This window comes from Gordionus sp. m RMFG-2023, chromosome 2 (assembly GCF_954871325.1).
Source record: "Gordionus sp. m RMFG-2023 chromosome 2, tfGorSpeb1-WG-v2, whole genome shotgun sequence".
Taxonomy (NCBI): domain Eukaryota; kingdom Metazoa; phylum Nematomorpha; class Gordioida; order Chordodea; family Parachordodidae; genus Gordionus; species Gordionus sp. m RMFG-2023.
The window spans coordinates 212414-355880 of NC_088776.1; the positions used below are offsets into that span (position 1 = coordinate 212414).

The window sequence follows — 143467 nt, forward strand, 5'->3', positions numbered from 1 at the left end:
AAAAAATATTTTCTTTTTAATTTCACTACCTCTGGAAATTAAATAATTTAATTTCTTTTTTAAAAAAATATTTTTAAAATGAAATCAATAATTAATGTTTTTTTTAGATTAAATTTTTTGAAATAAATTTATATAAAAGTATATCATAATAAGAACTATTCTCTCTCCGAGGAGAAAAAGACTATTAAAGAATTTTTTGTTCAATATTTTTGCCAATAATTTTTATAAGAAATTACCCCCTGCGAAATATATATGAATAATACCAAAAATTTATGCTCCAATGGCAATGTCACATATCCCAAAAAGATTCTGGAAGAGGAAGAACACCGAAATATCTGCTATTCTTCAACCTTTAATCACGTGTTGTTACTGTGTTTTGGATTCGCTTCGTTGCTGAGCGTACTAACCTTACCAGTATTTTACTCCTTATTGTTGAGTATAAAGGATGGACAATATGACATGACCTCAAAGGTTTTCGATATAAATTCTATTCTCTCAGTAGATGCCTATGACACAAGATATGGGGACTCTCTGGATTCCATATTGCTCAAGTATTCTTCGGTACCTAATAAACGGTATCCCGATACGAGAAACGAAGTTGAAACATACGAAAGTTCTAACAGAAATTTGACAGACATTGATAAATCTGTCGGTGCAATAGCCAGTCTAAGGGTTAGTAATGAGGTTAACTCTGAATTAGGCCCCTTTTTGGATATTCCAATTGTTATTACAAGTTCTGCGCTAGAAACAAGGGACAATATAGACGACATTATATTTGGCCCTGAACAAGTAGCATTTATATAAACTTTTTTTTAAAATGAATAAATAAATAAATCATCATATCTCTTTATAATGTTCAAAATAAACCTTCATAAAGTTTTGTAGTGATCGGTAATGTTAAGATTATTGCTTATTTGCCGGTTAAATCACAATTTTTAGCCAAACAAAATTCTATCTCACCCTGGACATTTCCATTTCTCTAGAAAGGTGTGGCCCCCTTCTTTCAATCTTCGCAGTAGTTCTAATCCTTTGTTCTATGTTCTAAGATATTCTAAAGATTTTTAAAAATGTTTCCATATAATCCGAATTAGTGTTGTTTAAAAAACCCGATTTGGCCTATTAAGATTATAACCAAAATAACGTATTATATAACCCTAAAGATTTTGCACATAGCTGGCAGAAATGCTTGGACCTCTACATTCCAAATCTCCACGCTTCTTAACCATAATATTATTTAAGCTAAAATCTTAATCGGGACAGGACGTTTTGGAAAATCGACTTAAATGGGGCTTCTTAACAACACTAAACCGAATTCAATATTTAAGTCTGATAATTTAGCATGTATCAGAAAGATACAATATTCTGTAAATACATACCATATGTGAGCTGACAGCTAAAAATAAAAAGTTTTTGGTCAAACATACATTATCTAGGCCTCGAGATTACACCGAAGCCCGGCCTTGTTTAAAAAATTGCAACGGTGCGGGGAAATTTCGTATAAAAAAGATTTGGCGCGGGATAGGAAAATTCGTGCTATAAAAAATTAGGCGGGTGTTTCGTAAAATCTCTCATTTTTCGAAAAAGTTTTATTAGACTGTAGTCCGAGTATCAAAATTTTGATTCATTTTTTTTTTGAATATCAAGTTATTTTAATGATTTAATAACTATTTTAAAACATTCTTTTGTATTTTAAGAGCAGTCTAACTAAAACAAGTTGTTTATGATATGATCGAATTAGGATACACTATACAAATATCGAGCAATTGATTTATAAAACGGTTGTTGTACATATTTGTAACCCTAGAGGAGAGATATAATAGACGCTTAAACGACTCTGGGGAAAATTTATTTATATGTGATGAAACGGAAATACAAAAAAATTTTTAATGAGCCAAAAATGGGGGAGGAGTATTTTGGGGGCTTTGCCAATTCTAGATTAGAATGATCGCGACTTAAATAAATTAACGATTTTATCTATCTCAGAGACCTACAGAAGTACAATTCGCACGACCGGGCCCGGATTTTTTTTTCAAATATTTTTTTCGGCCCCGGTCGGGTTTTTTATTTGGTCGGATTTTTCTAAAATATATTATATTTATTTTTGATTTTTAATAATGGCGATTTCAAATATTTGGTCTTAAAATATACTGCCAGGCCCGGATAGTTTTCTAAAATAAAATTCAGGCACCAGGGCATTTTTTTAGAAAAAATACCCGGATATATTTTTAAAAATATTTTTAAGCCCGGCCCATCGAGGGTATTTTTTTTAGAAAATAATTCAGACAATCCTTGTTAATATATCAAAATTTTGCTGTATATTAATTGTTCTAACTATTTGTAATTCATCATTATGATCTCTAAATGGGGAAAAAAAAAATGTTTCACCTAATGGTAAACGAAACATATAATTAAACAAATTTGCAAATTTTTAAGGAGAGTTCTTTACTATATGTTCTACTTATTATCACCGAAAAAAAAATATTAATATAGGTCACTTTTTAAAAAAGAAAAAATGTAATATTAAATTCATCGTTATATTTCTTGATAAAATTTTAAATTGTGGATAGCTCGCAGCAGCCTATGATATATCCTGCAATACCAACCACACCATATTTACGTTTACTAAAAAGGTGGTTTGGAAATATCATAAACATTTATTTAGAATAGAGTTTGATTCGAAAGTTTATTTGGGTATCTGTTAACCAGACTGAAGATGAGGTTGAGGATGAGGAATGCCCCCCCCCATTCAATTTCGAATCGATTTATTTTTGAACTAAATTTATTTTATAATTTAGATATTTAGACAACATTTTAGCAATTTATCCTTAGAATTATATTTCTAGTATCTAATGAATAAATACATTCAGTCTTTAAATTTGAATTCTGATTTAGGGTGAGAAGAAGAAAAAATTATACTTTGCTCCCTATTGCCCTCCCCCTCCCCCCACCTTTCTGTTGGTTTTGGGTATAGTTATCTCAATCTTATTAGTTCCTGATTACCTCTTCAATCAATCAATCTAATAAAAATATCTTTCTCTTTATTTATCATAAATGTGACAATAGGCACCCATGTTTCTCCTGGAAAAATATTTCTTAGGTTTGTGAAGAAGAATATCCCCCTCCCCCCATTTCTAACTAATGATACATCTCTATATGTTTTATTCGTACTACAGAAGCACACCCTGAAAAAAATAATTTATCCATATCTGTGTTTTTGTTAAATAATATTTTCTTTAAACGAAATTATAAATTGTGAAATTTAGAATTTGTACATTTGTAGGAGACTCAAGGTAACATCATGCTTGGTCACATATCTAAAATGCCCTATCCTCTCACTGGCCGACTTTAGGTCTTGGCCCAAATATGAAATCCTATCATACCAACAAAAATACGAATATACCGATATCTGTTACCAAAGAAGAAAGAAAGAAAGAAAGAAAGAAAGAAAGAAAGAAAGAAAGAAAGAAAGAAAGAAAGAAAGAAAGAAAGAAAGAAAGAAAGAAAGAAAGAAAGAAAGAAAGAAAGAAAGAAAGAAAGAAAGAAAGAAAGAAAGAAAGAAAGAAAGAAAGAAAGAAAGAAAGAAAGAAAGAAAGAAAGAGAAAGAAAGAAAGAAAGAAAGAAAGAAAGAAAGAAAGAAAGAAAGAAAGAAAGAAAGAAAGAAAGAAAGAAAGAAAGAAAGAAAGAAAGAAAGAGAGAGAGAGAGAAAGAAAGAAGGGCGAGCCTAAGCATGGTTGTAAAAAAAAGAATATGTATTATATTATATATAATAAAATTAAACTTTATTTTGTTTAATTTTGAAAATTTGAATGTTCCAATTCCACTTTTCATCAATTTCAGCTTTTGACACGTGATTCTTCTGGTTAAATCTACCTAAGAAATACTAATTTGTAGTGTAGTTTTAATGTAAGAGGGTTAGAAGATATTCGTAAATATTTAAATCTCAATTCCAATTCAATTTTGATCAAGATTTTAAATATATTCCTTTAGCATGAAGTTATTATGATGTTAGAGGCCTGCAGAACTAGTTGTAAACCAAGCCGATTTAGACAATTTTTGAATATCCATTAATGTATGTTCAATTACTATTAAAATGTGAAAAACATGGAATCTTTCTTTCTATAGCTTAACAGCTGAAAGATATGATGCGTGTTTATAAATAATTTTCTTTATTTGCTTTGTTGATGGGCCTCGTTTTCTCAAATTCTCTTTGTATTCGTTTACAATCTTTTCAAGATTCTTGATAGGTGTTCCATAACAACTAAATAACACGCGATAATTATATCTCTATCCTATATTTCTATCAAATTCGAGATTCAAAATTTGATTTCTTATCACACCTACAGGTAGTGCTGTTAAACGGTTAGTTTTGAGTCGATTTTTTTAAAAACCGGTAACTCGATGTGCTTCATCCGGAAAAATATTACTCAAGCCTGAAGATTTTGCTCATAGCAGGAACAAAGATCTGGACATATATTATCGAAATCTTGTAGCTTGGGCAATATTTTTCTGGCTAAAATATTGAGTTAGCCGTTTAATAACACTACATACAAGAGTTAGTATAGAGGTGAGTAAAGGGGGGAAGGGGGGTTTAAGAGGCTAAAGGCCTTTTAAAAAGTTCGAAAGCTTCCCGACTTTGAATTTCATTTTTAAATTTAAATTATAATTATCTTCCTTTTTTGGCTAATTTGTAAAATTTTGAAAAATTGAGCCCCCCCCCCACTTCCTCCTAAAAATTGGAAAACGCTAGTGACGCCACAGTCCGTAATTATGGGAATGAACACCACTTTTGGCCCTCTACAGTGTAAGCAAATTAACACGAGTTGATAAAAATAAAAGGTCACACTTATCTAAACTTACTACCCCCCCCCCCCAATATATTATATTCTTAATAGACAATTTCATATTAGAAGTTTGCAACGGGCCAGTTTAAACTCAAAAACCGACCGTTGACATTTTTGATTAAAATGCAATAATTATGTTTTAAATGTAATTTTAGTTTTAATATAAAAAAAACAAAGGAAAGGGAAATAAATAATGAAAATATGATTTAAATTGTTTATAGAAAAAAAAAGAATATTTAATTTCTGTTCTAATGGTTTTCAAATCAAAGGCGAAATTCCAGAATTGAACAGCTATAGAGGTAAAGTGGGCGAAGTATAACAAAGAAAGAAAGAAAGAAAGAAAGAAAGAAAGAAAGAAAGAAAGAAAGAAAGAAAGAAAGAAAGAAAGAAAGAAAGAAAGAAAGAAAGAAAGAAAGAAAGAAAGAAAGAAAGAAAGAAAGAAAGAAAGAAAGAAAGAAAGAAAGAAAGAAAGAAAGAAAGAAAGAAAGAAAGAAAGAAAGAAAGAAAGAAAGAAAGAAAGAAAGAAAGAAAGAAAGAAAGAAAGAAAGAAAGAAAGAAAGAAAGAAAGAAAGAAAGAAAGAAAGAAAGAAAGAAAGAAAGAAAGAAAACTGAACAAAATTCTAGAGTTCAGGACCTTTATAAACAAATTTGATCCGCCTCGCGCGCCCGCCCTCCTAGCTCGTAGTTTTTGAATTCATCTAGAAAAAAATCGCTTTTACCCGCCAAGTCCAATTTTAGAATTGATTGATCAGCTGGTTTGGCTCCTCATTTATGATTACTTATGTGCAATATTGAAATAAAAAATAATAATTTATTAAAAACGGTTCATTTTGCCCCAAAAAATAATTCAAAAACACCGGTCCACATCCTTGTGGCCCATTAGTTTTAAAAATCATCCCGTTAAACCGCCCGCTCAATATTCAAAAATTTTTTAACCAGCCTTACAACCGCCTATAAATAAATGAAAAAAAAATTATTATAGAGAATTATACTTATTTTTTGTAATAATCTTATTTATATCATATATATATATATATATGTCGTATGGGGATTCGGAATCCGTGATTTTAAATCCTTTAGCTAGGGCGATTTAAAAAATTTTAAAATCCGATTTAACCGGAAATGGATTCTGGCATGTTTAGAGTATTTACCCTAGAAATTTCAGCCAATTTTGCCATGAACCTTAGAAAGTATGGGGGGAATGGGCGGATGGGCATACTAAAACATAACTAATATTGACTACTAACCCTAACTAACAATCTCTTCTTCTGTAGATCGAACGCTCGTTTTTTTTGACAAATTAAGAGCCGAACTTTACCTTTTTTTTCCAAGTTCGTCTAAAATTCGAAGGTGATAAGTAGCCATTTTTTATGATTAAGGTTTTTACTTCTTTCCGCGCAGGATAATCTAGGGGATTTAGATCGGGAAATTTTTGGGGCTATTTAGCAGATATTATAAATCCTAGGATACGAATAGTGTTGTTAAACGGCTCGTTTTGAGCCGATTTTTAAAAACCGCTGATTCAATATTCTAGCCAGAAAAATATTGTTTAAGCCTTGAGATTTCCCTGATCGATGTCTAGACCTTGTGCCATATCTATGATCAAAATCGATAAAATATTGAGTTATCCGTTTTTAAAAATCGGTTGTTCAAATCGATCCCTTTAACAACACTCGATACGAAGTCACCTCAGAGCAGCGTCAGACTGCACAATTATTATATCATGAATCAAACTTAAGCAATTTCAATTTTTCTCATCATGCCATAATTTTATCAGCTATGCCATCACCTTTTGATAACATTTTTAAGTTTAAAAAAATCTTCTGATTTTGATGGGCGTTAATTTTAAGGTGTTTTATAACCGCAGATTAGTTTGGTAACCTAATATTTTGTGTTATCATTCATTAAGGAAAAAAAATTTCAAAAATGGCGAGGAGTGACCTGCTGTTTTTAGAAAAATAAAATTTGAAAAAAAATTGATAGAGGATGAAGGAGTTTTAGATTTATGAAGACTTTAAAACACCATGTTGTAACCCTAACACGAAGCACAGAAATAATTTGGACTTGTATATCGACCAATGACATATATCAATGCCCTAGACTGACGATGTATTCATAAATAATGCATTTGGAAGCGTCGTTGAATACAAATCAGCTGGACCCGCCATTTTGGTAACCCATATAGTAACTATCCTCACGTTAAAAACTACTATTAAATCGATAACTAGCTTCCTTATTATCTCGATCATCAGGCAATTCTTTAATAAAATTTGCGTCAGACATAGGAATAAATTAGACTCTCGTTTAAAATTTTTAATAAATGGCGTCCCCAGCTGTTTTCATCGATGTACACTTTTATGAATGTTATGTCATTGATATAGACCAAAGTTTACAAAAAAAGCGCCAAGCCCCCCCCCCCTGCCCCTCCCCCCGTTAACATTAGTTTCTAGTATAAAATTTTACAATGATGGGTTATGTGAAAAAAATGTAATTAGTAATTATAGCAATTTAGTCGTGATATCATGAAGTAAAAATTTCCTTATTTTCCTTCTGTTCTTTTTTTTTAGAAGCAGAAGAATAATGTGAGAAAGAGACGATCCATGGATCCAGAAAATTACGAGGAAGGGGATGAATTTTTAACAGAAGACGAAAAGGCTGCTCGAGATAAAAGGAATTATGTTGCCGGACATTATGAACAAAGTTTGCATTTATTTATTTATTTTTTTATTTAATTAATCATTTTTTTTCTCATTTTTAATCTGATTTCTTTTCTGTATTTTCATTTTTTTTCTTCTTTTCTTTGAATAAATTATCGGTTATCTAAAAAAATTTAGACAAAAATAATATTTTATATAAATTTTAAGAATTATTTTTTTAAAATCAAGATATTTGGAAAATTTATATTTTATTATTTATATATACTGACCTAAAAACCTTATTTAATATATTTTTTATTTAGATATTTAAAAAATAAATTTAATTTTATGGTTTTATTACTTTTTAAAATATTTTTTTTATAGCGAACAAATCAAAAATATCTATACAGAAATGCGCGACAAATTTACATAATTTACAAAAAATGTTAAATGTATTGTTACTTTTAAGAACCCCAGAAAGAAAGAAAGAAAGAAAGAAAGAAAGAAAGAAAGAAAGAAAGAAAGAAAGAAAGAAAGAAAGAAAGAAAGAAAGAAAGAAAGAAAGAAAGAAAGAAAGAAAGAAAGAAAGAAAGAAAGAAAGAAAGAAAGAAAGAAAGAAAGAAAGAAAGAAAGAAAGAAAGAAAGAAAGAAAGAAAGAAAGAAAGAAAGAAAGAAAGAAAGAAAGAAAGAAAGAAAGAAAGAAATTGGGATAAAGATAGCAAATTCTTTTAAAAAATATTATAATTTTATAAAGCAAAATAAGTTAATTATCCCTAAGGAACCATCATAATAATCATTAATAGATTTAAAGTATACGAATAACTGTTGCAAAAATGGCTGTAATAAATCGGCCTATCAGTTTCGCTTTTCGGGGTTAGGGTTAGGAAAGTTACCAGCTACCTCTTTGGGATCTGGTCAAAATAGGTTTCAAACTGCGCACAAAAATCGGAAGTGGAGGAAAGTTTGTCCTCGTGGAGAAACTAATCAAAGGTAATAATTATCAGAGACTTTTAATTATTTTTACCTGGGGCGGGTCTGAAATTTTTACAATCAGACCGGGCCTGAAAATATAAAAACGGCTGAAAAAATCCGGGCCGGGACTAGCAAATGGTACTTACTGTATATAACACGCATGCGTAAATCAGGATTACCGAAGGTTGAGTTTGACGAATATCCTTCACAGAGATAATCCACTGAAAATGATTTTAATCCTTATTTTATTCATTTATAATATTCTTTATATTATACTTATAAAAATCGGTTTTAGAAAATGTATAATGTAAAAAAATCCAGATAATGATTGATTGTTTGATTAATTGATTGATTTTTTGGGTGAGATTGAAAACATATTAAAACTGCAAATATTCAAAAAATTGCAGATCAAATAACAAAAACAACCATGGTAGAAAATATTTTCCAAGGAAATAAGAAGGTCTATGAACATGATTTCCTGGGAGGACGAGTAATAGGCAAAAACGTTAGAACTTCTAAAGTGAGCTACAAGACAATTATTAAACAGTTTTTAGAAATAGATAGCGATCGCATATGCTCTGGCAGCTGAACTCCCTTGATCATATGAAATAAAATAAATTTTTCATTGGTTGGATTGATATCAAATTTTTGACAAATCTATGTGTAGGCATAGATTAGCATTTGATGTTTTTAAACTAGATATATGTATATTATTTAGATGCCATCGATCGATCTTCATCTTAGGGAAGATATATTGGGGCAAAAATATTCATTCCTTCAGCTATTTAAAATACAAATTATTATAACATGTGTTTTGAGGCCAAAATGAAAATGGTTTTACAATCACGATATTTAAAAAAAGCAAAATTGGCATTACATAAAATTTGAAATCTTCATTTTGTATTTTTGGCGATAGAGTCATTAGAGGGGGGGGGGTCGTGGTAGGGGGCGCAGGGGCTGGACCCCCTGAAAAATTTAGAGAGCCCTCCAAAAATTTAAAAATTTTGTCATTTTTAAAATGTTATCTTAAAAATCTTTTTAATTTTTTAATTCGAGCAGCTTGAGATTGTAAATGCTAGTGACTCTAATTTGCGCTAGCACAAAATATAACCCACTTTTGGGGGCTGACATTTTGTGATATTTTTAAATAGACTAAATCGAGGACCTTTTGAAGGAGAAAATGTTTTTCATTTATGCAAGTGCTGGCTGATAGATATTGGTCAAAATTGTAATAATTTTATCATATTACTCTTTCTTGATTTTAATCTAGAGTTTTTCATTTATTTGACTTTTAAAAAAAAAAATTATCCAAAAAGGACAAAAATCTCAAATCAGCTGATTTTAAAAAAAATCTGACAAGTTAATATTTTAACCAACAACACAATGCTTACAAGCCTCACAAAATCTCGAATATTCGATAATATTTTCTGTAAAATATTGATTTGAAGCCTTTTCCAAAAATAGGCTAAATTGAGGAGTTTAGCAACGAGTACTCCTTACAACAATATTTAAACATGAACATGGGCATAAGTCAAGGTGTGAGGATAATAAATTCAAAGAGATCTACTTTTAACTTTGAACTCGACAATCACATAGTTTATGAAATTCATCATACATTGTACACCTAATTTCTTTAAAGTGTTAACACAAAACTTTATGTGACATTCATAATGTCAACTAAATCGATAGAGCACTTCTTTGAAAGAGACATATATTTTATTATTCCTACCAGTGGCGATTCTTGTAAAATTTATTAACCAGATATTATTAAACTGGGAGGAAATCCATTCCAGCGCGGTTGCCAAGAAAAAAAAATGGCGCGAAATGCTGAATTTTGATAATTACAAATATTGAAAGAAAAATTAGTTTGCTCATTTTGCAAATATGAGATTGAAGTCCATGGATAATTTTTATGAGCAACCCTTTTAAGCATGACTTTTAATAAAAAAATATTAGAAATCTTTCTTTTTCTTCCTTCTCATTGTATTTATATTCATTTGCTTGCACAATGAAAAGAATATAAAAAAATACTACTATATTATCAAAAGAACAAGAGCATATCAAATAACACGACAAAGACGGTTTAAATAAGTTTTTCAGTTCTTATGGATTGGTCTAGGCAGACCGGATTGGTCCAGATCGGCTAAAATATAAATTAAAGTTACCGTAACTATCGATCAAATAGAATGAGGTATATGTAAGTATATTTTGTGAAAATAAGAGCTTTAAGAAATAGAAATTTTTGTCTACAAGTTTAACTCTGGTAAAAAATTTGATCTAGGTAACCATGTTAGGACAGATGCAATTTAATGTATCATAGTGCGCACAAATTGACCATTTAAACTTTTCTTACAAACGCAAATACATTTCATATGGTATTGTGCAAATTTGCCAAATTATCGTTTGGAGTTATAAAACATTTTGAAAAACGAACTGGTTTAGCTTTTTTGATACTTTTTCATTCATAATTATACACAAGACAAAACCCAGATAATAATAATTGGGGAGGGGGAAGGGGGTACTAAAAATTCTTTCCTAGTTGTTTAATAATATTGCCGGTTTTCCTGTGAGAATGAATATTGAATCTAAATATAAAATTTATGCCTAGAACTAGCTTTTATAAAATCGAAAAGTTCATATGTAAATCATCAAATTAAAAACAATTTTATATGGGTTTATTGTTAAGAAACATAAAGAAGTTATGTAATATAAATTAATATTAAATATTATTTTTATAGGATAAATATGAAGCGAATGGATATGATATTAAATCTTTAAGAATATATGGTAAAAATCATAACATACAAACCCATCCCTAATTAAAAACTCTAATTAAATGAGGTATGGCATTTTATTTAAACCTTCTTATTGTCCAAAGGCGTTTAAGTTTGGAGCTAAACCCTGTGTGCGCACAGGTAACTACAGCTTGTCCAAAAATTGGTAGATAATTTTTATCATAATTTGACCGGTGAAATCAAGTGTCGCTCTGCCGTTCTTAACGACACAGAATGACAAAAGAATAACGAATGAACGAAATTTAAATATTATATATATAAATAACAAAATATGAAAAATTTATTTTAAATGGAATTCTGAATAAAATAATAAGGCAGACGATTATATATATAATTTATAAAATGGCAATTCATTTTTTTTTATAAATTTAATTTAAATTCGATAAATACCAATTTTGGAAGATAAAGAATATTAAAAAGTAGAACAAAGCGCACAGCTGTGCCCAATATTAGTAGTAAAGACAGATAATTCAATTTTGGCATCATCTAATAGTTTTCACCTTTTGTTAGAGATTAATCATAAAATGAACAATCACATAATACCGGGTCTGTTCTAAATATTTCAGGGTCCAAGTCCAGAATTCGAGTCTGAATGTTCCAGAATCCAGTATTCTTTTTTTTCATGATTATTCTTCATTTTGTTAACTTTTGTCATTGATATTTAATAAGATATAAAAATATAATACACATTGAAAGAATGCAGACGTTGTTCAGATGGGGCTCCAGGTAGGGTGGGGTCTCCTGGAATCCCAGGATCACCGGGAGAAAATGGTCGACCAGGAAGAGACGGATCGCCAGGACCCGATGGAAATACTGGACGTGACGGGGTTGCTGGCCGTTATGGAACTCAAGTTAAAAACCTTTTTTAGATTAGATTTAAAAAAAAGGTCAATTTTAATTATATATTTTTAACAATAGGGACCTCGAGGAGATAGAGGATTAGATGGGATGCCAGGCGAGCCAGGTAAAGATGGGGATTCCGGTGCATCAGGGAAAGATGGACCAGCAGGGCGAGATGGTCCTCCAGGAAAAAATGGAATTTTGGTTATATTATTTTATTGTTGATTCGTATGAAAGTAAATTCAGGTAGTACAAAATTTTTTATTTGTCGATATTCATTTTGACGTAAATTGCGTCATCGTAATAAGCTTATAATTATTAAGATTTAAATTCGATCACCTGTTAAGTCGCATCTGATTTCAAATAAAAATGTAATAATTGCATATAGGGTCCATCTGGACAACCAGGGAGGGATGGATTTCCAGGAAGGCCTGGGTTAGATGGAGTGCCGGGTAGAGACGGAAAGCCAGGCGAAGTTGGGAGAGACGGTTTGCCGGGATTATCCGGAGAACAAGTTATTAATATTCGATTTATTATTTTTAATGATTATATCCATTATTAATCATCATATGTTCCGCTATTCAAAAGTTTCGAGATAAAACAATTATATAATTAAGTAAGACATTAAAATTTGAGTATAAGTATTAAAATTATATTGTTTTATCTACTCCATTATAATTTTTACAATTTATATATAATAACCTTTTAATAAGGGTTACTCGGGACAACCTGGTGATGATGCGCCTACGGGGGAGGCGGGTCAACAAGGCAAAGACGCCAAAGCTGGTATAGCCGGTGAACCAGGGCAAGATGGTATTCCAGGGCTTAGTGGACCTCCGGTAACTATTATATATCAGGGACTTGTATAGTTATGTTGAAACATTAATATGACATTCCAATTTTGCTCCTTTTTTTCAAAGACTGTAAAAAAAAGGGAAGATAGAAAAGTATCTTTCTTTCTAATCTTAGTTATTGTGATTATTAACCAGGGTCCACCTGGGAGAGACGGTAGACCAGGGCTAGATGGACTGCCAGGTAGGCCAGGTAAAGATGGAAACCCTGGAAGAAACGGTAACCCCGGAAAAATTGGAATAACAGGAACCAAAGGAAATATGGTTTACACAATTTATTAAATAAATTATAGTATATCTATCCATCTGTCTATCTTTATTTGCAATATATTTTCATCTCTATTTTTATTATTATATAATTAGGACGGTTTATCTTAACATATTATTGCATACAAGAAGTAAATTAAACTCTTTGGGTTAGGTCTTAAGATAATTAGCCTAAGTATATATATTGTCTAATAAATGCGCAGGAAAGAAATAAGATATAAATACGAGACGAGTAGCTTATAAATATGCATTTTTATTACACACATTTAAAGGGACCGAAAGGAGCGCCAGGAAAAGATGGTAATCCTGGAATCAATGGACTTGATGGGCATGCCGGCAAAGATGGGGAACCAGGTAGTTCCGGTTCGGATGGGATACCTGGTAGCCCAGGTGAAAAAGTAAAAATTTATAAAGTTTTATCCATTTTCTTCTCCCAATTTTTATTATCTATTTTAAAAAAATCCTTAAAAAAATTGATAAAAAAAGTTTATTATGACAATTCTAATTTGTATTTTTAAAAGGGTCCAATAGGTCCTTCAGGAGTGCCCGGTAAAGATGGACCTCCAGGCCCGGATGGTATCGATGCTACTCCTGGTAAAGACGGAATCCCGGGAAAGGATGGAATACCGGGGTTACCTGGACCTGCTGTAAATAGTATTTTTATGTTTTAAAAAAGCGCATAAAAATAAATTTCTCTTAGTATTACTTATTAGCTAACACTAATTCTCAAATATTAAAATTAAAAAAAATTTGAAAAAGATATCGAAACAGAATTATACGTCTTGCTCATTTCCCTTTTTTGCTTATCCATTTTTTATGGCATTTGTTTTCAAAACGAATATAAAACTACTCATTATTTTTTTCTATTGTCGTAGTGAGAGCCTCCATTTTTAAATTTTTTTTGATGAATACGTTAAATTCTATTCGATACTCTCGTCTCGAATAAACAGCTGGGTTGTCCATTGATTGAATCAAATTAAATTGAAATTTAGGCAGATGTAAATATTGAAAACACGTAATCGCTCATACACTTTTTCCAATCAAAACGCAGCCTTCATATTATAATATAATCTCGTAATGACTTATAGTGCACGGCACACAAGTTGAGCGTTTACGTTTTTTGCCATGATTTGTTAATAAAAAAAAACGTAACGCATCGGCATCCCTTGTTTATATTGAGGTTGCCTTTTTATTAATATCGTCGATTTTTTATCACTTCTTACCAAAAAAAAGGAGTTGTTTTTGAAGATTACATTATCGTCTGCCTTCTTATTTCTTACATTTCTAAATATTCCTTTTTTTAGGATATAAGTAAAGTAAGTTATTTATATTGCATTCATTAAAATAAAGTTATGAAAAAGCAAACATATTTGCGTTTTTAAAATGGTCGTTAACGCCAAACGATAACTTTACCAATTTGCATGAGGCCATTTTGCCCTTTAAGGCAGCATTTGAAACGCTCAATTTGTATAAATAATTTTATTTATTGAAGGGTAAAGATGGAAAACAAGGGAAAGACGGTTTGCCCGGGGCTAATGGACCCAAAGGCAACGATGGTTTAGCCGGAAAAGATGGACTATCAGGAAGAAATGGAGAAAAGGGAAAACCTGGACCCAGAGTATATTTATCTTTTGGCGAGCCCTGCTAATATAATTTTGAACATCAAATTTAAGTCAAAAGAAAGAAAGAAAGAAAGAAAGAAAGAAAGAAAGAAAGAAAGAAAGAAAGAAAGAAAGAAAATGTGTTTGGGAATAAATTTAAGAGTACTCTCTTTTAATTTATGACTATATATTAATAGTTTTTTAAATTTTTTCGAAAGATCTAACGAAATAAGGCTTTGGCATGGCCTTGGCCTAAGGTTATGTCCAAAAGTTGTTTTAAAAGTTTTGGAACTTTTACTCGTTAATGAAAGATTTACAAAGTTTCAACTAAAAAATTTGGCCATATTTTTTATTTTATTTCCTAGCTCATGTTTATAAAAAATAACTTTAAAAAAACTCTAAGGATGCATATATAACTAAACAAATTATCCATTATAACAAACCATATTGTTAAAAGGGACCTCCAGGTGACAGAGGTGAACCAGGGCAAGACGGTAAAGAAGGACCAGCAGGTCCAACAGGCGGGCGAGGTTCGCCAGGAGGACCGGGGTCGATTGGACCTCCAGGACCACCTGGACCAGATGGTAACACTGGTAAAAATGGTCATCCAGGTGCTACTGGTCAGAAAGGTCCGCAAGGACCGACCGGAAGACCAGGGATCGATGGCAAACCAGGAAACCCAGGTATATTATTCACATTTTTTATTATAAGCCAAGTATTATGGTATATTAAAATGAGTCATTTTTACTGTGCCCTATCTCTTGTTAAATATAATTATATTTTAAGGTGAAAGAGGTGATGCCGGTCTAGACGGACAAGTGGGAGCACCGGGGTTAGATGGAACACCTGGGCAAGATGGAACTCACGGTATAGATGGTGAATCTGGCGTTTGCCACAACTGCGCCAAAGTCGGGCCTATAGGTTTAATTTACCGTTATATTTTAAATTAGATACTACTATAAATGCTTATCATAAGAGTAATTAGCAAGGACTATCATTTTAAAGTTCACTACATTAGTAGTCCGATAAAATAATTATAAACAGTTCCAAAAGAAAAAATAAATGTATATATAAATTAATAATTTAAAAAAAAAAAATAATAACTATAATTTAAATCTTTCAGAAGAAAAAGGACAATAAAAAATACAAAACTTAAATTATTATTTCAAGAAAACCTGGCCAAAAACCTCCAATAATATTTATAAAACCTTCCCTTTCGCTCCTTTTTGTAAAATCTTGGTCATGCCTTTTATAGTGTATAATGAAAAGTATATGGATTGAGTTTATGTATATATTTGTAGTTTCACCATAGCGTTCCTGATTGGGGCATATTGAACGTTTCGCAAACGATTTTTAAGATCGAATCGTGGACGCGTTCTATGTCTCCTCGCACGCTTCAATCAGGAAACAACCCTAGTAAATAGTAAACCATCTTGATCTTTAATTAATTCCAGTGAGGTGATTCCAATAGGATAATTTTAAATTATTCTTTATGATGCTATTTCTTTAATTATATACTTGCTTGTATTGTATATTGGTCTTAATTAGCATACACATTTATATGTATACATATTTCAAAACATATATATAATTTCATTTTCCTGAAAATTAAGTGGAAAAGGAATATCATTCTTGCTACATTCAATTCGGTAAAAGCAGTTGTCAAAATCCACTAGGAGATGCGGAAACTATTTATGACGGTAATTCATTTTATAACCTATTTTTTTTGTCATTTTTGTGATGGTATATATTCTCCTGCCAATTAATTAAGTTAATAAATCTAATATCCAAATTATCAACATAAATTAACACGGATTTAGAAGATAAGTATTCAAAATATGACAAAAACAAACCCAAATGTTTTTAATGTTTTTTTGTTTTTTTAAATTTTTTATTATATTACATAAAAAATAAAATATATTATACATTCTTTAATTAAATGTGTACATGTATAGGAAGTCAGCTGTAGCCTCATTTTGTGGATCACAACTAATTGTTTTATCGATCCTTATATAAGAATGCATATTAATGTCATTTAATCGAAACACCAAAATGGCGCTACAGCTGACTCCTAAATGTGTACACTTTTAAATGTACTTATGAATCGCCAATCAAAGATACTATATTCGAGTTGGCGTAATATAATTTTGAGGTAGACATTTTTAAAAATCATTTATCAGCACTAGATAAACTTAAAGAGTAGCATTTAACTCAATTTTCTATTTTATATCTTTGTTTTAAAAAAAGGCTACATATCTGGCGGTCACTATTTCTTTTCGGGATCCGGTTATGACTATCAATGTTTGCCGCGTAATCCGGACTTCAAATTTATCCTCGAGGGCTTTCAATCCAAGTCAACCATTTATGGGGCCGAATATAGATTGTACGATGAGCATTCACCATTCACTCGCAAGGTTGACGCATCCCTAATGTTAAAATGAGAAAGAAAGGAAGGGAGGAAGGGAGGAAGGGAGGAAGGGAGGAAGGGAGGAAGGGAGGAAGGGAGGAAGGGAGGAAGGGAGGAAGGGAGGAAGGGAGGAAGGGAGGAAGGGAGGAAGGGAGGAAGGGAGGAAGGGAGGAAGGAAGGAAGGAAGGAAGGAAGGAAGGAAGGAAGGAAGGAAGGAAGGAAGGAAGGAAGGAAGGAAGGAAGAAAAACGAAAGAAAGAAAGAAAGAAAGAAAGAAAGAAAGAAAGAAAGAAAGAAAGAAAGAAAGAAAGAAAGAAAGAAAGAAAGAAAGGTGGAATGAGAAACCTTTTTTAGATTTTCTTGTTTTTTTGTATTTTTATGGAAAGTGGAGGTGGGATGTAGAGATCTTAAATAAAGGTAAGCCCCCAAGTCATTTCAAAATTATTATTCTATTTTGATTGATACAAGTAAATAGTTTAGGAAATGTTTAAAGCATAAATCATTAATAACGTGTGTTTTATTTAGAAAGGCTTCCCTGTCGATTTCAAGACAATTTTATAATGAACTTTCGAACTATGCATAATTTATATTATTTCCAGGATCTACGAATAGCCTTGAATTTTCTGAATCCCCTTCGACATATTAGAATCTTGTAGAAACTACTCCCGAGGCAGAGTGGAATCCGACTGAACTTTTAAGCACACATTTTCCCAAACTTTTAAGTTTTGTTTTTCTGACTGACTTCCATGACAATTTCAAATATTTTGTTTTCCTAATCATCTTTCTATTTATATTTTCAAAAACAACCCAAGTTTTTTTCTGTATCTAATATTTAAAGAATTTGGGATTGGATTCGCATATTTTAGAAATTACTTAAATCACCCAGGTCGGGCACGGCTTACGAACTAAATCTTATACATTACTTTTACATTAAATACATAAATAGGGTCACAAGTTCAACGTGGGCCTATGTTCTCTGTGCTGCGTTCCTCGTGCGGTTACTTTAATGTTCCCGGGTTTTAAAGATTGTCCCAGATCAGGTTATTCATCCTCTTCTCGTGGATCTTATGATCACGATTTGGCAAGCGACGAAATTAAAATTAACACAAAAAGTGAGTGGCAATTGTCATTCAGGGGTTACTTGATGGCGGCTAACGAGGAATTATCTCGTTCTAGCTATATTTGCGTCGACGAAAATGCTGATTTCGAATCCAGTGGGACACCCGGCGACGGTTCGGCTCTTTATATTGTCGAACTAAAGAATGCCAATTTACCCGGCAAAGCTTTCTTATCCGGAAGAGAGGTGTCTTGCGTAGTTTGTTCCCGATAATACCATTCCATTCCATTCCATTCCAATCCATTCCATTCCATTCTATTCTATATTTTATATCATTCTATTTTTTTTTTATTTTTTTATTTTTTTTTTAAAAAAAATATTCTTTTTTGATTTATATAAAAATTTCCACTCAATTTTTTTTGTTACTTAGGTCAGTGTAATTTTATTTATTTTAAATTAAATGTCAAAACATCTTCATATTTCGTGTAAACAATCCAGATCATATCATATCAATATATTAGCCCTCAATCAATTTTACACCAAAAAATTAATTATTTTTCTTTTATTTAATACTAAAAATTCTAACTTAATTATTTATATATTTTACTATAAAATATTGCGAAATGACATTATCTAGTAGCTTTGAGCATTGGAGTTCTTTCTGACCCATTTCTATATTTCAATTTTGTCTTTTAAGAAAGGATGCTACTAACCAAAATTTATTTATTTTAAAATAAAAATGACAGTTAGATCACTACAATACTCAAAGCTGCCATTTTTCCTTCTTCGATACATTATCAAATTCAATTACTCATTTCATTTTTGTCGTGTAAATATGACTTCTCTTATACACTTTATCATACCATAATTTATCCGACATTTTTTTTTAAAAATGATATTTATTTTATTTTTTGTTTTGCTAATTTAAATAATTTATATTTTTCGTTTTTAAATCATTATAAACATGCGCCATAATAATAAAATTCTTGTTTCCTTTCAATCCTCTGGGGTTTGTTGACAATTTAAAATATTTTTTTTAGAGGGTTGATCAGATATATTTACTCGAAATAAAGAAACAGTGATAAAATTAAAGATAAGACAATCAAATTTCTTATATTAAATCCTTTTGTATATTATTATTTAAAAGTAAATTTAATAAATATAATCATTTTAACGAGAATTTTATGGGAAAACTCCTAATCTCATTATTTTATAACTATGGCAAATAGGGAAGGAGTGAGAGATGAACCCTCCTACCCCAAGCAAATTATAAAAATATATCCAACAAAAAAACAGGAATAGGAAAAACTGTGCTCTGATAATATTATCGTTTACTTTATCAATATTTAAAAAAAATAAGAAAGAATTTTTCCCAGGGCAAATGCGAGAAAATCAAAATTAATTGTGCCATTTGGTTCTTCTAGTAAGATCCGAAATTCGTAAGTAAAGTGCTTCTTTTCCCCGCAGTACCCATGTACAAAATATAAAAAAACTGCCTAAGTTAGAGCCCTACATGTCCAGGTGGGCCGGGCCACCCCTGGCTCTTGGCCCGATAAAATATTAGTGGCATAATTCTTCATTTTTGGCCGGACTGAGTATATTCACAATCATAAAATGAACTTAAAAAAATTTAAAAAAAGAGTGAGAAATATTTCATATTCCTCTTATTCTATATTTTTTGTTATAGAATGGAATTAACATATTAGATAAATCAAAGTTATCGCCGAATATTTAAATTCGAATTCGTTACATTGAAAAAGGAAGAATAAAATAAGTATTTTAAGTTCGAGGTGTAAAATTTCAAGGAACGCGTGGTACCGTAAAACAATTATATTCCAGGACGCGGGCACGGTTAGAACCCCAAAAGATTTGATTATCCAGGTCTGTTACTATCTTACTCTATTCCAAAAGATTTGATTATCCAGGTCTGTTACTATCTTACTCTATTCCAAAAGATTTAATTATCCAGGTCTGTTACTATCTTACTCTATTCCAAAAGATTTGATTATCCAGGTCTGTTACTATCTTACTCTATTTTATATATACCAAGATTTTGATTCCTAAAGATATACCTTTTTTTTACAGTTTTTTTCGCCATTTTCTTTTTCGTTGAGATTATTGTCGGGCTAATGATAACAAAAATTATTTATTAATTATGTAAAAATAGAGAAATCTAGGGTCACATATACCTTTAGAAATTAATAAATTAATAAATCAATTTAATAAAAAAATAGATAAAAATATTAAAATGTATCATTTTTTATTAAGATAATTATGTAAGAAATAATATATTTTATTTATTGTAAGATAAAAATAAAAAAGGGAATAAAATTAAAAATAATAAATAGTCATTGATCTCTTTTATTTTAATTTTCAATTTTTAAGTGCTTTGATAAAGGTGTATTAAATGTTTAAATTCCTCAAAAATGATAGAATCGTTGATTTTTATAAATATCATATAAAAAATGGTTCGACTAATTTTTGGCTATTCGTACTGCTAGCTACGGTCATCGGAATTTTCAAGTATGGTCATCCATCGAATCTTCATCCACCGAAATTAAAGGTAAATCTTCAAAAAAAAACTTATTATTTTTTGCTAAAGGCTTCTTTTTTTTATTAACCGTTTAGAAGTTAGGTGAGTTAGATGATGGGTTATGCAAAAACTACATCAATATATCTGTTAAGCCACCTTGCGAAGAGGTATGCGACATAAGTTTAAGTCATTATCCAGTTATCAAATCAAACTTCGATGATCATATTGGTCGGATCTCAGAGCTAATAGTCAAAAAATCCTTCGATTGCTTCAACATTATTAATCGGATGAGATTCAAGGGAAGCGATGAACTTCTAGATCAGGATCCGCCTAGATATCCGCCGTTGGAATTGATTCCGAATTTTACCATGAACCAAAGAATGCCTATCAGAAAAATAAAGTATTTCCAGCTGAATAAATATGACACCTCTAAAACTAGTAAAATTATCAGTGAAAGTATGATTAAAAAAATGGAATCTAAATTCCTAGAAGAAAAGTTAATAGGTACTTATGGTCCTAAAATAGTGAACAAGCTATATAGAAAGCTCAAAAAATATATGCGGAATTATCTGCCATTAACTGCAGGTGCCAAATCGGTTGGATTAGTCATAGGTAGTCAAGCTTTTTGGATAGAAATGCTATTACTAAAACTGGGGATCGATTCTGTAATCACGTGGGAATATGCTAACATTCAAAGTACTCATCCAAAATTAAGGGTCGTTTTCCCATACGAATTCGCGGAGGACATCATATTTAGCAGCTTTAATGACTCAAGTTAGTACTAAAGTTAACTGTCTAATTGATTCATAAGACAACGTTACATTTATATTTGTAAAGAGATCTTAATCTCCGATTTTAAGGGATAATTAATCTAATCCGAACAGATTTGGAAGGAAGAATTTAATCGGAAATTGTCTTTTCTGGCAAAGCTGTTTCCGTCCTTTGCATAGAAATTTACTCGAGTAAGTTCTATAATAGATATTAAAGCGAAGTTAATATTTTTTATATTTCGAAATTATCTAATTTTTAGCATTTTTAAAAATATTAATAAAATGTGATCTAGTAATGTGATCAATGCTCTTAAATCAGCTGTTGAAAGTAGCGACCGGTTAGAGACCTTCAATGGACCTTAATTTTTTGACCAAGCCCGCTAAAAATTTTTTGGCCAAAGCCCGGCCCGGCCCATATTAAATGTTAGAAAAAATTCCCAAGTCCGGCCCAAGCCCATAATAAAGTTTCACAAAAATTTCCCAAGCCCATATACAAAAATTTAATTCTTTTTTTTATTTAATGAAAATAAACAATATTTAAATATATTTAGGCAATCATAAAACTGAAATTTATTATTATTTAGAAGAAAAAAAGGCAATATTCGTTAAATTAGAAACTGTTTTAAATAATCGAGGCCCATCTACCGGCCCACACGGCTCATGAAGGTCTCTGCAACCGGTCTAGCTAAACCCTACTTATTTAGTCTCCTTAAAAAATTTTATATTTTAACTTTCTACTACTATTGCTAGACGGCGCGATTGGAGGCGATTTTCAAAAGCAGCTAACTCAATATTTTGTCCAGAAAATATAACATAAGCAGGAAAATTTTGCTTCTCGTTAGCACGAAGGTTTGGATATCTATTAGCCAAATATCGAGACTTATGCAATATTTTTCTGGCCAAGATATTGAGTCAGCCGTTTTTAAACTTTCTACCATTCATTACTTTTATTTGACAAAAATATTCCCAAAATTATCGAAGTATATTAAAAAAAAACATTATTTGATTCATGCATGCCAACCCTTCACTTCATTCCCAACCTTCTATAATTTGTTTTGTGAAACATCTTAGAGAATTAAAAACTAAAAAAATATTTATTTATTACCAAACAAAAATAGGAAAATTTACAAACAAATAAAACAATAAATGAGCGAATACAATGAAGAATTAAGTATTTATTTTCTTAATTTTTAGGTTAAATGGCAAAAAAAAGCTCTCCGTATGAATTCTAATCAGACTTTTGCCCCACTTGATGGTACATTGTTAAGAACCATCATTTAAGCACAATGCTGATGGTTCATTTTAATTTTTATCAACCTCTGAACATACTCTATTTTTACTGAAAAGGAGATGGGCCCAGAGGACTTGATAGAATTCGCCTATTGTTTCTGCATGACCTAATAAACCTTCCATTCTATCGGAAGATAGACTTAATATCTCTTTGCCACACCATCTATAGAGCTTTGGGGTCAAGGGTGATTGCGCTAGAAATATACAGTATCTCAATTAGGATTTCAAACTTATCGGTGTTGCTTTCAGTCTTGACGAATTTTCTGATAATTAATCAAAATAAGAAAAAAAAATTAATGCATAATTAGAAATAACAAATGAGACTCTGTTATTTCCGGTTTAAAAAATTAGTATTTCTTTAATGGAATAACTTAGATGATAATTCGCAAATCGAACTGAAACCGGTATAAACCAACAAAATTGAGCAAAAATGAAATTCCATTTTTTAAATTTTAGAATTCCAATCAAGATAAAAATAATGTTAAATCACCAGTGTTGTTAAAAGATACTTTTTAAATGAATCTAGATACAGATACATCGTCTAAAAATTTATCTAGATACAGATACAATTTAAAATGTATCTAGGTACAGATACATTTTTTATTATACTCTTAGATAAGGTTTGAATAAACCTAAATTAGGATTCTATTGTGAAAATTCATGAAATGATCTAAAAAATTTATTGACTCGATATCACATTTATCAAAATATAACGAAAATAATGATTTTTAGATATCAATATAATATATGATTAATATAAATAGTTATTATATATGATTAAATGATTATAAATAATTATTAGATTTCAGTAACAACCACTGTCTGTTGGCAAATTATATTTTTTTGTGAAGCTAATGTTTTGATCATTTTTATAAATGAAGGATTTTCAACAATTGAAAATGGCTGAATGCTATCTATAATAAAATCAGTTATTAAATTATCTAAAGTGGTTTGGGTTAAAGTCTGAGGTCTCTTGGAAAAAAAATCAATGGACGTTGAGCCTAGTCCAATATTTTCTTTAATAGATTTTTTCTCCTTCCCCTTATTTATTTGGATTAAGAGTGTATGATGTTTTCTCTTAAAATTTAAAATTGTAAACATTTATTTAGTATCTATACCCTTAAATGTTTTACAATGTTGCAAGTTGAGGTAATGCTAACTGAAATTTGCATATTTTTTGGTAGACATGGCAAACATTTTACTAACAGAGATTTGTTTTCTTTATTTTGAGATATTATTTTAAAATATGGTCTATAAATTGGCCAAGGAAGAATGTCGTCATTTTCGTCATCAATATTAATCTTAAAAATTAATATAATAGAATAGAATAAAATACCAATTCCATTGCAATTAAAAATGGCAAATTCCTTGAGATGGATGTAATATCAGAATTTGCTTATTATTGATAACTCGGACATAATATTTAATTAATATTTATATATTCTTTTTTATATGCAAGTTTTAATATTTTACATATATATATAATTTTTTAATATATATATTATATTAAATTATATGCTCATACGAAATAAAATAAATTTTACATTCAAGTATTTTTATTTATAATATAAAAAAGCGTTAAATAGAAGTATATCAAAATGTATCTTAAAAAGTATCTAAAAACAGATACAGATACCTCTAAAATAATATCTATATACAGATACTTTAATCAAAAATCTATCTAGATACAGAAACTCTAGACACCATTGGGAAGAACAAACGAGTTCTTGTTCTTTTCAGTTTAAAAAAATTTAAAATAATAATACTAAAAAAAATGGATTTTTAAATATAGTATTAACTAAAAAAATATAATTTCACAAATATAACAAAATCAATAACTAACACAAAACAATTAATTTACGAAATTTAAAATTACAATTGTACTAGTCTAATTTTCTGACCAGCTGATCATAAAATTAATTAGAAAGCATCACATGGAAGAAAAGAGGAGTCCCTATCATTTCCGGTTTAAAAATTGTTGATAATAAATAATTTGGAAATTTATCTTTTCCGAGCCAAATATTTAAATTGGAATAACTCGAAGCAGAAACTGCATAAATGGAACTGAAGCGACACAAGCAACATTATATATATATTTTTTAAAAAATTATAAAGGAAGAGTAGCCTTGAAATTGTCATTTCCTTAATTTCGAAGTAACTCAAAACGGTGGAATTAAAAACGACATAAGCATAAGCCAGTCCAGCTTAAAGACATTTACAATCCAAAATGGTGGTGCAACTAAATGAACCCGTAGAATTCATTTACTTATATACTATTTCGAATTTATATAAAGATTTGCATTTATGAAATTTACAAAATATAGCCTTAAATTAGTTTTTTTTTCTAAAATGGCTTCAAATTAATATAGCCACCTCGAAATTTAAAAAAATTAATTCGCTTCAATTTCGAGGTAATTTAAACAACACAATGACTTATACTTGAAAATTAAACTTAGGACCTCGAATTAGAACAATCATCAATTGGCATCAAACTTGAGGTGTTGTAGTCAAATATTTTTTTTTACTTTTCGTATTACCTTTTTAATCTTTGTTTTTTTATATTTACTTTCTGCGTTTTTTAATATATATAAGAGACCTGCAGAATTACTATTTGCACTGCCAGGTCAGGATTTTTTTTAGGCCCGCTTCATTATTTATTTTTAATTTTTATAGCTTAGTTTTAAAATATAGGGCCCGGCCTGAGTATTATTTTTTAAAAATAGCTAATTTAAGCAATGACAGTCGATATTTCTTTCACTGTAGCGTTAACAGCATAGTTCCCCGTGATAAATATTTGGACAAAAAAAATGGGTCGTTTTGAAATGGTCTATTAGTTTTTAGAGATATGCCAGACATTTTTTGTTGTTTATTTAAAAAATATGCTGTGATAAGACTAATGTCTGGATTAAAAAGAGTTTGACTAAAGAATTATTTTTAATTCAGAATACTTAATATGTATGTTACTATAAACCATATTTTTGCTTGATATTAAATCTAATAATAATATATTTTAGCATCCTTTTGCAAGGAGTCCCCCAATATAGTTCCTATTTTTGATGTTGCCGTTGCTTATTCGTCACTTGAACATTCTGGATTAGGAAGGTACGGAGATGAATTAAATCCTTACGGAGACCTAGAAGCGATGGCGCAGACCTGGTGTTTAACAAAGCCAGGAGGGTTATTTTTTCTCAATGTTCCTTATACAAATGCTGAGAATGGGTACATCGAATGGAATGCTCACAGGATTTATTCCTTAGAACGCATATTACACATGGCTTCTAATTGGATAATAATGGAGCCTATTAAGGGTCATGAAACTAAGGTCAACATGGTTGAAAAGATTTTTGTATTTAGTAAACCTTATGATGATGAAAAATAAATTTGTTAACAGCATTATTATATTAATTAATTATAAATTATAGACATTTTATTGAGTTTGTGAATTATAATAAAGTATAAAAATTTAATATAGGTATGTTTAAGTATTTTAGTGGGAAAGTGGGGGGGGGGGGGATAATATTAGGGTAGATTTTACTGTCAAAAATTTTATTGAAGGTTTTCCGCTGGGGAAAATTTTTTAAGGGAAAATTGTCCTACCTTTTTGACTTATGGCAAGACGTAAATGCATTATAAATATTTAATATATCATAATTTTGCATAAGATTAAAGAAAGTGTTTGTGAACTTTGATGCGTTTAACTAACTCCTATCTGAGTCAATATTTTAGAATCGGATATCATATTTAATTTTTGAGGTCATATCTAGATCGTGATATGTAAAAAAAAGAGGTGAATAGAATATTAAATTCAAAAAATTAAGGTAATAAGAAAGTTTATGTGGGTATTTAGTCCTATATAGGTACTGTAAAAAAAAGCTATTTTAAGTTTGATAGATTCTTTATTGCATATGGCCTCGACTGATTGAGAACTTGTCAAATCAATTTACTAGAAAGTTTCTATGTTGTACATTATAAGTGACAAATCAGAAATTTTGTATTAATGATAGGGAGATTAAATCTTTTTTAAGTCAAGATCAACTCTATATGGCGATGCGATGGATTAAGATGGCAGATAAGGAATGAATTTAGTAAAATGTAATGATAAGAGGAGCACTCAAGATAAAATATATTTATCTATTTTCATTTCAAATATTTTTCGTTTTCTTTTTATTTAAATAATTATCATAAGTCATTTCTAACGATTAATAAATGAAAATGACAGCTGGTATTATAAAATTATACTTATTCGTCAATATATCGATGCATATAAACCAGAGCTTTAAATAATATATCAAAAAGGTATGCCGTTCTGAATAATTTTCAAATAGCCGTTCTGGCTTCTAAAAATTTTGAAAAGAGATGATTCCCGTTTTGAGTTGATTTGGTTCTGAGGACTAAATAAGTAAATTGGAAAAAAAATCTATGATTACTTTTGATGGGCGAAAAACTGACACTCACGTCTGATTATAGTGTTTAAAGATTTTTTTGAAAATCAAATGCACGAATATAGAAACCAGTTCAGTTCTTACATTTGACTCATTAAATTAAGTGATTACTTTTGTTCCAGATCCGTTTCTTAGATTTAACATGGCTCTGCAAGTTCCGGCTTGTTACAAAGTACAATATTCAAGAGATTTCTGACAATTTTATTTGATTAGAATTCCTTCCAATAAAAAAAAAGACGCATGAAATTGATTTCATAATATGAGAAATTTAATACATCATACATGTATAAAAAAAAATAGAGAAATACTATTATATTATACAGTATATATTCCTTATAGTTTTTTATAATCTGTTCTTCCAATGATTCAGACGTTAATCATGCGACTGAGTTTTTGAATCCTGTTCAGCAAAATATCTCCGTGCTTGATGGTGGCCTGATATTTAAATTTTTTTTCAAATAAAAAAATATATATTAAAAGTATAACTAGTATCTATCTATAAAATATTTTAGGCTTCGACTTGATTACTCATTTTAAAAAAATTACTAAACTCCTCAAATATTCGATCGAACAGATTGAGGTTAAAAAAAAATAAAAATAAGGGTAAACAGGTTTAGGACCATTGTATTGTATCTTGGTGTAAAATTTTAAAAAATCAAGTTTAGTGGAAGGTTAAAACTATCATATTGTATCTTAAAGCATTAGGAGCAAAATTTTAGAAAATCAAGTTTGGTTATGCCATAAAAAACATTAGATTACGTCAAAAATTTCAAATAGGAATTTTTGGATATAAGGTTCCTTTTTGGGAGCACAATTATGAAATTGGATCTTTAATTTTATAGTTTTTAATTTAAAAAAAAAATATATATAAATAAATTGTTATATGATTTTTTTTTAAAAAACATACAAAAGTATTATCACCTAGGCGAGCATAATAAATTATGGGCATGCCAATTTTTAACTTAGAATTCAAAACTATTTAAACAACATGGTCAATTTAATATTGCATTAAATTATTCGAATTTTAAAAATGGAGTACACTAATATTGATTTGGTAGTTTAAAAAAATTGTAGATAAATTGTCTATAGGTCGATCTGGTTTCAGAATTTAAAAAAGAAATCGAATTAAATAATTAGAAACAAGATCTAAAAATAAAAAGAATAAAAGATATATATAAATATAATATAAAGAAGATAATGAATGAAATAAAAGAAAAATAAATAAATAAAAACAAAAGAAATTATAAACTTGATATTGAAAATTTTTGTGATCAGGTCTGGTTGTTTCGACCGTGCCCGCCACTTTATCAATCTTGCAATGGAGCCTTCCATCGGCTATAAAACGCGACAATTCTCTTCGTTTTTATTTTTTTAAAGGACATATGGATATAATGAATTTCGTATGTTCATTGTAATTTATTCGCATTTTAACTAGGTATCCATTTTTAACCATGAAAATGAGTACCTATTTATGTTAATAATCAATGCAATTACATTTATTAGAACCTGATGAATTCTTTCTTTTTTAAAGAAAAAGAATGGCATATTCGAATTTTTAAAATCATCTTATGCATGTCTTGGAAGAAAGATTTCGAAAGTCACACGATTATCATAGTAGTAGTAGTTTTTTTAGATACTAATTTTACAGAGATTCACAAAAAGTATTTATTTAATTAAATGGTTACTCCTTTTTCAAAATATTCAGATGGCTAATATATAGGGTTAGTAAGATCCTCATTATTATATATTATAAGACTTTTTATCCTGCTTTAAATCGTAAAAATGCTTTGATATATAAAATAACGTGGGAAAACATAGTTACTTATCTATGAAAGGCACCGAAACTCCGAAAGTCTGCGCCATATTGACGAGAGAAAGACTTTTGTAAGATTGAAGCAGCTGACTGTAAGCGAGAATTCTCATCTCCCTCAGATAATATCTGTAATGTGGAGACAGGTATCTATCCAGCTTGATTTTCGACTCCACCTCGGCTTTTACAAAAAAAAATTACACCATTTCTATATTATATTTTTTAACCTTACAATCATCTTTTCATTTATTCAATTCATTCCTATCATAATATTTGGGGTTTTCTTTCTTAATCACCATCGCTTTTATATATAAACTTTGTTATGGATATGGTATAAGCGTAGTGAAGAGATGGGGAGGGGGGGGGGGGGGGTCCCCTACGGATAATGGTTTCTCCTAAATATCATTTTAAGCTAATAAAAATCACCCCCTCCCCAAAGTATACAATATATTTAAATATATGATTTAATCAAAGGGTAGTAAGTAAAAGTTTATAATTTTTAAAATATAAAAGCATTTCAATAACCGATCTAATATGGCTTCCCCTCGCCTAGTAAAGTACCGACGATGCCTATCATATTTAACTAACTTCAAAATGCCTATGAACATTGTTTATTCAGAGGGGATTTAATTTGTTATAAATATTCCAAAAAATAAAGGATCACAGTAATTTAAAAAGAGTAAAGAAAACTAAAATAGAGAATATTTATTTTAAAAAAGAGGCATAAAGTTAAAAATAAAATAAAATTTTTTTTAAAAAAAGATACAAATTCTAAAAAAAGAAATTAATATTGAAAAAACAGAAATAAAGAAGATTTATGTTTAAAAAAAGAACAATAAAACACTATTAAATTTTAAGCTTTTTTTGTAAGAGAACTAAAATTACTAAAATTTTACCCAATTTCTTGAAGAATAGACTATAATGGCAATCGTACAAGGAATTCAAATATTCCTTCATAAGGGGAATTCCGTATAGCACTTCCGTTATTTCGGCGCCTTTTATCACCTAAAAATCGCGGGTAAAAATACATTTTGGTTATCCGAAAATTTTTTTTAAAGTTTGTTATTACAATTCTTTCATTAAGTCAAGAATTATTATTTTTTTCATAATTAGTAGTAATATAACTACATTAAATTCCCTAATGCCAAAGAATTCAACTATACTGGCCCTGACATTCCTTGTAAGTTATTTATGGCATCCTCTCCCGCCTTAATACGAACTTTATTTTGAGTATCGTAATTGATATTCTTTGACAATTTATTTTGGAAATGTCAATTCAAGGCTATTACTAGATTTAGAACTTCATATGCATTTTTTTGAGATATGATTACTTAATCATCATTATTCATTTTTTATTTAGGATAACAATTAATATTTTAAATTATTTCCCTTAATTGATGTGGAAATCCCATTTCTTATCATGTTTTTGATTATTCAATTTCTAACCCATTCTTTAGCCCATACATTATCTATTCGTCTTATATTGATCTATCCATCTATTTACACTGTATTCCAATTTTTTTGATGATTTCTCTAAATCAGTATACTGATTATTTAAGCTTAGGTACGGCTCGATTCGAGCCAATTTTTAAAAACGGCTAACTCGATGTTTTAATCAGAAAAATATTACACAAGCCTAAAGATTTTGCCAACAGATGGCGCAAAGATTTGGCCATCTGTTACCGAAATCCCGGGGCTCAGGCAATATCTTCCTGACTAAAATATCGAGTTAGCCGTTCAACAACACTCTAGTTTGAGCGATTGAAAAAAGGGGGTATTTTATTCCTGATTATTTTTCGTCTTACCCCCCCCCCCATTCGGCGTTTCTCCTCCTATACCTAAAAATATGAAGGAGGGACGGATAGGGTGATACAATCTTGAAACGTATCTGTGCTAAGTAGTGTTGTTAAACGGCTAACTCAATATTTTATCAAGAAAAATATTACGTAAGTTCTAAAGATTCTGCTCATAAAAGGAACAAAGATCTAGACTTGTATTATCGAGATCTCAAGACTCAAGCAATATTTTTTTAGCCGTTTTTAAAAATCGGCCTCAAGATGAGCCGTTTAACAACACTAGTTCTAGGGTAGTAAAAATATTGCTAAGTAGGGCATACATAACGTAACAATTAAATAATATTTTTTTAGGGATATAAATGTTTGCGAACTTTGGCCCGTATCTGAGTCCTGGGCAGAGCTATAACGCTGCAAAGTACTGCGTAAGTTATGAAGGTTTTGTACTCCATCAATTCGTACGAAGTAAACGTGGAAACGGTGTCCAGGAACAACTCGCTAGCCGTTTTAAAATCTCTGATACACATGGAGTAAACAGCTTGGTAAGCTTTGAGCCTGTTACGCCGATCCCAGTCTCCTCCTTCGTCTATTAAACTATTGAATTACAAATATTTTTTTTAAAAAAAGAAAAGAATAAGAAAAAAAGAAAAAAAGAAAAAATGAAATAAGAAAAAAGAGTTTCATATTTTTCGGCACCTCCCGTTCTAACTAAAAAATTGTGAATCTCATTTATATCTCAGGAAATTTTTAAAGCAATATTGAAAATAACAGAATTGTTAAAGTATCTAGATTAGAGATCTGCAACATTAGACCCAACCCGTACCCGGCCCAGCTTGTTTTTTAAAAAAAATCGGGTTCGGGCCGGGTCGGACTTAATATTTTTTAAAAAAATTCGGGTTCGGGCCGGATCAAATTTAATATTTTTAAAAAATTCGGGTTCGGGCCGGGTCGGACTTAATATTTTTTAAAAAATTCGGGTTCGGGCCGGGTCGGATTTAATATTTTTTAAAAAATTCGGGTTCGGGCCGGGTCGGACTTAATATTTTTAAAAAAAAATCGTCCCGGGTGGGGTCAGTCTTTGGAAATTTTTTAAAACATGTTTAGATTTATCAATTTTGTATTGAATATTTAATGTAAAATAAAAACATTTGATTTTATTTACAGAACTAGACGCCATATAACATATCTCTTTTATTTTGAGTAATCATAAAAATTATTTCTATATTAAAATAAAATCAGGCCGAGCCGGGCTTGGAAAATGGCCCAATGCAGATCACTAATCTAGATATAAAGTGTTATCTGTATCTATATAAATTTTTTTTAAGTATCTTATCTTCTAACAACTCTGGAAAATAGTATTTATGAAAGTTATAGAAGTAAAAACTTTCATTTAAATTGACTTTTTAAAAAAAATCGTTATGAATGGCGGGAAATATATTGTCAGAAAGTTAACATTATTTTAGTAAATTGCTAAAAGTTTTCTAGGAGATACAAATAGATATTCCCAGAAATTCCCATTTTTAGTGATCTAAAGCTTAATCCAATATAAAAAGTCCTTAAGCCTCAATTCCATTTCTCTTAAACTTACCTTTCCAAATCTTCATACAATACACGGCAAATAAAAATAATAGAATGTAAAATTTTTACAATAAAAACATATAAAAAGTATCGATAAACGTATATTTATCTCATAGAAACAATCTTGATTTTATTAAATAAATCATTTTAAAATGTTTTAAGGTTGAGACTGCCTGATTTATTGGACAATATTATTCAATGACACTCTACACTTCTAAATGCAAAATTTTGTATTAATTTTTTTTAAATTGAGTTTAAAATATTTTGTAAATTTTGGAAAAGGAAATTCGACAATATCCTTTCCCAGTGAAATTTTATTCGTCTCGAAACTATCTTCCGTATTAGTGAAGGTCGACAGTTCTGTCTTATCAGTCTTAGACCAAATCCGGACTGTTAGATGGATTGGTCTTTACCAAAAACCGTGGTCTGGGCTGGTCTTTTATTTTCCCAGTTTGTACCATGGTCTGAAGCAGTCCTTTATCAATATTTAGGTTTGCCTTAATAATTGATTGGTATAACTTTTTTACCAAATTTTTGTGATTACTTTATTTTATATTACTTTTCTAGAGGAGTAGTTTTGTGATAATATTCTTTGCTAATTCATTTCTATTTTGCAAACTATGAAAAAAAGTCAAAAAAACATTTTACTTCAGAGTTCCAATAAAAAAACACAGAATATGTTCGCTGAAATACAAATTTATAGTATCGTCATCAATAATTTAAAATATAAATAGAAATTATTCGAAATTTTAATCTCACATGATGAGAATCTAGATAAAAATACCTTAAATATCTAATCTAATTTTAATATGCCATGGATAAATATCAAAATGAACATATGAACCAAATAATAGATAAAATGGTATAAATCTACCACATTAAGCCTCCTTTTCTAATTACTTCCAAAGCAGTTCTACAAACAAAGATATTAGAAATTATTTAAATTATATTTGATTTGATATTGTTAAAGAAATGTTTAATAAAATGATAAAACAAAAATTAAATTAGATAAAGAAGTACATATTTTTATAATAAAAAAGCTGTTCATTTAAAATCACAGTCTATTTCTAAAGATCGTGGTCTGGTCCATATAAGGCTGGAGTGTTATCTTACTGGTATTGTTAAACGACTTGTTTTGAGCCGATTTTTAAAAACGGCTTACTCAATATTTCAAGATTTTTCTCATAATAGGAACAAAGGTTTATACGTTATATTATTGTAATCTCGAGGTTTAGGCAATATTTTTATGGCTAAAATATTAGGTTAGCCGTTTTAAAAATAGGGTCAAAACAAGCCATTTCACTAGTCTTTAATATTCCATATCTCTATCTCTATTGAAGGAATTTTATATATTATACTAATTGATAAATTAAATTTATATAACATATTTTAATTAAATATAAAAATCATAATTTTAAAATTAATTACAAATAAATTTTAGTAATTTCTAATAATAAATTTATTATATAAAATTTGAAAGTAGTGGTGAAGTAGTCCTACTACTTGTCTACTCTCTAAAATTGAATCTAATTTTTTTACAGCTAAAAAAGGTAGCATATGACACAAATACATTTGGGTCAACTCTTTTTAAGCCAATCTTTACATATGGCTAGCCAATCTTTACATATGGCTAGCCAATCTTTACATATGGCTAGCCAATCTTTACATATGGCTAGCCAATCTTTACATATGGTAAACAACACTAGTAAAAAAAATATTAAAATTTAGGCTCATCAATTCTTTCAGTCCTTTTTAAAAAATTTTTTAAATTAAAAATAGCATATTTTTGTAATTATAATAATAAAAAGTTTTAAAAAATTTTATAATTTAACATAGTTTCAATTTTATGGTCATAATTTCTGAAAGAAGAATCCTATTTTAAATCTATAATAATAATAGAATAACAATACAGGAACCCTTTTTTATAAATGTTAAATTTATAAAATAATTTAGGTTAGCAGATAAAAATAACTTTAAAAAAATAGGTTATCTTGCATTTCTTCTTTAAGCAAAACAAAAGGATGATAAAAAAGTCAATAAATACCTTTTGGCTTTTTCAATATTTCTGCTTATCAAATCATGATCAAGATAAAATAAGCCTATACGAATTTGAAAGAATACTAAATCTAATCTATGACCCAATGCAGTAGTTTTATCGTTTGCGATTCTAATGGCAGTTAAAGTGGCATCCTACAAAATTTTATAATGTACATTTTTTATTTTTAATAAGCATAATTAAGCAATAATAAGGTACATTAATAACAAAACATCTCATAAACCTTTTCTCCAATTTTGCAAAGATATTCAGCTTTTGCCAATAAGGCACTTCTGATTTCAGTATCGCCTAAATTTTGTTGGGCATCCAATATTGCATCTTCTAAAATTTGAAGCTTAGCCATATTCTTTTCTTTCATAGTTTTATACAGGTTTTCATCTAATGGCCATTTCAAATCATCACAGATTGACTTGTAAAATGGAGCCATATCTAAAATTAATATTTACACTATATCAAACATATTAAAAATTACCATTTTCTTTAATAGCATTCTGCAGAAGGTTTTTAATTTCCTTATCTTTTTTATGATCTTCTGATTCCAGTAGGAATTTCCATTGAGCCAATTCTAAATTCGGATTTTTTTCCAAAGCTTCTTGTTCCATTGCAAAAGAGATATAATGAATGAAATCAACAATAATTTATCTGCATTTGCTAAATCCTAACCGGTCAAAGAATAACCATAATAGCACATACGATTCTGAGATTTACTTAAACCAAAGGAAAAGGATAAATATTTTTTGTTATTTTAAGTACTTATGATGGAAAGGATTATTATCCATTATTATTATTGCTTCCATGGTATGGACGTTTTATCGATTTGTTTTTAATTAATATTTTGCTAAGGTAAGGTAAAAGATAAATGAGTTTTTTTAAATTATATTTAAAATAATAATGTTTAAAAAAAATTTATGGTAACGTTCACCAAATAATATTATAAAAATGTTTTAACAATATAATACTGAAAAATAGGAAAATAAATAAAGTTAAATAATATAACTAAAGAAATAGGTTAGGTAAGAAAAAACTAATAAAGTTTAGCGAATTAAAATAATTTAAACATCAAGAGTTATTAAATTAAACATTTGAAGACTAGATTGTATATCTTTTGAGAAAAATAACTTATTTCTTCAGAATAATAATACTTTTAAACATATAAATTCAACTCCTTTTGTAATCAAATATATTTATATAAGGAAATAATAAAATAAATATAATTATATTAGAATATAAATATTTCGTGAAAATACTATAATATATTATCTAAAATATGTTGGTAATGTTTTTCTAGTTCTTATAGATTTAAGTGTACTTATTTCAATCCAGTAGTTTCTTTATCTTTTTGACTTTCAATTAGTGCTGCGTTACTACAAAAAAGAAACGCGTTACCGGTACTATCTAGGAACGCGTTACCGTTACTCCTTACCTTTTCAAAAAAGAAACGCGCGTTACCGACTTTTCAAAAAAGTATGTCATTGAATGGTCTACTCTACTCGTTATTTAAAAAAATATTCATATATTTAATTATAATATAAATAAAATTATTCAAAAATAAATATATTATAAGATAACATCTTTATGTAACAATTTTTTATTTTTTTTTAACAACAATTGATTTCAAAATTTTGATCAGACAAACAATAGCGCTTAGTGCACAACATAGCAGGTTAAATAATGGGATGTTATACATAGTATTTGAATAATAAATAAAATTTATAATGAAATTCTCTATAAAATTTTGTTATTGAATAAATCCTGGCTACGCCACTATTTCTTATATATAATATTATTTAAACAAAGTTTTTTAAAATCACTATTTTTTATTCTTTTAATTTATTACCAATTATAGTCAAACCAATAGCAATACTAAAACAAGAAACAGAAGATATAAAAACTCAATATAATACTTTGAACCAAAACCAATATTTTGTTAATCTTGGGATTTAAATGTTGGTTTCCAGGCCAATACCGTAGTATAATTTAATTGCTTATATTTAGAGCTGTGCCGATCCACATATTTCACCGATCCGATATTGCTTCAAAACCGATCCGATATTTATATTGATTTTTTACCACCCCCTTTGAACAAATGTAATTGAAATCAATATTTTTTATGCAAAAAATCAAATTATGAATTTAATTTAATTCTTTTTTATTTCTACAATTAAAACTATAATTTAAAAAACATATACATATTTGATAATATATCCATTTTAGGTTGATATGAATTATAAAATTGTATTTAATATATAAAATTAAAAAATATTAGATTTAATAAACTTCTACGATATGGAGTATCTATATCCCCTGCCTTACTGAAGGTAAACTCAGATGATTCTGCAGATAACGCATTTTGCAAAATAATCTTTGTCTTTTGTAAAATATTTCCACAATTCAGATACCATAATTCTTTTATTTAAAGTATAATTAATAAAATTGGCGTTATTATTTAAAAAGATTTAAAATAATTAAAACTTTGGGTGTTCCTTTCTATTTTAATAAAAAAAACTTTTAAAATATTATAAATCTATTTTAAAAAAGAATAAAATTTAAAGGATGTTGTGCATTTGCATTATTTAAAAAAAAATTATTTGGAAAATATTATGATAATGTAAAATAAATATACATAACATAAAAACAAAAAACTACAATAAAAAGATCGGATCTGTTTTTTTACAAGTATCGTCCTGATCCGATGATTTTGGAAAATTCTAAATATCGGTGCCGATCCGATATTTAATATCGACACATCCCTACTTATAAATTCCATGATTAAGCTTTTCAAAATTATTATTCTATTAAAAGTAATATTTAAGATAATGATATGTTAATTTATCTTTTTACCCAAATGCTTTTTTAAGTTTGAACTGCTAGACATTGAGGTTCAAATATTTGTGTTTGGATGTAATTTACATTTCCAAAGTGTAGGGCTTAGTACCATTAATTTTCTTTACTGGTTTAAAATATATTTCAAATTGGGGCCAGGGAAGGGTTAAATCATCTTCATCTGAAGAAGTAAGTACTATGGACATAATATTCTTAAAATAAATTATAGAATAATAATATCGTTATTAACATTTACTTTGAATTTTGATTGAAAATTAATTTCGACAGAAAATTTTACAACGAGAATTTAAAATAAAAATGAAGGCAGTGGTTGATATGAATTATAACTCGGATTAAATTATTTATATTAATAATATAAAAATAAATAAAAGTAATGTTATTATACAATAAAATATGTTTTTCTTTTTCTTGATATTTTTTAAGAAAAAAATATAAAGTAACGAGTAACGTTTTGCGTTACCGTTACTCAAAAAAAGTAACGTCGTTCTTTCAATTACATCTCTACCTTCTTCGAAATAAATTACCACATGTGCAGTGGCCTAGCCTGTATTTATCCATGGGGAGAAGGGGGTTAAAAAATTTTTGGGGGCTTCGCCCCAAACCCTATTTTTAAATTTTGGAAATATTATGTGCTTTATTAGTTAGTGTCTAATCAATATAGTACCAGCATAAATGAAAAAAATATTAGTAAAAGAATTTTGGCCAAATTTATGATTAATAAGTGGCTGGATGCATTTTGAGTTTTATCAATGTTTAGTCATTTTTAATCCATAGAGTGTAGAAAGAAAAAAAGATTGCCCCCCCCCCAAACCTTTCATTTTTTATGATCACTCAATATATCTTATTGAATTTAGTGTTATAAATAATTATTTAATTAAATTTTAAAGAATTTCATTATAGATTTTATTTATTATTAAAATACTTTAGTATAATAAATAACATTCCTTTAATTAACTATTCATTTTAATGAAAATAAACAATAAAATAAATATCAAAAATGCAGAAATTTTACACAGATTATTATATTAAAAGTTTATTGTACTAAAGTGGAATTATACATGGAATGGGCCTGCAAAGTATTTTTGGGTCTCAAAGAGTATTCTATTCTATCAAGATCTTTATACCAAAATTCGACATCACAAAGTAACTTATCTTACGATCCTGATAAATCATTAGAATAAAACTCTGAGATTTAATATCCTCTCGCATTTTAAGTGTAATCAACAATTCAGACTCAACTAGCAGAAGACAATAAAAGCTTTTTAAAATAAAATGACTAATAAATCTTTCCTTTAATTGAAATAAAAATGAAACAAAAAGGGGAATAAAAATATTTATTTTGTAAAAATCATCCAGCGTAGATGCATCAATATATAAGCAATTGGACTGTCTACAATCTACTCTAGGCTTAAAATTTCCCAAACATATTAGCGATCTCCTTTACATTCTCGTATATTTCATGAAATTTTCATGCACATTGTCTCTAATATTTGTTAATATTTCAACAATATCCTTGGCCCTATTCATAACCTCACTTAAATCCAAATCAATTTTTTAGTAGCATTTAGCTAAAATCATATGTATATTTAAATAAAAAATATACACATTGAATTATATTTAAAATTGTGGCTTCGTAATAGCTTGCAAAAGATCTTCAGCATCTGCAGAATCTTTTTCTTTGAGGATAACATCATATAATTCGATGAAAAGTCTCACTGTGTTTGTTGTCTTTCAATAAATCGTTGGACAAAATCTTTATAAAAAGCTGCCTCTTCTTGGGTGGTGTGAGAAAGTCACAAACCGACGATATTGTTTCTAAATTATTATATAAAGTTAAAATATTTTTACTAAAACTGTGCCGGATGTCTCGAATTTCGCATGCCTCATATATCATTAAATTTAGGCAATGTGAACTACAGTGAACGCTGTGCTATAAAGCTGTCTAATTCTTGACTGCGCCCCTTTAACGTGACCACTCATCGGGGAGCTCCATCATATCCTTGGCCTCTCGTTAGATTTAAATTTAAATCTAGATCTTGAAGGGTTGCTGAAATTTCTCTGGCTATCATCTTAGATTTAGTGTCATGTAAGTCAATAAATATAAGAAAGAGTTCCTTCATTTTGAAATCACCTGATTCCATGGCAATAAACCTAACTGCTATGGATAATTGCTCTATGTTATCAACATCCGAAGTCTCATCCGCCAAAGCCCTAAAAATATGGTGATGCTTACACTTTTGTAGAAATTTCTTTCAATAATTTTGAATACTTAAAATAAGGTAGGTGGCATTTTTAGCAGACATTATATTGCATAAATGTTTCAACAATTCCTTGAAATTCCCTTCATTATGAGAAGAGTATGTAAGTGTTAAGGGGTCAGAAGATATTCTAAGTGCTCTTAATGCTAAGCCCTGCGTCCCTAACCAAATGATTGCATCATTTATTATAATTATTCATGCTCTGTTAGTCGTGTCAATATCAAATTCTTTTTTTATTCAATGCATTAGATACTTATATCTTTTGATTCATAAGAGATGGCTTCTAAAGCATCCGATATCTCCCAAGAATTGAGATGGTAAATATTTTAGTTCATATAATTTTTTAATATATATTTTTAAACGATGTGATCATTTAAAATTGAAAATTTTTATTTGTTTTTTTAAAAATATATTTCATTTTGATGTGGTATATATATTTATTTTATTTCTAAATTGAAACCGTTTTTTAAATGAAATTATTCCCAATATAATTAATCTCTAAGCGTAAATATACATATATTAAAAAAATATGCTGTATTTAAAAAAAAATATATAATTACAAATAAAATATAAGTGATTAAAAGAAAATTCTAAACAAATAAAAAAAAATTTCGGAGGTTATGGTGGGAATTTTAACCCCACCCCCCCCCCCACCCCCCTCTTGTCTACGCCATTGCACATGTGAATTGTTTTTGTATTCCCAATCGAACTATAAATTGAATTCCATAATTGAAATTAACTCAGACACACTTAGAATTGAAATGCTGGTTTTTATTTTAAATTTGATCTGCTTTCATATGTACAAAATTTGTTCACTCGAACAAAATTAAAATTATTATGCGTATGTACATATATAAACTTAGATGAAGAAAACGCGATTCAAATATAATCTATTCTAACGTTCTGATAAAATTATAACACTAACAGAATAGTATTTACATATAACAATTATAAGAAATATTGCCCTTAAATAGATATTCTGATAATATTTATTTTTTAGATCATGAATATACTTTTTCGAATCTACTTTAATAACATACTTTCCCCTCACGTTATTGAGAGAATCTTTCATAATCTACATTCTTTCTCCTAGAGTCTTTTAGAATAATTCTGAGAACTCTTTGAAACAATTACACTCTTTCATTTGTCTCGTCAATGCATTGTTTTAGTAGTACTGGATTTTATACTATAATATCGCGTCCTAAAAATATTTTTACCTGTTCGTGATATATGGAAAACTTGAGGTTTGATTGTATTGGTTAATTCAATAAATAATTCTATTTTTCTTGGAATCTCTATGGAATTTCCCTAAAAAAGACGAATCGAGGATGGTGATATAATTGTATTCCCCCCGATTACTAGTTGATACAGCGGCTCCAGTGCTAATTAAGAATTCAGAAGATTGTGAGTGAATTACCATATTTTTCATGAATTCTTTGGCTGAAACAACTATTTTTTCGAAATATAGCCAATTTATTAATGCGAATTCAATGTTGGGGAATACGGCGAGAAATAAATACCGCGATAATTGTTTATGACTATTTTCTCAAAAATCAGTCGAAAAAAAAATGTTTTCATCTTACAAATCCTTTAAAATGAATATCGAATTTCTGGCCAATTCCGTTTTATATCAAAGCATTAAGAAATAATTCCGGATACTCAGTTTTTTATCTGAGCTTTGAGTATTCTCAACGTTTAAGGAGTGTTTGATGTTTTAAATATAAGCGATCAAATAGATTTTAAAATATGATACATACTGGATAAACCTGTTGTAAGTAGTTTTTGATACTCCGTAGTTTTATAGCAGCGATATCATGACAGATTTTGACATTTCGGAAAGAAAATGTGACACCAAATCAAGACGGAGTGTAAAGGCTACCACGAAAATAAAGCGATCATCAATATCTAAAAGTTGGGAAAAATGTTTCAAGTAATCACTCGAAACGTCGAAACTTAAAGGGGGGTGAATTTAAAAGAACAAATTTGAGATATAGATTTATATAAAACCGAGCATTGACGGCCAGACCTCAAAAATTGTATGATTTTTGAAAATTCCGGGCTCTCTTAAAAATTATAAAGTGAAAAATCTATTAACTTGATGGATCATGATGTTTTGCTTAATAACACAGAAATATCTAGTAGTTAATTTAGGTAAATATAGTTAAGCATTAATTTATTTTATAAAAACCTTTTTTGCTTAAATTTTACCAAAATTAGGTTGGGGATAAAACCATAACGCGACACATTTTTATTTATAAAATTAACTACTTATTTGTTCTTTATAATTTTGAGATTAAAAATTTTATTCGGGAAAATCTGTTATTTTAAAAACGGCGAACTAGATATTTTATCCAGAAAAATGTTATGAAAGCCGAATAAAGATTTTGTTCATAGATGGCGCATCCGACGCTTAGGTCAGCATTTTCCTGGCTATAATGGTGAGTCAGCCGTTTTAAAAAATGGGCTGATATCGACCAGTTTTACACAACAGTATTTTTTAGGTATATATTTTACAGGAATTTTCTTTTTTATTTTGTTAATTTTTTTCAAAATTTTTAAATATTTATTTGGGGAATTTTATTTTGGAAATTTCTTTCTTTCTTTCTTTCTTTCTTTCTTTATATATTGTTTTTTTAAGGATCTAAAAAACTGATATTTTTCCCGGGAATTATTTTTTCTAGATTCAAGATACATGCTATAAATTGTCCCTAAGAATATAAAATAGCTCCTTTTCTTTCCAGAAACATATTTTTATATTCCTTTAATGCCAACTCATCTTCAACCCTTCTCCTTCTCCTTCTCCTTCTGCTTCCCTTCAACAATTATTTAAAGATCCAACCAAATTCTTGAACCAATTAATACAAATTTTTAAAATAGTTTAAAAATTTACTTTTACAGTGGACATTTATATTTAATATATTTTTTTTAACACTCGTTTGCACATGTCAACTTACAAGGCTATGTATATGTTCGCCTTAGTAGAGGGAAAAGAAATAGAAATTTTTACAAATCAGCTGTTATAATAACGCGCGGAATGCCTTGCCTGATGATTCAAGGGTACAAAAATTGCAAACCATTTTTTTTAAAAAATTAATTCTTAATTATTTTTTTTTGAAAATAGAATTTTAATTGTCATATCAAATAATATTGATTTTTTTTAAACAATAAAAAATCAATAAATTTACCTTTTCACTTCTATTAGAATAATTTGGAAATATCAAATTTTAATTTTAAAATAATATATATTAATATTTTTATTTGCGAATTGTGTTTTAATTAATAAAAAAAAAAATCTAAATCATTCGTGACTCGAATTCTAGATACTAAATTATACTAAGTTGTCATATTTTTAAAAAATAATGGTTTCTAAAAAGGAGGTAAAAAAAAAAATAATATTTATATATATTGAATTATAATCTTTATTTTATAAATCTAATGTATAATGTAGAGAGATTAGTATTGGATAGCTTTAGTATGTAGAGATAGTGTTAGAGTTAGGCTATGTAGAGCTAGGTATTGAAGATTTTTAGGCTATGTAGAGATAGTATTGAAGAGCTTTAGGCTTAGAGATAGGTATTTGTAGAGCTTAATGCCATGTAGAAGAGATATTATTATGCCATGTAGAGATGATACTATTAAAGAGTTTTAGGCCCTTTTTATGCAGACCCTTTGGTCGGGCTACATGTTTATTAAATAATATTTAAATGATTCAATATAATCTTTACTTTATAAATCTAATATAAATTATGTAGAGTTATTAAGCGCCAAGAATCTAACTAAGTTAGTATGGAACTCTAACGGACATAGTAATGCTGTGAGTTATGATCCCGAGCTTTGTGTCCTCTTTATGCAGACCCTTTGGTCGTGCTACATGTTTTTTTATAGAAACTTTTGACTGAAACTTATTAAATCATTGTATATGATATTCTATGGATATTATCGAGAAGAGTGGCGAAGAGGGTTAGGGGTATTGATTTAATTAGGAGTATGTATATATAATTTGCTAAGAGGAGGGGTCATTTCAGTATCTCGTCCTTGGAGTGGCGCATAAGCTGGGCTGAAAGATTTTAGCGAGAAATGATTTTCAAAAAAAATCTCTTAAAATTGAAAATGTATCTCTTAACCAATTATCGCTCGCCTTTATCGGAATTTTGAAACTTAACCCAGGAACGAGAGTTCAGCAACTATTCGCTTAAAATTTCCTAAAATCCGAACCTCATTTTTTTAAATGAACAAGAATCGGACGACGGAGTTGTCGAATAAAAGTAGCAACTAATTTTAATGGGTTTTATTACTTGCTTAAATATCTAGAATTCTATTTATTTCTTTACAATTGACATTTAACTGGAACCCTAATCACCTGTTAAAAAGGTTGGGCGCCAGAATTTAGTACCACCTTTCAGTATTTCAGTACCAGAGCATTTTTTTTAAAATCCATATTTAAAAATCAGCTGTATTTCAAGATCCATCATTTTATTTTAGGATTCGTAGACAAAAATTTTGAATTTTTCTTCTTTTCGAAAGGACTCTTAATCAGAAAAATAATTTGTGTTTAACATTATTGGATTTCGTCGTTATTTAGAATATGAAACGCAATTCTAATTTTTGTTACAGATCGAGACCAGGGCGGAAAACGCGAAAGACACCTTTCTGAAATACGACATCAAGATCCAATTGCTCATATCGGCATTGCTGGGGTTGTTCTCTTCCATCCTGTTGAGAATGGCCAAATCCCTCGTCCTCTTCGGTCTCATAGTAATTTGCCTTATCCTCATCAACTGCGGTCTGAAGAAGGAAAAATTGATGGCTAAATACCAAAAAATCAAGGAGGCCGCCCAACGTAACGACGTTACGAATAGCGTGAGTTAAAAAAAATTTTAATGCATAAATCTTATTAATTTATTGATAATTCTTCCTTTTTCCGTATTCATTCGCAACTTCCGCCGCCGTCTTCGTGACAGATAAATGTTAGGGAAGCAATTATGCCTAAATTTGTGTCCCTCCCCCCTCCAAATAGGATTCTACATCTTTCTATCTCTCAGTAATATTTAGTTATTTAAGTGGATCCTACCCAACCATTCTTGTTAGTTTTCTTTAGATCTCTCCTTTTGTAAAAGCTTATACTTTTAAAAATATATAGAATTAAATAGCGTAGCTAAATTGCTGGATTGCTTTATCTTTGGAATAATCACGATCTTTATTATCTAAAATCCATCATTTTCAATTGTATAAAAAAATATTTTACCGAAGCCTTTCTTTCTTTCTTTTCTTTCTTTCTTTTCTTTCTTTCTCTCTTTCTTTCTTTCTTTCTTTCTTTCTTTCTTTCCTTTCTTTCTTTCTTTCTTTCTTTCTTTCTTTCTTTCTTTCTTTCTTTCTTTCTTTCTTTCTTTCTTTCTTTCTTTCTTTCTTTCTTTCTTTCTTTCTTTCTTTCTTTCTTTCTTTCTTTCTTTCTTTCTTTCTTTCTTTCTTTCTTTCTTTCTTTCTTTCTTTCTTTCTTTCTTTCTTTCTTTCTTTCTTTCTTTCTTTCTTTCTTTCTTTCTTTCTTTCTTTCTTTCTTTCTTTCTTTCTTTCTTTCCTTCCTTTCCTTTCTTTCTTTCTTTCTTTCTTTCTTTCTTTCTTTCTTTCTTTCTTTCTTTCTTTCCTTTCCTTTCTTTCTTTCTTTCTTTCTTTCTTTCTTTCTTTCTTTCTTTCTTTCTTTCTTTCTTTCTTTCTTTCTTTCTTTCTTTCTTTCTTTCTTTCTTTCTTTCTTTCTTTCTTTCTTTCTTTCCTTCCTTTCTTTCTTTCTTTCTTTCTTTCTTTCTTTCTTTCTTTCTTTCTTTCTTTCTTTCCTTTCTTTCTTTCTTTCTTTCTTTCTTTCCTTTTCTTTCTTTCTTTCTTTCTTTCTTTCTTTCTTTCTTTCTTTCTTTCTTTCTTTCTTTCTTTCTTTCTTTCTTTCTTTCTTTCTTTCTTTCTTTCTTTCTTTCTTTCTTTCTTCTCCTTCATGCATGGGTTATAATTTGCTGATCTAACCTGGCCCAGGCCCGCAACAACAAAATTTAGCTCAGGCTCGGCCCATATTTATTAAAAACCACAAGTCCGGCCCGAGCCCATATGTAATAATATTTTCCTCCCCCAATCCCTTATCGAAATTTTTTAATTTATTGTTTATATTTAGTATTGTATTTAAGGCAATCATTTTGTTTACAATAGTAAAATATATTATTCTACCTTCGGTCTCATCGTGGCGGGGGAGTGGCAACGTTTTTTGGCGGCTTATGGATCTAAGAGGTTCCCTGTGATCTGGGTCTAGAATAGGATAACCGTCTTCTCGACTTAGTATAAAAACCACTTAAATGAGTTGATGTCAGGCAGAGCATCCGATTGTGTAAAAACCTTGCTACAAAATTTTCCTAATGATCACAACATTATTATTAGAAGAAGAAAATTGCAATACTTTAGCGACTGTTTTAAATAAGCATTTTCGAAACCCTAGGTCCGGCCTATGAAGGTCTCTGATGTGCACTAGGGTTAATATCATATTAGAGATTCCAAAAACGTCTGTATAATCAAAAAGATAAAATAGAAAGAGATTTAGAATTTATTTATTTCAATAACAAACACTGAGGTACTTCTAACCCTTAATGTATGTAGGTAGTTAACAGTGATATTTTTAATAATAATACTAACTCATACCCTGATTGACTTTTAGCCTAATTGATTCTTTTTATTTCAATAAGAGTAGCCCCATTCTTAAATGTGGCCCTAACTTCAAGGAACAATAAATGTTTTTGAGCTTATTTTTAAACAAGGCTGGCTCAATATTTTAGTCAAAAAAGGCTAGAGATTTTTTTGATAGATGTCTAGATATCTGTACAATTTATTAGCAAAATATTCAGTCTTGAGTAATTTTTTGCTGGATAATAGAGTCAGCCGTTTAACATGTCCTATAGCAAATTTCTGCAAATTGCTATACAATTTTCCGAGTATTCTAATAATATGAATATCTGTTATAAACATCTAAATAGTATATTCCTGGTAAATTTTGGCTTTTTTGTTTTTGATACAATGTTTTAACAAAAAAACATTCTGGAATAAAAGTTACGTAGCATAAAATGACCACTTTTTATTTGAAAAAAAAAATGAAATTATACAGAAGTTAAGTTTACAGCTAGTGTTGATGAAGGGAGGGGTCATTTTGAGCCAATTTTTTTAAAAATGGCGAACTCAATATTTTATTAGGAAAAATATAATGCAAGCCCTTAAGATTTCGCTCAGAGATGGCACAAAGGTTTGAGCATCTATTAACGCCATCTCGAGGCTGAGACAATATTTTTCTTTCTGGATAAAATATTTTAAAAATGGGCTTAAGTGACCCGACCCGTTTAACAACACTATTCGCAATTATAAATTTGGAGACTAATCTTACCTTCGTTTTTTGGTCCCATAAAATTTAATTGGTTGGCATTCATCCTTGCTTTGTAAGTTCGTCAGAATAATTCGAGAATTCTTGAACTGACGCATTAATTATTCGTATTATCTGACATTTCTTTATATCTCAATTAGTGTTGTTGAACGACTCAATATAATCGCTCAGAAAAATATTAGGCTAACCTGAAGATTTTGTCGTAGAAGGAACAATGGTTTAGACATATATTATCGAAATCTAGAAGCTTAGGCAATATTTTTCTGTCTAAAATTAAGGCAGCCACTAATCTCGATACTAACTTACAGTTTCGCTAAATTAATTTTGAATTTTTTTTAAGCAAAGATGAATTAGTTTAATTTTTCAATCTCCAGCAAAGAATAAAGAGATACATTTGATTTTACATCTTTGTTTGTTGCCATGTGGTTTTTTTTTTGCTTTTCAATATTTAGGAAGTTGTCTAGTGGGGCTACCATTCTGCTAGCTATTAAAAAAAAACTAAAAGAAAAATTGGTTTGGTGTGCTAGCTGGGTATTACTACTATTATCGCATGATTATAGTAGTATCTATTTATTTAATACTAAATTTAATACCTAAAATCTTTAACTTATTTTTTTCTACCTTTCTCTCTTTCAAAAAAATAAACCAATTATTTTGAGATTTCAAATAATTGATTTAATATACAATAATACTTCAGTGTTGTTTAACGGCTCGAATTGCGCCGATATTTAAAAACGGTCAACTCAATAATTTAGCCAGAAAAAAATATATTGTCTAAGCCTCGAGAGATTTCTTTAACAGCTGTTTCAAACCCTTTGTGCCACCTGTGAGTTGAGGGCTTGCATAATATTTTTCCTGATAAAATATTGAGTTAGCCGTTTAACAACACATTATTATAAATTTTTTAAATTATATATAATATATTTAGATTCTCGACTATAGCAAGCACGTGAAGAATTTCTTGGAAGAAAATATCGTCGTAACAATAGGCTTCGTAGTTGGAGTTTTGATAGGAATTCAGTTCCTATGAAATCTTATTCTCTTTAAAAAAATTTCTAATAATAAAAAAAAAATGTATCTTTAGAGTTTATTTCAAGCAGTTTTCTTAAAAAAGTAACTTTTGTCAATATAAAACGAAAATAATAGACATTTTCCTTTTATAAACCACAATAAAATATAACTTTTCTATCTATTTTTTAACCGGACCTTTAAGTAAAAGGTATTAAAAAATCACTATATTTAATGACCAATAAAAATTCCGTAATAACCTTTCAAATTGAATACACATTTTATATTAAATATAAGTATATCTTTATAGGATAAATTAAATCTCCCTACAAAAAAAAACCTTGGAGTGTATTGAATTAATGGTAAAAATAACGTCCTTCGAAATTAATAATGTTTCAATCCACTAGTTAAAAAAGAAAGTACTCTATTATAATTATTCATAATACTATGTATGATGTTACATATTTATTTATTTTTTCCCTATTGTAATCCTATTACTACATCTTATCTTTCTTATTCTATCGTAAGTATTATTTCTTAAATGTTAGAAAAAAAACTTATTATAATTATTATTATATTAAATATAATTGAATAAGCTAAAAATTCAAATTAATCTTCTTTTAATTTAAAAAAATTGATTGTTAACAGTAATATGAATTAATTAATTAAAAGAAAAATATATTATTATTTATAATAATTAAATTACATCATAAAAATTTTTAAGTATAAGAAAAAAAAAATTTATGTAATTTAACCTTTTAAAAATTTTTTGAAGTAGTTTTACATTTACATATTAATATTACTATATAAGATACTTACATAAATTATGTAGATGTCAAATGTAAATATTAAAATATACCTTTTTTTTATTATCTACACTACAATATTTCAAGTTATGCATAACTTATATTACCACTTGAAACAAGAAGGACTTCTTGTATGTTATAGAAATATGAATGTTTTTAATAATTTTTTTGGCAATAATTATATCAAATCGAATTATATTTTACAAATTTTTATATAATTATTGACTTTTAAAATCAATAAAAAAAAGCCAGGATTCAACTTTTGAAAATAATTCATTCAATTTATTCTATACTTTTTTGCGTTTGTTTCGTCATTTTATTATTAATTTCTTATAAATTAGATAATCTCTTTATAAAACCCCGAAATTAAAATGAAATATTTATAACTTAATAAAATCTTAAAAATATCAATTTTAAAATATCTTTGGGGAACGGGTTTGCATGGGAAGAGAGGAGAAGGAAAATTATTAAAAAACCTTTTATTGATTTTGCTCGTTGAAAAAAAAATAATCTTGAAAACGACAATTTGGTTAATAAATTCGATCAATCGATAAAAAATATTTTAATAAAATGAAGGATTTTTATAGGGATGAATTATGCCAAAATCGGGAGTGCGAGGAATGGGGTTTATTTGGGGAAAATTAAAATATTCTCATTATATATATTACTCTAATTTACAGAATTTATGCGTTCATATTTATAAATATAATAATTAATATCATGTATAAAAAAAGAGAAAAAAAAATTACATCTAAAATAAATATAATCTCTTTTTAAATAAATAAAATCCTAAAAATAAATGAATAGAACAAAGAATAAAAATTCAAAGAATTAAAATCTTTAATTATAATTGAGTCCCCAATTTGTAAGAAAAAAAATATTTTAGTTTAGGTTTTTTTTATATATTTTTTTTTGTTCACTAGCTAAACCGAGTAAATTTGAACAAACATTTTTAATTTCTTTTTTTTTTATTTTCGTTTCATTTTATATTTTAATATTTTTTTTGTAAATATTTTTATTTTATTTTATTTTTCGTTATTTATTTTTTTTAAATTTTAAGAGCAAAAACATTTTTTTTTTAAATATCTATTAATTCTCATTTTAAAATGTGATCTATAAAATAATCGTCAGGGAAAAAAAAATTATCAAATTTTTAAAAATGACAAATTAGTTTTTTAAAAAAAAGGTTAATATTTACCCCGTTCATATAAAAATATGGACATGAGATATTGTGAGAAGAACATAAATAAATATAAATTATGTTTTAAGTTAAGGAAATACAAGATTCTTAAGATTTGGAAAAAATAATTGACACTTACTTCAAAGATTAAGGAAAAAAAGTAAAGAAATATAAGATTACAGACATATATAAATGAGGATTGACAGATGCCAAATTAGGTAAAAATGTGAAATAATGAGGAGCTAGGAATGAATGAATGAAAAAGTCGATATTCTCGTTCAGGGGGGTCATCAACATTTCGCGTAAGTCTTTGGCAAAGGTTGCCTGATTATTCCGCTTCGCTTACCAAAACAGCCCTGAGCGTAAAAGAAGCGGCCCCCGCCTCGCTTCTTCCCCTTCGTACTTTTCCCATTTTCGAAACCAGCTGTAAATATAATATAGAGATTTTATAAATTTATACAATTTCCGAAGCCCCCAAAAATAAATGGTCACGTGATAAATATTTCATTTTGAAACGAGTCATAAAAAATCGCTTACAGGGTGCGAAGGGAAGCGTATTCCAGCTTATATTATCGCCGGCGTTGGTGTTGGAATCTTTCTGAAAAATCTCTTCGGTCTCGAAAAGTCTGAACAGTTTCCCGTTGAAGGGGTTACGGCCGGTCTTGGCGGATCGCTTATTTCTTTGGCGGCGATTCCCCGGGACCGAGTCCAACGAAGCTTTGGCTAGACCGGGGTTAAGTGGTGCTTGGGCGAGGTGATCGGTAGGAATAGAACGAGCCGACGTTCTAGGGGAAACGTGGGGATGGTGACGAGGAGAGCTAGGGATGAACGATTCCTAAATGCATAAAAAAAAGAAAAATTAGTTCAATAACCGAATCGACCAAAAATTTTAAGTATAAAAAAAAAATCAATAAATTGTAAATGATGGAATAATTTTGAGATTAAATTTAATTCAAAGATAGAAACTTCCTTCATTACCAAAAACGAGTAAAATATACATTATATTTGTATTATTATTAATTCCTTTCTTTCATTTTTCTTTTCTTTCTTTTCTCGCATAACATAATAATTTAATTAAATTAAAAAGTGAAATTATGCGTAACAAAGTGGCAATCATTGTAAGGAAGTAAAAACGTGCTAGATAATAAATTAGAGACAGGGAAACAAGGGCAAACCATTTGAAAATCGTAAAATTATTTAGTTGGAAAATCTGGGATGAAAAAAGTAAAAATAGTTATCTCGCTGTAAGGAAATACGAGGAAGCAAACTTGTTATTTAAATAATAATGATTATAGTAATGCACAATTATAACGCGGGGATGTAGTGGGAGGCTTAGCGTTCCCCCGCCAGAAATTTCCAAAAAAAGTGTGGGGGGGGGGGGGGGGGGGTAGTGATATTTTAGCATATTATTAATATGAATCAAACACAACATATTTCATAAATAAAATGGTAGTATTAAATTAATGTAATAAATAGTACATTTTTAATTCAAAAACGAATCAACAATTACACTATTTTAACAAGTTCTTTAAAAAAAAAGGAAAAATGTCAAAAATGACTTTTTTTTGACATGAATCAATTTCCGAAATATTTATAAAATAGAGTGGTTGGCAGATTTAATTTTAAAACATTTGCATATGTTTTTAAAATTAGTTTTGTAACCCGAAAAAATTACAAAAATTGGAGATGACAATCTATTTCTCGAGCAACGATATCTAAAGGAGAACATACGAAACAATCCCCTATAAGCTAAAGGAAAACAGAAGCAGCCACTAGGTATCAACGAAAATCAAGTAATCGCTGCTTTAATAACAGACAATATACAGAATAGGTTAATGGATGGATGCTAATACCTTCCAATTAATTTTAGTAATTAAAAGATACATTAAATTATACCGTTTTGAGCTACCTTATCTAATTACTTAATATAGAATATTTAGAAAAATATAACTGGCTAGCAGACCCCCCCCCCCAGGAGAAAAGAAATGGCATGCCACTCCAAATGTCATTACATAATTTTTTTTAAACTAATCGGTACTATTATTTTAAATTAATTTACGAATTAGCTGTTTTATAGTAAATAAAATTTCGGGAATCTCAATATCTTGGGCGAATCTCAACCAATCATATTAAAAAAAGTTCGTTTATATAATTTTTTTAAATTAATATAAATGGGGGCCATTTTTTAGCTTAATCGTATATTTGATTATAAAACCTTAAAAAATATGAATTCAAATTTTTATAATTAATAAAAGATGATATGTAACTAACATAAAACATTTTTAAAGCATATTAAATGTCCTATCTGCTATTAATTTTATATATAACATATCGAATTGAAATGTGCCTAATTTTTATTTTTTTATAATATTTTAATTTTATAAAATAAAGATCCAATGAAGCAGCAGACCTTTGAAAAAAAAATAATACAATTTATATCCACATATTTTTATGTATTTAAATTTTATTGTATACGTAAATTAGACATCTGGCAGAATAGGCGTAAATGTATCAAATGAATATTGAATTGAATAGGTGACAAACACATGTGTACCACAAAAACAAAATATGTACATAGAAAACATTGATAAAGATACAAATAAAATTTCTCGAGTGAGTTTGGTTTTGAGAGATGGTCAGTGATGATTATATTCTATAATTAATATACGTAGCGTCAATAAAAATTTTACTGTACGTATATTTCCTGTACCGAAAATATGATTTTTTTTTCAGGCTGGACAAAGATTTTAGAAAAGATTAAGTTTCATTCCGATCTCGCTAACATAGAGTTCAATCAAAACTTCTTTTTTTAATAATTACGATTTTTCAGGGAGAATCATAGTGGTAAAATGAAATAATTTAGAATTTTGTCGAGGTACGGCTGAATAAAAAATTCAAAGATGGCCGGAGTGAGTCGATCAGAGGGAATTTTTGCGTAGTCCAACTATGACAGTTCGAACGGGTAGCTCAAAGATACTTCTATAAAATGGTAGATACTATATTATATTCCGAAAATGTATCCCGATATTTTTGCAAACTCTGCCGAACTCTAATATATTAACGATCAAAAAAATCTGTTCAAATTTTTTAATTTTCAGGAAATCATATGACGCGATTCGAGTTATTCATTCGCTCAATTATGACCTAAAGCCTCGAAAAAGAATAAATTCAATTTGTCTAGATAGAAGGAAGGGATTATACCTAATATAAAAATAACATTTCTAAAAAATTTGGTTCTCCCCCAGATGACATATCATTTTTTTTTTAATTGTTACATTTCGCGATAAATATTGAGGATTGGTGACAAAATATCAAAATTCGACATTGACATGTTATATTATTATGAAGAGTTTTAGTTTAAAATATGTGTTCATACAAAATTCATTCATCCCATTGTTTAGTAGGGCGATTGATGTCACTCTCTTTCGGGTTAGGTCAACCAGTTATTTTTGTCATATTTTAGCACGTTACTTAATATGTATACGTATATGTAACTGTAAATCTATCGAATGTTATATTTCTAAAGAGATCTTTTTAGTGATCTGAAATTGCTAAATTTATTTGGCTGTGAATAAAAAACTTTAAAGGACATGACATATGATATGCCGAATTGTTCACCCAAAGTTTGCGGAAGATAAATCATAGAAACCAATTTCCAGTACTATGCCCTCCTAAATTGTACGACCTTTATTCAATGCCGACCAAGTGCGAGTTCTATGAGGCCACGAAAATGTGGATGTTGGCAGCTAGAAAGGAAAAAAGGCCCAATTAGAAAAGAATAGAGAAAAGAGACCAATCAGAATTTTCTAATACCTTGTTGTTCATATTTTTATATATTAAAAATTGATTTTAACTACTTTATTCCCCTTTTTTAATTTAGATATATATATTAATTTACGTCGAATAATTTTTGGAGTTATAAAAATAACTAGTCAGCTGTGAAAAAAGTGTGAAAGCGGTTAGATTTTCAAGGGTCAAACAAAAAAAAAGTAAAGTTAAATGTTTCCGACCCTAACCCAAAACGGACATAAATGTTAGCTTTAAAAATACGGGCCTGGTCCAAAAAAATATTTAACAAGAAAAATTATTATAATAAATCTCTTTAAATATTCTTTCCTCATATTTTTGAAACGATTTCCAAAACCCGGCCAAATTTTAAAAATTCTTAACCGGGTCTAAAAATAGACTTATCAGATATTCCTACTATATAATGCCCTAAGAACCCAGAAACTAAATTACATCTTTGGATTTTTAATATTTGTTCCAAAGTATAATTAAGTTTAAATTAAGAGAGCTGCAGAAAAAAAAAAGAAGATTTTGAAATGACAAATATTTATTTGTTAAAAAAAAATTCTTTTATACAAACAAATTAAATATTTTGTAATTTTCAATTTGAACTAATAAACTATCTATATAAATAGAAAAGAAATTGAACTAAATAATTGACTTGAATTGTCGATTGATATCGTCATTTATTAAAAATATTTTGTAATTTTCAAATTGAATTAATAAACTAATAAATTAGAAACCTGCAGAAGTACCGTTTGCACGGCACGGCCCGGATTTTTTCGGAAATTTTTTCCGGCCGGGTCCGGATTTTTTTCGGAAATTTTTTCCGGCCCGGTCCAGATTTTTTTCGGAAATTTTTTCCGGCCCGGCCCGGATTTTTTTCGGAAATTTTTTCCGGCCCGGTCCGGGTTTTTTTTAAAAAATTTAGGCCCGGATCAGGAAAAGCCCGGCCTGGGTAAATTTAAAAAAATTAAGCTTAGGTCCGGGCCTGCAGGTCTCTGTAATAAATAGAAAAGAAATTGAAGTAAATAATAGAGTGGGTCCATTGATTTCCGATTGATTTGTCGCGATTAATTAAAATATTTTGTCAAAAAAAAATTAATATTTTTTTTAAGGAAAAGCATAGAAAAAAATTAATTTGTTCACACAAAACAAGTGACAAGGCCTAAGTAAAATTTTTAAGTTTTTAATATACGACTTGTCCACTTTACCCCTTCCAACATCCCCACTTAAAACTACAATTAAAAATGAGTATAAAATGCGGTATTTGACTTTCTCATATTCGGCGCTTCGAATAATACAATTATTCATTATTCGGTCGAATAATACCGGAAATATGAATAATACGACTAATACCAATATTTATAAACATTATACAGGTGACGTAAAGGAGGTTTAGGTCAATTCCCCGAATAATTTTAATCTCATAAAACCAAATTATAACTAATCTCTTCTTTTTTTGTAATACAAAGTTTGCCGTCTATTTGGCTCCTTTAAACAAATATGTTTATGACAAACTTACACGTCAAAAAATATTATTTCCAAAAAAAAATTTTTACGCTTTAAATGAAGGAAAAACAAAGGTTTTTTATCAAAATAATATTTTTATTTTTATTTTAAAAAAAAGTAAAGTTTATAACAACCTTGTAGAAAAAATTTTGTTTTTCGAAAAGTTTCAACAAAGAAAAAAAAATATTAGGTAAATTATAGTCATGGTATGAGATTCAACTGCTACAAAATATTCCTTCTGCTGAATCTTCCGTGGATCCTGCTATTTCTATTGGTTCTCCCTGATGACTATATTAGGATTGGTCTTTAAAAAAAAATTTTGATCAGTTAGTAAAGAATATTAAAACCAATCATGTACAATTCAACTGCTCCAAAATATTCCTTCTATTGAATCTCCCTTGGATTCTGGTATTTCTATTGGTTCTCCCCTAATGCCTATATTAGGATAGGTCTTTAAAAAAAATTGATCAGTTGTTAAAGTATATTAAAACCAATTTATTTCGTTTAACATAAAATTTGTTTCATAAAAAAAGGAGTTGACGGGCTTTCAAACCTCAGTCTTCGTTGACCCGAGAAACTCTGAGCTAGTTCAGTCATCAAATAAATGAATGTAACGCCTGTTACGAAAAGACTAATGAAAAGCCGGACCATTTTCGACCAACGGGCTCACAATAAACCAAATCATATCCAGTTATTTTGTTAACCATTTTGAAATTTATTCAGATTGTGAGCGCGATGTGGGGCAGTCTGACCCGGTCCTAGTTGGCCTTCTATAAGATAGAATTAGTCCAAATTTTATATCGATATAAATCAATCAGCCAATTTCTTTGGGCTTACCGGTAAATCAATAATCGTAAAAAAAACAAATCAAATTTAACCTGATTTCCTGAAGGGCGGGCTTTGCCTCCTCTCAGCTTTTTGTTTTTTGCTTTGTCCTTATTGACGGCGTTAGCTCCAACCTTTACCCCATCTTCCCTACTACGGTTCGGGGAGGTGGAATGGCAAGAAGATTGAGATGAGGTGGAATCGGAATGCTTCCGGTATTGTTTGAAGGCCTGCTTCTGGGCAACGTTGAAAGCTTTGGCCTTGTCCGACTGACCCTTCTTGCGATCCCAGGCCTCGTCAAAGGCCGTAACCACCGGTATTCGATTGGATACCCGGATAGAAACTTTTTTGGGTTCAGAAACCGAAATTGGCAACGAAACCGGTCCGAATTTTTCGATACCGCCAAATTCCTTAACATCGGGTAAAGTAGTGAGTCGGTTTTGGTTGACGATCACGCAACCATTTTCCTTGTCGAAAACTTCCCGGTCATGTATCTTGTCGGCCACCAAAAGGAAACCCGTATTATCTGGCTCCGTTTTCAAAAGGGGTAGCGGATGAGAGGCGGGCGTCGCGGGAAACCACGTGTTAGGGGTGCTAGAGCGATGTAGGGAATTGCACTTCGAAGAAGGGTCTATATATAAAAAAATCATTTTTATAATTGCAAGGTAATAATATTATCCGGGATCCGAACCGAACGATTTACAGACCTTTTAGCAGTTCGGCTAGGTGAGAAATTTTTCGACGATTCAAGTTCGGTTAATAAGCTAGCGGTTAATACCGGTTAACGGGTCAGATCCTTTAATTATTATATAACATTTCACTTTTATCATATGTGTCACCGCTAACAACACGAATAGGGGAGGCCAGCCAGAATAACAAAATATATTTTATAACCATGAAAAAAAGGTGGCAAAAAAAGGAAAGTTTTAAAGCCGATAATACTTTGTTAAAAACTTCTATTTCACGGGTTTATTTTCAAATATAAAAGGACCAATAGGAATGGATCTTAATTTTAAATCAAGACGAATCTTTATAGCAAGTAACTGTTCAAGTAACTTAATATGCCAAAAAACAAGTAAAATTTTGGTATATAAAAAATGATTGGCTTTCGATAAAAGAAGAATTTGTTCCAAAAAAATTAAAGCGCCTAAAAAATCACTCGAGATTTGGTCAAAATTTAAGCAGATCGGTTTCGACCATCTTTTTGGCGAAATGTCGAAGCAATTAGCCTTTCGTTCCATTCATTCATTCGTAATTGGGGGTTAAAGAGAAAAAAAGTGAAATAAAATGATAAAAGAAATTAAATATCTCTTCTTCTTATTATTATTATTACAATTCCTATAATTATAATTTAATTCATTTAATTATATACCTCTTTTATCATAATTATTTTTAATTTTAAATATTAAGGATAGTAGGTAGATGTGGTGTGTCTTGGATGTTGGATGAAAAGGATTACTTAATTGGCAGTTGTGCTTAATCCGATCAAAATCTGCCTTTCCATTAAATTATGAATGTGTGAAGGAGACACTATTCCTAGATACATAACAGAGGTCCTGGGCTTGAGCCAAGGCCTAGGAGTAAAATTATTTAATAAATCGCTAAGGGGTCCGCATATGATCTTAAAAGCTGAACTGGAGCCAATCACAAAAGTATAACAAATCTGGTCAAAGTCGCAAGCTTCAGCCTCGATATTTGGCCAAAAGAAGGGCCAACTCTGCCAATTCTCAAAGCTTCGGGAACATCTGTTAGCTTTTTACGCTTCTTTTATCGAAGAATAGTTCATTTATTTTTTTTTAAAAAAATTTTGCATATTTTGTGGAATATTAAGTTACTTTTCTTTTTACATGATTCATCTTGATTTAAATTAATCTGTATCCAAAATTAATACCCAAGTCTTATCTTATCTAATTCCCCGACAAAAATACGTTTAAAATAAAATGATAATTCATCTTGTAAATAAAAAAAATAAAAAAAGAATAAAATTCAATAAAATTCGATAAAAAGAATAGAATTAATTGAAAAAAAATATATAATTAAAATAATTGATTTATAAGATATAGGAATATTTATTCTCATCCAAAAAGGGATGAAAGGGAAGCTATGGTGCTGGTGAGTGAATTGGCTTAAAAATTCTGGCAAAGATTATTTAATTTTAAATTTTTGTTATTGTTATAAATTAGATTTTTACCGAATACAAAAATAATGTATTTTTATAAATAGCAAAATCGATGACCTTGGGGTTAAATTTTAAAGAAATAAATATCTATAAAATTATTATTTTTTGTAAAAATATATTTTATTTTTATCTTGTATATTTTATTTTTTTAAAAAATCGTTTCATTATTACGATTACAATCTTTCTTTCTCATTCTTATCTTTTTCCTTCCAGATTTCTACCCGACTGACTCCTTCATTTTAAATGGCGCCAGTTTAGATCCGCAAATCACGGTTCGGGCCGGGTTTCATTTTAAAAAATAATTTCGGTTCAAATCAGATCAGGTCGAATATATTTTTTAATTTCGGGTCGAGGTCTGGAGGTCAGTGCAGCGCGGAAACCTGGCAAGGATCTTTGGACCGGAGAACTTTTCAAACATTTTGGACAAAATTATGGGTTAATGTTATACAAGAATTGGGCTAAAAAATATTTGGATTTATTTTGAGCCAAGAATCCAAGAATGAGAACGAAAAAAATTAAAATAAAATAAATTTTTACAAAACAGATGGTAAGAATTGATTAACATTTTTTTTTTGAAGATTTAACAAGTAAAATTTATTAATAATAAAAGGTGCAAGTGCGTTGTAGTTGGAACATTTATCGATTTCACAGTCCAAAAAATATAGTTTCCAATTTTTTAGGGTGTTTCGCGGAGCCAAATTATATTTTGTTAAAAAAACATTATAGTAATTCTCCAGGCCTGATTTTTTTTTTTTTAAAAAAAAACTTTATATTCGAGTATTGTGCCAACCAATTCTTTTTATTTTATTCCATTCATTTCTTTCCTTTTTTTTCCATCGATTCTTCTCGTAGACTTTACACCCCCCCCCCGATATACATTGATAAATGAGCAGTGGTTTTTTTAGACCCCCGGGTAACCCCGTGACCCTTAAAATCGCCAACATCTGTTCACCCCACCACCTCTACCGCTAAATTTTTACCATTACTCGCTTCTTCTTATTCTCAGATTGAGTTTTCATACCTTTTTAAGTTAGGATTAAGTTACCACCAAATCGTCGAAGTTGATGATTATCAGTCCATTTTATCATGCCTTATTTATACCTCGATCGAGGTATTCATTTCTTAAAAACGGCCATTTTTTTTGGTTCGTACTACGTTGGACCGTATTTTAATTATCGGGCCCTAAAAAAAAATTTTAAATACCCGGAGGCCGGATCGGTCCCGAGTCAGAATTCGGGCCGGGTCCGAAAATATAAAACCCGGGATGTCATTGAGATGAAGGAAGAATGAGAGATCTGTAATACAAAGCATAATTTATTTATCTAATCTAATTCTTTCAAATTGGAAGGGGGGGGGGGGGGGTCTGGCGCGTAGCCAGGAATTAATTTTTTTTGTAAATTTGAAAGGACTTTTTGAAGCATGGAAACAATTGTTAAAAAATTAGCAAAACGGGTTATGCAAATTATTGGTCTGCATTGGGCGAGTACCCACGCGTCCGCCCGCCCATCAATCTTAAGTCCCTTACCCGCTGGCCCATTATTTATACAAAATTTTAACCCGGGCCAGCTGTTATAAAATTTAAATATGGCCATTTTTTGAATTTTTAAAAGCATTTAAATAAAAAAAAATAATGGTGCAGTTTCAGCATTTTTTTCTAATTTAAAATAATAACAATAAAAAATGCAAAAATATTTTCATTAATTTTTAATATCCAAAAAAAAAGTTTAAAAATTTTATTGCATTTCAATAAAAGGATTTTAATAGTATTAATTATTGATTGAAATGATTTTAAATAATAAAAATTTTAAATATTTTCAACCCCCTTTCCCCCGCTTATAGTTTAAACATTTTTTGACCTCCGCACCCGCTATGCCACACTTAGATGTACGGGAGGGGCGGAAAACCTGCCCAATGCGGACCTCCAATGTAGATCACTAAAATATAAAATAATATATTTATATGATGATTTGAAAAGGTTAAACAAATTTATGTTCGATTTAATCTTCTTTCCGATGGCGCCAATTTTTCCGTGATTCGTTTTATCTTGGGGATTTAGATGCCCCGATTAATACACCCCAATAAAATTTCAATTTTAAATATATTTTTCGATATCGATATTTAATACATCCTCCAGGGATATGAATCGGAACCCGGTTTCGAGAATTTTAAATTTCGTTTAATCGAAATTTTGATAACACGAACTTGATCGAAAACGATTTCCTAAGAGGAACCGAACCTGCCCCCAGGTCCATTTAACCCCGGGTTTAATGAGCTGTCCTAAAATCGGTCTCTGTTTGTTCTGTGGTTCCAAAATGCCCAACCAAACAATTTTAAATTTCCCGAACCCAGGTTTGGGTTCACATCCCCGCCTCACAAATCGTTCATTGATTTGAGTCCTAAAATGAATCCAAAATTGGAATAAAAACGGTTATTTTATACCTACTTTGCGATTCACAAATCTTAAAATTTTTACTAAGAGGGAGGAAGGGATTCGCCTTCCCGCGCTGGCTACTCGCCTGGGGGTGAGGGTACTTTGATACAAACGCTTCAAATGTATGTATCACTCGAAAACTTAATACTTTCTTATTTTTTTAAAAAAAAGATATCGGGTTCGGGCCGGGTCGGCCTAATATTTTTAAAAAAATTACGGGTTCGGGCCGGGCCGGAAAAACGTTTTGAAATATATTCGGGTTCGGGCTTGAAAAATTAGGCCCGATGCAGATCACTAAACGCACCTATTTGTTTAGAAATCGCATATGATAATCTACTGATAAATCTTAGACTTGCATACCAGAAAATTAACAGGTCTGGAGCAAAAATTATACAGGAATTAACTAGTCTTTAAATTTAATTTTAATTGGATCCTTTAAACAATTCCTTTGTTTACAAATTTCACTTTCTTCTTCAAAAAAAAAAACAAAATGGCGAAATTTTAAAAACTCGTAAACAAATAAAAAATCTAGGCTGAGTATAAAAAATTTAAATTTTTTGGGGTCAGCTGATTAAATGGTAACCCGGTAAATTGTAAATGACAAAACACAACAATTACAAGAGAAATGAAAACAAATATAAAGGTTTAAAAATAAATTAAAATTTCGATATTAATTATTTTCTATTTATTGCTTTGATGAACTTGCTTTTGTGTTTGTATTATTATTTACCTTTGCTAGTCGGTAGCTTCTTATACTAAATTGATTTGACATACATTAATTTTTTTGAAATTATTCAAAGATTTAAAAGAACAAGAAAATATCATAACGAAAAAAACAAAACTTTTTCCACCAATCAAATCATAAAGTTGTTTTTTATTTTTAAAAACAAAAGTCAGTTTGGGAGACAGACGAGAAAAAAAAGGGGGGATTGATGTTTAAGATAACGTATTATATTTTATGTCATGTTAGTTAGTAAAAGGTTTTTTTTTATTTTACGAATAACTTTATGAATAGTAAAAGATAAAGAGGCTATCTGTGTATGTAACACATTTTATATTATTTAAAAAGTGATGTTTTGAAAAATGTAAAATTCCTTGTATTTTGAATGGTCTCTCTCTCTCTCTCTATATCGTATTAACTTTAAAAAATATATTGGCAAAGCATAGGGATTTCCCTGCAAAATCTTTTCAGATTTTCACGATATTTTGTTCTGGATAGAATACTGAGTTAGCCCTTCTTAAATATCGGCTGAAATTGAGCCGTTTAACACTAGGTATAATCGAATAACGTTGTTAAACTTTTCTATTTTGTATAACTTTTTATAAATTAGATTGATTGTAGCGTTTCATCTTATTATATAATCAGTAGGGGCCTGTAGGTCCGACCCGACCCTAACCGGCCCGGAACTCGCAAAGATTTAAAAAAGTCAAAAACCCGAATACGATCCGGGTTCGAAAATGGAAAAATAATTTAAAACCCATGCAGAGTCTGATATTTATAATTTTGTTAAAAATATTTTTCCCGTGGATGATGAAGGCTCGGGGTTAATATAAAATAGAGATCCGCAAATCAAGGTCCGGCCCGTACCCGGTTCGACCGAAACGGGTTAATTCGTTCGGTATCCGGGCTCGTAAAATTAGGTCTGACGCAGATGACTAATATAAAATATAAAAAAAATTTTAAACTTTTTTCGGCTACGAATATCCATTCGTTATCGATTTCTTTGGTGGTTATATCCCCTTTGGGGATGAGGGATGGAAAGTTAATATCCGCCCTGTCGTTGATATTGATCGGGGAGCCACTGAGATCGGCTGGAGAGTGCAAGGAATTGCTTCTCTTCAAATAACCCGAAACGTATTTTGACAACGCGTTGAACATTATTTTTTAGTGTTGGGTGTAGTGTAGTGTATGTTATGTGGTCGTAACGAAGATCGTTAATTGACTGAAAAAGCTTTATTTTCTCTGGGTGAATTGATAGCTGGTTATTTTATCTGTATTCCTGTTTAAAGTTCTACTGAAGAGGGCAACAATATAAAAAATATATATATTGGAAGTTATAAAATCAAGTAAAAAGATTAAAAATTTTAACCTTTCCTGAAAAGACAATGTAAAATTGAGCAATTTTATACGAGTTTAAAAATTTGGGTAAGAACTATTTTTAAAATGGACTAACTTAATATTTTATTAGGATAAATATTATGCAATCAGCACTTAAGATTCTGTTTGATTAACGAAATCCCAAGACTTAGGAAATATTTTTCCGGTTAAAATATTGAGTTAACCGTTTTTAAAAACCGGTTCAAATCGAACGGTTTAACAACACTAGTAAGAAAGAACATATATATATTATTTTTTTTAACTTATCCAAAAGATATTGAAAAGAATATATTTTATAAGAAATTATATTAACCCCTTGGAGTGTATTTCGTAAGTAAATTAAATTATCATAATTCAAATCAAATGATAGATAGATAGATATTTTAGAAAATATAAAAATTGAATAAACAAATATTTTTTTTTACCTTTTATAATATATAATTTAATTTATTTTTTTTTCGAATTCTTTTTTATTTTTAAAATATTTTGTTTTCGTCTGATTTTTTTTTATATTTGGGTGAATGAATGAAAAAAAAAATATATAAATTATTTGCGAAATCAAATTATATAATATATTTATTATTTACTTATTTATTATCCATAAATAAAATAGAAAATGAATAGAATCGATATTTATTTAATTTTCTTTTGTCATTTAAATATTAAAACAAATTCAATATTAAAATGAAATGAAAAGGTCTAATGTAGATGGCATATAAGTTAGCTTTAAAATATCTGATGTCTCCAAATATCTTGCATCTGTATAAGAGAAATAATTTCGTTTTGGACAATTATTTGTTATTAAATATTATTTTTAAAATAAAGTGATTTTGGAGGTCATTTATTAATTTTATATTTTTTTAAATATTTACCAATTATCTCTACCTATACAAATGTTTACTAATCTTATTATAACTAATAAAAATATATTTTTAATAAATTTTAAGGAAAAGATATAAATTAAATGAAATTCCTTTTTTTTTACCTGGTTGTTTCACGGAATTATGAACAAGTGATGAAATAATTTTATTTTTTTAAATAAATATTTTTATCAAAAAAGAGTAAATATAAATAAATTTTTTCAAAAAAAATATAATAAAATAAAATTTATTATACAAACACAAGGGAAAAAAATAAATTTTACTTTTCGAAAAATAAAAATACTATTTTTTAAAAATAAAAATAATAAAAATAAAAATAATTTTTTTAAAAGGTCTTTTTTCTTTGTTTCTTTCCCACTGGAAAAATAAAATAATAAAAATAATAAAATAAATATTAAATAATAAAAATAAAGATTATTGATTTAGAAAAGAAAATTTAATCAAATAGAATGATCGTAAGTGACATAGCATTAAATTAATTTAATTAAATTTTCCTCTCAAATTTCAACTTAGAATATCAGCAACATTTTATAATTTATTCATTATTTTTTGATATTATTGATGCAAATCAATCAATAACTTTAAATAAAAAAATTAAACCAACTTTATAACCCTTTTGCCAAAATTTCGGTTTATTTAAATTTTGAAGAAAAAAAAAATTTTTTGGCCGGCCTTGATTAAAATGATTATTCCTGTAAAAAAGAGAGATCATTTTTGCCATTCAATCTTTCTGGAATTTCTACTTCCTTTTTTTTAATTAAGTTTTGCCTAAAAACAAATTTTTCTGAATAATTTTATGGAAATTTCGTCAGTTTACCCAAGGTTGTTTTCCCAATAATTTGTCATTTTAATCTATTATTTCGATAGAATTAATAAAAATTTTATTGATTTTTTTTATTAAAATTATTTTTTGAAAAAAAGGTAATTATTAAAGGAAGAAGGGGGGGGGGGGTATAACTAAAGAAGTTATTATGACAATGTTTACTCTCTTGATCATTATCTATGTTTCATAAATATATAACTACCCAACACAACACTTAATGTGATCGATTATCATCAATCCACATCGAAAAATTTGCAATGATTTTTATTGATTTAAATCCATTTCCAAGGTTAGGCCGATTTTTTTTATGTAAAAAATAACTTCACTTTTGGCAAGAAAATCATATGTTTAAGCTACGACTGTCCTAAAGATGTCACTGTCCTAATTTGTTTGTTAGACAGTTGTTGCATTCTTATCTTAGTGAGGCACCGTTTATTAGTATCGCTCAAGTCGATAGAATTCATCATCGCTAACTATAGTTGGGTAATTAGTATATTTTTAGCCGGCCAAAACATCCGCCAAACCAAGTTTTTAGCCGAAAACTGACCTCGGGTTTTTTTTATAAAAAAGAAAAGATAACGGCTCAAATTTGGAAGAAACTAATATAAATTAAACCGCCTCAATGTTGACGGATTATCTCCGGCTAGAGTTTGAAGATCGGGTCGAATAACCCGACATTTGGTTATTACTCAACTATTTCCCTAACCGATTCCATCATAGCTTGTATAGTTTAATAATTGTAAATTTAGGAATAGTTTGAGCAGCGACAAGGCGGTATTCCGCGTTCACTATAAATGATGCCCAAGGAGGGGGGGGGGGGTTAATAAAAAATAGGTAATGTCACATATAAACTTAATTTATTTTTTTTTCTCTCTCTTTTCTTTTTCTGTTTTCCAATCCATTTCTTCTCTTTCTTTCTATTTATAACACTTTTTAATTATTATAAGTTCAAAAAAGTTATCATATTTTTTTTTCTCCAAATACTTATATATACATCTGGTTAAATACTTAATCAATTTTAAAGTAAATAAAATAATAATATTATCTGAGCTTTCGTGTAAGAGAAGAGAAGAGAAGAGAAGAGAGAGAAGAGAAGAGAAGAAAGAGAAGAGAAGAGAAGAGAAGAGAAGAGAAGAGAAGAGAAGAGAAGAGAAGAGAAGAGAAGAGAAGAGAAGAGAAGAGAAGAGAAGAGAAGATGTATGATGTGGAGATGATAATAATACTATTTTAAGTTGATGGGATTACAAAGATCTTTTACTAATATAAATTTGCAAAAATAAAAATTCCGATTAAATTAATAGCAATCTCATTTAGATGCCCCCTATCTAGAAATTATGGGACCGAGAATCTGAGAATTAACAGGTAAAATTTATTTATGGCCTATCAATTATATTTTAAAAACTTTAAAAAAAAGGTTTTTATTATAAAAATCAATTTTATCCAAAATTAAAATTATCTAAATATATAAATAAGAATAGGAAAGATATTGTAGTTTATAAATTTATAATAAGTATAACAGATCTATTATATAGAAAATAAAACACTCATAAATATTTTATATATCATAAATAAAATTCCGCTAGATGGCGTAAAATATTAAAATTTTAGTTTTTAATTAAAAATAATATGAATTATAGGAGCATAAATTCTTCGCTCTGGATTAATTGGTTTGGTACCAACTTATATAAACATAAAATAAAAAATTTTTTTAAGTTTTCATCATTATATTTTGGAGTTATGATGTGTATTCTCAGTTTAGTCAATTTTTTAATTTTTTTTTAGATTTTTGGGATTTTAAAAATATTTTTATTTTTTTAGACTCATTTGGTGTAAACTAACTTATATAAACATAAATAAATGCATTATTTTATAGTCGCCTTCATAACTTGACTCCCCTCCCCTCCCCAACTGAGGCGTGAGTCCCTAATAAGTTTTTTCCCACTTGCGTTTATGATGGAAACTGGAACAAAAGAGGTAATCGATGCCATAACTTTAGACAATTTAGCAGTTTCTGACTGAAGCTAATGATTGTTGGGCATGAATGATTAATCGGGCTTTTTAACCTAAAAAAAACTGCTAAACCTAAGTCTTCAACAGGAAAATATGACCCCCCAACCCAAAAGTTTTTACTTTTTGAAAATATATCTCAATTTTGAAGAAAGCGATAATAAATTAATTTGCATCCTCAATGCTTTGCAGATCATTTCGCCATTAACCTTGAGAATGAGCCACCACGAAGCTACCTAAGCATTTAGTTTTCTTTCTTTCTTTCGTTCATTCTTTCTTTCTTTCTTTCTTTCTTTCCTTCCTTCCTTCTTTTCTTTTCTTTTCTTTTCTTTATAAATTTTTTTTATTTGAAATAAAATAGTAACCCATAAAGGTAAAACTAATAAACTATAATTAAATCAATTTTTTACTTTTAATTAAGTTCTTATAAATGTTTTTTAAAAAAAAATGAAATTAAAAAGTTGTTAATTACCTGTGAAGTAAAAAAAATAATTAAATTGTCATAAAACGGAAATATATATTTTTTTAAAAAAATTCAAATTGAATGACAATTAAATTAATGAATAGATTCGGGGGGGGGGGTAAATGATTTGTAATTATATGTTTGACGTAATTAATTTTGTTTCTTTCTTTCTTTCTTTCCTATATTTTATTTTAATTTTCTTTCTCATCCTTTTTCTTCTATCTTTCTTTGTATATATACCGATTCACACCTAATTTTAATTTTATTTTTTTTTAATATAAAATTTAGGCATTTTCAAATTTAATTATTTAATTTTTTTTTATTGAGAATAGATAACATTAATATTTAGAACCAGAGTCGTTAAAAGTATCACGATACAATATATCTCGAAATAATCTTTTAGTAACTCTTATTAGAACCCGCATCAAACCTATTATCAGGTTCTGGCGTGTTACGAAAAAATATTTCTTAAAAATTTATAGTTCCAACTGATTTAGTTCTAATCCGATCCGACAAAAAAAAATCAAAGAAAAATATTGGATTGAGGAAAAAAAAAGGTATGACTTTTCAACGAAAGGGGAAAAATTAGAAAATAAATTTTTATAGAAGAGAAGAGACGAGAAGAGAAGAGAGAGAAGAGAGAGAGAAGAGAGAAGAAGAGAAGAGAAGAGAAGAGAAGAGAAAGAGAAAGAGAAGAGAGAGAGAGAAGAAGAAGAGAAGAGAAGAGAAGAGAAGAGAAGAGAAGAGAGAGAAGAAGAAGAGAAGAGAAGAGAAAGAGAAGAGAAGAGAAGAGAAGATGTCCGACTCCGTTCCAATTTGAACGAAAAACAAATAAAAAATTAGGGCCCAAGATTGGACCAGACTGGTAAGGGTTTCCTTAATTTTAAAATGTAGATATTTTCACAACAAAAAAAAAACGAAAATAAAAGAAAAGACAAAATAAAATTTAAAAAAAGACAAAATAAAATAAAATAAATTTTTGGAAAATAATTAAATCAAATTATAGTCAAATTAAATGCTTGTTTGCTTTGTAATAATAATGTTTTGAAATAATAAAAAAAAATATGGAGTTCATTTGACATAATAAACACGATCTATAAACCACATATATCACGTGACACGTCTCCATAATTCTCAACAAAAATCAATATTTTAAAAAAAAATCCTTTGTCTATTTTATGTCAACTTGTACCGACCGGTCTTCCTATGAAAATTAAAAAAGTTTGTGGGGAAATATATTCTATATTGGATTCGCGACTTTTCGCACTTTTACGCGATTTTAGTTAAAATTAAAATTGTTGTTGAACGAAAGTTGGTTCAACCGTAAAATTATGGGAAAAATATCAACGAATGAATGAGTGCTACTATTTAAATCCCCATTTAAGCGAATCTGTTAAAACCTTTACCAATATTTATGTAATCCCATACGTGAGTGTTTCTGTCCTTTTGGGCACCAATTAATTACTATTATTAGCGCATGCGCATTGGGTTAAAATAAAGGCCACTCCCCCCTTCCCCATCCCAAATACTTAGAACGAGAGCTATTTTTTTTAAGCTACCGCCTGGTTGGCCACATTTTCTGAATTAATTTGATCAGTTCAAGTATTTTTATATACAATTTAATAAAATGGTCTTGTGGACCTTAACTATACCTAAAACGAATTATTTGTTATTCGATATTCGATACGAATACGAATAATGAATTATTCAATAACGAATTATTCAATTTAAACGAATAAGGAATTATTTGATTTACACGAATACGAATAACGAATTATTCGATTAAAACGAATTTGAATAGATTCGAATAGTATTTTTGTAAGTATAACCTTAACTTTTTTTGTTGCTCTAAGCAACCGGTTTTATTTGTATAGCTTCATAACTTAAAAATTATTTTCAACAAATATTGGTCCATTTTTTAAAATATATTGAACCTAGTACGCTAAATATTTTAAAAAACAGTATTGACACCTATCAATCAAAACTGACTATTAATCATATTTAAGAGAGTTGGAATATCGAGAAGTTCAACCCGGTTCACAGACCTTTTTAGAGGTTCGGTTTAATTATAGGTTTTGCTAAATAATAACCGTTACAGTTTAACGGTTCGGTCCAAGTTCGGCTTGGATCCCTGCAGGCGGAGACCTTCCTAACTCTAACCCTAAAATAGTCAAAAAATAAATTAAAAAATATTTTTAACCTAAAATACGCCATCTTGCGAAAGCAATTTTATCAATTTCATATTTTCTTAATCCAAATATTTCAATATAATTATATTAAAAGATTAAACCCATATTTTATTAGATTAATTAAATGAAATATTAATTAATTTATATTAAACTCTATTAAATTATTATGTCCAAAACGACTTATTTCTACTATAATACAATAACTCTTAAAACCTAATTAATTTAATATATAAATATTTATTACAGGCCTAAAATGTGGTTGACCGAACAATTAGAAAGTACTACTTCTAAAATTTATGCCAATATTTAGTGCTTTATTATAATTTTTATAATCACAGTTGCACCGCCATGTCCGAAACCTTTAGCTGCCCCGGACAGGAAATAATTTAGAAAAGAAAGAAGAGAAGAGAAGAGATTAGACTATGTCCTCAAAAAAATTAGAATTCACAATCTATCTAAACTTATAATCGAAAATATACAAATAAGCTATTTTAAATATAAAAAATAAAAACATGCCCTAAATAATTTTTAGAATATTTTGAAAAAGTTTCCAATGTTTTGATACTTCTCAAATTTTTTTGCTTTATAAATGGTATAAATCAAATTTTTTTTTTTTATTATAATAATACATATGGCTAGACATTCCAAATACAAAAAAAAAATTTCTTATTTTTCAAGAGGATAAAAAGAATTGAATAAAAAATTACAAAATTATTTGGCGGTTCCTAAAATTGTCCATCGGTGATAGCCCGCCACGGCTGGCTCCTCACACCCCTTTCGCGCGTTCCTGGGTAGATAGTAAAAAGTTATTGGCGAAATAGGAAAAATTAGTTAAATTCTTAACGGTAAATATAGAAACTCTAGATATCTCGCTGCTTTCATTAAATATTTAGTGTCTGATTAGACTTCTTAGCACTTCATTAGTTACTGAACTATGAGTAATAACTTGACGAATCTAGTGTCTGATTAGACTTCTTAGCTCTTCAATTAGTTACTAAACAGTCGTGACTTAACGATGTAAGCCAATTTTTGAAAAACACTCACTCTGAAGAGCCCATTAAATAATGCTTAATTTGCCTATAATATATATAAAATTTTCTTAAGCTCTGTTAGAAACAAAGATTTAATTTCGGAGATTATCCAATAGAGATAGAAGAAATTCAAAGTAAACTCAAATTTAATTTCCATCACATTTTCGATTGGTGGATAGTAATTTTCAAATAAGCATTTTTTTTTTGTATTTTATAAACATGGCCGCCAGTACAATTTTTAGAATTTTTTCAATATTTTACGGTATCCATTCCATTCATCTGTGCTCACGGATATTTATCTAATCACGTGACCACTTTAATATTTCCTCTGAGAGGGGGGGGGGAGGCTATAAATATATCAATCCGCGATCGATGGAAGAAATCTTTCTTTCATCTTTAAAAACGTTATGCTAAAATTCGACAAATTAATGTTATCAGGCTTCACACGAAATCTTTCATTTTAAAGAGAATATTTCAAAAGATTCTGTTTACAGTGTTGTCGCAGATTTGTTTCACATTTTTTTTTTTTAAATTCGTTTCGTAAATAAAATTATTTAACTCGTAAAAATTGATAATAATTTTTCAAATACCCGGGCCGGGCTTGAAAGTTTCAAAAAAAATCCGGGCCGGGCCGTATATTTTAAAACCAAATATTTGAAATCGCCATTATTCTCTGGAGAATATTATTTAATCATATGTTATTTTTAACAATTTTTTTTTGCAAGTCAGATGATATATTTTATTTTTCAAATAAATTTAAAAATATTCTAACAAATCTACTAACTCAAAACACTATATATATATCTTTCTCTTTTAAGAATTTCATTTAATTTGTTTTGTTAAATACCTTAACATAGCATTACGTCACGTATGTTTGACGTAATTCTTACGTAAAATGATGAAATATTTAAATACTTAAAAATTGAGTAAGATATTGAAAATTTTTCAATATGTATTTGTAGCTTGATTGCATTTTTACTTATATTATGTACAATACACATATCATCAATTTGAATTTATTTAATTTTTAATAACCCCATCATCTCTTCTTTGATCTATTAATAAGGAATTAAAAAATTTGAAAAAAAATTATCTTTAATTATAAAACCATATGCCTTTACATTTATATACAATAATTAATCCTTTGTTGCAATTTTATAAATTTGTGGTAAGGTTAATTTAATTACTACATTTATTCTACCTTTTCTATTAGAATATTATCATTTTTAAAATATAAATATAAATATAGTAATAATTTTATTATTTTTTTTTTCAGAAATAAAATATATTCAAATCTTTATAACACATTTCTATTTATAATTAAAAGGTATATAGCTGAAGAAAGAAAGAAAGAAAGAAAGAAAGAAAGAAAGAAAGAAAGAAAGAAAGAAAGAAAGAAAGAAAGAAAGAAAGAAAGAAAGAAAGAAAGAAAGAAAGAAAGAAAGAAAGAAAGAAAGAAAGAAAGAAAGAAAGAAAGATATAAATAGAAAGAAAGAAATAAATAAATGAAAGAAATAAATAAATAAATGAAAGAAATAAATAAAGAAAGAAATAAATAAATGAAAGAAAGAAATAAATAAATGAAAGAAAGAAAGAAATAAATGAAAGAAATAAATAAATAAATGAAAGAAAGAAATAAAAGAAAGAAAGAAAAAAAAAATAAATGAAAGAAAAATTTTTAACTGGAGCTTTATAGCGATTAGCAAAATGGCCGGTATTAGACTACAAAAGTAACAACTCGTCATGCATCACTCACTAATTATAAATTGCAGCTCACTTGAAAGATTTTGCAAAAAATAAATTTAAATGGGGGCGCCATCATCAAACATTTTAAAGCTAAAACATATGTGAAAGGCAGGGGATGACTGGCCATGAGTTTTATTTTTACAAAAAAAAAATGGATTATAAATTTGGTACTAACGAATTTTAACCCAATCTTTGGATTAGGGTAACGGTTAGCGCTAGAGTTAGGCTAACTTAATATTTATATATTTTCTCAAATTTATTTTAGTATAGCTACAATTAATCAATAGGGGTTAGTGTTAGGTGGATTATAAATTTGGTTATGGTTAGGTTTAGGGGTTAGGGTTAGGTAGATTATAAATTTGGTTTAACCCGTTCTTTAATCTCTATTAATAAAATTTGAATATAAAGCTTTATCTAGAATAGTTTTAGCGCTAAATTAGTTTATACTTATAAGAAAGTTAGTTTTCGAGCCAGTTAAACTGGCTACATACCCCGTGTTGAGCTGGCCAATGAAATCGAAACATTATAAAAAATATATAATTGAACTCCATATAATAGAAATAGGATTGGATCTCGTAAAAGTTATATTTTTTTGCAGATGTTTTTGACCCTGGGATCGCGATTCGATTCAGAAACCTATCATGAAATTATAATTGGGTCCCTATGATCAGCTTACTGACAAATCCTTATTTTAACAAACTGAATATAACGCGCAATAGCCACTTGAGTCAGCTTGAAAGACATTTTTATTGGTCATATTGTGCGCAAGCGCAATTATTCTAATATACCTAACAAGTAATATGTAATTTACATATCTATATATTAGTGATCTGCATCGGGCCTAATATTTCAAGCCCGGCCCGGCCCGAAATTTTTTTCATAAAGTTTTGCCCGGCCCGGCCCGACCCGGCCCGAACCCAAGATTTTACCGACCCGGCCCGAACCCGAGATTTTACCAACCCGGCTCGAACCCGAGATTTTACCGACCCGGCCCGAATTTATTTAAATATAGAATTTAATTTTTATAATTACTCAAAATAAACTATACATGTTATATGGCGTCTACCTACTATAAATAAAATCACATATTTTTTATTTTACATAAAATATTCAACGTAAAAGTGATAAATTCAGATATATTTTAAAAAAAATTTCTAAGGCCCGACCCGGCCCGTTTGGACCGAGCAGGGTATGGGCCGAGCCTACTTTTGCAGATCTCTAATATATGCGTTGTCGCAGGATATAGAGGAGACAGGGGTAAAGCGATTGAAGGGGTAACGATATGCGAATACACTTTTAACTATTGAGTGTGAAGACCTTAAATTTGATTGTGAAAGAAGTATTTTTACATCTATATTTCTTACTTATGTTGTTGATCTTTCGAAAAATTTTTCTGGTTTGACATATTTTACCAAAAAATTATAAAAATCACTTTTATTTTTTTTGAAAAATAGATTAAGTCTCATAAACATGTTCCTTAGAGCCATAGCAGTCTTATAATATAAAATTTATCTGAAATTGTGCGATTTCCAGGTTCAACCCAGGTTGGCCAGTTTTCCCTCTGATTTAATCATTAGAAAATTTAGTAGCAAGGTTTTTACAATCGGGTGCTCTTCCTGACATCAACTCCTTTAGGTGGTTTTTACACCCAGGCGAGACCGTGATCATATTCTAGACCCAAACCACAGGGAATCTTTTAAAGCTTTATTAGCCGCCAAAAGATTGCCATTCCCTCGTCACGGTGAGACTGAAGGTAAGATTCTGGGGGGAAGTTAACCAATAGCGATTTGTATAATATATATAACCTTGGGGTAAAGTTGCTAAGAACATTAGAGTATTCCGTCTGATTAAAGCTGTAAAAAAATGATTTTTAATTATCAACGTTCTACATCATATAAAAAGATATTTTTAAGCAAAAAGGAAACATTAATAAATAGTTTGTGTGTTATTTGGGAATAAAATCTTAAAAATGGTGGCAAAAGGGTAGAATAATTGAAATGCGCGATGTGCCCTAAAATGGGCACACTCAAATGCCATATTTTGTTCAATAAAACAAGAAATATGTTTTATTTTGACCACTTTACCCTAACGCTTAGCCACATTACCCTAGGCATGGGGTAAAATGGTCGATATTGGTGAGCTTCACATGATTAATCCTAGCTTCTAAAGTATCATAGGTTGAGAGCGCTACCCTTTTTTTTCTTATTTTGTAGATGAAGGATTTGGCTACATATAAATTTATGATTTGTTCTGTTTTGTTTCAAAATTTTATGGTAAAAATTTTAAAATACCAACTGTTTTACCTTGGTCTCCCCCTATTGGAATTCAGTGTAATCCTCAGTGAGCGTTAAGGATGGCATAATAAAATCTCCATTTTTTTTGCCATAATTGTTGAAATAGAAATGTTATCGAAATACACTCGCTGCTCGTTATACCTACATACGCAAATATCTCCCTCTTCTTAGAAAAGTGTACATCAATGAAAAACAGCTGAGGATGCCATTTTGATTTACCCATATCATTATTACAAATTTTCAATGAGGGACCAATTTATTCCTATATCTAAGGCAAACTTTATTAAATAAATTGCTGGATCATCGAAATGATTAAGGAAGCAAGTTATTCAATGTACTAGTAGTTTTTTAACATGAGAATAATTACTATATGGGTTACCAAAATGGCCGGTCCAGCTGATTTGCATTCAACGAAGCTTTCAAATGCATCCTCAGTCTAGATATTATTGTGTCATTGGTATACACCTCTTATGCTTAACCCTTTCGGTGGCGGTATTGCAAATATAAAACCACCTTTCGACCTTTATATCTTCTAAAGGAGTTAATCATATAAAATGAAACCATCACGAATATATATTAAAAGATATTCTTTTTCATATGTTTGTGGAGGAGTTATTTTTTTAATTCTTTTTTTCGCGCATTTATTTCAAAATACGTTTTCAACGGTCATTTTTCTTAAAATGTAAATTTAATTATAGGTCAGTATATTCATCAAATATTATTTAAATATATATATTCCTCACTATATTATCTATCTTTCTATTATTTATTTTTCCTCAAATAAATAATATTTATATATTATTTTGATCTTTTTAATGTGGTATATTAAACTAACCATTGCCACTTTACAACAATATTTTTTTTCGACTAAACTATATTTTAAGGTATGGATGAGGTGTGATAATTCAGGATATATGAATGATTTTAATATCTATGCTTGGAAAAATGAAGAGGTTGTAAGTAATCTAGGTTATAATATTGTAACAAAGTATTGCGAAGGACTTCAAAATCATAAAATATTTTTCGATAATTATTTTACGAGTTATACTCTATTGTCCGATTTAAAAAAGAAAGGTATATATGCTAATGCAACGTACCACTATGTCTAAATAAAAATAGAAACTGTTTCGAAAGTTTTCATAAGGTTTCTATGATATGAATTTGAAACCACCATAGAGCCGCCATTTTAAATTAAAATAATTTTTTTTGTGGGTTTTATATTATACTATACATGAATCAATAAAAAAATTACTAAATATCGTGTTGCATCATATTAATTTTATCAGGGAACCTAAAGGGTACTTGTATAAATTTAATTTAGTCACTTATATTCCCATTAATTGTTATGAACTCGGGTAGTAAACTCAAGTCGACTCGAGGCGTTAACATGAGTCGACTACAGGACGAATATTTATTTTAAATTAGCTTTTGCAAGATTTGATTTAATTTAGGGTTGTCTTGGCATCCCTCTTATGAGGCCAATGAAATTATACGCTAATGCAAGATTACACTTTTTATACATCTATAATTTTAAACATTTAACACTAACACATACTCTAAAATATATGCATCATAAAAATTTACTTTATTCACATTAATTATATTATAAATATATAACAAAACTACAACAACACTGAATTTTGGTATCCCGAATACATAAAAATTGTAGTCATAACAAATATCACAAAAGTAATTCTATTTAGACCCTAATTTTTTTTGTAAGACCAATCTATCACGTGATAAGATATGATGGTCTGAAAAAAAATTTAAAAATTAATTCTATTAACCCTTTCAAATAGATTATACCTCTAGGAATGTCCCATTTATCCAGATTGGTTAAATAGTATAGAAACTTATTCAGGTTCGAACAATTAATGTACTGACCAATCTCGATCTCTCTTCCTCAGATAAGTTATAAAAAAAATTAATTTAACAATATATGATAAATGCAAGAATCATTTCAATGAAATCTTTAATATAAAATATTTATATATAAATACGCGTATCAAATTTAAAATATAAATATATATATATACATGTATAATATATAGAGCGATAACAATTTTTTAGTATCACAAGAAAATAAATGCTAATACAATAATGGCATTGATTAATGGTTGCGATGCATGTTTTAAAATATCGAAATCTCCAATGATGTTCTTATTCCTGCAAAGCACGTGATCAAGTTGAAAATCATAACCAGCTTTTGTATTCCTGCTCGTAAATTTCGGGATCTATGAAAGGTCTATCAATCGAACTTTAAAAAATAAAATTAATTTAAATAAGATATCTGAATTTTGTAATAAGGTTTTAATAAGTAAAGATATAAGTGTGGTTTTTCTATAAAAAAAAATAACAATTCAAATTTTCAGAATAGTAAGTAATATGATATAAGTGGTGGGTGATAATGATATTAATATTAGAGTCACTCAATTCTGTAATCTTTTAAAAACTGTAAGAAAAGGTGCAGCAGACAAAATATTTAAAATAGCACCTAATTTTTTTAAATATTTTGTCTAAAGGGATCATAAAGATCTTTTAGATAATCGGTTCGGTTCTTTTGATATTGGCATGCGGTCCTTTGGGTTAGGTCTCGGTCATAGGACCTTTACTAAGTTAAAGTCGACTCCAAATTTCAAAATCATCGATTATTTCATTTCTCATTTTTTTTTGCATTAAATGCAATTTTCGCAGTTATAATAGATATTTTTAAATCAGAACAATAATAGTGTATCTTCCAGCATTGTAAAAATTTACCATCAAGTTTGTACATGACTCAGAGTATATTTTAAAAAAAATTTTTACATAATTTTTTTTAGACGATTTTAAAGCTTCGCCAGAAAAGAATATTTCAATGCTCGGTTCCGTCCTCTATTTCGCGGACTTCTAATGTACTGTACGCTAACCGACTTGGTAAAATTTAACGACCTCACTAAACTACCACAAAAAGCACTTTTAGAAGATTCGGTTTTTTCGAGTTTCCGTTTTTATTTTTTTTTTACCGACTTTGAGGTTATAAATAAATAAATAAATAGACATACGAATTTAATGTAGAAAAACGTAAAATGCGAAAAAAATTTAAATCGCTTAAGAATATGGAAAATCTGTCCAACATAAAAAAAATGAGTAGACCCAATGACGTGTATAGACTGATGATGCAATTAAAAGTGTAAAATGGAAACAGCTGGGGAGGCCATTTTGATTACCCGTATCGTTATTATAAAGAGGCCAATTAATTTTCCTATGTTCTGACGCAAAATTTTATTAAAGAATTGTCCGATCATCGAGATAAATAAGGAAGCAAGTTATTCAATTTAATAGTAGTTTTTTTAACGTGAGAATAATTACCATACGGATAACCAAAATGGCGGGTACAGCTGATTTGATTTTAACGACGCTTTTTAATGCATAGTCAGTTCTAGATATTATTGTATGTCATTGGAGCTAGCCCCAATTATTAAACGAACCAAATACAATGAAATGTTTAAAGGTGTTACTTGATGATGAGTTGATTGCAATAAGGGCATTCCACTCCGACATATTTTTCCATTTCCGCCTAAAGATACATGTAATAGTTGTTAGTGAGTAGTCAAACAATGAATTAAGTTAGTAAGGCTATTTATGTTTATCAATCTCGACTATTTTTTTATTAAGTTTCAAAACCGGTATTATACGGTTCCCGGTCCCGGTTCGATTAATTCACAATAATTTTTTTAAACAAACTTTCGCCTCCTTAATCTGAGCGAGACTCGAATTTTTCGATGATTTGAGCACCTTTTCTGCCAAAACGAATTTCTCCTTGCTCTCCTTGTCCAGTAAGTTCTTGATCTTGAGAGAGAAAAAATAAAGCAAAAAGAGAGAAAATAAAAAAAAGAAGAGGGAAAATAAATAAAGAAAAGTAGAGAGAAAATAAAAAAAAAAGAAGAGAGAAAATAAAGAAAAGAGTTTATTTGATAAAAACATATTCCATATTTTTCATAAAAGAAAGCCTCGTGAAAAAAAGTATAATATTCTAAAAGATACAACAAATCTTGTCTTTAAACTTTCACCCGCTACAATCTCAAAAAACTAATTTTAACCTTTAAAAAAAGATAAGTAATTTATTTTGAGTACTTCCCGGACCAAGCAAACGGTGTGAAAGTAATGCAAGCACTGGAACAAATGAAAATAAGCGGAAGTGAGAAGGGGTCTCTGACAGGAACTGCACAAATCTTCCGATCTCACCATCATGCATCTTTTTTTTTATATATAAATTAATTATAAACAAATTCGTAATCAAGAATGGGGAACTTTCTGCGATTTCGTTCATTCGTAAAAAATTATAATATATATATATAAATATTAGTCGTACATATAAGACACTTTGCAAAATTACAGCTGATCTAACCGCAATGGACATGGACCAAAGGAAAAAACTAAAATCAGACCAAACAGGCGTCAGATAGATGGATGGCTCTAGTTATATACATTTTACCAAACCTTTAGCTATATGCATTAACCAATGTTTCAGTTCAACACATATCTGATGAGTCCCCATTACGAAAAAACTAGTCATATGTTTGAACATCTCAAATTTTTTCAAGATAACAACAATAATCTTCAAACACAATTCAGTATAAACTATATTTGTTCGTCCTTTAAAATGAAATATAACCAATCAAAAAAGATGATTAACATTTATAAGATTGCTTTCAAAGTTAAACGTCAATCAAATTAATATAAAGATAATCATATTTTTTTAAATCTATTCCTTCTGGTTCACCAAATTATTTTTAAAAAAATCAATTAAAAACTAGCAATGCTAGCAGCTGACATTAGTTATTAGAAGTAAGTTTTGTGTGTCAGATATTCTGACATTTATTTTGGCATATTCCCTCAACTGTATCCTTGCGCGTCAATCATGTAAAACAATTTAATCAACTCTTAGCATAGTAGGCAAAGCTAAGCCTTCTAATTCTGGATGCTGTGAGGATCCTCTAAGCATTTAGGGAGTGTCTATAAATAAAGAAAATGTGGCACACCTCAAAGAGTCCCACTAGGAATATATATATTGACAAAAGATTTTATTTCTGCTTTTTTTAAAGGAAAAAAAATAGTACAACTAACTCTAGGTTAAGTTAATGGATATAAGTTTGCATTTCTTGTTCAGAAACATAAAAAAATCAGTTCTGATTTCTTCACCCTCTATTTCTAAGATATTATTTAGGATATTTTATTTGTAATTTTCTTAATATTACATGCTAGATTTCTTGATGAATGGTTTGATTTTAAGCATTCAACATTCCCTGAAATAGTTTGTATGAACTGATATTTTATGAACTTAATCGTTGTCATTGTATGAATGACGACACTATGGGATAAAAAAAATAAATTTTGCCATAAGTAAGTTTTCTCTACATTGTATTGCAAAGGCATTATGGGTTGATAATTTTATATTGTTCTAAAAAAACTTCCTAAGAAGAAGTAGTGTCGATCAATCAATAATCAAAAAAATTTGAAACGGTTCAAGAAAATTAGAAAGATTGAAGTACGTCACTCAAATTTTAAGGATTGTTTTAGATAACTCTAGTTCTCTTAGTTTAGACTCAAATGCTATATAAAATATAATCAACCTGTCAGTGTATTCTTGAATATCGGCCCTGAGTTCGTCGCAGCCTTTGGTGCACTCCTCCATTTCTTCCTGCAGAATCTTCAGATGGGAATTGTAATCTTTGACAGACATCATAACAGGTTCCTTCATTAAATTATGGTATGTTTTTAATAAAAAAAAAAGAGAAAGAGAAGAAAAATTATGGCTCATATGTACCCCATTTATTAACATGTGTCATATTATAAACAATATTCTCTACCGACTATTTCGATTTTTATAACTCTATTTATGCGTTATAAATTTAAAATACTAATATATTTTTTTAGCTAGTTTTAAAGCCCAGTGTAATTTGTAACGTGCAAATTACAAATTGAGACAAAATTATTCCACCAGTGATTTTAGGAATTCTGTGCCGTTCCTAAATATTCCGCCGATGCCATATTTATTTTGATTTCCATTTATATTCGGTAATATTGGCTTTAACTTTGTTGGTCCATTGGAGTTTTGGCCTTCCCCTCTCATTCGTTTATCCATCACTTCTAAACTCTTGACCTTGTTGTTAAAATGTAGTCTTTAGGCCTTCACTTGCAATTCATCTTTCTCTATATATTACACTCAGTTTTTCCTTGTCAACTTTTAACCCCATGCCTTTCTAGTAGGAAACTTATGATTTATTATCGAAATGGTGCTATTAATCTAGCCATAGCAATCTAACAGATGCTGGCCCCATGTCATACTTTCACCGCCATATTAATCTTAGTCACGTGATCTCTCATTCCGTTTATCATAAATACCATACCAACCTCATTTCATAAAGGAAAATAAAAAAAAATAAACTTTAAAATGGTCAATAGTTTGAAAATCAGGGAAAAACGGCAAAATATCTTCGATAGTCAGAGCGTCGCATTCATTCACTAAAACATCGCACACCCCTTTAAGCGCAGTGTCGTTATTTTCCGCGCGACTAATCACATCTTTCGCTTTAGTGTTTTTTTTTTAAAAAAAATAGTTTCTCTTTTATTAATTTCTCATATTTTTTTTTTTAAAAAAAATTTCATTCATTCTTTTTGTATCTCTTCATTTTATTTTTCCTTTATGTCTCATAAATCAGGATAATTTTATTTGCCTCGGGGATATTCATACTTCGATAACTTGAAGAAACCTCATAATATATGGTCATGGTAACTTTTTATTCTCTTATATCTTGTTAGCTTTTCTTTTTTCTTTATTACCATTTTTTAGCGCGTTTTTTTAAATTTAAAAATATTGATTTTTCCGTGAAATGTTTTCTATCATGTTTCGAATACCTACCCTATAAATATGAGACAATTTCGCTGCGAACTTTTTTGAACTCAAATATAATTTATATTAGTTTTTCCTTAGATTATTTTTTTAAATATAAATTTTAAATGACTCAAAGGCTAACGGGCAAAATTTTCTAAAATTCATAAGATAGGTCTATTCTAGGCATGCGTGGAATACATTTCCGGTTTATTCCAATTTTTTAAATTTAAAAAAACGCGCGCAAAAAATGATTTAAAGTTGAAAAAAAAAATAACACATTGCCGCTCACACATATATATTATTTCTATAATTATTCAATTTAACTGACCTTTCATATAATATTTAATGTAAATACGCTATATATATTATATTATTATTTTGTTATTGATATTTTAATGATTACAGGGTTGCAGGTGTTTTATTTGGTGATACATTAAAAAGAAAGAATATGAAGTGGTGTAATAAATAAGTTTTGAAGTGTTTAAAAAACAGAAATACCTCATTTATGTATTAGGAAAAAAAATTGTTTAAGTGAATATTTTTTCAAAATTTTTATAAACCTTATTTTAATTTTAGAAATTTTTGAAAAATAAAAAATTTCAAGGTCAAACAATAGAGATCTAATAGTAAATAAAGTTATTTCGATATTAAATCGGTACTTACAGTACGATTTTATGCATGAGTTTTGGGGAACTTGGTTATCGGGATACAATATTTTAAATATATTTTTATCTTTTCTCTTATTTGTATTAAAATAAGATGCCAATTTAGGAACATCAAAACTAAACGAGAATACAATTTTAAAATATTAATATTTCCTCACAAAATTAAATCATTATGTAAATTATTATATCGTGCTTGTACGTGTGTAATTATAGATTATTATGATATAATACAAAATAAAATATTCAACTATATTTGAAGGAAAAAGATATTTAAAATTTATATTTTCTAAATTTAAAAAAAAAAAAATTATTTGGGTTGTAATCTAAATTTTCTTTGTTGGGTTGTTAATTTTTATATTTCGTTCTTACGATTGGCGCCTTTCTATAATGGCATTTTAAAAAATTTTATTTTTCAAATTCCTTCTAAAAAAATTTTGAAAAATTATTCACTTAAACTATTTTTTTCCTAATACATAAATGAGGTATTTCTGTTTTTTAAACACTTCAAGCTTATTTATTATACAACTTAATAGTCTTTGTTTTTAAGTATCATCAAATAAAACACCTGCAACTCTGTATATAAGGCGTTATTTTTATAATGTATTTCGCAATTGTAACTTGTTAATTGGACATTTTTGTCATTATCAATATGTATTTTAAGGTTTATATATCACTGTTTAAGGCGCCAATTGTGACTTGGTAATTGGACATAATATTATATTCATTTTGAGTTTAAAAGTTAATTGTTTAAAAAGAAAATTAAATTCATTTATATACATATATATATAGATGATATTTTTTTTACATAGATATACAATGCAATTTCTCGAATAATAATTCTTTTACTTAACATCCTAAACTCAAATACTACTCATACATATCTATTGCGATTTGACCCCAATTGCAACGTTATTCAAATAACGTTGAATATTATAATTATAACCCGTTTAAAATATATGAAATATAACGCAAACATTCTTTAATCGGTTTTTGATGGGCCCAAAAAATACATATTTCTGTCACTCGATAATAAAGTGGCCAATCAAGTTCTTATAAAATACCGGAGGTGATAAAATAATATGATACAAATTAACATCTGTCTCCGGTAGTGTTGTTAAATCACCTGACTATGACTATCTCTACTGTGGCTTGGTCATGCCTTTAGCTTAAAAAAATTGAATTAAGTTTCTGAGTTGAGTATCAACTCGAAGTTTGATTCGAATATTTTTGGATAAAAATATGGCTACGTTGTTTTTATAGCTGACTAAAGGGTAGTTTAGCGACACTAGTCTCTGGGGTAAATGTTATTAGCAGAGTTGTTAAAAGATACTTTTTAAATGGATCTAGATAAAAATATTTTAATCAAAAATCTATCTAGATACAGATACCACATTTTTATATCTAGATATAGGATCTAAATACTTGTATCTAGATCCTTTAACAATTCTGGTTATTAGTTAGCCCAATATTTCAGCCGAAAAATAAATATTACGCGAGCCTGGATATTTTTCACAGAGGTGACAGCAGAAAGGTCTGGTACATCTATTAACGAAATATCGAGAATCGCGTAATACTATTTTGGCTAAAATCGAGCCGTTTAACAACATTACTCCGGATCTTCCCCATTTTATATCCTTCCGCGCTTTCTGTTATACGTTATATGATTTAAATGCAGATTCGTATAGGCATGCGCATAATAATTATCATTTTAATAATTTCAAAGTTTATTTTGTAATTATCTGCCAAATATATTTTCCTTTTGAATGAGCATAAGGACTCATTTTAAGAAGCTCTGGCACAAACGAAGAGGTGGTGATCACATTTCACCAATTTTGAGCCATATCTTAAATAGATTAGGTAATAAATCTAGACAAAAGGTTAATCCGTCTTCCTACAAGAATAAATATTTATATCCTTTTTTACTTTCCGTTATTTCTAAGCCGTAATGTATTATGATATAAAATAAACCTATGATCAGCCAAAGGCGTTTTTTAAGACTCTTATCGCTGTCGGGAGGGGTAGCGCTTTTCCTCAGAAGATTTTTGCGAGAGGAGAAGGGAAGATTCGCCGTCTGCTTTGCCAGTTCTATATCAAACTGAGGTGGATAGATGATACCATATTCCGGGTAATATCGTTTTTTAAAAAAAAAATTGGAGTTAGAACAATAAATGATTCAGGAAGTATTTAGGCTAATCCGATCCCTAAATGACCCATACCCTATTTTCAAACACCACTGTAAAACGATTGCCAATCACAAATAAAATTAAGGCGCCAAAACCTTCAAAGCCAATCTTACGGCGGGTTCGTATAGCCCCATGATAGTGTGAACGAACACGCATGCGCGAATATTGTTGTAATCCATGCACATGCGTAATGCATAATTTAAATCGTAATTAACGTGCCTTTTGTCCTTTTTACGTAGTTAGTTATTTATTTTTTTGTAAAAGAAATATTTTATCAACATTTTTATACTTTTATTACACTAATAGCTATTCACTTTTGTAGTAAAACTATTTGTGCCTTTTAATTAGCGTTGTTTAAGGGCTAACTCAACATTATAGCTAGGAGCATATCGCCCAAGCGTCGAGATTTCGTCAACAGATGTTCAATTCTATGTGCCATCTAAGAGAGAAATCTTTAGGCTTGTGCCATATTTTTTGGGATAAAATATTGAGTCAGCCGTTTAACAACAGCTGATTATAATGAATTATGTTAAATGAGTAATTAAACCATTCCTTGATCCTTTAGATATTTGATGAGTTGGTCGGGCTGGTATTGACAATACAAGCTGATGAGAAAATTGTGGATAGATGTGGGCAAATTATTATTGCCAAAGCTATTATTTTCCTTTTTTTTTTAAACGAAAAAAATAAATATATCAATATCTTAGCATTTCTTATGATATGACGATATAGTTAAAATCTAAATATGACAAGAAAGAAGCGATAAATAGTAAAACTAGAGATGTGTTTGTGGTTAGAGTTTGGTCTAACGTGTGATAGGACGAGTAATCATCCATCCAATCTCGACGGTCTGGATGGAGGCTGTTGAAGCGACGATTGTGTTGGCCAGAAATATCCACGCTGAATTCTAAGTACTTGATAATTTCGTTCCAGAACTGTGATTCACTGCTCGCTCATGGTTGTACATATATTTTAAAATGATGTGATATGATATGATATGAATGATATGATATGATATGGATTCATATCATATAAAAGTAAAAGTGGTGTTATGTAGAGATTGCATGGTTTAAGAGTTTAATTCCATCTTAATTTTTTATTTTTCTCGTATCTTTTTTTTTAAAATGAAATGGTATGTATTGGAGTAGTAAAAGTTCCTGTAAGCTTTTACAGTTTTAAAAAATTTTTGAATATACACGGAAAGAAGGAAGGAAGGAAGGAAGGAAGGAAGGAAGGAAGGAAGGAAGGAAGGAAGGAAGGAAGGAAGGAAGGAAGGAAGGAAGGAAGGAAGGAAGGAAGGAAGGAAGGAAGGAAGGAAGGAAGGAAGGAAGGAAGGAAGGAAGGAAGGAAGGAAGGAAGGAAGGAAGGAAGGAAGGAAGGAAGGAAGGAAGGAAGGAAGGAAGGAAGGAAGGAAGGAAGGAAGGAAGGAAGGAAGGAAGGAAGGATAAAAAAGAAAGAAATGAGTATCACCAAAAATCGAATAATTCTGACAAATAAAAACCGAAATCAAAATTTACTGTCAAATTAGCAAAAAAATAAAAATAAATAAGAAACCTAGAAGGGGGAAAGGATAGAAGCTTGATCATGGCGGGTAAAAGGAGGGATGGTTTTAGGAAGACCTTATGTTTTTTGTATTGATCCATCCAGCTAGATATAAGTTCATCTGGTATATGCGTAATGAGGAAACTAGAGAACTTGTAAAATAATTCCGCGTCACGCTTATGAATCATTAAATGGTTAATATATTATTATCTTCTTTTTTTTTTCATTTTCAATCATTTAAATTTTCACTTTCTTTTCTTTCTTTCTTTCTATTTTCTTATATAGATCTTTGAATAAATACTCTTCATAACTTATGGTCATTCGCATTTAAAAAAAACCTGTTTGTCCATAATTTTCAAGGCGGTAGCGTAAGAACCCCTCTCGACGTAATAGCGAATAATTTTGTCATAATCTTCGTTTGATTTTTGTTTTTGGAATTTTTAAAAGTGCGAATATATATATATTACTATTTGTCGATATCCCAAAGGGGCGCTACCATTTCAACCCTTTTAATAGTTAAACACTTTTTTTAATTCTTGCATTACAAATAAGAGTTTGCAATTCATCATTTTCTAATTTTATTATTACTTTTGTGATGGAAACACACAGCGGAAGGCCTAGATGAAACTACCACTAAATTTTATTTTAAGACAAAAGGATGAATTTTAACGTTATCTTTAAAAACATCTAAAATTTTAAGTTTATATAATATTTATAAAATAATATGAAATGAGTCGGTAAAAATCGAAATATATAATATTATTATTATAAATTATTTTAATTAATATTGTAATTTATTTAAATTAATTAGATATTATATTTTTATAATTATTATTTATCAAATTTATTTTAATTAATATTTTATTTTAATTAATATAATTATTTTATTTTAACTTATTAAAATGTCATCTATAACATTTCAACGTTACTTCGAAAATAAAGAGTTACTCGTTCGTTACTTTTGGGGGAAAAGTAACGCGTTACTCATTTTATATCTTTTCCCCCCATAGTTAGATAATAAAAATTAAAATTATAAAAAAATAATATTATTAAAATAAGTTCTTTTTCTTAATAATTTTCTAACAATTGATTTTCAAAATTTTTGATCAGATAAACAAGAGCGCTTAATTCTCGGCAAAAATTCCGGGAGCTAAACACATGTTCAACTGGTGCAGAGGATTAGAGAGGGGAGGGGGGATCATTGAATTTAATTTTTAGAAATTTATTAAAAGGGTAACTTTTATTTTTCAAATAAAACATTTATTAAAATCATTTTCACGACAATCTTCCTTCATCAATTTTATTTTTATATCTTTATCAGAATCTAATCTGACCTTCACATGCTTTTTTTTTATATGAGCTGCTGGACATCGAGGTTGAAATATTCGAATTTAGGGCACACCCAAACCCAAGTGTAAACTTAGTGCCCTTAATTTTCTCTATTCATGTAATGAATGGTAGTTATGACCTTCCTTAGCTCTCACAAATGTAGTAAGGTAATAAACCCCTATTTCTCGGTGACCTAAACCTAGTTTTTAGCCAAAAATTATCTTTTCGGTCTCAGTTTTAAAATATATAGATTAACTTCAAAAATAAAAAATTAAACTATATCCTCAGTTTTTTCGCGGATTTGCTTGGTCACCCGACCAGAGATTGAGTCGAAATTACCCTAACGTGAACTCTAACCGTAACTCTTACCCGAACCTTAGCTCTAATCCTAACCCTTAACCAAAACCCCTTACCCGAACCCTAACCATTACAAATATAAAAAGAAAGAATTTAGAATCCTATAATGATGATTTTTTTAAAGCAATTATTACACTATCTTCCCCACTTATATTTATTGATAGATTAATTTTGATTTACAATAAAAAAAAAAAAATTCAAAACACCACCTTTGCTATGTTCGGCAAAGAATAGATAGACGTCTTCGTTATCGTGGCCAGCTATGAGTTCGAATAGGACACTCTCGTTCACGTACAAGCATTCCTATAATTAAAAAAGAAAACAATGGGCAATATATATACGGGTCAGGGGTTATTTAATTTTTTTAAAGATCCCCGGGCCGGGTCGGGCCTGAAATTTTTTCCCAAAAAATCCGGGCCGGGCCCGGATTTTTAAACCGGGCCGGATCTTGCAATTGGTACCTCTTTGTCAAATATAAATTATACTTGAATTTGAGGAATTAGCAGGAAACTTTTGAACTCCTCAAGTATGGCAGAATATTGTTTGGAGGAGCGAGGAAATTTGCTTAGCCGGCTTAGGTAGATTTCGGCGAGCCATAACACTAGCACTGTTACTTGGGTCTTTTCCTGCATATACATACATTACATAAAACATTTAAAGTCATTTTAGAAACTATTATTATTTGATCCATTTAAAAGATACATTTTTTTAGCACTTTTTTAAGCGAGGTTAAAATGGATAAAACTTCGAAATATGAATAAAACTAAAATTGACACTTTTTGTCACTCATCGAAACTTGCCAATCAATCGTAAAATTTTATTTTCCGCAGTCATACCTTATTTTTATCCTTGGTAAGCGTGAGCTTCAAATATTCGGCGCACCCGGACATAATTCTTTCTTGGTACATGGACGGTTCATCTAAAGATGGCGCCGATATATTTTCGGCCGCCCGGTAGAATTTGAGCGCTACGTTATGCACCGATAAGTGCGAAGCGGAATACAATTTTGCGGCGCGAGAAAAATCCCCCGACTGATTAAACACGTGATCCGCCTCCGCGATCGTTATGGTGTCCAAAGCTAATAGTTCGTTTTCCTTTATTTCAGGGTTTAAAGAAAAAAAGATTGTATTGGAAGATATTAATTAATCTTTAAAAAAATATTGATTGGATTATAAGAATACATTGAGGGTTATTTTTAGGAAAAACGATTAGACCTAATGTCCCAGTGACATTTAGTAATGCCTAGACTGGCGATTCATTCATTCATTCATTAAAATGCATTTTTAAGCGTCGTTAAAAGCAAATCAGCTGGAGCCGCCATTTTGTTTACCCTTATAAGATAATTATTTCTCATGTTAAAAGCTACTAATAAATTGATAACTTGCTTCCTTATTATCTCGATGATCAAGACAATTTTTTAATAAATTTTGCGTTAGACATAGAAACAAATTGGCCTCTCCTTTAAAATTTGTAATAATGATATGGGTATTCAAAATGGCGTCCCCAGCTGTATTGTACACTTTTAATAATGCATCTCAGTCTACGTCATTCATTGCAATAAGTTAAAATTCATAATGCATTCTCAAACTTCGAAATTAAACTTTTCAAACAGCCCAATGAACAATTTCTCTTTGTTACAAGTTTTTATTCGTTTAGCGCATGCGCCATTTATCGATACACGATATTTCGAAATATTCTCAAATTTAGGGTAGCATTAAATAGGGAAATTATAAAAGATTTTTTTTTAAAAAAAATCGCCAAAAAATAGATAGATGGATTTACCTGGCAAAAGCTCCTGGCAGTGTCGAAATCGGCTTTAGCTAAAAAGTGTTTCCAAACATCCCTATTTTCCTTGTGGATCCTGTACTTGAATATCGCTTTGCCGCAAAATACCCACAAACGACTGTCGTCGGTCTGAGTAGCATCTTCCGTTATTCCTACACAGCCACCGAATTCCTTCAAATAATATTTTTTTTTAAATTATCTGTAATTTAAGTATAAATCTAATTTCATTATAAAACAAATTTATAAACATCCTCAAATTAAGAATGAGCAATCTTCCTTCCTTCCTTCCTTCCTTCCTTCCTTCTTTCCTTCCTTCCTTCCTTATAAATATTAAATAACTTTGGGAAAAGTGTCCTCCAAAATCGTTTGTTGATTCAAGATATTGATAGCCAATAACCTGTTTATTATCGCGATCATTAAATTTGAGATTAGTAAAAAGGTAAATGATTTTGAGGAAATGGGAATTCGACGTAATAAAAAAAGAAGCCTATTCATAAATAAAATGTCCACAAGGAAAAAAAAATTTCCATGATTTATTTTGTTTGATATAAACAAGTTTAATAAAAAAAAATTTTGGACAAAATTTATTAATCTTTATAATCCATATATCAATATGGTAATTCGTGTGTCACAATATATAACGCATGTCGTATATTACATATCAATAATGTCAATCATCTTGATAATGTATTGTAAAATATATGACATTTATAACATATCCCCACACTTATGATTTTACAACTCCTCAATCAGCCGATTTGTAGGTTTCCTAGATCTTTGCGATTTCCGCGTTTAGTTTTTCCATTTCCTTCCACATTTTCCAAAATCTCAACTATTTCCGACTACCTAATTTCTTTATTTCCTTCCTCTCTCGCCCTCCATTTCTTTAGCTACCTCCCGTTTTCGAAGTTGATTCGCATGTTTTCGTAACATTCTATCCTTGCCTTCTACCAAATAAAAGTATCTAACAGTTCTGGATTTTATAATTCCTGCTCTCCAACCTGAATTTATTTCGTTATGTACCCATACCGGTCGTGCAATCTCGAATTCCCTCATTCGACTGTGTGAATCGTGCGCTGTTTTTTTGTCGTATAAATTAGATCCATCCACCTCATCCCTAACATTTGAATGTAACCAGTTTAATCCAGTTTTTATTTTGCCGGCGAGGGTCCAGTTGATTGGTGCTCGCCCATTCTGTATGCTGTCAGAACTTCTCCCATAGCTTCTTCTGGCTCCCTAATATCTTTCCTAGTGGCAAAATATCGGCTCTTAAGTGTTCGTATTGTTCTTTCAGCTAACCCATTCGTTTTGGGATGGTAAGGTGTTGAATGTATTAATGAAATTCCCTCAAAATAAACTGCGAACCATTATCTTTTTTGGCGTTCCAAAACGTGAGGCCCATTTTCTTAGAGCCCTATCATAGACGTGGTCTCTATCATCAACTCGACCTCAACCCATATAGAATGTGCATCAACTCCTACTAATCTTGGATACGAATCAAGAGGTTCCGCGAAATCCAAATGAATGCGTTCCCATGGCATATTAGAGATGTTCCGCGAATATAAAGGAACCTCCATCATATTCGACCGGTTACTTTGACATGGTTTACATTGACGAACATGTTGTTCAACGTCTTTATCGCAATTAGGCCACCAACAATAGATTCTAAAGATTGATTTCATAGCATTTATTCCTGGATGCCCTCTGTGTATAATAGTTAATATCGATTTCCTCAAGGCGGTTGGAATTACCAACTCTCGATTCCATTCAATGACATCACGATCTACTGACAATTCCTCTCTACGATTATAAACAAACTAACACTGCATCATTTTTCGCATCAAACCCCACCCATCCATCCTCGCTCAATGTTTTTGATTACTCTTTTAAGCAATCTATCATTCCTTGTTTCTTCCTGGAGTTCAACTTGACCAATATTTATAGCTCTGATTTTTAATGAATCTTTTGGATCGTTATTTGACTCTATACCTTCTACTGGCAGTCTAGATAATGTATCAGCTACTATATTCTCTTTTTCCTGGACGATACTTAACATCAAAATCATATGAGGACATTTTAAATGCCCAGCGCTATTTTTGGTAGTTCCCGTTTATCGCCAAATAATTTTTCTAAAGGTGTGCGATCTGTTCGCGATATAAAATTTCGTCCAAAAATGAAAGTATGAAATTTTTCCATTCCAAACAAAAACACTCGTGCCTCCTTTCCTATTGTTGTCCGCGTATAAAATGTCGAACAACATGCTCGAAATATTTCTGCGAACAAAATCGTCTTAGATTAAGTCAAATTCGGCCATTTTTTTGAATTATTATGTCTTTGTCAATCACATATAATAACACCTAGACTTACGATGCATTTCATTGGCAGCGTACATCGAATGAAAACAGCTGGGGACGCCATTTTGATTACTCATATCATAATTTAAAAATTTTTTAACGAGAGGCCAATTTACTTCCTATGTTTGAGGCAAACTTTATTAAAGAATTGCCTGATTCATCGAGATGATAAGGAATACGAGTCATCAATTTAATAGTAGAACGTGAGAATAATTACTATATTATGGGTTACCAAAATGAACGACACTTTCAAATGCATTATTATGAATTCATTGACATTCTAGGTATTATTATAATGTCATAAACATACAAAATCATCTGTATAAACTGGGCCAAAAAAAATTTTTCTTAAAATTTCTACTAAGGGGGAGGGGGGGGGGCAGATCGACTTCTAATCCTTATTTCTAGGAAATCTCACTTCAGCCTTACGTTAAAAAAAAATTTTGAATAGTTCTTACAATTTTTAACCAGAGGGGTAAGGACTAGGTTTAAAAACATTTTTTTTTAAATATTCAAAAAAAACAAACCTAAAAAATCGGCTATAATAAATAAAACATAACTATTAAAAGATAAAATAAAATAATATGTTTAACCTCTCTGGGTATAGAATGAGAAGGTGAAAAGATGTCATGACCGCACCGAGAAAGGTAGTTTCACTTTTGAGCGGGTACGGTAATAATCGAGTCTCGCTTATGACCGAATCCTCTTTTTTGCGAAAAGTGCAATCGATTTTGCCCAAAAATATTCCGGAACCTTAGAGTTTATTATAAAATAATAAATGCATACAAATCTAAATATTCTTAGAAATTCCGAATTGAGCATAAGCTTATATAACGTCATTTTTACCTTCTAAAAGTATCGCGGTTACCTCGAATTGTATCGTTTTCAAAACACATTTTTACCTTCTAAAAGTATCACGGTTACCTCGAATTGTATCGTTTTTAAAAAACGCATTTTTATCTTATAAAAGTATCACGGTTACCTCGAATTGTATCGTTTTCAAAACGCGTCATTTTAAACTTGAAGTACGCCATTTAAAATGGGTATTACAAGCTTAAACGACGATTTACAAATGTAAAAATACTGTATTATAATAACCCATAAATACCTGAGAACCAAGCAATATTTTGCGGAAATTGATCGCTAGACCTGTAATTAAAGACCAGTCGACTGCAGCTAAGGTTACCCGGCAACTCGTGAAATCTTTCTTTTATAATTTTTTTTTGTTTGTTTTTAAAAAAACGATAAATTAAAATATAAGCGTCGTTTTTGAAACTCAGAATTTTGTTCCTTAAGTAAAGATGTATTTTTATTCGAAATTACCAATATTTTCGGCAGAATAACAAATTTAGCCGCAGTATTTTATTTAATATTACAAGGTATAAATAGTAATGTCAGTATCTTGAGAGGTTCAATATAGTACATCTTTTAGGTAATTTAAATAGATCCCCCCCCCAAAAAAAAAAATTTTTAAGAATGGCTGACTCACTGCTTTAGCCAGGAAAAAATATAGCCTAAACATCGAGATCAGATACAGCTATACCTAAAACGAATTATTTGTTATTCGATATTCGATTCGATTCGTATTTTACGAATAGCACAATTGTTCGATTCGAAAATTCGAATCGAATTCGAATAAGGAAAATATATTATTCGTCGAATAATTTTTTTCGATTAAGATAATTTATATTAATAAATATCGAAAAATGATCATATATTATTAGTAGGAATTATTTGCAATTATTTCTATTTGATAATATTTCCTAGTGGAATAATGAAGAAACATTTTATATTCCTAAATGTTGTTAACGGCTGTTTTTATTCGAATAATTCATAATACAAAATTAACTTCCGAAAATTGTTTTATGATGGACGAAGAAAGTGTTTATTCTTATATGTAATTTATAACACATATACAATTATAAATAAGAGAGTTGTTAAAAGATACTTTTTAAATGGATCTAGATACAGATACATCGTCTAAAATAATATCTAGATACCGATATCTTAATCAAAAATCTATCTAGATACAGATACCACATTTTTATATCTAGATACAGGATTAACAACTCTGATAAATAACTAGTAGCTATCCCGTCAAGAATGACGGGCGAACCAGATATTTCTCCTTTGTTTGATGATATAGAAATCATAACATTTGACTTTTCGCAAAAACTTTGTGTTTAAAAAATTTGTTGTTGGTATATTTGTCTTCATTATATTGATTTTTCTACATTATATATAAATATACTATATGTGTATGCTTCTATATTATCTCACCAATAAAATTTGTTTGTCTTTTATCCCATAGTTAAATTTTACAAAATAAATTTAATATGCTATACTTTTAAATTTTCGAATTGAATCGAATAATCATTATATTATTATTCGTACGAATACGAATAATATAATTATTTGACTCGATCCGTATTTTTGTAGGTCTAGATCGAGCTAATGAATGTCCAAACCTTTCGCGACATTTACGAGCAAATCTCCCGAGCTTTGATAAAATATTGAGTGCGGTTTATCTCCCGGGTTTTGATAAAATATTGAGTGCGGTTTTTAAAGAAATCGGTTCGAACGGAAGGATCACGCATCCGCTAGTGGACGATTAGTGTCACTAAAAAACCACGACGACTAAAATTTTAGCCCAATCATAATAAAGGTCCAAACTTTTCAGCCAATCCGTGAGCAGAATACCCGCTAAAATCTTAATAATCGCGGGCCTTTAAACAAATGGTCGCGTGACCCATGAATCTTCAAAAAAAAAATTGAAGTTATAGCGGAGGGTTTTGAAAATAATTTTTTTTTGCTTTAAATCAAAATGAAATCTCTTGAAAATTTTGGTTAATTGGTTTAAAAACGAATATTAGCTTCCATTCCGAATGAATATAGATGTTACATTTCGGATGTGAAAAGAAAAGTTAAATATTCTTTTCCCCACAATGATAGATTATCTTTATTTATTTATTTCTTTCTTTCTTTCTAATTTGACCCAAAACAATTGTACTAATGTGCGAGTTCGTTCCATTTTGGTATTCTAGATATGGTTACTGAGAAATGTTGGGTAAGAAATAAGTATTTGACCAACAATGATCCAGGATCACTACAATGCTTTACATTATAGTTTGTATAAAATTTGTAAGTTGCAAGTCACTAACATTAGCCGTCAAATTAGAAGCAATTATTGTCAGTGGTAACTGGCCATGTATAATAGGGTTAGGTTATCCAATGTGATAGCTAGTGTTGTTAAATCACATAATTTTAGTAGAGCCAAGTTTTAATCCTAAGAAAATTCTATATTAGAGTTGGCAAAAGTTGCATTTATTATTACAATAACGAATTATTAGTTGCAACATTTCCCAGTGGATCCCGTCCGAGGATAATCCAGCGAACCCTCACGCACCTGGATGGCCCAACGGGAGCATTTAGATCTATTCGGCGACCAGATTCTATCAGGGCAAATAACTCTACAACAACAAGAAACTTCCCTGTTCGGTAAAGAATCATCAATCAACACACCGTCTATCATATCCAACCTACCAAGTATGGAAACCACAACATCTTACCATTGGGACGATATCTCAATCAACTCTCAAGATCTCACCAATTAATCAAAATTTCAAAACAATAAATAAACAGCAGAACGAATCTTCCCTACAATATTTATTTATATAAATACTTCATTATAACTGTTTATAAGCTTTATTGTTTTTCTTATATTGAAAATTTTGATTAATAAAGCCACAGGGATGCCAAAGCCATAAAGGCCTAGGCATCCAGTTACATCCCACTATTCGCAATTAGGGAGATGTAACGGCGAAGCCAATACTAACCCTTAGTGAAGCCAATGCATGAGCTCCTGTATGACTGGATGTAGTGCCTAAAACTGCTATTCTAATTTGTACACTGCAATAGGGACTTGGTGATTTTACCAAAAAAATGAGAATTTATTGGTATGAGTTGTCATAATAAATTTTGAGTATCTATTTATACGGCAAAATGATTCATTACATTATTTATAATCGAATAAATGTTTTTATAGCAATAATCGCCACCTCGCGGATAAAATAATATTAAATTATAATATTCTATTTTTTTTTATATTCTAAATTTAATTTTAAAATATAACTAACTTTTATAATAAAATAATACTAACTTTTATAATATTAACTCTAAAATAACTCTATATTTAATATTTATTATTTTCTATATAATCTCTCCGATTAAATATATTCTATTTGGTATTTCTTTTTTTTAATAAATTTTAGGTATTTCTTTATTGTATAAATCTAAGTATTTAATTATAAATTTTGTATCTATCAAATTCTAATATTTTTTCATAAAAAATAATCATAAATTTTTATAATAATTATAAATGTCTATTAAAAAATTCTTTCTTTGTTTTCACAAATATTATATTCATCCGCGTTAATTATTTTTTTTTAAATCAATATAAACAAAATCAATATTTTTCATGTTTATAAATATATATTTTTAATGATTGACATTTATCATTTAATAATAATAGTTTAAATATATATATATATATATAGTATTCATATATTAATGAAATATATATCAAATTTAGTATTGACAAGTTTAACTTATACAATGGGTGTAAAGGGGGATCGTTAGTTTTACTTTCGCGTTTAGTTCTTCGCAATTCACTTCCGTGGGAGTATGTTCTAGGTGTTTTAAGTTCGTATGAGCAGCGTCTACATGACAGGATATTCACTGGGTGCAAACCCCATTGAAAAATATATATCTATCCCCCTAAAAAAATTACGACGCCTTCGGTGACGTTGTTGTTTTATAACTAAATATAAATGTTTAAATATGCTATTTTTGTTAAACGATTGCCACATGTTTATTATAATATACTTGAATCAACATTTATAGAAATAGTAATATTTCGAAAACAGGGAATTATAAAGAATGATTATTGATCGAAATTTAAAGAAATATAATATTATAATTGTTACATAATATTTTTTTAATACTGTACATATTTATAATATGACATTATAAATAAATGTGCAGCAAAAGGCTACGTATAAATGACTAATAAGGGACTAGTATATCAAAATATATTAATAGTCTTAATTTTATAAATTTATTAAAATATTTAAAAAAAGTAAATGATAATGAAAAATTCCTAAATTTATTTGTTTGATATGAAAAATATGTATTAGGCGATTTAAAGATTAGGTAGTCTTTTTGAGGTTAGTACAAATATCTTCCGTTTTAAATGTATCAAGTATATCAATTTCACTCTATATTAATTATAAATTTTCTAAAAAAGCATCAGAAATTTTATTTCTTATAGGTGTTTTAACAATTTTAACTTTACTCATAGCTCTTTCAGCAGAGCATGAGGTAGTTGGCAGAGTTATAAGATGTTTATATAATGTTTTTAAAGAAGGAAAAGAACTCAATTTTATTAGTAAATAAATGAATAGTTGAGCCATCTTTTTTTATTGGTAACTTTTACGTTTTCATCTATAAATATATTAAAATTAAGTTATAATATAATTATTTACTTTCATCATATAAGGCATCATTTTTTTCTAATATTCATTAGATCATTACTATAAATAATTGATGAGGAATTTAAGTATAGTGGTCCGAAATTAGAAAAATTCATCAACAATCTTCTCTGCATCAAAACCATATAAATAAACTATTTCAGATATTTGGGAAATTTCTATAATTTCATTCTCTACTAATCCAGCAGGAGTGAATATAAAAATCTGATTCAAAAAATTTAAGTGTTTAATGATCATATTAATTACTGGGTAAAAATTTCCATTTTTATTATCTAAAAAATTAAATATTATTTTTAAAATAAACATTTTTTAACTTCTCTTTTTGTTGTTCCATAAAATTATTAAACTCTGTTTGATCCAGCTTAAATAATGATTTTATATTATAAATATATCTTATAATATTATTATCGTTCATAAAGGATTTAACATCTTTATGTAATTTAGAGAAAATATTATCACCATTTGCTTAATTAAAAAAATATAATTAAACATATAGATAATAATTTACCCCTCAATCTTTGGAATTTATTTTTGGTATGTTGAATTAATTTATTCACCATGGCTAAATCATTTCTTAATAGCCTGCATTTCGATACAGGTTTCATGTGTACATTTTAGGATTATTCTCAAAATAAATAAACTTAAAATAAAATCAATTTGTTTTATTCTTGATAACAATCCTTCGACACCTGAAGATGTGATTGGATCATCAGATTTGCTAAGTTCATTTAAAGAGGCTATATTATATTCATAAATATTTAAAAAAAAATTCTAATGCTTTGAAGGATGAGGCCCAATTTCTGAAAATAAATAAATTTCTTAGAAAAATTATATTTATTTACCTTGTAGTATTTTTTATTCTTTTGAGAGATTTCTTGGTTTTTTGCATCTGAAATTTCACAAAAACACCCTGGCGTTTACTCCATTCATGAAATTATAAAGCTCATATAAAATTCCCATTGTTTTTTTTAATTTCGTTTCCATATCCACAAATACGAATAACAATTAAATTTAGTTAGAAAAATTATATTTATTTACCTTGTAGTATTTTTTAATCTTTAAGAGATTTCTTGGTTTTTTGTATCTGAAATTTCACAAAAACACCCTGGCGTTTAACTCCACTCATGAAATTATAAAGCACATCTAAAATTCCCATTGTTTTCTTTAATTTCGTTTCCATATCCACAAATACGAATAACAATTAAATTTAGTTAGAAAAATTATATTCATTTACCGTGTTGTATTTTTTATTCTTTTTAGAGATTTTTTGGACTTTTGCATCTGGAATTTCATAAAAACCCCTTGACGTTTAACTCCATTCATAAAATTATAGAGTTCGTCTAAGATTCCCATCGAGTTTTTAATTTCATTTCTATGAGCACATATACGAATAACAATTAAATTTAGTCTATGTGCATGGCACCACACATATATCGCTTTAGGAACCTCTTTTAATATTAGAGCTTGTACTCTCTTATTAGCACCTCTCATATTACTGGCACCATCCATACTTTGCCCAATCAGGTATTCCAGTGGAAGGTGTAATGTTTTTAATTTAGATAGAACATTATTTTTAATATTTTCTCCTGTTGTATCAGAAGTTGTAAAAAATATTGCTTCTTGGGGTAGCAACTCTACTGGTGGTAATTTTCCAAGACTTATAACTTTGATCTCAAAGAATGTCTCAGTATTAAGGGCATATCTAGAGAAAAATCGTACTTAACGTGCAAATAATGGCAATAAAATATTGAGGCCACATATAAACTTCATATCCTCTGGCCATGTAAAAAAATTAGCTGTGAGATAATGAAAATAAAAATATTTATTGAATCAAATAGTTAAGCAAATTATGTCAAATTGTGCCTTTCGTTTAATATTAGATGGTGCATTTGATATTTCAAAAAAAGAATGTGTTGCCTTAATTATAAGGTATATTCAAGATTATCCACATCCAGTGGAAAGAATTATTAATATTTTTACAACCTCTGATACAACCGGAGAAAATATTAAAAATAATGTTTTGTCTAAGTTAAAAGCATTACATCTTCCACTAAAATACCTCATTGGTCAAAGTATGGATGGCGCCAATAATATGAGAGGTGTTAATAAGGGAAGTACAGGCTCTAATATTAAAAGAGGCTCCTAAAGCAATTTATGTGTGGTGACATGCTCATAGACTTAATAATTGTTATTCGTATATGTGCTCATGGAAATTAAATTAAAAACTCGATGGGAATTTTAGACGAACTCTATAATTTTATGAATGGAGTTAAACGTCAAGGGATTTTATGAAATTCCAGATGCAAAAGTCCAAAAAATCTCTAAAAAGAATAAAAAATACAACACGGTAAATGAATATAATTTTTCTAACTAAATTTAATTGTTATTCGTATTTGTGGATATGGAAACGAAATTAAAAAAACAATGGGAATTTTAGATGAGCTTTATAATTTCATGAATGGAGTTAAACGCCAGGGTGTTTTTGTGAAATTTCAGATGCAAAAAACCAAGAAATCTCTCAAAAGATTAAAAATTACTACAAGGTAAATAAATATAATTTTTCTAAGAAATTTATTTATTTTCAGAAATTGGGCCTCATCCTTCAAACCATTAGAATTTTTTTTAAACATTTATGAATATAAAATAGCTTGTTTAAATGAACTTAGCAATTCTGATGATCCAATCACATGTTCAGGTGCTGAAGGATTGTTATCAAGAATAAAACAATTTGAATTTATTTTAAGTTTATTTATTTTGAGAATAATCCTAAAATGTACACTGAAACCTGTATTGAAATGCAGGCTATTGGAAATGATTTAGCCATGGTGAATAAATTAATTCAACATACCAAAAATAAATTCCAAAGATTTATTTTTTTAATTAAGCAAATGGTGATAATATATTCTCTAATTACATAAAGATGTTAAATCCTTTATGGATGATAATAATATTATAACAGATATTTATAATATAAAATGATTATTTAAGCTGGATCAAACAGAGTTTGATATTTGTATGGAACAACAAAAAGAGAAGTAAAAAAATGTTTATTTTAAAAATAATATTTAATTTTTTAGATATAAAAATGAAAATTTTTACCCAGTAATTAATATGATCATTAAACACTTAAATGAAAGATTTGATTATCAATCATTAAATTTTTTGAATCAGATTTCTATTTTCACTCCTGCTGGATTAGTAGAGAATGCAATTATAGAAATTTCCCAAATATCTGAAATAGTTTCTTTATATGGTTTTGATGCAGAGAAGATTGTTGATGAATTTTTCTAATTTCAGACCACTATACTTAAATTCCTCATCAATTATTTATAATAATGATCTAATGAATATTAGAAAAAAATGATGCCTTATATGATGAAAGTAAATAATTATATTATAACTTAATTTTAATATATTTATAGACGAAAACGTGAAATATACTAAAGTTACCAATACAATAAGATGGTTCAACTATTCATTTATTCTACCATGTCGATTACTAATAAAATTGAGTTCCTTTCCTTCTTTAAAAACATTATATAAACATCTTATAACTCTACCAACTACCTCATGCTCTGCTGAAAGAGCTATGAGTAAAGTTAAAATTGTTAAAACGCGTATAAGATATTATATTTATTATTAATATCAAGTGAAATTGATATACTTGATACATTTAAAACAGAAGATATTATAACAGATTTTGCAATAACCTCAAAAAGACTATATCTTTTAATCGCCTTATCCATATTTTTTATATCAAACAAATAAATTTAGGAATTTGTCATTATAATTTACTTTTTTTAAATATTTTAATAAATTTATAAAATTAAGACTATTAATATATTTTGTTTACTTGTCCCTTATTAGTTATCATAATTTAATTTTTTTTTATATTTTAATAAATATATAAAATTAAGACATTTCGTGGACTTCTAATGTACGCTATCTCTAACCGACTAGGTAAAATTTAATGACCTTATTAAACTACCACAAAAACCACTTTTAGAAGATCCGGTTTTTTTCGAGTTTTCATTTTTATTTTTTTTACCGACGAGTAGACCCAATGACGTATAATATATAACGAAACGCAGACGACGATTGGGAGACGCTAACTGCGGACATAAAGGAAACGGCGATTCAGATTGTAGGACAGACCAATAGAGGCAAAGCTTTGAACGGCGATTCTAGATTGTAGGACAGACCAATAGAGGCAAAGCTTTGAACGGCGATTCAGATTGTAGGACAGACCAATAGAGGCAAAGCTTTGAACGGCGATTCAGATTGTAGGACAGACCAATAGAGGCAAAGCTTTGAACGGCGATTCAGATTGTAGGACAGACCAATAGAGGCAAAGCTTTGAACGGCGATTCAGATTGTAGGACAGACCAATAGAGGCAAAGCTTTGAATAGGGAACTATGGTGGTGGGATCAATCGGTTAGGGATTTCATCGAAAGAAAGAAAATTCTATATAGACGGTGGCATAAATCTGTCGAAGGATTATCATGAATATAGGGAGGCGAAGAGAGCAGGCAAGAAGGCCGTTGAGCGAAGAATGCTGCGTACACCGAGATGGCAAACAAACTGGATCATAAAGGGGGCGACAGGTTTATGTACAAATTGGCCAAGATAAGGGAGAAGAAAAGTCGAGATGTCGGAGTGCTTAAAATAATCAAAAATGAGGAGAGTCAAACCTTATTCAAGCCGAAGGGAGTGATGGAAAGGTGGAAAGGATATTTCGAGGAACTTATGAATATTGCTAATGACAAAGATTTCCTTCCCCATATTGAGCCAAACATAAGTATGGTCGAACACTTTCGGGAGGATGAAGTTAGGAGGCAAATGAACAAGATGCAAAAAGGAAAAGCTAATGGCCCAGATGGAATTCCTATGGAAGCATGGGTCGGATGCCGAGAAGAAGGAGTCACGGCCATGACGAACCTTTATAACAAGATATTGGGAGAAGAACGAATTCCTAATCAATGGAGAGCAAGCACGATTATGCCCCTTATTCAAAGGCAAAGGAGACCCTCGGGAGTGTGGTAATTACAGAGGTATCAAGCTAACTTGCCACATCCTGAAATTTATGGAAAGGATCTTAGTAAGAAAGCTGAAGAAAGAGGTGGAAATAACACTATATATTTTCAGCAAAACGTTTTTTTTGCATTAAATTATCATAATAATAAAAAAAAATCTTTAATACATTCACTTATTCAAATTTAACATTGCAAGAACCGGGTACCTTTACAATTATATTTATTTTTATTATTCAAATTCTGTAGCCACGTATACAACATTATGCACAACAATATATCGTCTGTCTAGAATTGGAGTGCTCCACTTTGCGCAAATGTTTAAAAATGATAAAATCAACAATTAAAGTTTAAAAAATATGATATAGGAAAAAGTTATTGAATCAATTTTGACAAATAACTATGGCAAAAATTAATATTTTTTTTAATCTAGTTTTTTCTTTATATACTTCTCTTCTTTCTTTCTTTCTTTCTTTCTTTCTTTCTTTCTTTCTTTCTTTCTTTCTTTATATATATATTGGGAATAAATAAGTTATTATCCACTTCTAACTCAAAAAAATTTTGAAAATGTCGAGTTGAGCACTCCAATTCTAGACCGACAACACATGTTACGAACATTTCTTATTCACCACCATTTATCAATATGGCCGACAGGAAATGCAAATTTTTTTTCAATCATACAATCGTTATTCATATCAAAAATCCTTTTTTTAAAATATATACAGCAATTGTAAATGTAGAAAGAAAGAAAGAAAGAAAGAAAGAAAGAGATCTAACCCGGTTGAGTGTCGTATTTAGAAAATATTCGGTACAGAAATGGATTTTCGGTATTGGTAGAATTGGCGTTGTATTCGGGCAAAGTGTGGATGTACTGATACAAACGGCTGTGTTTTCAATGTTTATAAAATAAGCACATATAAATGTTAACGGATAGTTTTTATTCATCCACGAGGTAATCAGTATAAACACATGAATCCTAACCGGTTATTTGATTTTGACTTTTTCTTTAATCGATTATTACGTATTCTTTCCTTCTTTCAAGTGGTGATAAACGGCCCGATTCGAGCAGCTGATCGTTAAATATGGCTACCTCAATATTTTAGCCAGAAAAATGGCGCGAGATTTTGCAATCCTCGGGCTGCAATGCTTTTCCGGCTAAAATATTGAGTTAGCCATTTTTAAAAATCGGCTCAAGTCGAGCCGGTTAACATACTACTTCCTTCTCTTTCTTTCTTTCTTAAATTTATACATTTTCTTCTTTTGTTATTCCAAATTAGTTTTAGATTAGATTTATATACTTATTGGTGGTCACTATAACGAAATATTTGTTGGATTCTTCCATAGTCGAATAGGAATTGGGGATTTTATTGAATTCTATGCCAACCACGCTCGTCTCGCGTTCTTTGGACAGGTTTAAGACCTAGAAATATAAAAAAAAATGTACCATAATATATAATTCGAGTTTAATGGCGGCTAATGGGGGTCTAACAGGTTCCCTGTAATCTGGGTCTAGAATAGGATCACCGTCTCCTCGACCGGGTGTAAAAACCACCTAAAGGCGGTTGATGTCAGAGGAATGGCATCTGATTTTAAAAATCTTGCTACAAAATTTCCTGATTAAATCAGCGGAAAAATTAGCCAACCTGGGGTAAACCTGGAAATAGCCAATAAACGGAGAAGAATTTAGGATATTGGAATGCTGAAGGATTAGTCTATAATTCCAAAGCCAATCCGATACTTTAAAAACCATGATTAGATATCAATTTTTGTTTTATGGGTTTAATAGTATCGCGCCTGGAAGGCATAGTAATGACATGAAAGTTTATATAGTAAAAAAAAACAAGACTATTATCAAAAACAGGAAATAGAAGGACGGAAGTGAAAATGATATATTTTTCACTTCCGTTCTGCTAACCCTAGTGATGGGAGTTATTAAAAGATGCGTTTTCTAATGGATCTAGATACATCGTCTGAAATGGATCTGAATACAGATACAACGTCCAGGAAGATATCTGCTAAATTTAGGATTATTGTTAATATTCAAATTTCGAAGTGAGCTAAAAAAAAAATAAATAAAAATGATTGTTAGATTTTTAATAATAAAACAATTCTCAAAATTTTTATCATTAAGACACCTCACGTCAGGTTATCTCATTTTTAGCCGTAAAATAACTCTTTTCTACCCTGGGTCACTTGACAGGATGGAGTGTTTGTTATATTTAAAATGACTGACAACCTTTCATTTGGGATAATTTATCCATATGTATTAAAATCCCGACACTAATTTTTTTTTTAAAACAAAAAGAACGAATAGAAACTAATCGACATTGGATCGACTTTTACTAATATTGACAAATATCGGATAAAAATGAATGAATGAATGCACCCTTCGTTTCCAAGGGTGTAAATAATAAATTAAAATGGCCACCTTTTTTGTATACGCATTTTTTTTTAAATGTTATAAAAATATGAAAAAGCGAAACCATTTTTGAATACAGTTCCAAGGATTGCTGAAACAATTGGCGTTCTTCACTTTGGCACAAATTGGTTTCTATGATTGTCCCTTGATTGTTCATTAAAAAAAAATAAGATTTAAAATACATTTTGCTCGATTAATTACAATTTACGTATTTCTCTTATAAAAATGTAACTTAGGCTAAGATACATTTTCCAGGTTAGCGCCTAACGATCCAAGAAGAAAATTCCCTATTCCTTATTGGCTTACTCATATCGCATTCTTCCCTAAGTTTGCTTGGATCTCCCAAGGCCCCTCGTGGAGCTATTGATCCATAGACCAGTCGTTCTATTATTTAAAAGTTTCATCATATTGGAGTCTTAAGATGGACAGATCTAATTTCTCTATCAGGTGGGACCAATGACATATAATAACACCTAGACTGACGATGCCATTCATAATAATGCCTTTGAAAGCGTCGTTGGATGCAAATCAGCTGGAGCCGCCATTTTGGTAATCCCGTATAGTAATTACTCTCACGATAAAAACTACTATTAAATCGATAACTTGCTTCCTTATCGTCTCGACGATCAGGCAAATTCTTTAATCAAGTTCGCGTAATTGGCCTCTCGTTTAATATTTTTAATAAATGATATAGGTAATCAAAATGGCGTCCCCCAGCTGTTTATCATCGATGTACACTTTTAATGAAGGCATAGTCAGTCTAGGTATTATTACAATGTCATTGGGTCGGACAAAGGAACATTCTAGTGATGAGTAAGGTAATTCGATCTTTTCACAAATCACATGTTTTTTTTTGAAATATAGATATTGATCAATTGGATTAAATGATAAAACCAATGACATATATAATACCTAGACTGACGATTCATTCGTTAAAAGTGTACATCAATGCAAATCAGCTGGAGATGCCATCTTGCTTACACTAATCATTATTAAAATTTTTAACGAGAGCCTAATTTATTCCTATATCTGATGCAAACTTTATTAAAGAATTACCTGATCATCGAGATAATAAGGAAGCAAGATATCTATTTTAATAATAGTTTGTAACATGAGAATAATTATCATATGGGTTACCAAAATGGCGTGTCCAGCTGATTTGCATTTCAACGACGCTTAAAAATGCATTTTAATGAATGAATGAATCGTCAGTCTAGATATTATATATGTCATTGGATAAAACAGCTGGTTTACTCATTCTGCCACAAATGAGAGGAAAAAAAAATGTGGACTAGGACAATAGAGAGAACGCTCTAATAGTTATAGAAAGGAACGGACTACATAAAAGGAACGCGCCTAAATCTATAAAGTCCTATAACCAGGAAAATCGTATGCGGAATAAAAAAATTAATATATTAGTATACCCTAACCCCCTTAGAAAATGGTTAGGAATCAGATTGGAGGTAAAGAATCCTACCCTGTCAGGGTCTAATATACATTTAAAAAAATGGGAGATTCTATTTCAATATCTCTGGTAGCTTGCCACGAGGCTTATAATTTGAAATGTATCACGTGCAATGTAATATGAGTATTCCTGGTTTGGGGTTCTAAATAATTTAGGTGTGATAAGTGATTATACCCTTGGAAGTGCCCAGCAAGATGGGTCCGGTCTGAGATTTATTGGGAATGTTGATACATTTATTCCAAGCAACGCACGTGATTGTATTCCCCTTTTAAAAAAAAAAGAAGAAATTAATATTTTTATTGAGAGATCCTGCAGAGGTACACCATATGCGCGGCCCGGACCGGATTTTATATTTTCAGGCCCGGATTCTTAGCTAAAAAATCAAGGGCCGGGTCGGGTTCAAAAACCGAGCCGGGTTTAAAACCGGGCCGGGTTTAAATCTGGGCCTGCAGGTCTCCGATTTTTTGTTTGATTTATTTTACACAATAAATTTTTTTTTAAAAAGTATATAACTTTGATTTTCGATAGGCTGCGCAATTTCTTGGAGTTCTTGTGCAGGTAAAGGGTATCACCGGTGGTCACCGAAACTATGGCGTGAGTGGCGGATGGGTTGAGATGCACGGAATCAATGATGCAACCCTGGTCCACCGAAAAGGATGTCATATTGCTAAACGGGGAATTTTTGATCACATCAATTTCTTAATTATATTTTGATGAATAATTTTATCAGAGTATTTTATTTGCTAGATTTAAACATTTTTTTTAAAAAAAAACTGTTGGGTGAAGATAATGTTTAATTTAACAATGATGTATATTCCAGAATTGTTAAAAGATACTATTTAAATGGATCTAGATACAGATACATCGTCTAAAATAATATCTAGATACAGATATTTTAATCAAAAATCTATCTAGATCCTCTAAAAACTCTGATATTAATTTTAAAAAAATACATGATGGGTAAGGCTTTAATTTAAATAGTTTAAGTGTGTTAATTTATATAAATATATTTTGGTTTTTTTTTGTTAACTTCTTTAGAAATGATAAGGGAAAATGTAAATTATTTTTTAAAAAAATATTAAACATCAGGCACATAATCAATGGCGGAGAATTCATGGAAAACCCGTAAATCCCCTCTGGCAAAATTTTTGCTATACAATTTTCAAAGCAGTTTCAAACAAAAATAATAAAATAATAAAAATGACAGGGAAAAGTGTCAGAAATTTTCTTACGAACTAATAGACTATAAAATTTTGACAATTTCTATTACCCTAATTCTAACGCGAAAGAATGATAAAATAATATTGAATGTTCCCGCTCCGCCCCCGCCCCGCCGCGTACACGCCGCCTTGCAGTATATTGTGTTCGTTATTTATAATAATATAGGATATAAAGGATATCGGAAATTCGTCAATAATTTAGGGTAGGAATTAGCTCCAGTATACAACTACGATGCTTTATATAAGAATTAAACGCGAACAAGGATTTAATTAGTAAAACAAAACATGTGTTCAAAAGTAAATTACATCGAACGCGATGCGTTAGCGATTATTTTTGCAATGAAAAGGTTTCAAAGTATCTAACCGGAAAAAAAATTACAATCATCACCGATCACAAGCCTTTGATCTACATTTTTTTTCCCTAAGATTTCAAAGAAAACTCATCCATGTCGATGAGGTTGCAGAGGTGGAACATTGCAATGGGAGCACTTAGGACTTCGAAATAAGAACATAGAGCGGGTAAACACCAACACGGTACCAGATTGCCATTGACACCTTCAGGAGAAGCAATAGACATTGTGGATGATACAAAAGAAAATAATGATTTATGGGACGTACCATTTTAACTTTAAAATGATATCGAAAAATAAAACTTCTAACGACAGAGAATTGATGGAAATAATAAACGACATTAGAAAACGGTGACAGAAAATTTTGAGAAAGTCTATATACTATACAACATTTACACGAAGGACACTTGGGTGCCGGCAAAACCAAATTTTTAGCTGAAGATTACCTTTGGGTGGCCTGGAATTAACAATGATATTGATAACAAAATAAAAGAATGCAAATCATGTAACATTATTAGATTTTAATCGTAATCTAACTTGAGTTTTTATGACAGGTTTATTACTTAATTTTGACTTGCAATTAGGTATCAACTTCGCCAACTCGTCTTTATGATCCATATCCATGCCTATGAATCTTTCAGGTATATTCTTAAAATTTTTTTAACCGTGATCTTCCTAGTAAAGGAATCTTGTTACTCTTTACGATTAATGCATCCAAAATCTGAGAATCCCCTTCGTATTCTACGTTCACTCGTGCTGTGCCTATCACTTGTATCGTCTTGCTAACCTGATAACTGTAAGCTGAACTTCGTAATACGACTGGTATCCCTCCAAGAAAATTTATGTTCAATCATGATACGAGAACTAATTGGGATTTATTAGAGTATAAAAAAGACAATGACAACATTTTGCTCACAGCTTTACCAAAAAATAGAACTATGAATGTTGGAGAAAAAATTAGGTACAAAACTTTTGGAGTAAATAATTAAAAAGAAAGTAACATGCTATATCAAATTCACACAAAAAATGGTGTATGGAGGCACTTAGACCAACTTAAAAAAAAGATTTACCACTGACAAAATATTCATGCATGAACCAAACACTTCACATTTTACAAAAAGGAGAAATGTTATTGACCAAGAAAAAGATTGTCTAGCTGACGGTACGAGGCCTAGTCGAAAAAGAACATTACTCACATGATAACAAGATTTATTTGGAATATATAAGATTCACGTCCAAGAAGAACTTGATTGGAGTTTACTTTTTAAAGGGTGGGATACAGATATCCTGATTGATTTTTTTTTAATATTTCTTTTTTGCTATCTAATTTTATAATATTAACTTTAATAGTTTGATTTAAAATGATTTTATATTAACCCATTATGTAAACTATATAAATTGATTTTTGTAAACTATATAAAGATGAAAATATACTAAATTTTTAGTATAAAATAATATTTTAAATAAATAAAAATAAAATGTTAAAATACTTTCCTAATTTTGTTTTTCTCTTTGCCTACCTTAAAAGTAATAATTTTAGAAATAAAGGTTTAAAAAAAAGTCATCTCTAAAATAATGACTATAATTTAAATTTTTCGAAAAAATAGCATTTTAAAGATAAAAAGATGAACCCAATATAATGCGCTAAAAATATAACCCATCAAAGGCAGGAAAAAATGAATGCCTTATCCCTCCAATAAATTCAAAGACCATTCAAAAATCCTCTCCTATGTTTAAGGATTTTAAAAATTTTTAAACCAACAAATTATAACTATTTTATCTGAAATTTATAAAATAAATTAAATCAATAATTTTAGCAAATATATAATAATAATATTTTTTCTGATCATATGAAAAAAAGTAACAAAATATTTTTTTTACTTTATTTTAAACAATAATTATTACATTCCTTGCACTATTCATATTTATCACAAATAAGTGCAAAAAATAAACCTAATCTTGAAAAAAAATAGTTAATAGATACATTTTTTATGAAAATACAATAACTTTGTAACTAAAATACCTTCATGCTTTTCAGGGAATTTGAGGTTGATTCTCAATAAAACATTATATTCCAATCCAAGTATCACAATATTATTACTAACACACATTGCTACTATCTTACATTTTGGCCTAAAATGAAAGTTATGCAATGCTTACTAGAATATATCAAATTTTTAACTTAAAATTAATTCTATGTTTCACAAATATTGGCTCTTCTTTGTGTATTGTGGCAGATATCAGGCTTGAATTTGATTTAAGCATAAAAAATTTTGCTTTCAAAATTTATCTTAAATCATATGGTAGTTAAAAATTAAGCTTTATAAAGAAAATAATGACTGACATTTTAAATGTTTTGATAAGAAAAATTATGATTGAATGGGATAAATGTTTGGATCTGAATACTTAGCAGATAGAATAATTTATAATTCCCATTTAATTATTCTTAATTAAATAAAACTAATCATAAAAATTTTAATCATTTACTAATAAGTATATTATGTACATTATTTTATTTGTATTCAAACTGAGTAGCTTCCAATATCTATTCAAATAATCGACAATGCGTCTTTCGATAAGCAGGGAAAACTTAAACAAATATTATTCATATGTATGTAAAAACTAATTGATCCAAAAATATTTTGAAAACCGCCTAGAGGCCTTTCTCTTATTCCATGAAATATATATTGAGGCAAGTAGCTTCTACCTCACTATTCCCCCTAATCCACCATGCAAAAAAATTTGCTTAAATCTAAATTTCTAACTTGCTGCACTTCTGTAATGTTCGTAACCTATGAATCACTACCTGCCATTTAAAATATTATAATTTTATTTGTCTCATATTATAAATATTGTACTCAGCGGTTATAGGCGTCTAATGTGAGCTGTTTGCTTCCAAATTTTTTGAAGGGAGTAAGCTATTAAGGCTATATGGGCATGCATCTAAGAGGGGAAGAGGATTATTGTTGTTAAACGGCTCGTTTTGAGATGATTTTTAAAAACGGCTAACTCAATATTTCATCCAAAATAATATTACACAAGCCTGAAGATTTTTTTGTGTAAAAGGAAGAAAGGTTTTTGGAAATCTATTAGCGATATCATGAGGATTAGGCAATATTTTTCTGGCTAAAATATTGAGTTAACCGTTTTTAAAAATTGGCTCAAACCGAGCACAACACTAAAAGCGTACATCAATGAAAAACAGCTGGGGACGTCATTTTTGTTACCCGTATCATTATTAAAAAATTTTAACGAGAGGCCAATTTATCCTATGTTCTGACTAAAGAATTTCCAAGATCATCGAGATAATATAATGAAGTAAGTTATCAATTTAATAGTAGTTTTTAACCAGAGTTGTTAAATAGCGCGCAAACTTTTTTGGTAGCTATAGCTAATAGCGGCTACTTTTTTTGTATTTATTTAATTTTTTAGCGTGTAACTTTTTTGAAAGTAGCTAAGTAGCCGCTACCTAGCTACTTTAAAAAAATATAATGAAGGTAAGTATAAACATATAAAATTTAAATATAATATCATAATTAATTATAATTTTTATGATTTATTATTTAATTTTGAAATTTATTTTCAATTTGTAATTTTGTATTATAAAACTAAATCATGTGTTAATAATTTAAAATGTCATCGCCTATGGATATTCAAATCGTTGAAAGTGATTCAGACAATGATATTAATTAAATGGAAGATACCATGGAATAAATAATTTTTAATAGAACTGGATTCAAATTTATTTGTTTAAAATGTAAAAAAAATATTTCCTCAATTCAATCCAGTAGCTATAACCTCAAGAAACACCTAAAGGTAAATTGTCATTTTTAAATTCTAATAATATTTATTTTATAAGACAGTTCATGAGTTTTAAGGAAATGGAGAAACATCTAAACAATTTTGGTATAGGCGACTCTACATCCAAAAAGGCTAATTCAATTCAAACCAAATTAATTAATAATGCAAATGACAATATTTCTCAGAAATTGGCTGATAAAGTTATTGTTAATTTTATAATTTATACAGTTCAGCCAATGTCTTTGGTTGAAAATCCATCATTTACCATGATGATTAAAACTCTATCCCCTGGTACAACAATTTTATACCGCCAGACACTAATGAATAAAATAGCAACATAATGATGAAAGATGCTCTAATAGTAGAGTTATCAGAGATATCATATATATATGTACCACGGAAGATAGTTGGACATATAACAGAAGGTAAAAACTTATTTATTTATAAATAGATCTGATTAAATATTTTTGAGCATATTTGGGAAAAACAGGCCATTGGCTACCATCTAGGACTTTAAAAAAAAAGATCTGTGCCATTAGACCTCAAAATAATAATAGGATGCCAGACATAAGATGTACTTGCAAATAAAATTATTGATAATCTATCTTATATTAAAAATATGTAAATAAGATTAAATACGCCCTTATCCTCAAGTTGTCGAGAGATTATTTAGTAAGGCAAAACTTATACTTTCCGTCGCTCTAGACTTGGGGATGATAATATTGAAATGATTTTATTATTAAAATGCAACAAATTACCATAAATATTTATTTTTATTACATAAATTTTTTTATAAACAAAACTAACTATATTTTAATATTTATATAAATGTTGATTTTTATATATTTACTATACAATAACATTATAAGGAAAAAATAAAAAATTTGTTCGTAAATTTTTTTTTATAAATAGTAGCTAATAGCGAGCTCCCTTTTTTGACAAATAGCGATAGCGCGCTACTTTTAAAAGTAGCGTTTAACAACTCTGTTTTTAACATGAGAATAATTACCTATACATGGGTTACCAAAATGGCGGGTACAGCTGATTTTTATTCAATAACGCTTTCAAGTGCATTAATATGAATGCGTTGTCAGTCTAGGTATTATTATATGTCATATGCGCACATTAGATAACCTTAATTCCTAAATTAGGATTAAAAAAATTCGTAGCAAACACCGTCGAGGTACGACAGGCAAAATAGATTTTTTTTTAAAAACATAATTTTTACACCTAACCATCGTTTATTATTGTTTTTTTTTTACCAAAAAATTGAATAATCCATTTAATATTTGTCTCGGATTTTACGTTCCTTTCCTTATTAAAAATATTTAATTTGATAAAATCAAGTTAAAAATTTCAAAAAAAAAATATTTATAGGTGAAAAATAACATGTTGAATGAAAAATAATACACTGGTTCGGTTAGAATTTTTGCAGTTTACCAAATTCCTAAAAATCATTAAATCCCTTATATCGATTGGCAAAGGCAAGGGAAGAGAGGGGTGGGAGTTGATTGTTTTTTTATATGCTTTGTGCCCATCCTAGTTATGCTGACGATGTATATACTTAAGAAGAGGAATTGATCTTTCTTTCTTCCAGGCATTGGATCTGTTAGATGTATGACATATGCTTTAGAAAATGAAACTAGATCTTTCATTCTCGCTCAGGCATCTGAATATAATCGTAAAATTTTGCATTTCAAATAAACGGGTCCGGTTATATTTTAATAAATAAATAAAATTCGACACAAATTCCATTTTTTCTAAAGATTTCTAATGGTGCAGACTTCAAGAATATAATTTTTAAGTCAATTTATTGATATTTAAATTTAAAAAAATATATTCTTGAAGTCTGCACCATTAGAAATCTTTAGAAATTTCATGGTGGCAGCGGTGGGATACTATACCTTGATCCGGTATCAATCTGCATCAAAATAGGCATGTCGTTAAAATATACCGTGACCTTATAAGCATCGTTAGCTGTGTAATTATTATCGGCATCCATATTGTTTGTCTAAATTGTATAAATTATATTCTTTTCTTTCTAGTTTGTCATTATCATCTTCTTTTATCTCTTCTATATTTACAGTGTTTACTTTATTTGTATATCGTGATTGATTATTGTCGTTGTTATGATATTTACAATTGCACATTTGACTTGTTCCTCGATTTCCAAAATTATGATTATCGTTATATCTTTGAATACATCTTGAATCGTTATAATGTCTGTTATATCTGTAATTATAATCATTATTAAATCTATTATTATTATAGTCATTTTTATTATAACTAGCTCTATTATCATATCTCGAAGAATTATTGTATAATCCTGGGTAATTTGCCCTAACGTTATTGTAGTTACCCGCATTATAGTTCTGATGTCTAGGTTGTAATTATTTCCCTGATAATTATTTCTTTGAAAGTTGTTGTTTCTCGTAGTCCATAGTTGTCTGTTATCGTTATCCGATCGTGGATTATGTCTATCGTCGTATCTGACCACCTGTTTGTTTTCTTCAACTTTCATGCCTCTTTGTTTTTCCAAATGTTTTACGCTTGTTTCTTCTTCAGTCTTTTCACTTAAAGAAATGTTTTCAACTTTAGCTATTATATTTTCTTTTAATTCTGTCTCCTCAAAATCATCTCTTAAACTAAAGACTTCTGCTAACGTAATATTCTCTTTCAACGTAATTTTCTGCCTGATACTTCTGCTATTTGATGAATATTTTATTTTTTTAATGACTCTACTATCGCTTAACGAACATTCATTTTGTAAAATACATAATCTACTTACCCAATTGATGTAACTTACATTTTTACCTAGTACAGCTGCATTGAATAATAACAATTTCAAACTTGTAGATTTCCTCGGGTGTAATAACCTAAATTTTTCAATCAATATCGATGGATTGATGAAATCGGTAGGTGAACATATCGTTTTGAGCTTGATGTATTCTTCGTCTGGTAGTCTTCTTGTGAAGGATCCTGCTTTTTCGATATCAGAGATCTGAGCATCGTTGAATATGTCTTCGAAACGACTTAGAAAAACATCGCCATTACCTGTGTATGTTGGAAATTCAATATTAATATTAACGTTATTATTTGAGATCTGTTTCATAATTTATAATTTACAATATCCTTGAATTTTTCTATTTTATAGTATTGGATTTTATAAAAAATTTTAAGAAGTTAATTTATATTTAATATTTTAGAAAATTTTAATTTAGGATACGCTGCCACCATGACACTCATGTATTTTATCTTAACTTTAAAAAATTGTTTTTTACATCCTTAAGCTATTTATGGCGTAACTTAAAATATTTCAAATGTAATAAGAATTGTTTTTTTCTTTTTGTTAAAAACAACTTTTATATTTTAAAAAATCAATTTGCTTATAAACTAAAATTTTATATTTTATATTATATAAATCAATTTACTTAAAAAACGAATGTTCAATTTTATATTTTAACTTTAAAAAGATCAATTTGATATAAACGACATTCAAATTATATTTTTTTAAATTCAAATATCAATAAATTGACTTAAAACTTATATTCTTGAAGTCTGCACCATTGGAAAAAATTAGAAATTTCATGGTGGCAGCGTATCCTAAATTAAAATTTTCTAAAATATTAAATATAAATTAACTTCTTAAAATTTTTATAAAACCCAATACTATAAAATAGAAAAATTCAAGGATATTGTAAATTATAAATTATGAAATAGACCTCAAATAATAACGTTAATATTAATATTGAATTTCCAACATACACAGGTAATGGCGATGTTTTTCTAAGTCGTTTCGAAGACATATTCAACGATGCTCAGATCTCTGATATCGAAAAAGCAGGATCCTTCACAAGACTACCAGACGAAGAATACATCAAGCTCAAATCGATATGTTCACCTACCGATTTCATCAATCCATCGATATTGATTGAAAATTTTAGGTTATTACACCCGAGGAAATCTACAAGTTCGAAATTGTTATTATTCAATGCAGCAAAGTTACATCAATTGGGTAAGTAGATTATGTATTTTACAAAATGAATGTTCGTTAAGCGATATTAGAGTCATTGAAAAAGTAAAAATTTCATCAAATAGCAGAAGTATCAGGCAGAAAATTACGTTGAAAGAGAATATTACGTTAGCAGAAGTCTTTAGTTTAAGAGATGATTTTGAGGAGACAGAATTAAAAGAAAATATAATAGCTAAAGTTGAAAACATTTCTTTAAGTGAAAAGACTGAAGAAGAAACAAGCGTAAAACATTTGGAAAAACAAAGAGGCATGAAAGTTGAAGAAAACAAACAGGTGGTCAGATACGACGATAGACATAATCCACGATCGAATAACGATAACAGACAACTATGGACTACGAGAAACAACAACTTTCAAAGAAATAATTATCAGGGAAATAATTACAACCCTAGACATCAGAACTATAATGCGGGTAACTACAATAACGTTAGGGCAAATTACCCAGGATTATACAATAATTCTTCGAGATATGATAATAGAGCTAGTTATAATAAAAATGACTATAATAATAATAGATTTAATAATGATTATAATTACAGATATAGCAGACATTATAACGATTCAAGATGTATTCAAAGATATAACGATAATCATAATATTGGAAATCGAGGAACAAGTCAAATGTGCAATTGTAAATATCATAACAACGACAATAATCAATCACGATATACAAATAAAGTAAACACTGTAAATATAGAAGAGATAAAAGAAGATGATAATGACAAACTAGAAAGAAAAGAATATAATTTATACAATTTAGACATAAACAATATGGATGCCGATAATAATTACACAGCTAACGATGCTTATAAGGTCATGGTATATTTGAACGACATGCCTATTTTGATGCAGATTGATACCGGATCAAGGTATAGTATCCTACCGATGTATGTTGCAAAAGAGATTGGTATCAAAATATTAAATAAATCAGACACAAAATTAACTGGTTATGATGGGAGAACAATAAAGGTGTTAGGAACTGTCCAAGTAAAGGCGAAGTTCGAAGACAAAACCCAAACATTAGATGCTTATGTTGTCCAGAGTGACAAGGTTCCACTTTTGGGTAGGACATGGATAGCAGTCTTTAGAAATATACTAGATAGATTTGTAAACTTAGTCGAAGAAGATTATGACAATACTATTCAAGAACTGATCAAACAATGCGAGTCAAAACTTAGCAAGAAACCAATACTACGCAATTATGTCAAACTACATCTAAAACAAGGTGCTACACCGAAAATCATACCTCCCAGGCGTGTACCTTATTCAAGAATTGACTTGGTTACAAAAGAACTACAGAAGTGGATAAGCGACAAAATAATCGAACCTGTTGAAATGGGCCTCCTCTCACTCCTGTTGTCAAGAGCGATGGTTCACTTCGGCTATGTGCTGACTTCAAGAATACTATTTGCGTTAGAGGATTTCAAGTACCCAATTCCACGCATCAATGACCTTATAGCAAAGTTATCGAAAGGCAAGAAATTTACAAAGATCGACTTTAAAAATGCATTTCTTCAAGTTCCAATACACAAAGAATCAAGAGATTTTCTCACTATTTCAGGTTTACAAGACTTCCGTTTGGATTAAAAACTTCGTCAGCAATATTTCAACAAACTATGGACAATATTTTCGGGAACATGAAAGACGTCGTGTTTTATATTGATGACTTATTGATTACTGGGGAGGACGATGAAACTCACGTGAACAACATAAAAATGGTATTTGACAAAATATCAAAGTATGGGCTTACACCAAACTTCACAAAAAGTATATTTTTGAAGAAAAAACTACGGTTTCTAGGTCACGATATAGACGACAATGGAATCCATCCGAACGCAGATAAAATAAAGGCTATTTCTAATATGCTTGGGTTGGCAACTTTTTTGGGGATGGCGAGCTATTATCGAAAATTTCTGTGCAATTTTGCTGACATCGCCGATCCCTTATACAAAATAGTAAATAAAGACAAGTGGTCATGGGATAGTACACATCAAGAAAGCTTTGATTACCTAAAAAAACTCATAAGCAGTCCGCCTACGTTAAATTTTTATAACCCGGATCTACCAGTGGGCATTGCAACTGATGCTTCAAAGAAAGGTTTAGGCGCAGTCTTATTTCATATTGAGGGTGATGGCAAAGAAAAACCCATCGCTTTCGCGTCAAGAGCACTATTGAAATCAGAGTTAAATTATACCAATATCGAAAGAGAAGCTTTGTCGGTAATTTACGCGGTTAAAAAATTCCAGGAGTATTTAATAGGCACAAGATTTGTAGTAATTACCGACCACAAGCCACTCGTGTATATATTTACGAAGGGACTCAAGGACAATTCTTCCATATCAATGCGACTCCAAAAATGGAACTTGGCTATGGGAGCGCATGACTTTAGGATAGTTCACAGACCCAGGAAACGAAATATTGTACCAGACTGTTTGTCCAGATTACCACTAATGAATACAGAAGAGATGGTACAAAAGTTAGATGACGAAATAATTGATGACAATTTTTGAGACACACCAATAAATTTTGAAAGAATAGTTAAAGAAACTAATATTGATCAAGAACTAATGGAAGTAATCAACGATATAAGGAATCATGAGCAGATAAAGAACAAAACGTGAGTTTAATCAAAGGTTGCCTTTTTAAAGAGAATAGGATCATAATACCGAAAGGTATGAGAAAAGAGATTTTGCAAGAGTTGCATAATGGGCATCTCGGTGCTGGAAAAACAAAATCATTAGCGAGAGAGTATCTGTGGTGGCCTGGTTTAAATGCAGAAATAGATCAGGAGGTAAAGAATTGCGATGCTTGCAATAAATACGCAGACAATCCTCATAATATTCAAAACCCATGGGAAACAGCAACGAAAGTATTCGAGCGCATACACATAGACTTTGCAGAGTTCAAAGATAATAATTTTATGGTGTGTTGACGCCTTCAGCAAATTTCCTATTATAAGGAGAATGAGAAACACAACTAAGGAATCAACGATTAAAGAATTAATGAAAATAATATGTTTATTTGGTATACCTAATAGAATAGTCAGTGATAATGGAACTAACTTTACCAGTAAATTATTTAAGAAATTTTGCGAAGATCACGAAATCCACTTACTCACCGCACCTCACCACCAACAGTCCAATGGGAGCGTATGATTAGATCAATGAAAATAAAAAGGAATATGGAAAATAATAATAAAATTGACGTAGACATAGCTTTAGAAAAGTTTCTTTTTAATTATCGTAATACACCCAACGCAACGACCAACAAAATACCAAGCGAAGTAATGTTCTCCAGAATGATTAGGACAAAATGGGAGTTGATAAAACCGAGGGATGAAAGAGATCATATACTAAATCGCAAGATATCAATAGATAGGGATATAGAAATAGGAGACAGCATATGGTATAAAACTTTTAAGGATAATAATTGGGAAAAAGGTACAATAATGCGCAAAAACGGAAATTTGTTGTATGAGATAGATACTGGGAACAAAATTATAAAAAGACACTTGGACCAAATAAAAAAAAGATCAACTAATGTTAAACCTTCTTCTAATGGTGCAACAGTTTTTAAAGCGAATGTTAATAATAATGCATCACCTTATACATTGAATTTTAGAAGGGGAGGTGATCAACGAAGAAACCAAAATGTACAAGTGAATGATCAGAATCGCAACGTTCAAAGACCAGTTAGAAATAGTGTGTTGCCTAGAAAATTTTATATAATGAATTAAATTTGATAATAAATTTTTTTTCTCTTCCTTATATTAAAACAAAATTAGTTTTTTTTGTGTGTGGAACTAAATTGATAAAACGTACAACAAAAAAAAGATCAACGAAGGGGTTAACGAGCAAGAATGACAAACGACAACAATTATAGACAGAGGGCAAATAAGAAATTTAAAAAAAAAGTGTGAAATGTTAAACAGTGACACTCATGTATTTTATCTTAACTTTAAAAAATTGTTTTTTTTTACATCCTTAAGCTATTTATGGCGTAACTTAAAATATTTCAAATATAATAAGAATTGTTTCTTTCTTTTTGTTAAAAACAACTTTTATATTTTAAAAAATCAATTTGCTTATAAACTAATATTAAATTTTATATTTGATAAATCAATTTACTTAAAAAACGAGTGTTCAATTTTATATTTTAACTTTAAAAAGATCAATTTATTAAAAATACATTAAATTAAATTGTCAATATATATAGGAAACTATTTTGAGTTATGTGATCATTATATTTTTTAAATTTAAATATCAATAAATTGACTTAAAACTTATATTCTTGAAGTCTGCACCATTAGAAAAAATTAGAAATTTCAATAAAAATACACATTATACATTCATACTTTCGTCCAAACAATAAAAAAAATTTCGAGACATGGGTTGAAATAATAATAATTACTATTACAAACGAAATATTTTACAGTGTAAGTTACTTCTTTATAAATTTATTAACGTAATTCGTCATTTATTTTTAACACCCTAATCGTTATCTATCATTATAAATTATGACATTTACATCAAAATTTGTAATCCCAGAGGAGACTAATTTTTTTTAAAGGGGGGGGGGGAAGGGAAGTGGGTTCTAGTTTTTATATTTGATTCGATTATGATTTAGGTTCTGGACTTAAATTCTGATTTCTGGATCATGTAATATTTAAGGATCTTCCTATTTTGCAATTGATGCCAATCAATATCGTTTTCTAGAATTATATATTGGAAAATGATTGGCGTTACTGAGAGAATATACAAAAGAATTTTTTTACCAAGATATTTAAATAAATTAAGAACTCCCGCTTAAATTATATTTGAGATATTAAAAATTTAATAAAAAAAGAGATATCGCTGTTCTTTGTCACCATTCGCGGGTTTAAAATTTGTCAAATGAGTTCCTCGTTAAGCGACAGGTAATATAATAATTCTTGCGGTCCTGGGAGAAAAATTATTTGACGATTGCTGCCGAAAAAATTAGTAACGGGAACCTTTTTGAGTTCGGTCGGATATAGATCGGTTCTATTGCCAACAGTTGAACCGCATTTTCGCTTCGGACATGCTTTAAACTCGAATATTATTTAAATCGTTCTTTCGTTATTGGAATACCAAATTAAAAGCAAAAATATCTATTTATCTTTCTTTCTTTCGCGAAAAGAAAAGAAAGATTTAGAGAAAATAGAAAAAGAAAAAATCTTATATTTTTATTTAATATTTCAAAAAAAACAGAATTAAAATTTCATTTTTTAAAAAAAAAATTAATTAATTAAATATAAAAATTCACAATTCTTTATTCGGTATCTTTACTTAACCTAACCCTAAGAAGGTAATTATATATATATAAAAAAAATTCTTTTTTTTACTAATTGATGCATCGTGGCCTTAGAATTGGGTTCAACTTTCTCGAGGAATTGAAGAATGTAATAAGTAAAACGATCGATAACGTAAACGCCTATAGATGAATCTATATGATGCTTTACATTTTGTGCATATATATTTACATTTAAAAATATATAAATCGCGATTAGTGTTGTTAAACTGCTCGTTTTGAGCCTATTTCTTAAAAACGGCTAACTCAATATTTAATCCAGAAAAAATATTACGCAAGACTGAAGATTTTCGCTCATAGAAGAGGAACGAAGGTTTAGACGTATCTTATCGAAACCTCGAGGCGGCCTTAGGCAATATTATTCTAGCTAAAATATGCCGTTTAACAACACTAATCGCAATATTTAAAAGTGCCTTGAACGTTACTTGAAAGAGCAAAGGGTGTTACATTTTAAGTTACTTGCTATTCCATTAAAAAAAACGATACTAAAGATTATACCAGATACAAAATCCGGTATCAAAGATTCTTTATTTAGATCGGGCCGGTTCTTTAAAAAATGTCGGGTTTTAATCGGCTCTTTTTTTATGTTTAATTTTAAAAATAATTAAGATTTATAAGTCACAATGTGTTTTTTTCAAAAAAAATAATATAATAATCAGCTGTGAATTGCCGGTTAGTGGTCATATTAAATCATAAATAAGCTTTTGTAAGGTCAATAATAAAAATGTGTCGTTATTCGATTCGAAGTTTATGATACGAATATCGAATTATTCGATGTTTTTTCGGAGGGGTATAAGCAAATATTTTTACAAAAAAAAAGATAAATATTTGAATATAATATTTTTTACGGATAAGGAATCTTCTCCAACAAGACTACTCGCAAATCCCAGAATATTCTCAGAATAAAAATGCTTGAACATAGAGGTTGCTTGGCATGTGTCAATCATGAAAAATAATTCGTTGTATCTATAAATTTTAAAAAAAAGTAGACAATATTGACACTCTATATCTATTTTTTGCTTCATCTATAAAGTAATCAATTAAAAAAACTCATAAAATAAAGTTATTAATATTCCTGGTGGGTTTCAAAGACGTTTAGATCAGCCTGCCTCTAAAAGATGGAGTAAAGAAGCGTCCCATCCCTAAGGCTCAATAATAAGATTGGCAAAATAGATAATGATATCGCCTAGAAAGTTTTAGTACACTACATCCGAAAGAACTCGATGTGATATTTAACAAAAATATTGCTGCACCAGAATCTTCATTCTTGGAGGATGCCCCCAATAATTGAGAAAACCCCTGATGTCATTTTTCAAGTCAATCATTATTAATGAGCGGTGTTGTAACGAGTATAATTATATAAAACTTTCTGATACTAATTCTAATTTACTGTTCATAGAGGATGATCCGCCATGCCAATTTCCGTGATCTACACAGCGGATCTTCATTTTGGAGTCCTTCTATCCTTAACAATTTCAACAATTTTAATGACTAAAAGTCCTTTTTATCAAATAAATACCGCCGTCGAGGTAGACAAGGTAGTTTTTTTTTTACAGTTGATATCATTTGAATTAATACTATATCAAGTTAGGTATTACAAAATAATATGCATAATTTTGCAAATGATATCCTAAATGGCATTGTTCTTAGCTCGTGGAGAGTAAAGATGTAAAGATATTTTTGGTAGAATTGCACTGACCGATTATTTATAATGAAGAATTTTTAAAATAACAAAATATCTTTGAGGGTGCCATTTAGCAATAATTAGAGCAGTAGCGATGTTGTTGATTTGGTGATGTTATGCAACGAACAATTTGGTAGGAGAGTGAGAAGAGGAGACGTTTGTCGAGAAGAGGTCAACAGTGACGACGATATATTGTTAAGCGTTATGTGGTTAGCAGGAAATGATAGGGGGGGGGGGTGGATGAGTAATGGATTTTGGAGTGAATGAGAGAAAATTCGTGAAACGAAGCCAGGCCAGAAGAATGGTGACAAAATTAATTTTTTGGGCTGGTGCCAGAATCGATTTTAGTTTATTTTTAAACATGTGACTGTTGCACGCTCAGGCCTGGCCCAGCCTGTCTTGGCTCATATATGTCAGTCATGAGGAGAGGTAAAAATGTGACTAGTTTTATAAGTTCTGAGGAGAGACCGTAGTGCAACGGACTGCAGATGCGTTTTAAAATGTCAAATTTTTCTGAATATTATGAGTATTTGTTTAAAATTAACCTCCTTTTTCCCCGCATCTGTTCGAACGCGTTTGCTATTTCCACGTTAGTTATTTCTTCCGTATCCTGGAACTTTAAAAATCCATCGCCCCCATGTCCTTTTTATTAAAAAAAAACAGATGTTAGATTATAGTTTGTAAATGATATCATGTTATTAGAGTACAAATAGCACCTTTTTTATACAAGAAAATACCTATAGGGTTGGGCCAATATCACCAATAATTTGAATTTTATTGATCGTATGTTCCATGTCAAATCAAACACCTCTCATTCACCGCTGCTCATTTTTTTTTATAATTAAAATCTGTAAGCAAGTCACGTGTCCTAGTTAAAACCGAAATTTCAGAGGATTAGGGAACTAACCCTCTGTCATGTTAAATAGTTAGTCATTAAAAAACTAAATCAGTTCTTGAACCCATAATATTAATAACTGAGTCAATAATTAATAATTATGAGAAAATATAAATATAATCCTTTTTTTTTAATTATGGGTTGTCTAGTGGATAATTTTAAATTAGAATTTCCAAATGAGTAGAAGCTCCAATATATTCTCCTACCGGTTCATCATTTTTCTGATAATTTTTTTGTTTAAAGATATAGCTAAATTATGAAAAACACGCAGATAGAACTATATATGAATTCAATGCAAGAAGCGTTTTTTTTAAAAAAAAAAATATTTAAAACCATTTTAGGATAAATATAATTAATTTGTGAGTAAGGAATTGACTAGTATGCCCAGTTTTACCTCTTTGAATCTGGCATGAACTGGTCATGTTAGCGTCAATATGTTTTTACCGGAAATGGGTTACTTTTTTCAACTGTCCATCATTTTTTTTATGACGCACGTTTTAATTTTTAAAAAATCTGGTTTTAACCGGAAATGTATTCCAGCCAGGTTTAGAATTCCCCATTTTATATAAATCGTGTGCAATTATTTTAACCTATGAGTCATCTATGGGGAAAAAAAACTAATATAAATAAAATTAAGTTCAAAGGTTCGTGACAAAATTGCATGGAATTCATATGGCTAGGTATTCCAAAACATGGCGGAATATTATATCTGGTAGGATCGGATTTTTAAAATTTAAAAAAAAAATCATATTGCCATAAAAATAAACGCGTTATTCAAATAAAAAAAAAGGAAAAATTTGCAAATAAAAAATTAAACACATCTCTAAATAAATATATTTGTTGTATGTCTATCAGAGATCTGTAATGCCAGAAAATTTTCGGTCAGACCAACCCAGAGCCATAAAATTCGATATATTTTCAATTTAATAGAAAATAAATTGTATATGTTTATTTATTTTTATTTGAAGAGTTGCCCAACTAAAAAATAAAAATTAAACGTTATTCATATCATCCATCCAATTTGTAAAAAATGGTTGTTGTAACAACAAAAGAAAAAATAGATGGCCACATAGAAGAGATATTTTTATATTTCATATATTTTTTCAAAAATGTTATAATAATTCAACGTTATTTGAATAATATATTTGTTATACAAATAATATAGTGTATTTATATTTTAATATTATATAAAAGGTCAGTTAAATTGGATAATTGTATATTATATATATATATATATAAAAGAAAGAAGGAAAGGGAAAGAAAGAAAGAAAGAAAGAAAGAAAGGGAAAGAAAAAAAAATTGAGAATAAAAAGTTACCATTGACCATATATATATATATAAGGTTTCTCCAAGTTATAAAAGATATAAGAGCTTTAATTGACATTGGAATAAAAATTAGATATTGATATTAAAAATGTAATGTCCAAAAAAATTTACCAAAAAATAATTTTTATGGGTCCCCTCGAGACAGAACTCTTGTTGTTAAATCATAATGAGCTGAGCCATACAAATTTCCAAAAAACTGTAATGAGTCAGGTAGGTTATAAAAGATTTAATGGACTACGTTGGGCAGCTTAAACTCTTAAAAGACTAAAATGGAGCAGGCCTTAATTATATTCATCCTATGTTAAAAAATTTTTACTAATAATTAGATATATTATTTTTTTAAATTGTATCCAGTAAATCTCTATATGTGAGTATTATCAATTATTCTATAGAACCAATCAATCTCAATATTTAAGATTTGACAGTGGGAGCATTATGAATCATGGTGTTGATTAGGCCTATGTAAAACGAATACGAATCAAATAAAGAATTATTCGTATTCAATTCTTTTGAAGAAAATTGAAAAATTTACTATTCCTAAATATATCACTTGTAATAATGACGCGAATAAGAATGTTAAAGTGTCAGATTAGTTCAAAAGGATAGAATACGATTAATTTATTTGTATTAATTTTTGAATATGTCTCGTCTGCTAATTATTAAAAATATATTTAGTATTTTATACATTATTTACAATAGTTTTTGAGAAAATTAAGCAACCACAGAGCTTCTATTCATTTTCAGAATCTAATTTTAAACTTTCTACTAGACATAAGATGACAATGTAAGGAAAATTTTTGCTTTTTTACCCCATAATTATTAATTATTGACTTAGAAACATAAAACTTAATATTAAAATTGGCAGTTTTTAATAAATAATTATTTATTTAACACTGAAAAGAGTTTTAAAAAATGAGTTAATTTTTGTAATAAAAGTTAAAATTTTCTTTTTATTAAAACTAGAACACACACATGATTTTCACATAGAATTTCATTGAAATTAAAAAGAGTCACCTAAAAATATCATATTTCTTGCTCATTTGTCATGGAATGACATTCATTGATACCAACCATATTAGCTTAATACCTGTATATTGAGTATCAGTATTTCTATATAATATTAATAACTTTGAAATTATAAAATTGATATTATATATAATAAAAATATTTTTATATCCACACAATTTGTATTTTTAATGGTATATTAATTGTAGTTAATGTTGAAATAATTGTAAATATATAATAAAACGAATGTAATGTATTAAATTAGTCATTGAAAAATACCTGTCATATATAATAAGATATTGCTTCCTTCATCAGAGAGCAATTTTTTAGAGTTAGGTGTCCCAGGGAAATGTCTTCCTGTTAAAACTCTTATAAAATTTTCAACAGTCACCTAATTTGTTTTTAATAAAATTTTACCTTTTATAATATAAAATTTTACATCATTGCCTCTGTAATCAATTTCTACATCATCACCATATACATTTATATTTTGATTTTTATGATTATAAACAGTTCCTATATCAATAAATAACATTATTCTATTAAATATTTATATTCAATGATTTTTACCTGGTTTAGGATTGCGAGGATTACAAGCAATATCATCAGCAACCATTAAAATTATATGACTATCAGGTATACCAAGGCGTTTAATACTTCTATATATGGATAACACATTTGCTACATGCCTGTAATTAAACCATGATCTAGATGTCTCTACCAAAACTGCCCAGTTATTTGTATGCCTTTTCTTTTCTTCATTCCAAGCTCGAATATTTTCTTCAAATTTTTTTATTCTAACAGTATCTTTGATATTTTCATTTGTCACTTTAGAAATATATAATATTAACAAGCCCTTAATATATAGTAGAAAAATGAAATAAAAGTTATGTTATTACTAAAATGAGCTTCATTCCTCAAATAAATGAGGTAAGCCCAATAAGGGGTGCAAAATAATAAATATCGAGCTACTACTCAACTAACCAAATCCTGTATACATCGGTGAGCACGTAATTCTTTCGTGGAATCACAAATCATTTCATTTAATATAACTGTAAACAATCCGAAAAACTTTTCAAATTGGAAAAATCTCTATTAAACTGTACCAATTTCACCATTAAAATACCTAACAATAAAAATATATAATTATCCAAACGTATTAAAACTTCAATCTCTTCAGTCCAGATAACATAACAGCCTCCACAAACACTCTTAACAATCTACTTCACAGCCTATTGCCAGTAGTGTCAAAATAGTTTCAAATAAAAAAAATACCCTTAACATAAACTCAGTTCTTCGTGCTATGATTTCTGAAGACTCCTTAGTTCCCAACAAAGACTTCACACAATAAGCTTTGTTACAGGTCATAACCTATATGTGACTCAGCTCAGAATTTGTCTATAAGATTTTTCGCAGAACCTTAGCAGGTTATTAAATATAATCCTCAATGAGTCACTTCAAGCACCATCATTCCTATCCTTTTTGGTGCCCGTCTAATAGCTCTTAAAAAAGTGGCTAAGATATTTACCAAGTCATAGTAAGGTCTTTCTTCCCAGGAACTGTTTCTGAAATTATTCCTTCACGAATCAAAGAACTCATTTATGCTGCCTCTGTTTATCTTGCCCGTATAATTAATTATCAAAAATAGTATTTCTGATGATGTTGTTTGAAACTTGATTTTAATAATTTCAATATACTAAAACTTCAACACTTCGTTCCTTTTTTGGCGATCCTGGATAATTATCATATTCTCCATAGCTATTCAAGCCCTACATTTCTAAAATATAACAGTAACCTAATCAAATCTGTGAATTCAACAGGAATGCCCCTTAGGTCCTGTCCTCTTTTGCATTGGGATCGACAAAAAATTCATAAAATTCAATCCAAATCATCCTGACCTTTAATTCCTGGTATCTCAATAATGACATTGTTGAGGGCGACCTTTCTGCATTCCTATCCACCAAGATATTTAAAAAATAAAATGTTACTATATTTTTCTAATAAAAATAGTTGTATCGCCACTCCAACCTTTGAAGACATCTTAAAGGAATGGGATATTTGTCTTCAAAGAAAAAAATATTGTTGTTTCTCACAAAATTAAATTAGAATTAACAAATATAACAATAATTTTTGATAAATAAAATGTAATACATATTATAGATGTCACTAAATATTCTAGTGGCAAATAATAAAATAATTTAAATATTTTAAATTATATTTTTTAAATTTAAATTTACATAATCTAAATCTGGGAAATATTTGATAAATGCCCATCTTACAATCAAGAAGAAAAAAATTTACTTTTCACATATCTACCAAAGTATATGACACACTATATTCGTCGACTAAAACCTATAAATAATAATGTGGTAAAGCATGAGAATTTACATAATAGTTTTTTTTAATAATTGTAGACACAATTATTCCTAATAAAGGTTTTAACTTTTTCTTTTAATTTTTAATTATATTACTTATATTTTTCTTTATTTTGAAACAATAACTAATAAATTTTATTAGTATTTCTTTTTTTCAAAATGTAAAAATCTGAATTATAATAATATAATCTTTCTTTTTTTCTATATATAAATATATCTTTTTTTACAACTAAAACATAATTATCAAAAAAATAATAATTAAAAAAAAAACATAATTCTACGCGTTAAGAAGAAAAAAAACCAATTTTTTATTTATTTCCCTTTTTTTTACAATTAATATTTAATTATCTAATAACAAATAAAAAAACATAGCTATTACAAATAATATTTAATTATCTAATAATAAATAAAAAAACATAGCTTTTACAAATAATATTTAATTATCTATTAACACATAAAAACATAGCAATTCGATTTTTAGACAAACAACAAAAATCAATTTTATTTTTTTATCACGAATCAAATAATAAATAAATTAATAATATATATAATTTTTTCAATCAATAAAACATCTGATTGACATTTTTTTAAATATAATATTATATTTTTTTCTAAGTATAATTAATAATATCTACAACAGTTTTGTTTGTAAAAGAAAAAAAAATAATGTTTTATCAATTTTTTTTTAAATTTTTGTACAAATAAAATAATAATAGTATTATTTTTTATTTTATATATATATATATATTTTTGTAGAAAAGATTATCATATTGTTACTGTTATTATGCTGAATTATTATTATCATTATTATATAGAATTATTGTTTTTATTGTTATAGAATTATTATTAATATTGTTATTATATAGAATTATTATTATTATTATTATATAGAATTAGTTATTATATAGAATTATTATTATTATTATTATATAGAAATATTATTGTTATTATATCAAATTATTATTTTTATTGTTATAGAATTATTATTAATATTGTTATTATATAGAATTATTATTGTTATTATATAGAATTATTATTATATCAAATTATTATATCGAATTATTATTATTGTTATTATATAGAATTATTATTATTATATAGAATTATTAATTGTTGTTGTGATTTGTTTTATCGGTAAATAATAAAAAAATAAAGTAAATTTTTGCGTTTTTTGTTTTTTTAAGATAAAAAATGGAGATTTTCAAGAATAAAGGAGCTATGAAGTGTATCTTGAAAGGATTCTGGTAAATAAATAAAATAATTTGGTTAGTTAATAATAAAAAAAGAACCGAACTTCAGATTATAAAAGTGTTAAAAAAAGAAACCGAATTTCTAAATGCAAAAAATACTAGTTATTTAAAAATTTGCTCCTTGTATTTTCAACAAAATATATATTTGCAGTTGTGTCGCTTAAAATTTTATTATATTAAATAAATTTTTATAATAAAAGCAAAACGAACACATTTTCATTACAATTGACTTCAAAAAATTTAATATACCATCCACCCTAAAACCATCGGGCCTTTCAGATGAAAACGTCATTCGTACCGATAATATATCCTTAATTCCCTTGACTAACGGTCTCCCGTTGACTTGGGACTATGTGTCGATTTTTCAGCATGGTTCAACCTGGGATTTTCTGTCATTTAAGATGCGGAAATCCATAAAAAAGCAAATATGTTGGCCTCACCAACATATTGTTTATTTATACGAATCGTTACCAATACCTTAGGCATTTTAGGAAGTGATAGCTTCAACTTTAAGGAAGAAAATCAGACAGATTTCTGGAGACCTCAATGAAGAAAAATGGCCAATCCAATTTTTTAAGCATTCAGTATCTCTAGGATGATATGTATTGAATTAAGAGTTTGAGCATCATTGTAAAAGATAAAGGTATTAAAATTGTAACAATATTATTATAATCCATGTCTATATTTATTTATCTCCATTAATTATAAAATAATAAAATATAAAATAACATATATTAAAATAACATTATAAAAAGATTATAGTCAAAAATTTTTTTTTAAAAAAAGTTAATTTTAACCATAATCAAATAATTTTCCCTTAAAATTTCCTTATTTACATAGTCTATATGAAATTATATAATATCGTAAATAATTCTTCTATGAATAAGATATTTTAAAATTATTCATCTGAACATTGCAATAATATGTACCTTTTTTAATATATTTTTTAGTTCTTTTTAATGTTTGTATTATAAATTATATTTAGACGACCCCAAAAAAGGATTCTAGCAAGTCCAATTTAGCATTCCCTTCTCTCTAGAGTTATATGAGTTTTTTTTAAGAAGGAAGGAAGGAAGGAAGCGTTTTAATGATTTACTATATAGAATTTATAAATATGTTTATTATTTATTTTTAAATATTTTTAATTTAATAATGCTCGTATTTTATTTTAATTTAATTTTTTACATTGTTTTTAAAAGTTTTTAATGATAAAAAAAAATTATAAAATAAAAATTATACAGTCAAAACCGCTTAATTGCATATCGCTTAAGTGTAAATTTTTTTAAATGGGGAAAAATAAGCTATTTTGTTAAAATTTACAACGGTATAATGCAAACATATATTTTTAAATGCAAATCAGTTATTTGCGAAAAATCGGATATATGGGGAAAATTCTAAGTTCCATTTATGATGTCATTTTTATCGGATAAGTGCAAAGCGACGATTTTCAAATTGTTTAAAAAAATTATCCTAGAATTAATTATGGTAATTATTAATTAATTTATGCAAAAATTGTTATATTTTTAATAATAAATTTAAAACATTGACACTTAAACAAGAGGCTGAAGTTATTGATAAATTAGATACATCTTCGAAAGAGCACTTAGCAAAAGTTTATAATTGCCACATCTCTATCTACAGAATTGAATCAAACAAAAAATTCACATTATCGCAATGCCTTACAAATAAACCAGCAGCAAGTAAGAGAATCAGAAATAGTAGTTTTCCGAAAACAGACAGCATTAATAATTTGGTTTGCACAGATGAGAAGCAAATGTGTCCTAAATGGCCCTGACATGATGGAAAAGGCTATAATTTGCAGCAAAACATTTTATGAAGGTAGTTCTAAATTATTAAAATTATCTATAATTTTTTACATTCTAAGGATTTTCATTGCTAGTTGGCTGCAAAGATTTATGAAAAAAAAGCATAATATTAATTTTCACATAATCTGCAATGAAAGAGGGAATGCAGATCTTACTAATGCTAATGATTGGAGCAAGAAAATGCTCACTTCTCAGATTGATGGTTATGTTAGATGCAACATATATAATTGTGATAAAACTGAACTGTACTACCGTGCGTTACCAAAGGGAACCATGGAATTTAGTGGAACCCAAGCATTAGGGTCTAAACAAGATAAAGAAAAGGTAACAATTCTCTTTATCATAAATGGAGATAGTTCAGATAAATAACTTTATGTAATTAGAAAATTTAAAAATCCAGGATGTTTTAAAAATAAAAAGTTACCTGTTAAATTTTACTCTAATAAAAATAGATGGATGCCACTCTAACCTTTGAAGACATCTTAAAGAAATAAAATATCTTTAAAGAAAAAATATATTATTGTTTTGTTACAATGCTAGTTGTACAAAATTAAATTAATTAAAAAATATAGCAATAATTTTTAATAAATAAAATGTAAAATACTAAATAGATGTCGCTAAATATTATAGGAGCAAATGATAAAATATTTTGTATATTTTAAATTATATTTTTTATATTTAAATTTACATAATCTAAATCTGGAAAATATCTTAATACAAATAGATGTCCATCTAACTATCAAGAATAAAGAGATTTTATTCATTTATCTACCAAAGTATATGACCCACTATATTCGTGGACTAAAGGATTACTTATAAATTATACTAGTTAATTTTTTAAAAAATACATTTATTACTTATGAAATTCAAGAGTATAATTGACAGTCCTACAGGTCCGGTCATACACGGCTAGGCCCGTATTTTAATTATTTTTAAATATAACCGGTCCGGGCTTCAAAATATTTATAAAAAAAATATCCGGCCCGGGCCATATATTATAAAACCAAATATTTGAAATCGCCATTATTAGCTTTAAAAATCAAAAATAAGTAAAATATATTTTAAAAAATATTCAGGTCGGGCCTGAAATATTTTTCTCCATCATTAAAAATTGGCGTAAGGATATGTAAACCACGGGGTCAACATAATAGCAATTTGATTCGATTGCATTTATTTTTTCATAGGAGTAATAAGATATGATCTTATAATCAACATTTGTTTTTTGAATGGCTGACATGACGCAGAAGATTAGGCATAAACTAAGAAATTTGGACTTAAGTTTCAAGTTACATGGCCGAAAATAATTTTTGAAAAAAAAATTCGTGCCGGGTCGGGCCATACAAATGATACCTCTGCAGGTGTCTGATATAAATATTGCCAGCAACTTGAGAAATGAAATATATTGTGCTGAATTTGTAAAGAAATATAATATTAATAAAACAGGTTTATTTGTTGAATTTAATTGCAAAATTAAGAAACCGAGAAATTTAACAATTTAGGAAAAGAGAAAATCTATTTGGACGGGAAATTCTATCATTGTTCACATTTACAAAATTTTTAAATTAATAAATTTAATTTAAAAATAAATTTATCGCAACATATTAAAATATAAAATGAATTATTTTAATATATTATTTAGATTTACTACATACATATTTTAAAATTAAATTAGTTACTTTTGACAGTTACATTGTTAAAGATATAATTAGTTACAGTTACTAGTTACAATTTTTAAAATATCACTAGTTACAGTTATTTTTTAGCAAAAATATAACTAGTTACTTTAACAACACTAGTTTTTATTTCTTAGGTCAACCTCACCAACTATTGCAGTTGTGCCGCTTAGAATTCTATTATATTAATCGATACAAAAAATTTAATATCCCATCTCGAACCATCAGACCTTTCAGATAAAACGACATTCGCCCCGATGGTATATCCCTCATTCCCTGGACTAACGATTTCCCTTTGACTTAGGACTTCGATTTTTTAACAAGGTTCAACCTCTGATTTTCGGCCACTGAAGAGGCGGAAATCCATAAAATAGCAAATATATTGGCCTCACCAACAAATTGTTCATACCAATCGTTACCAATTCTTTAGGCATTTTTTTTTTTAAAAAAAAACAAATTTTTACAAATATAAAATAAAATAAAATAAAATTATATTATATAAAAACGGAGATGGGACTACAAGTTCCCAAAAATTATGAGTAATTATATTTTAAAATAATGATGCAGGTTTTGTTTAAAAAAAAATTTTATTTTTACCAAAGATTTTACATATTTTTAGATCTTCTTCCTTTTTTTTAAATAATGAAATTATTAATCGTGTTCTTAAATTTTTTAGAAGTTTATTAGAAAATATTTTAAATATTAAATTGGAAGATTTTAATTGGGGTGTCTCCCAATTACCCTCGAAAATGGGTGGCTTAGATTTATATCCTTTAAATCTTATATCTCTTTCCTCATTTTTGACAACGCGTTTGATGAATAACGCCATGATATCTTTTTTTATCTCTCCTAAAGATAACCTTTTCTGGGTATCTTTAGCTCCACCTGAAGCTTTTTTACCCACAATCTTAACACACCAATCTATTTTCGAACCTTTAATTAAAAAACTTTTTAAAATAATCTCATCAAACCTTCCTTTGGAGTATATTCAACTATTACAGAATGCTGACTGTACTAGTGGTTATGAATGGTTGAAAGCATTACCAAGTCGTAACCTAACCTCTTATCAGATGAACAATTAAGAGTTGCCATAGGCCATCGACTTGGATGTAACAATGTTCAACCACATATATGCATCAAATGTAAAATTTAGTTGACTCCAAAGGGAGACATGGTCTGTATATATAGTCAAGGCAGGCATGCAAGGCATGCAGCAATTAATTTAGCTATTAGCCGTTCTCTTACCAGGGCCCGAATACCAAATATCCTGGAGCCTACAAATTTATCATTAGATGATGGCTTAATACCAGATGGCTTAACTTCCGTGCCTTGGTCTTTAGGGAAATCCTTAATTTGGGACTTCACATGCGTTACTTCTTTCCCAAAAAATTTAAATTCTAATCCGGTTGATATAGCCGAGAAAAAAAACAATGAAATATTCCAAATTCACAAATTATATTTTTGCACCGATCGTCATCTCTTCCCTTGGACATATGCCAAGCGGAACTTTAAAGTTTCTTAAAAAATATAGGCAATAAGACAAGAGCCCTTACATCAGAACCAAAACATTTCTATTTTTTAAAACAAAACCTATAAATCACTATTTTTAAATATAATTACTCATGTTTCTTGGGTACTTTAGGCATTTTAGGAAGTGATAGCCTCATTTAATTAAAACCATAGAGGGAAAAATGAGACAGATCTCTGGAGACTCGAATAAACAGCCAGTCCAATTTTTTAAGCATTCTGTGTCTCAAGGGTGATATGAATCGAATTGAGAGTTTGAGCATAATTGTGAAAGATAAAAGTTGAATCTAATTTTAAAAAATAATCATAAATTAACAAGTTAAAAAACTTTTTTTAAAAAAAAAATTATAAACCTCATAATCGTGCTGAAAATCCGAATTATAAACTAAAAAATAAAATTATATTAAATAAAAATAACATAAAAATCGCGATACATCAATAACTCGCAATAATCAACTTTTATAAATTTAAAAATAAAATGTTAACGCGATAAACAAAAAAAATAGACATTATCATTGCATAACGATCATTCACGAATGATTAATGGGGAAGCCTGCCGTCACGACAGTGTAATTTTTAAATTTATTATATGTTATTTCACAGATTAGACACAAATTGCAACAAAAAAAATATTTTCAGTCATTTAAAAAAAAATATAAGGAATAATTATTATTCCTTAATTATTATTATCTTAATAATAATAATCTTATAATTAATATACTTTGTATATAATATATTACTATTAACAACACAAAATTGGTTTAATTTTAGTAAAAATTGTTTTATATACTAAATAATTAAAATCTAGTTCTTTTAATTGTGAAAAATTGGATAAGTGCAAAATATTAATTTCTTAAGTCCCAACGCCTCACAATTATCTGGTTTTTAATGTAACATAAAAAATACAAAAATGAGATTATTGGCAATCTGCCAAAAGTCACACTGATTTGACACATTGTTTGTTACGTGACCTTGGCAGTTGTCAACTTTAAAACATTTTCAATTAAAACATTTTCAAATCGTTTTTAAAATTTTAAATTTTCTCTAAGATTTTAAAGCAAAAGATTTTAAAATTCCAATTTAATCGGATATGACTAAATACTGCATTGTTAAAAAAGCAATTAATCATAATCACTCAAAATTTGATTATATAATACTTTTTTTAAAGAAATAATTTTCAGAAACATTATTTTTTAATGTACTTTAAATCAATTTTTTTATCACGTAAAAAATTGAGATTAAATATCAAATAATTTTAAAATTCTATTTTTAGTTAATATTATTGGGGAAAAAAATATATTTACTAGTTTATACTATAGTCGGGAGTAGATTCGAGAGAAAATATTGTGTATATTTAATTGTAGTAGAGAAAATATATTTAGATTTAATTTATAATAGCGGAAAGATTATAATGTTAAAATTTGTTTATATATTATTTGTTTGTTGTATATTTTTTTCTTCTTGTGTTAAAAAGAAAATAAAAGAAAGTCTTTTGATTTTGAAAACAAAGAAGGAAAAATAAAATAAAAGGAAAAATAATAAATATATAAGGTAAGAGAACAATAATAAATATTTATATTTAGTTTAATAAATAACTTTATATTTAAACGACCGCATTAATCAGCTTATAAAACATTTAGTCGACTTATAAAACAATTACAACTTAATTTTTATTTTTCAATTCCAAAATTTAACAAATATATATCCATAAGAGGGCGTTAAATGTACAAATATGAAAATATATTCTCAGGAAACCAGAATAATTATTGGATAGCGATGTTTTATATTTGGGTGAAAGTGAAAAACCTAAAAAATTTCTTAAAAAATTTAGGTTTCTTTGACATTTAATTAATGAGTAGGTTTAGAATCGAAAAATAATAGAAAATTTGTAAGGCACATATTGCTGGCGTTACTAATCAAAATCTCTTCATTTTTGGTTCATAAGTGTATATTTAGGTGTTAAGCATTATCCTAAAAATTTTTTTGAAAATATTATGATTTGACCGAATGCCGAGCTCAAAACCGACCACTTACTAAATATTCGATCGACCAAATTTGCTAGTAATATTATGAAAAATGTTCATTTTTGGGTTATTTATCTATAAATACGTGTAAAACATTATTTGAAAAAATATTTTAAAAATATCATGATTTGACTGATAACCGATTTGAAACCGAAATACTGCATTGCTGGCGTTATCCATGGAAAATTTTTTATTTTTGGCTTATACGTGTACAATAATGTGTTAAGCATTATCCCAAAAAATATTTTGAAAATATTATGATTTGGCCGAACGCCGAGCTCAAAACCGACCACTTACTAAATATTCGATTGGAAAAATTTGCTAGTAATATTAATTGGAAAATGTTTAATTTTAGTTTATATATCTTAGGTGTAAAACATTATCCCAAAAAATATTTAAAAAGTATCATGATTTGACTGATAAACGATTTGAATCAGGCCCAATGACTAAAAAACTGCATTGCTGGTGTTATCCAAAGGAAAATTCTTTATTTTTGGTTTATACGTGTTAAGCATTATCTTAAAAAATATTTTGAAAATATCATGATTGACCGAATGCCGTTCTCAAAACCGACCCCTTACTAAATATTCGATCAAATTTGATAGTAATATTAATTGAAAAGTTCATTTTTGTTTAGTTCGACGAAACGTTAAATCTAATCGAAGACAATAATACGGTCGGATCGGTGGAACTCTTGGCCTAGGAGGAACGCTTCCCTGGCCCCGACCAGCGTGCCTTACCTCCCCTTGAATAACATATTCTTTAATACTTGATAGCTTTTGACACTAATACATTATATAGCAATCATAAATTGATAATTAATACGCATATTTTTGTAAATAAAACACCAATATAGGGGGTAATAGGCCGCCAAACCCAAATACTTAATTTTATACAGGGCTGATAAGCCCCTCTATATGATCGATAGATTTATTTGCTAAGCATTGTAAATTCGATAGGCTTCCCTTGTCTAATGGTCGGAAACTTATTGGTATACCCTCCTAGGGTGAGCGGGAATAAAGTTCTGTGCATAAAAATGTCAACACAAGGTTATAAAATTACTTTTTATCAAATTTGAATTAATAACCTTTTTAACTCACCACCGATACCCTTAAAAATTTCCGACCATTTTGTAATAAGCTTATATACCATGTAAACCCATATTTTGGTTTACTAAATAGTAACCAATTGTATATTGATAATCAATCGTCTTTACTTTAAAATTATAGATATAGTTTAAATAGAGACAATTAGAAGGGCCTGGCACGGCCTCAGCTTGCCAAATTAAATATTGCAGCAAATCTGACATTTTTAAAACAATATGATTTATAATTATATAATAATTTTAAATTTTAACGGCTAATATTTAAAATTATTATTTATTTGTTTATTATTTTTTTTACGTCATTTCACTTTTCATTTATTTTAACTTTAGGAAAATGCCAAAATATTTTTAAAAGAATTATAATTTAAAATTTTTATTTTATGGGATAATGCTTAACACCTAAATATACAAGTATAAACCAAAAATGAATAGTAACGCCAGCAATATGTGCCTTACAAATTTAATATTATTATTCGATTCTTAACCTACTCATTAATTAAATGTCAAAAAAACCTATATTTTTTTGAAAATTTTTTAGGTTTTTCACATGTATTTACACCCAAATATATAAAAGGCGCTATTCAATAATTATTCTGGTTTCCTAAGAATATATTTTCATATTTATGCATTTAATGCCCTCTTATGGATATATATTTGTTAAATTTTGGAATTGAAAAATAAAAATTAAGTTGTAATAAGCTAGAAAATAGATATTTTTTCCAATAATATTAACTAAAAATAAAATTTATAAATTATTTGATTATTTGATATTTATTTTCAATTTTTGGTTAGGGTCCACCTCTTCGTATGAACATTTATGAAAAAAACTCTTCACAGTTAAAATATTTATAACAACTACACTTTATTTTTCAAAATTTCTACTGGTTTCTCGATTAAAACCTCAGATATTTGTTTTTAAATTCTATCACAATTGAATTTAATTTTTAATTTTTATTCTCCGATATGTCAATATTTTGAGCAAAATTAAATACGTCACCCGTATCTAATATTTTCTCGGATTTTTCTTCCAGTATAACATTTTTTTTACCATTTAAATTTTTTAATTCTAACAAAATTAAATTTAAACTATTTTTGATATCTTCAGAAATATCTGGAGATTTCACCAAAACTTTAGGAATTAAATTTTCGGTATTTGTATTTTTTTCTATCATTTTCTCTATTTTTAAGAGATCTTCTTTTTATTTTCCTTATTACTTTTTTCATTATAATTAAGATTACATAAAACACAAAAAAAATTACTGCAGTAATGACATTATCGGTCACATCCACTTTATTAAAGTTTGAATTAAAATTTTTTATTAAAATTACTCTTAAAATTTGCCATTTTATTAATATTATGCTTATTATAATTATCATTAAAATAAAAAGCCATTTTTTCATTAATTACCCAAAATTTAAAATTTTATCTCATATATTTCTAATTTTAATCCAAAAAATTTTACTATTGCGTTGTGTAATTTATAATACAAAAAAAAATTCTTACCTTTATATATATACGGAATTACTATTATTTTAAGGAACCCGGTCCTAGAAAATCTTTTTCTTGATTAATAACGTCTGAAATTTATTGTTATAAAACACTCTTTTGTTTTATTTTTTTCTCTAAATATTTTAGTTTTTATATTTTTCTCTAACTTATTTTTTCCCTAATAAGTGTTCACGAATCCTGGTCGTTCGTTACTAATAAAATATTTATAACAACTACACTTTATTTTTCATCTAATAAATTCCAATAGTATAATCATAAAAATCGATATCAAATAATTCAAATTCCAATTCATAAATATACAATTCATTTAATAAAATCTCCGACTGATTTCATATAAAAAAATCACACACTGAAAAAAACATTATTTTTCCAATAAAAATATATTATCCAAAGAATAAAAATATGATTGACATTTCTTGAAAATAAAAAACATTTATTATTTATCTCTTTAATTCAACATTTGCAACGATAGTTACTTCAGTTAACTAACTAATTAACTAACAATATCTTTGGTAATCTATTAAAATAACTAACAATATATTTGAAAATATATTGGCAATTTTTTGGTTTTATCAATAGGACAAAACACCTATTAAAAAAAAAATACGAACTAGAGGGACGATACCCCAAAAAAATTAATTTAGGTATATTAAAAAAAATGTTTCTGAAAATGATTTAAAAAAAAATATTATATAATCAAATAATGATTGATTATGATTAATTGCTTTTTAGCAATGCATTTTAGCTATGCAGTTTAGCAATGCAGTATTTAGTCATATACCGCTAAAACTATTATAGATACAATTTGATTCAAATTTTATTTTAAAGATTAAGAATTGCGCTACATTATGATATTACTTTTAATTCCTCGTTGAAGCTAGTCTTGTTAGATAATAATAAGATTTATACCCTGTGGTAAGGGAATATCCATCATTTCTAGGGAAATTACTTTGTCATATTAAAATTATCTTCAGTAATAATTTTTGTAGACATGCAAATTATTTTGACTGGCTTTATAATGCAGATTTTAATATAAAATTAAATAAAAAAGATTATGATCTTAAATAATTTAATATGTATCAATTACTTCTATATTTGTAACGAACTACAGCTATTGGTATATTTTTTTAAAGTAGAGCGCTAAAGCTACCTATACTGAAAAAACGCTCTACACTACTTTAACAAAACTGATTATTACCAACCAAAAAAAATTGTTTTTCTAACCTATAGGCCTGAAAGATTGTAAATTTGCGAGATTATAAATGGTAGCTTATTATTGTTGTAGCTGTTGAAAAAAGAAGAAATAAATTTAATTTAATACATCAAATGTCAGTTATTTTCTGACAGGGGAATTAAGTTTTCCTTGTGGATAATGGAAAATGTGATCATTACATGTTTGGTTTTTAAGGATTCCTTTGTTAGCTATTTTGGAGTGAAAATATTGGATTTAGTGGAGAAGATGTCAGCTGGGAGAAATGAAGAATGGACCTGTGGGAATGAAGAACATGTGAAGCGGGATAATTATGATTTATGATATTTATATTCTTTTTTAATGGATAGATAAATGTGCTATGAATAAAGTTGGATCGTTTATTATAAGATTTTTTAAATATTACTATGGCATCGTTGTCCGGCGAATATCGCGGTTAAAGGCCGTAGAATTATTTTAGGGGGGGGGGGAGATTTTGCAGGGGGGTTTGCCTACAGCAAATTTTCTGCTATGTTGACGCTGCATTTTATAGGAGATGACTCTAATGTAATTTTAAAAAAATTCATGAGCCTTCTGAGATTGTAAAAGCTAGTGGTACCATTGTCATTGTGCATAATATAAAAGGAGCAAGGCTTAATTTATTGACTAATTTTTTTTTACCAAGCTGTTAATGCTAAGGCTTGATGTGGGCTACGGTTAATATTTGCCTATTATTAGATATGAGTAAGAACTATATTTTACTAGATACCAAGCTCACTGCATAAAAGACACTTAAGGCCGCACGAAGCAGATCGAAATAGCCATACTTTTGACTTATATTAAGCTCGTAGAATATGTTAGAATCTAGCATAGGACTAGGCGACAAAGATTAGGGTTAGTGTTTATATTAGATGAGGAGAAATACTCATTTTATTAGACACCAAACCAACTATATTTGGTAAAATTTTATGGAAACCAATTGGCAGCTTCGCGCTGCCGCGGTTTTGAAGGCTGATCAAGGACCACATAAGGAGTTAAGGCTATGCAATGTAAATAAGGGCTATTGTTTATATTAAAAAATGAAAAGTATTTATATTGTTTTATAAAAATTACTTCAATAGGGAAAAAGTAATCTCCCAAAATTTTCTTGCAATAATATAATCTATTAATACATTTAAATATTTTTATCAGTTATTTTTATCTAAATAAGGATTTTTCCCTAAATGTACCTCCCCCCTCCTTATTTTAACCCTCCCCCTTCAAATAAATTGGAGGCAAATCGCTCATACACACTTTATATGTAGAAATTGTATGTGGGTAAATATTTAAAGATGTCGATCGATCCTGTAACACACTTTTATTTAAAAATATACTATTAAGCTAAAACCAAACTAGTAAGATTAAAAATTAGACCAAATTAATAATTACTCTAAAATATAATTGAAAAGTGGACAAAATTATTTAAATAAATTTGGATCAAATTCTTTCATTATTTATAATTCGAAATGTTGAGATATAAATATTGTCATTTTCATTATGTTATTATTATTTCACAACTTTTTATTTTGTTAATCTTAATGCGTTAATATGATTGTATCCTTATATTGCAATTTTACATAGTGATTATATTAAAGATATTCAGGCGCGTAACCAATGGGGGGGGGAAAGGGGGAAATTCCTCCCCCATCGCAATATCTGACTATTTTCATAAATATCATTTTAAGCTAATAAAAATTTTACCCCCACCCCCCAGATTCCCCCCTCCCCCACCAATCAAAATTTTACAAATATTTGAATATCAATTTTCCAACATATTATTCAAAAATATTAATAAAATGGAAAAATATTTAGTCAAAGAGATTAAAATCAAACGATAATTTATAAATAAGGCTGAGCATGAAAAAAGTAATGTGTCGTTAGCAGCGATATCATTATTGAATTCAATTGATCAATCAGAGTTTATCATTGCTGCTAGTTGCATCAATAAATTATTTTTAGCTCACTACTTTGTAGAAATTTACAAAAACCAAATTTAGATTTGGTTCAAGTTATTGATTTGGCGGATAATTGGAAAATCAAAATATACATGAACAGGTAGATACAATAAGAATGAATGTAGATAAATATTTTCATAATATTTATCTAGACGTTGAATCGAAGGCTAAATTTTATGATATAATACTAATTAAACCTCGTCTAGCACCTAGGCCATTATTGAGATGAAAATAAATATTGGCTCAACTGAAGAATATTATAAAATATCCATTTTCATCCCATTCTTAGATACTTTTTTATAGCAAATAAAAGTACGGGTTTTAGATAAAAAACAAGTCTTTAGCAATCTTCAAGTTTTATTACCCAAAGATCCTTCTTCATTTTCTAATGCCACTATTGGTAAAATTAAATATTTAAAAAAATTTTATTCCTATGAGATTGATAATAAAATAAATTTAATCAGTGAATTCGAATTGTGGTATAAATATTTATACGTTTAGCTATTTTACCTGAGCATGCTATTGATGCGCTCAATCGGTGTAAAGAAACCTTGGCTCAATTTCCTAATATTTCGAAGTTGTTTTATAATTTTGCATGTTTGCCTATTACAACATGTACGAATGAAAGGACTTTTTCCAACTTGAGAAGGTTGAAAACATATTTACTAAGTACTGAATCTCGGCTAAATGGGTTAGCTCTGTTAAATATACACAGAGATTTGGTTCCAAAGACAAACGAAATAATTAAAAATCTTGTATTTGATAAGAAGTTAAAAAAAACTTGTTAATTTAATTATTTTCTAGTCAATATTTTTAACTACTATTAATATTTTCAATAAAAAAAATTATATTCTACTTATATTGTATGAGAATTTAAGCTGAGGCTAGTTTTTAAAGCAAATTTTAAAAAAAAATGACATTACACTTTATTTCAACTTTACACATAAATAAACCTTTACATTTAAAAAAACTTTATTAAATATAATATACCTAACTTGAAATAATAAAAAAGAGGCTTGTAATATCCTATCCATAAGCACGAATTAGTAAATAATAGTTAAAAATAGAAATATAATTATATCTAAATAAGACCCGGCCGAAGGCCAGGTAAAAGGTTTTTTTCCCCCCTATAAGAAAATCCTGGATACGCCACTGAAGATATTATATTACATATATATACATTATACATATATATAGCAGTGATGAACTAAGAAGAAATAATGTAACCAAAGATTCAAGTAATTTAATACGAAATGATTGTTGGGTGACAATATATAGTTAATGTTATTCCTAATAAAAAATTTAAAATTCCTTAACTATGTGGATACTTTATCATGCAGTATTACCATGTGTGATAGGTGTTTTTGTCTTATGATTTTGTACACGATTAATTATCGATGGAGTTTGATAAATAAATAATTTGTTAAATGTAATATTCATAATTAATAATGGATTAGATTCCAGATCGTTGTATCAAAATATGAAAAAGTAATCATCG

The 143467-nt window shown here is 28.8% G+C and overlaps 6 protein-coding genes across 6 annotated transcripts; 2 read left to right on the top strand and 4 right to left on the bottom strand.

Moving 5' to 3' along the window:
- The first annotated feature begins 442 nt into the window (after window positions 1–442).
- On the top strand, window positions 443–18697 carry LOC135924586 (collagen alpha-2(I) chain-like). The gene is made up of 15 exons (XM_065459658.1): window positions 443–789; window positions 7409–7541; window positions 11941–12095; window positions 12163–12288; window positions 12473–12598; window positions 12798–12923; window positions 13074–13199; window positions 13475–13600; window positions 13724–13849; window positions 14695–14820; window positions 15261–15486; window positions 15590–15724; window positions 16417–16503; window positions 17051–17217; window positions 18156–18697. The coding sequence occupies exons 1-15, from the start codon at window positions 460–462 to the stop codon at window positions 18537–18539; spliced, it is 2499 nt and encodes an 832-aa protein (XP_065315730.1). The 5' UTR covers window positions 443–459; the 3' UTR covers window positions 18540–18697.
- An 8790-nt stretch (window positions 18698–27487) lies between these two features.
- On the bottom strand, window positions 27488–35160 carry LOC135923551 (26S proteasome non-ATPase regulatory subunit 6-like). Its single transcript, XM_065458357.1, has 8 exons — window positions 35011–35160; window positions 34762–34967; window positions 34527–34672; window positions 31279–31498; window positions 30008–30116; window positions 29124–29292; window positions 28551–28656; window positions 27488–27736 (listed from the first exon to the last, which is right to left on the bottom strand). The coding sequence occupies exons 1-8, from the start codon at window positions 35138–35140 to the stop codon at window positions 27668–27670; spliced, it is 1155 nt and encodes a 384-aa protein (XP_065314429.1). The 5' UTR covers window positions 35141–35160; the 3' UTR covers window positions 27488–27667.
- A 7666-nt stretch (window positions 35161–42826) lies between these two features.
- LOC135924966 (uncharacterized) lies at window positions 42827–48237 on the top strand. Its single transcript, XM_065460101.1, has 3 exons — window positions 42827–43017; window positions 44255–44500; window positions 47971–48237. Exons 1-3 carry the CDS (start codon window positions 43000–43002, stop codon window positions 48070–48072), a joined length of 366 nt encoding a protein of 121 aa, XP_065316173.1. The 5' UTR covers window positions 42827–42999; the 3' UTR covers window positions 48073–48237.
- Window positions 48238–50030: 1793 nt separating this feature from the next.
- On the bottom strand, window positions 50031–63987 carry LOC135923891 (uncharacterized). The gene is made up of 5 exons (XM_065458883.1): window positions 63853–63987; window positions 62456–62784; window positions 56213–56790; window positions 50574–50871; window positions 50031–50460 (listed from the first exon to the last, which is right to left on the bottom strand). Exons 2-5 carry the CDS (start codon window positions 62646–62648, stop codon window positions 50327–50329), a joined length of 1203 nt encoding a protein of 400 aa, XP_065314955.1. The 5' UTR covers window positions 62649–62784; window positions 63853–63987; the 3' UTR covers window positions 50031–50326.
- A 12325-nt stretch (window positions 63988–76312) lies between these two features.
- Window positions 76313–109741, bottom strand: LOC135923336 (vacuolar protein sorting-associated protein 18 homolog). Its single transcript, XM_065458024.1, has 26 exons — window positions 109607–109741; window positions 109448–109557; window positions 106368–106552; window positions 106029–106119; window positions 104454–104533; window positions 103269–103390; window positions 102748–102854; window positions 92499–92597; window positions 91984–92143; window positions 89376–89433; window positions 89034–89207; window positions 88088–88345; window positions 87737–87877; window positions 87461–87554; window positions 85904–85977; window positions 85578–85741; window positions 84800–84968; window positions 84571–84687; window positions 84119–84250; window positions 83809–83935; window positions 80729–80871; window positions 79914–80035; window positions 78415–78535; window positions 78025–78129; window positions 77799–77857; window positions 76313–76558 (listed from the first exon to the last, which is right to left on the bottom strand). Exons 1-26 carry the CDS (start codon window positions 109687–109689, stop codon window positions 76495–76497), a joined length of 3159 nt encoding a protein of 1052 aa, XP_065314096.1. The 5' UTR covers window positions 109690–109741; the 3' UTR covers window positions 76313–76494.
- A 9951-nt stretch (window positions 109742–119692) lies between these two features.
- On the bottom strand, window positions 119693–126602 carry LOC135923488 (putative GPI-anchor transamidase). The gene is made up of 8 exons (XM_065458265.1): window positions 126396–126602; window positions 126067–126352; window positions 125936–126012; window positions 125776–125887; window positions 122816–122912; window positions 121435–121552; window positions 120621–120731; window positions 119693–120326 (listed from the first exon to the last, which is right to left on the bottom strand). Exons 1-8 carry the CDS (start codon window positions 126408–126410, stop codon window positions 120147–120149), a joined length of 996 nt encoding a protein of 331 aa, XP_065314337.1. The 5' UTR covers window positions 126411–126602; the 3' UTR covers window positions 119693–120146.
- Window positions 126603–143467: the final 16865 nt, after the last annotated feature.

Excerpts from the sequence above, each read along its gene's own strand:
- LOC135924966 (XM_065460101.1), top strand. Across the intron at positions 44,501-47,970 it reads GTAACGACGTTACGAATAGC|ATTCTCGACTATAGCAAGCA; the intron begins GTGAGTTAAAAA and ends TAATATATTTAG.
- LOC135924586 (XM_065459658.1), top strand. The coding sequence starts at position 460 with ATGACCTCAAAGGTTTTCGATATAAATTCTATTCTCTCAGTAGATGCC. Across the intron at positions 14,821-15,260 it reads AGGGAAAACCTGGACCCAGA|GGACCTCCAGGTGACAGAGG; the intron begins GTATATTTATCT and ends TATTGTTAAAAG. Across the intron at positions 17,218-18,155 it reads ATTCACCATTCACTCGCAAG|GGTCACAAGTTCAACGTGGG; the intron begins GTTGACGCATCC and ends ATACATAAATAG.
- LOC135923488 (XM_065458265.1), bottom strand. Across the intron at positions 126,013-126,066 it reads TCCTCGCAATCCTAAACCAG|GAACTGTTTATAATCATAAA; the intron begins GTAAAAATCATT and ends TTATTGATATAG. Across the intron at positions 121,553-122,815 it reads CAGATGCGGGGAAAAAGGAG|ATACAACGAATTATTTTTCA; the intron begins GTTAATTTTAAA and ends TAAAATTTATAG.
- LOC135923891 (XM_065458883.1), bottom strand. The coding sequence starts at position 62,648 with ATGTTCAACGCGTTGTCAAAATACGTTTCGGGTTATTTGAAGAGAAGC. Across the intron at positions 50,872-56,212 it reads CCCGCCCTTCAGGAAATCAG|GAATCGTTCATCCCTAGCTC; the intron begins GTTAAATTTGAT and ends TTATGCATTTAG. Across the intron at positions 50,461-50,573 it reads TACGCTTCCCTTCGCACCCT|CTGGTTTCGAAAATGGGAAA; the intron begins GTAAGCGATTTT and ends TTATATTTACAG.
- LOC135923551 (XM_065458357.1), bottom strand. The coding sequence starts at position 35,140 with ATGGAACAAGAAGCTTTGGAAAAAAATCCGAATTTAGAATTGGCTCAA. Across the intron at positions 34,673-34,761 it reads TTTGCAAAATTGGAGAAAAG|GATGCCACTTTAACTGCCAT; the intron begins GTTTATGAGATG and ends AAAATTTTGTAG. Across the intron at positions 31,499-34,526 it reads AATATTGAAAAAGCCAAAAG|TTTAATAGACGAAGGAGGAG; the intron begins GTATTTATTGAC and ends GTAATTCAATAG.
- LOC135923336 (XM_065458024.1), bottom strand. The coding sequence starts at position 109,689 with ATGCTTAAATCAAATTCAAGCCTGATATCTGCCACAATACACAAAGAA. Across the intron at positions 102,855-103,268 it reads GTTATAGTGACCACCAATAA|CCGTTTGTATCAGTACATCC; the intron begins GTATATAAATCT and ends TTGAAAACACAG. Across the intron at positions 78,536-79,913 it reads ATTCAAGAATACACTGACAG|ATGCATGATGGTGAGATCGG; the intron begins GTTGATTATATT and ends ATAAAAAAAAAG.